At 47.1% G+C, this 142315-nt stretch overlaps 5 protein-coding genes and 1 long non-coding RNA gene across 11 annotated transcripts; 2 read left to right on the forward strand and 4 right to left on the reverse strand.

Moving 5' to 3' along the window:
* Positions 1 to 651: 651 nt before the first annotated feature.
* Positions 652 to 7006, reverse strand: NDUFA8 (NADH:ubiquinone oxidoreductase subunit A8). The gene is made up of 4 exons (XM_073314140.2): positions 6852 to 7006; positions 5816 to 5979; positions 3394 to 3559; positions 652 to 895 (listed from the first exon to the last, which is right to left on the reverse strand). Exons 1-4 carry the CDS (start codon positions 6900 to 6902, stop codon positions 758 to 760), a joined length of 519 nt encoding a protein of 172 aa, XP_073170241.1. The 5' UTR covers positions 6903 to 7006; the 3' UTR covers positions 652 to 757.
* A 138-nt stretch (positions 7007 to 7144) lies between these two features.
* Positions 7145 to 24823, forward strand: MORN5 (MORN repeat containing 5). 3 transcript variants are annotated; one of them, XM_073314418.2, is made up of 5 exons: positions 7145 to 7247; positions 8695 to 8842; positions 9407 to 9518; positions 10465 to 10596; positions 23330 to 24822. In XM_073314418.2, exons 1-5 carry the CDS (start codon positions 7201 to 7203, stop codon positions 23407 to 23409), a joined length of 519 nt encoding a protein of 172 aa, XP_073170519.1. In that variant the 5' UTR covers positions 7145 to 7200; the 3' UTR covers positions 23410 to 24822. The 3 variants fall into 3 exon arrangements, with proteins under 3 accessions (XP_073170519.1, XP_073170522.1, XP_073170525.1); XM_073314421.2 differs by lacking the exon at positions 23330 to 24822 and adding an exon at positions 11456 to 11521; XM_073314424.2 differs by lacking the exon at positions 7145 to 7247 and adding an exon at positions 7323 to 7983 and having other exon boundaries at positions 23330 to 24823.
* On the reverse strand, positions 24013 to 66672 carry LHX6 (LIM homeobox 6). The gene is made up of 9 exons (XM_073314417.1): positions 66573 to 66672; positions 65754 to 65942; positions 65476 to 65597; positions 43493 to 43713; positions 34921 to 35021; positions 34732 to 34827; positions 31944 to 32118; positions 30035 to 30138; positions 24013 to 28207 (listed from the first exon to the last, which is right to left on the reverse strand). Exons 1-9 carry the CDS (start codon positions 66639 to 66641, stop codon positions 28187 to 28189), a joined length of 1098 nt encoding a protein of 365 aa, XP_073170518.1. The 5' UTR covers positions 66642 to 66672; the 3' UTR covers positions 24013 to 28186.
* An 8817-nt stretch (positions 66673 to 75489) lies between these two features.
* On the reverse strand, positions 75490 to 94121 carry RBM18 (RNA binding motif protein 18). Its single transcript, XM_073314104.2, has 6 exons — positions 93996 to 94121; positions 93334 to 93452; positions 84071 to 84197; positions 82351 to 82437; positions 78653 to 78738; positions 75490 to 76811 (listed from the first exon to the last, which is right to left on the reverse strand). Exons 1-6 carry the CDS (start codon positions 93996 to 93998, stop codon positions 76652 to 76654), a joined length of 582 nt encoding a protein of 193 aa, XP_073170205.1. The 5' UTR covers positions 93999 to 94121; the 3' UTR covers positions 75490 to 76651.
* Positions 94098 to 113983, forward strand: MRRF (mitochondrial ribosome recycling factor). Of its 4 annotated transcripts, none has more exons than XM_073314102.2 (7): positions 94098 to 94117; positions 96158 to 96366; positions 96968 to 97123; positions 98385 to 98503; positions 102606 to 102697; positions 109365 to 109524; positions 112029 to 113983. In XM_073314102.2, exons 2-7 carry the CDS (start codon positions 96183 to 96185, stop codon positions 112104 to 112106), a joined length of 789 nt encoding a protein of 262 aa, XP_073170203.1. In that variant the 5' UTR covers positions 94098 to 94117; positions 96158 to 96182; the 3' UTR covers positions 112107 to 113983. The 4 variants fall into 4 exon arrangements, 3 of the variants coding, with proteins under 3 accessions (XP_073170203.1, XP_073170202.1, XP_073170204.1); XR_012155238.1 differs by lacking the exons at positions 94098 to 94117; positions 112029 to 113983 and adding exons at positions 94126 to 94235; positions 107513 to 107610 and having other exon boundaries at positions 109365 to 109444; XM_073314101.2 differs by lacking the exon at positions 94098 to 94117 and adding an exon at positions 94126 to 94235.
* Positions 103898 to 106855, reverse strand: LOC144929501 (uncharacterized). Its single transcript, XR_013634757.1, has 3 exons — positions 106750 to 106855; positions 106263 to 106388; positions 103898 to 104634 (listed from the first exon to the last, which is right to left on the reverse strand). It is a non-coding gene; the product is annotated as an uncharacterized LOC144929501 (long non-coding RNA).
* Positions 113984 to 142315: the final 28332 nt, after the last annotated feature.

The following is a 142315-nucleotide window of genomic DNA, read 5'->3' on the forward strand; positions in this document are numbered from 1 at the left end:
TTGATATCTCAAATAATAATGAATTTCTAACCAGCAATCTAGGAAGCATGGACTAACTACTTGAAAAAAATAATTTATGTATCAAATCCCAAATTTGAGGTTGAGTCACCAGTTTTTACCTCTGCAGATTAGTCACCTTCATAAGAGGTTTGTTGGAACCACCACATAGACACACACGCAGAGATCATCAGTAGCTTTGTGAATCTAAATTGGTGACCTGTTAGGCTCCTATCTGGCTTGTTTGAACTGGAATCTCATAAGAAAGGAGGTTTGTTGGAAAGAAGATGGATACTTGGAGGCACAAGTATATAAACCACTAATGCAAATTCTGGAAATCTGAACAGTGAAGAGCCGGCTCGATTCATTTTGCATTCTCCCATTTTTTTTTTTAATATTTAGTAAGAATATAATAAAAGAACTGGACCATACTTACATACACTGTTTGACAAATCTTGGCATAAATCTTATATTCTCGTTGCTGAATAACTGACTTTAGCGACAGAACTGACTGTGTTAAGTGGCTAAAAGGACATCATCTTTTAAGGCCATAAAATTCTAAAAAGCATTTTAAAAGGCAAAAAAAACACAACAGTAGAGGGGACACTGTTCCTGAGCTCATGTGATGTATATACAAAAGTCTACCACGCCAGGTGAATTATGGGTTTTTTAATCATTAACGATTGCACCCAATACACATTGGACAAGATAATTTACATTTGCAAAGAACAGAGCTTACTATAGAGTTGTCGGTCCCATTTTACCAGTTCCAGAAAAAAAGCCTGCTGCCATATTTAGCAGGCTTCAAATCTCCTTCAATGGGCGGACTTGGCTCTGGTCTTGGTCTGGAATGATAGACATTCTCAGGGATAGGTCGGTCTGTCTGCACTTTTGTGACCTGGAAGGAAAAGTAGTACACTGGAATTTTTCTTGTAGTATTTAATAGACAAAACTACACTAAGCTAATAGCTTCGAGGAGAAACAATACATGTGGCTTTAATGCGTCATGCAGCAGAAAAAGAAACCACCCATTAGTAGAATTAATCAAATGCTTAATAATTCAGCACATATTGCTTGAAGACTCTGCAAGTATTTAGTAGGACACCTTATAGTTAAGTGGGCCAAATGATTCACAGTGATAGACTGTCACAGATACATAGGGTACATTAAGGAAAGGACTCGGACACATTTCTATAATCTAGATTAGGATAAGAAAAGCAGGAAGGAGTGAAATCAAAGAGTGGTCAGGGAAGAGTAAGATAAAGCAAAAACAGTACAATAATATGGTCACTTAGGAGAACAACGCATGTGTCAAGGGTTACACAATTTTTTATTTTTTTTTAAACTCAATAGCTTAAGCACTTTCTTGAAGGTAAGCTTCTAATTTAAAGTCTAGCTCCCATTTACACCCAATACAACCCCCTTGACTTCAGTGGAGCTACATGCGTACGAGAGAAGAATTTTGTCTTGTCAACAGTAGGCCAAAACCTCAGCACCTTTGAAAGCTGCTACTTTGCAGATAAAGTCAAAGTATACACAAGTATGCACAAGAAGTTCCTGTTTTAGCTGTTTGAGGTTAAGCACCTGAACTGTCTCAAAAATCAAGCATAGAAAAAAAACCTAACAGATGCTCAATGCTGCCTAAACTTGTATTTTTACTTGTATAAGAAGGCAATTCTTAAAGGATTATCCACATAACAAAATTTGTATCAAATTTTTAGTGGAAGTGTCCATTTCAAACCCAGCACATCCTTTCCTGCAGTCCAAGGTCAAATATACAAAAGAACCAGCATAAGCAAATCAATGGAACAGTAGTGCATACATTAGAGAGAACCATCACTAGCCAGACATTTTTCCCCGCACTTAGCATCTATGGTAGCAGGCATTTATTTTGTGCCATCCTTTTTTCTTTTAACATATTAAAAATTTAATTAATTGAAAATTTACTGAGTTCCACTGTAAGCATTTTTGTTTTTAAAAAAAAACTTACAAGCACTCAAGTATTATTAGTAACAGATCAAGAAAAGAACCTCTCACCAAAGTAAGCACACACTGTAGGAAAAAGTTTCAGAGTAACAGCAGTGTTAGTCTGTATTCGCAAAAAGAAAAGGAGTACTTGTGGCACCTTAGAGACTAACCAATTTATTTGAGCATGAGCTTTCGTGAGCTACAGCTCACTTCATCGGATGCATACCGTGGAAACTGCAGCAGACTTTATATATACACAGAGAATATGAAACAATACCTCCTCCCACCCCACTGTCCTGCTGGTAATAGCTTATCTAAAGTGATCATCAGGTGGGCCATTTCCAGCACAAATCCAGGTTTTCTCACCCTCCACCCCCCAACACAAATTCACTCTCCCGCTGGTGATAGGAAAAAGAGTTCATAATAAAAGATTCCCCACCCCAGAGTGTGCTTAAAAGGCCTCTACAATTCTGCCACAGGCTTCAACAGAAGGTTGAGAGTTCATCAATAACTTGCCACTTCCATTGCAGTAGAAGTGGTAATTTAAAAGTAGTATAAGAGGGGAACGCTAATAAAACAGACAGAAGAATCTGGCCATCCAGTTAAGGAAGAGCTGAAAGAGTGTCATGCAGTACACTGGAACATTTTTTCCATTATATTGAACTGACAAATGGAACACTGGTACATGAGAAAGGAAAGCTGAATTCAAGACAATATGAAAGCTACATAGGGATCTAGAACCGGAATTGTCCTCCTGGGTCGTCTAGTCCAGTCCCTTGCTACACCTATTAAACCAGAAATAAATCCACTGTTACAGTGGAGAAGTTATTAACTCTGCGCTATATTTATTGCGACACAACTTTCACACAGAATATCCTAAAATGCTTTACAGAACTAAACGTAACAGCTGATTAAAAATAGTAGATAGAAAGAGATGAGGCATACACAACAGAAAGATGTTTTTCAGACTAGATCTGAAATGAGATGGAGAAATACAGGGGGGTTATCCCAGATCACAAGCATTGCAGAGGAGGTTCTTGTATCAAAAGTGCTGAGACTGTGTTCACCTGGAAATCTAGTCTGTTTAAAAACAGTTAAAAGTAGTTTAAAATATTATGCATGAAGAGTGGGAAGATGTGAAGCAAAGTGGAACAAGTACATAGAATACTTTCAAAATGTAGCAGCACAATTCTGAACTAGTTTCTCAAATAAATGAGAAGCAGTAGATACACTTCAAGATTACAGTAAAGGGGACCATATAGGACCTGGGTGGATAAGGTGATGAATCTGTGGGTCTCTGTGAACATCAGAACACCAGCAGCACTCTGCACACGCTGGGTAACAGGGACTTTAGGAGGTCAGAGAGAAGGGAGCTGAAATAACCAGTAAAAAAGGAGATGAAGACATGGAACAGGATTTCCTAATTACCTTAGACAGCTCTCCCAGATCAGGTCTCACCCAGCCCAAGTTCTCCAGCACACAATTATCAAATGCCAGCTGCTGTTTTCGGCAACGACGAAGCTCTTGAAGGTTGGTATAATCAATACAAGTCCAGTACTCAGTAAAAGGTTCTGCACAGTGTGCCTTAATCTTCCTAGAAAACAAAGGAAACGACAAGGTGTTATTTTGGAAAAGACAAGGTAGCTTATAAGAGCTACATTTGCAAAGCTGGCACTCTCCCATTCACTCCAGCCCAAAATGCATGAACCAATTTCCATTTGGTTGCCATTCAGTAGTTATTTGCAAAGTTTAATTTCCAGATGGTATTCATAAAATTGTTAAAGCCTGGTAATTTTGAAAGAAATAGATAAAAGAAAGATAAGCAATAAATAAAAAAATTATGACGCATATGTATGGCATTTCACAGACTACTACTACGCCCTGTCAAGAAGAGCTTACAGTCTAAGCATATGAATTTATAATTCCACACTGATCTCAATACAGGTCTGTATTACCCTTTAAATAACTACAATACAATGATTAATATCAGGTTTCAGAGTAACAGCCGTGTTAGTCTGTATTCGCAAAAAGAAAAGGAGTACTTGTGGCACCTTAGTCATTAATATGACTGTTAAGCTCAGTCAGCTTTCAGACAACATTCTTACATCTCACTTAGTGCATGCTTATTTTAATAATATAATGTGAATGCTCTGTTTATGATACTTAACTGCTTCCAACTAGTTAGATTTTTTTTTTTTTTTTTTGAGCTTAGTAAGACACATCCGCTTAAGGTCTATTATTAAGGCTGCGGGTCTGTCATGGAGGTCACAGATTCCGTGACCGTCCATGACCTCTGTAATTTTTGCCATGGCTGGTGCTGGCTCAGGGGCTGCCCGAGCTCGGCAACCCCTGGGCCAGCAGCAGCAGTTTGGGTGGGTGGGAAGGGGCTTGGAGCAGGGGGTTGGGGAATGCCTGGGGACACTTACCTAGGGATGGGGAGCTCCCCGGATTGCTCCCACTGGCATGGCCCCCCCTGCAGCTCATAGGCGGCAGATGGGGCTCCGCGTTGCACACTGCCCACGCCTGCAGGCCCCATCCACGCAGCTCCCATTGGCTTCAGTTACCAGCCAACGGAAGCTGTGGCAGCCGGCACTTGTGGCGGGAGCAGCAGAGCCCCTGCCTCTGCCACCTAGGAGCTGCAGGGACACGGAGCAGGATAGGAAGCCCCTGCCAGCCCACGTTCCCTCCAGTACCTGTGGGGGTCCCGGGCCACATCCCCCAGCACCCACGGACTACCCCCCTACCCCCCAGAATACCCGTGGCCCCCTGCCCAAATTTTAGTCAGGGCAGGTATTTTTAATAAAAGTCATGGACAGGTCACAATTCTGTGAATTTTTGTTTACAACCTGTGACCTATTCATGGTTTTTACTAAAAATACCCGTGACTAAAACATAGCCTTATCTATTATTAATATTTGTAGTGCAATAGCACCCGGGGGCCTCAATCAGGATCGAGCCTCACCTTGCTGGGTGCTATACAAACACATACAAAAAGGTGCTCTGCCTCTAAGACTATGATCCTCCAAACATTTCTACGCGTATGATTTCAGTCATGTGAGGAAAGTTTTGTATTTATTTAAATGTTTGCATCATTGTGCCCCAAGATGACAAAGGATGGGGAAAGCAACTCACAAAACAAGTCTGACATTTTTAAAAGTATAGTCACAAGTTACTGAAGCCCAGATACTCCTGATCACCATCTTCAGACTTTCAAACAAAGCCAACTTGCCTTGAGGCTGAGCGCAAGCAAGAGAAGTCAATATAACAGAAAGAGTGTGGGTCACTGTTTTATGAACAACTGAAAACTATTGAATACTTTGCCTTCCAACTAGCAGAGGAAGTAGTCTCCACCACTGACACGCTCCACTGAGGAAGCACTGCCTCCAACCCTCAGGAGTTCAAGTCTAGGGAACAGCAACAGCACCTCAACAAAAGTTTAAGAATACCATGATCATCTTAGCTATAACTAAAGAAAGTTGTTATTGTAGTGCTTGTGTAAATGGTAGCACACAGGTAGAAGCTATGCCAGCTGACACTTCAGGACAGATTCTCTCCTCCTACGTAAATACCTTAAGCAGACAGGTAGCAACATACAGCACATGCTCACTTCATTACCATACTCTTTTGAAGCACTAATTAAAAATAAAAAGTGTGTGTATTGTGTCAAAGTGCTGAAGCATGAAATATATATTTAATTTTAATACTTTCATCTTGGTTTCGATAGGGACCATGTATGCTACAGGCTACACTCAAGTAAAAATCTCATTGACTTCAATGTGAGTTTTGCCTAAATAAGATCTGCAGCATCCAGCCCTAAAACTGAATTTGAAAAGCCACCTGAGACTCTTACCTGAAAAACTCCAGTGCACACTGATTGACTTGCTTTCCTTCCTTTAAGCATTTCCGGGGGTCCTTCTCCTCCCAGCGGCACAGCATGAACTCCTTGTTGGGCTTGTCACACTGCGAGCCATAGTGATGGGCTGCAGCTTTCAGCACGGAGGAGCTGACGCTTACCTGAGGCATTGGGGGAGGAACGCAAGAACAGCCACACTGGGTCAGACCAAAGGTCCATCCAGCCCAGCATCCTGTCTACCGACAGTGGCCAATGCCAGGTGCCCCAGAGGGAGTGAACCTAACAGGTAACGATCTAGTGATCTCTCTCCTGCCATCCATCTCCACCCTCTGACAAGCAGAGGCGAGGGACACCATTCCTTACCCGTCCTGGCTAATAGCTATTAATGAAACTAACCTCCATGAATTTGTCCAGTTCCCTTCACAACCTCCTCAGGCCAGGAGTTCCACAGGTTGACTGTGCGCTGAGTGAAGAAGAACTTCCTTTTGTTTGTTTTAAGCCCTACTACCCATTAATTTCATTGGGTGGCCCCTCGTTCTTATGTTACGGGAGCAAGTAAATAACTTTTCCTTATTCCCTTTCTCCAAGCCACCACTCGTGATTTTACAGACCTCTGTCATATCCCCCCGCCCCCCTTAGTCTCCTCTTTTCCAAGCTGAAAAGTCCCGGCCTCTTTAACCTCTCCTCCTAGGGGACCCGTCCCAAACCCCTCATCATTTTCGTTGCCCTTCTCTGACCCTTTCCCAGTGCCCGTGTCTCTTTTCTGAGGCGAGGGGAGCCCGTCGGTACGCGGCACTCAAGAGGCGGGCGTGCCGTGGCTGTAGCGAGGGGCAGCGAGACGGAGAGGAAGGCGGAGGCTGCCCCTTCCCCCGTGTCAGGCCCAGGGTCGGGCCCCTCACGACGCACCCGGCCGCTGGGACTCGGGCCCAGATTTACGCGGCCGCGGAAGGGTTTCGGGTCCCCTGCGCGCTCGGCGTCCGCTCTAGGGCAAGTTCCGCCGCCGGGAACCCCCACAGCCTGGCACAGCTCTCACCTCCGGCACCTCGAGCTCCTCCAGCGAGGGCACCTCCAGCGAGCCCGGCATGGCGCCAGCCCTCGCCCGCGGCCCGGTCTCCTTGAGCTCCCCTTCCGCGCCCGCCCGCTACGGACGGCAGGCCCCACGCCACTGCGCGTGCGCCACCAGGTCTCGCGGAACTCGTGCGCATGCGCCACCGACGAGCGAGCGAGAAGCGGGTCAGCGGCGCGCCGACTACGCAGGGGGCGGGGCTTGTTCTCTGTCCCCGCCTGCTCCTGCTCCTCATGCCCCGCCTTCCGGCTTGTTACCATGGTGACAGTTTGCTGCCCAGCCCAGCCCAGGGCAGGACGCGTCCCGGGCGGGCCCCATGGAGGTCACGGGCAGCACCTACCTCGGAGACTATGTGCATGGCAGGTGGGGGCTGGGGCTGAGGGGGGAGGGGCAGCCTTGGGGAACGGGGGGACAGGGCTGGGCCATCACCCCACAGTGCTGGGCCATTGCACTTGTGTGAAACGCAGGGTATGAAAATTCCCCAGCGAGAACAATCTGAGGCCGTGGAAATCTCTGGGTGTGAAAACCCCCAAGTGGGAAAGCTCCGAGATGCACTATCCTTGCACGCCCACTTGCTTGTGCCCACAGAATTGCAGGAGTGGAAGGACAAGACTGCGTTAGGACCTCTTTGGAAATTGGGACCTTTTAATGCGAGAGAGGCACAGCCCAGGATGGGGAGTGAAGCGTAGCTGCGGTCTCATCCTGCTCCTGAAACAGCTTCCAGTGGCCTTGGGCAAGTCACTTAGGGCCAGATTTCTAACGGTGTTTTGGCACCTAGAGGTGCACATAGGCCTAGTGGGATCTTCAAAAGTGCCCCATCGTCTGTCTCCCAACTCCCCTTGAGATCAATGGCAGTTAGGCATCTAGGTGTTTTTGAAGATCCCACTGGGCACCCGTGTGCATCTGTGGGAGCCTAAATATCTTTGAAAACCTGGGCCTTAACTTCTCTGCATCACTGTCTGAAAAATGGGGCTAAAGTTACCATGCTGAGGGATGTGAGGATAAACCGACTTCATGTTATTCATCACTCAACCACACTGCCTCGCTGGAGACACTGGAGAGTGGGAGGAAGAGTCTAGGACATGTCCTATTACTAATTGTAAGTAGCGTACAAATGCTACAGGAAATGATGTTGGTGATTCAGTAGGTTGCACGCGTCCTTCCAAGGCCACAGCCTGCTGATAGAGGGTGCTTTGCTGCTGTTGTCATCATCACCACATTTTGGATCAGATGTAAACCCGACATCTTATGGTTATTAAAGATCCCATGGCAGATGTTTTGTTTTTTTCAAAATTAGGGGTGTTTGCCCTATTGTCCTGGCCAAATTCTTAAAGGCTGATTCAGTTTTGTCTCCCTAGCATTCCACTTGTAGTTCCTGTTGCAAAAAGTGTTTTCACATCCTATCCTAAACTTTTGGGTGATGTTGCTATGGACTGTTAAGCCCCAGAAATGGCTGTGGTTAAATGGTGGGTACATTGATCCCTGTTTGTAAATCCAGTTTGAAATATATTTGGGGGGGTTGTTGGATGAAAGCTGCCTTGTAAATAACAGCCATTATTATCCACCCTTTCTAAGGGTGCTTAAAGATGGTCATCAATTTTCTACCGTTCATAGCTTCTGATTTATATTAATTACTATCAATCTCCCCTTCCTTCAATTTGTTGATTTTTAAAATTATTTTTATAGCTCCCTTCACTTCCCCTCTAAACCAGGTCAATTTTTTAACCAGTAAGGCCTTCTTCGTCAGTTGTTTTGCCTTTTTGGACATCTGGTTAAGTGTTCTTAAACAATTCCTGATTATCATTCACAGGATTGAAGGGAAAGGCTGCTATACTCTCCCAACTGAAACCAAATATAATGGCAAAATGAAAGATGGAATGTTTCATGGCAAAGGAACCTTGTATTTTCCTAATAGAAGCAAATATGAAGGAATCTGGGACTGCGGAATATCGAAAGAGGTATTATATCACTAGTCCTTTAGATGTGATCCTGAAGGCTTAGAAACATAGGAATAGAACACGAGGAGGTTGGAAGTTCACCTATGCCAACCCCTGTGGCAGTCATAGGAAACTGATTGGGTGGGGGTATGCCCATCTTATCTAAAGTCTGATCTCTGCTCTGTACTCAAAAGCAAGTTAAAACGCCTTTGCTCCCAAAGGTTACTGCAAATATGCTTTAGGGGAAATTCTCTCTGTTTCAAAGACTGTACATTCAGAAATGTTTGTATCATGAAAGAAGTGGAAGCTATCAAACCAGCACCTTTCCCATTTTTCACTCTCAATTTTGGCTTCCCCTATTGCATGTACAATAGCTATTTCCCACTGAACAGGGAAATGATTTGGTTATGGAATGTGGTTCTCATGGATCTGCAGGCATCATTTTCATCTGCACTTAAATGTGGAACAAAACTACATATTATTTATTCTCAGATAACATGCATCCTTGGTAATGGATATAAAAAATTGTTATTCTTCACTCCATTCATCACACTTATTAGTTCGGTACTTGAATTTGTTTTGCAGGGGAAATACACTTTTGCAGATGGTCTTGAATTCAAAGATAAAAAATGGCATTATTGTGATGGCTACGACAGAAGATTTTATACAGAAATCTGTTCCGGTCTAAAACCAGCAGGTACTGAGTTGCATTTGTGTCCGGAAGGATTTAAACCAACAACTATGTTTATTAAGAGAGACTAATTCACCTACATGAGTAACTTGGAGCAGGAACATTCTGGTTTATTTCAGAACTCCATCCACTTGACACTGACAAATGTGGTGAATAGTCTCTTCTTGAGTGATCATGTCATGAGGGCAGGACATTGTAACCTAGCAATTTCTGACATCTGATTAAGCCTTTTATGGGTTTCACATTCACTGCATTCTAGACATATTTTTATTACAGAAAGCTGGAACATAAAACAAAAGAAAACATATTATCTTGCACTCATAATTTTGCATAATGTTCTAAAGCACCTGAAAGAATAACAGAAGTCCACAAACAGCATGGTACATGAGATGTGTGGCTTGAAAATGACAAATTTTCAGTGGATACGAAAACATATACTTACTTTATGTCCAGCCTATAAAATGTGTCTGTTAGACACATTTACTAGTTCATCTTTTCACTAAAAGGTGAAAAAATTATGTGATAATCACTGAATAATATATTGGCATAGTGAACAATGACATTTCTCTTTAAGCCATGGCTAGGCTTTCTTGGACTCATTTTGGAGTTTTCAGTGCATGTTCATAGTATCAGTCTTATGGGCTAAATCACAGGACTGTCAGTAAGGGTAACCAAGATCTCTTCCTTTCTGTGCCAAACATTTTCTCGGTGGGCCACTCGGTGCTTCAGTTTCTCCATCTGCAAAATGGTCATAATAATTACCTGCCATAGGAGTGATGGAAATCTTAATTTAGTAAAGTTTATTAAATGCTTTGAAATCTTGTGATGGAAAGTGTTACAGAGATGTAAAATAATATATATTTATTATCATTATTTATTTTGATAAAAGAGTACAGTTGTAAAAAAAATGGGATTTTTTGTTTTTCTAATAAATTATACTGTGTCTTTTCAGGTATCTCGCAGCTTACAAACTTAGATCCTCCCAGAACGATTCCAACAGGCTGTTATGACTGTGGTGATGGATTCTATAATCCTAATACCAGAGTTGTCATTGATTACAAACTCAGGTTTTTGAGGAATGCAGGTATGTGTTTTTTTCATCTTGAAGTTCAGTGTAAGTTGACTTTGTTTCACATACATTCAATCGTGTATGATTATAGCTGACATTTAAAAACCTGTATTCAAGTTCTGCAGCTACTAAGCTAAAATATTTCAAACAACATGGATTGTTTGTATTAATTAGTTAATTCCAAGGAAAGTTGCATAAACCATCCTGCACATGGTTTACAAAATTCTAAGTGATGTTTTCACAGGCACATATGAATAAATGCATTTGATTCATATTTAATAGCTTTTAAACCCAGGAAGACTCATTCTCCATTATGATACCCAGCAAGACAGTGTTTTCAAGATATATATCTATCTTTTCAATGGGCTCAGTCCAGCAAGGTGTCAAGCTCTTTGCCCTGATCAGTTAAGTATATGTTTAACTTCAAGCACAGGGATAGTCCCTTTGATTGCAGTGAGGCTGCTCACTTGCTTCAAATTAGGGACATATTTAAGTGCCTTGCTGGATTGTGTCAGTGCTCACACTTGCGAAATCATGTCCTGAGTGCATTTACAAATCTGGATATAGTGTTGGGGGAGGAGAGCAGGGAAGAGGAGAGACAAAAAGAACTGTAGGTATCATCTGCTACAAAATATGTCCTATAGTATTTAGCCTGTTTCATAAACCCTCAATAAATACTGATTTAGATTATTACAAATGGCACTGATCCAAAATACTAGAGTGGGCCTACTGATGAGTAAGATAAGTAAAATGCTTTCCAAAAACACAGGAACCTGCACAGATTAGTACATGCGGGAACGCCTAGGAATTCAATTTATTGTTTTTTAAATGTATGCTTTGAACTCATTGTCCTTAGCTACATTTATTTCTGTAGCCTACAGATTGTATCAATCGATATTCACTAACATCACATCATAGAATGCAGTCTAACAAGATAATTGTAAGTAGAATATGCAGTACATTATTCTGATCTCTTTTATATTAACATTCCTTTGAGAATCCAATACTAGCGTAAAGTTAAATTTGTCAACATGGGTGTGAAGGAGGAATGTATCATGTAGGCCATACCCTTCCTCTAAGAACACAAACACAATTGAAAGATCCAGCACTTGTTCGACATCAGAGGAATGTTGACTTCCCCCAGAGAAATAATTCAGGGCACAAGGCCACTGCAGTTAAAAAAAAAAACAGCTGTAGGAAGAAGAAACTGAGGAAAGAGGTTGGAATGACAGGGAACAGATCCAGAACTATTCCTTTATAGGTTGGTCAGGAAAAAGCAGGAAAACCTCCAGGCTTCTGTCCAAGTCTTGAAAGCATCAAAAGCAGATGGTAGGAAGCATTCAGGAAGCTCTTACAACAGCTTGACAGGTTTAGCCAAATGACACCATCTTCCTCAGGTCTGGGAGTGGGATTTGAGGATACTCCAGCCTTTCACCCTTGTTTGTTGCGAAGCTGCTTGCTTCACTGCTGGTGGAGCTAGCAGGGAAAGGAGGCACTCTGCCTTTGGCACTGACACTCCTGCCAAACAATCAATGAATCAAAACATCTTTCTAGCAAGGAACAGAGAAGGCTCCATTTGAATTTGTTGCAGGTTGCTTTTCTTTAATGCAATGTGTGTACACAGAGTATCATAGAGATTCCTGCCTCAGTTAGCAGGACTTCAGTTTCACAAATATCGAGGGCCTGACACTCATTTACATTAAGGCCCCTCACTGCCAAGTGGTGCAACGGAGTCCTAGTGTAATTGAGAGCAGGTCCAGTGTGCATAATGAAAGCAATAGTTTCATTTCTCCTAGTGTTACTAGTCACAAGGATTTCAATTTTTTAAAAAAGATTTGAAATTATTTCTCAGTTTATAAACCTTCCTTGGTGATATACTGAAATTTCTGTAGTCTGTTCATGTGCTTTTTGGATCTTTTCTTTTTACCCCCCAATATCATCTAATACACAAAATTGCAGACATGAAAACACATGCAGAAATACCTATTTGTGAGAAGAAATGGTGTTCACATTTTTCAATCAGTCATTTTGGAGTTAGACCCCTCCTACTGCCACTAAAGGAGTATAGCCTTTGAGAACTCTTACTCATGACCCCATTTTTATTGACTGGCCAATACAAAGACCTGAAGATGAATATCTAGAGTTTTGCATCTTTCAATGAAAAGCATAAAATATGAGATTTTAGATTTGCTGTCAAATGGCGAGCAAATTCCAAGGTTAAAGGAGAGCTATGGCATTCTGGGAGTGTAGACACTAGATGCCATAGTTTTCAAAGAGAAATTACAGTTAGAAGTAGAAGTCATTCCCTGCTGAGGAGGTGGAGTGAAAGGGGATAACTGAGTGTTACTAGCAGTTCTGCCCCACTGATAACAAAACAAAGATGTTTGTGATGTAATATGCTTTCCTTCTGCTTCCGTCCTCCTGATGCTAACTTAACTGGTGCAACCCCTGCTCCTGCTTCTCCTAGTCTGAGATGGATTCTGCTTTGCTGCCTGTTCTCCTTGCCCCTCCTCTGGGACTTAGATGGTGCATAAGCCTTGGGGTTGACCCTCTGCATGTGGAATTGTATCTGATGTACCTTTGTCTCTTTATAGAACATTAGAGAGGAGGGCAGAGAGGAGGCAGAGACAAATCCTTCTCTCACTTACACCAGTGTAAATCCAGGGTAGGTTCATTGAAACCAGTAGGTTAACTATGGATTCACACATGTGTAACTAAGAGCAGAATTTGGCCAAGAGACTCAAGACAGGTTATTATTTATTGAGAGGAAAGGTTTTTTTAATGCTGGAGTCACAAAGCAGCTAATAAGCAAGTTATGATTTTGACAAGCCTAGCATCTTGTGACTTAAAAGAAAAGTCCCAGAATGCTCAAATGCGGAGTTTCTGAGTAAATTATTACTATTAGAAGTCAGGAGTATTATTTTATTCTGTAGTTTAAACTGCTGTATTTTTAGAACATCAAGAGTTTATTTACATGTCACTAATATGACTATAGTGAAGGTTGAGATGACACTTTAATTCTAAACCTCAATAATTACATGCTTGCAGCTTCCTCCTAACATTACCCTTGGGACTGAAACTTCTCATGCTTGGTCTGAACGAACCTGGAAGTGAATCATCTTGAAAAATTTGAAGAAATTCCATTTATCCCTTCTGGATCATCCAAGGACAAAATCCATTCAATAATTGTGTAGATGTGTGTGGCTATCCTTCCCTGTCAGTATCTGAGGGAGGCCACGCCCCCACATAGTTGGGCCTCTGTTCAGGCAAGGGTTACTGGAGAATTAGCAATCTCTGAGATGCTGGCCCTCTAAACAGGGCCAGACAGCAAGCCATCTGGGGCTCAGGCTCTCAGGTAGGGCAGGACCACAAACAGTCTTGGGGCTCAGGCCCTCAGGCAGGGGAGCACCAGTCTTGGGGGCTCAGGCCCTTGGGCAGAGTGGAGCACCAAATAGTCTGACATCCTAGCTCTGGCAGACAGCAGACAAACGCAGGCCTCTTGGCCTAAGGTAGGGAGGCTGTCACTCCAGGGGTGGGGTTGGCAGCAGGAGGTAGGGGGACCTGGGCCCACCCTACTCCACCTGGTGCCAGCCTAGGGCCTAACAGTGGCAGATGGTTCCATCACTGAATCAGCGGGGATCCAGTCAAAACATGCTGACCTGGATTCAGACAACAACACAACTGGACTAAAGTCTGGTGTCTCTAGGCTATTTCCTACACTCCCGTCATTGTGTACCTGTTGCTCAGGGTTGTCCTCCATCTCCCCGGGGTATACAGCTAATGGCAGTCCCAAACAGCTCCTCGGTGTTCCTGTCAGCAGGTGGCTCTGGCAGAACCTCCAGGTCCTCGGCGCAGTGGAGGTCTCCATCAGGCTTATGTCACAGCGACGGGCGGGAGACATCTGTGTCCTCCAGCGGCTCTCGCCCAACTGAGCTGCCTTTTATACTTCCTGTCCTGCCCCTCTGCTTCTGGCAGGGCAGGCATGGGTCTCATGGCTCCACCCACCTAGGGGTAGGCGGGGGTTCTTCCCCATCAGTCTCTGAGGAATGTCGTGCACCCTTCCTGTCTTCAGGAGCTTTGTCTTACAATTTAGATGTGGTGTGTACAGAGTACTCAGTGAGGAATGTGGGCTTTGCTTTGTCTGAAGAAATGTAGTTGAGAAATAAAGCCATAACTATTTGAAAATCATGCGTTACTCATGCACAGTGTATTACTTTCCATACCGCTCTTAGCAAGTACCAAATGTGAGCAGGTTGTGTGCTCATTCTCGCAGCCAGGGACTCTAGATGACATCAGAATTGGTAGAGGGGCGAGGACTTGGCAATCTTGCAGACCTAGGGAACTTTCTAGATATGAGGCAGCAAGTTAAACTTAAAAACATTACTTGCTGAACATCATTCTCCTCTGCGCTCCTCTGATGTTGTCCATTCTATTGATGTAGGCAGTGGGTGAATGCTCTGATTCCAGACTAGCCCCTAGTCATTGCCTGAGAATCTGAGAACTTTTTTGGCAGATGCCCTTTGCAAAGGTACAGGAAAAGAAAAGCCCTTCACCACAAAATATCTACATAAAGAGAATAATATTTTCATTCTTCGACTGAACTTAGCTTCCTAGTGATTTGAATGTCTACTTATAAGACAAGATTATTTAGTAATTTATATATTTGTTTCTCTTTTATTAGATTTAAGATTCTGAATGTAAATGAGCTCTAGCTCCTGTTTGTTGAAAATCTTAAAAGCTCTTCAAATAATTGTTCTATGGATACTTGTTAAGCTAAAGAAATCAGTTTTGATCGGCAATAAAAGTTCATGCTATTTCAAGTGCAATGCTACAGCTATTTGCTGTTGTATATTTAATCATTTTGAATTATATGTCATGTAAAAGATTTTAGCTCTGGGGCAATTGCCAGATGGCTGATTCTGCGTTTCACTACAACAAAAGAAATAATGTTTTTGTAAAGCTCTGAAAAATTGTTGGTAATCAGTATGTTCTTCAAGGACTGGGATCCAGACCTGTTTAGGAAAAAAAAAAAAAAGCTTTTGCAGAAATTAATTTGAAGTGCTTAGTCTTTACCTCTGGGCTCTGAACAAAACAAATTGTGTCTATTTTTTGTGGATTTTTTTTTTATCAATTTGACAAATCCAGTGAATTTTAAATTTTACATATTTTTGTGACAAATGCAGTTTGTTTGCAATTCATTCATCTCTCTGCTTGGGGCTGGCAAGCTTACTTCTCCTTAAAAACAAGCAAAGACAGGTGAAGAAAAAGTTGTGCTCAGGTCTGTACATACATATAGATACAAGCCTGTAACCCTTGCTCACACAAGTAGTCCTTATGAGCCTGAGTAGCCTATTGCTTTTTTTCCCAAACAGCTAAAACAGTTGTCCTCGTCATCTCCTGCCTTGCCTGCTGCTCACTCCTCTTTCTGAACTATCTGATATTACAGTCTAATCCCACCAAAATGCCATAGCAAAAAGTATCTTACTTGTCGGCCATCTGACCAAGTCGCTCCCCTTGCTTCCCTTGACCTCAAGGTGTTGCTCGATTTTACTCCAAACTGTGCCTTGGATCTTGTCTCCTATTATGTTCCCTGATGTCCCCTTTCCCCACCCTTCTTCTATTCCCACCATTTATCTTCTTCTGTGCTGCCCCATATTCATGCTACTCCCCAATGTCCCACTCCCCCATCTTCCAAAACCCCAGATAGAAAATATGGAAAATATTAGATCAACAAGAGGGACAGAATATTTGTTATTATAAACCCCTTCCTCTGGGTCTCCTAGTTCATCTTATCTTCCTGTGACTGTCTTCTAAACTGTAAGCTTTTGGGGGCAGGGCTTGTCTTAAAGTCTGTCTTGTGCAGTGTCTAGCTGATAGACAGCATTTAACAAATAATACAGATCAATTGACTTTCAATGGGATTCCTTACAGGAGTAAGGATTGAGGAATACCACAATCCCATCTTCTACAATACTAGCAAGAAACTTACCAAGTAATATCTTTATTTAACTCACTTATTTACCTTAGGAACAAACTGCTCTTTGGGTGGTGAGAAGGAACCCAAACATAAGAGAGCAGGGAGAAGATTGCTGGGATTGATACTGGGGACTGCTGTGGGGCCAAGTCAGGGGGGCTGAATGGGAAGACTGAGGGTGGGGAGGAATTCAGTGTGTTTAATTTAAAGAGAAAATACCCTAATCTCATAGAATGAAGTGCTGTGTGACTGTCATCACCCTGATCACTTTGGTTGTACCCTTTTCCCCGCCCTTCACTGGCTGTTGTCTTTTTAGATTGTATTTTCTGTCGTACAGGGACTGTGTCTTCCCCGTGAAAGCATCTAGCACATTTTGGACATGACTGCAAAATACATACTTATGTCTTCCTCACAGCTAAAGGCTGTGCAAGCTACAGCTATAATTGAGAACTCTATGCTATGTAACCTAGAGAGCATTTTTAAAAATTGAATCTGGCTTCTAAGTTTTACTAGTCAATTTACCCCATTCAAAAAACCAGTTTATTAACCAGTATGATTAGCCCTCTCTGCTGCAGCTAGCATGGCTAACATGGTGTTAATATTAATACATGCATCACATTACTAAATCACTGCAATCATGTAAACAACTGTAGCCTTTGCTGATATATTGTTCATTGTGGTTTCCTGAGCCTAATATAATTATCGCTTTGAAACCTGTGAAGGTTTAAATTCCAAATAGCAGCATGCCAAGAACAACAACTTTGTTTGTGTGTTAGCCATCCCATTGCGAATCCACTTAGAAAGTTTTGACCCAAACAGTATAGGGGTTTGTGTTCAGCTATACAGTACGTGTGAAAACAAGTTTTGTAGGAGATGGAAAGTTCATTTTGAGGCCATTTTGGATTTACGCAATTAAATGGAAATGGAACGGTGAGAGTTTGCTTGTGGAAGTAAAGGTTAATTGGATACATATTTTCCATTTTCTTGCCAGCACTGATGTTGTTGAAGTTAGGTGTGGTAAGGAAGGGGGTGCTGGAGATTTTGGGGAGAGGCAGTAGATGTGATGCTATCACAGATGGCTATAATTGTGGAATGGAAGAACATGATAAACTGCACCATGGATGATGGGAGGAGTCAGGTATGTGAGACAATGAACAGCTGTCGTTATTTACGAAGCACTGAGAATATGCTTGGCACTGACATAGATTAGAAGAAGACATAGTTTCTGTTCCAAGGAGCAGACAATGCAAAGGCCCTCTTTTGCAACCTTTGCTCAAGGCAAAGTAGCTCTTACTTATGCTAGTAGTCACATTAGCTTCAGTGAGACAGCTCTTGTGGGTAAGGATTGCAGGATCAGGCCCTAACACAGATGCAGACAATCACATTCTAACATACGGGATGTTTAAGGGGACAGTGCATGGTTTTCTCCTTGTGAGAGTCACCGAGTATTAATGCCGTGGGAGATTATAGAAAGATGCAAATACGGTTTAGCAGAGTGGTGGAGGCCTGTTGTTGGCTTGTAGCAGATTGGAAGGTAGAGTATCACAGTTTGGATGGAAACAAAAAGGCACAGAAATCATTCAAAAGAATCAAATGATGTATTCTAATGGCTCACCTAGCAAGTCCTCAGTTTACCTCAAGACTTCAACTATATTTGTGCAAATTATTAGATTTCACTAACTTTAGAGTAACAGCCGTGTTAGTCTGATGAAGTGAGCTGTAGCTCACGAAAGCTTATGCTCAAATAAATTGGTTAGTCTCTAAGGTGCCACAAGTACTCCTTTTCTTTTTACTAACTTTAGAGTAAGTTATTAAGCAAACTTGGCCTCCTTGGATGTTATCAATGTTTTCATACAAAGCAATGTCCTTTATTTTCAAAATTTGAACATGAAAGTAGCCCATTTTAGCAGAATATATTTCATGAATGTATATTCTACTGATGCTGCTGAAGAAAACGGAGAAAGAATAAACTTTTAAAGATAAATGAGCTGAAATAAAATTCAACACACAATGTGAAGAACCACACACTACCTAATTCTGTCCAGGATGATAATGTACAGTTGATTAAAGAGTTTGTATTTTTTTTTTTAAGAAAAATTACTTCTGAAGGTGAAGATGTGCTCAGACAATCATATTAACATATTCAGACAATCGCAATTTGTAAAAACGTAATTACAACAAGCTATCTGGTAGCATTAATCAAATGTCAAGGTTTAATTCCATTTTAAATATTGATGAAATGTGATTCTCCAGTCTAACCCTGGTGTTGCAGGGTTATGGAAGCCGCCAGCGACAGAAAAAGGGGAACGTGTAGTTAACAAGCAGCTGCCACAAAGAAGGATCGGCATCTGTGATTTAAATTGTTAGCTGCACAGTCAGGTAGAGTGTAAAAAGGGTAGTCAAGAGGCTGTTAAGTCCATTGCTGCCAATTATTAACAATCAGGGAGGAGCTTTAAGACTTGTTCAGTACAATAAACCCAGTTTGTCTTGTTTCAGGGGTTACTACTGAAGAGGTTGCAGCTGCACTGATTCAAATAGCCCTAAAACTACAGTAATTATCAACCAGTCTTCTTTAGCGTGGCAAAAGTATGTTCAACCATAGCTTAACTCTTTATGTTCTAATATTTCTCTGCCTCTTTACACATAGCTAATCCCTGGACCCCTTTGGATCTATATTTTTGTGGTTCCTCTAGCTATCCTGAATAGGATCCTTCATTTCCCTTACCTCAGTCTAAGGAATATTTGTGAGGTGCCACTAGTTGGATAATAGTCCTGGAGGTTCCAGATATTTTGGTCAAGGTCCTTCATTGTGGATATGGCGTCCCTGTTTCTTTTTGGGGCTCCCAGTGCATTTTACCTACCTTCCAGGGCTGCAGCCCCATCGAAGACAATGATTAGAAGTCAGTGGGACTGTGAGCGTGAGTGGAGGTTTGCAGACAGCGCCCTGCCAGCTCACTTCCACTTTCTTTTCCACTTGAGTGAGTTCTCAGCTCCGTATGCCGTTTTCAGCCAGCTTTTCTTTTTAGTGCAGCTCAGCTGTGAATAAAATGTTAGGAGGCATAAGAAAGAGGATGGAAAATAATACTGAAAATATGCCAGCCTGTGACACACCCTCACCCTAAATAAAATGTTACGTTCTGGTCACCCGCTTTCGGAAAAGAAAGAGGAGGTGTCCGCGGATGAGTGCTGAATGGGGTTAGAAATATAGAAAGGATACCATGGTTTTGTTTGGAGAGGAGACAAAGAAGAGAGGGACATGATAGAGGTATACAAAATAATGACGTATAGGTAAAGTAGATCAGTTGCGCCTATATATCCCTTTCCCGTAATGCAAAGCATGGAGACATGCAATGAAAATGAAAGGCCGCCAACTTAAACTATCCAAAGAAATGCTTTTCTATACCGTGCCTACTTAACTGGGTGAACTTATTGCCACAAGATGTTATTGCAGTCAAAATCTTAGGAGGATTCTAGGTATAAGTCAATTGCTAAATGAGAGTGGGTAGGAAGATGCTTTCCCTGTGTACATATTATTGCAAATTCTTCACTATGAGGTTTCTTGCGTCTGCCTTGAAGCAGCTGATACAGGCCACTGTCAGAGACTAAAACCTGGATTTGTAGCTCTTTGGGGCATGGACCATCTTTTTGTTCTTTGTTTGTACAGCACCTTGAACAAAGGGGGTCCTGGGCCATGACTTGGGTTCCTAGACACCACAGCAATACAGATAATAATAAATGGATCACAGGTCAGATCCAGTGGGGTAATTGCTATATTCCTCTAAATGAAGCAGAGGGTGCCCTAAGGTAGGACAATGTGCTGTAGTCCCTTCACCAGACAAACTCTTCTTTCTATTCAAAGTGTAAATTGGTAATAACTGACTCCATTGGGACATCTCCTTACAATTCAGTCTTTGTGAAAATTGTACGTAGTCTTTATCAATGCTTATTTGCTGATACTTACTGTGCACAGAATCAGATGGCTGCATGAGCTGAGCTATGGTGGTGCTGGGCCTGGATGAGAGACTAAAATCCTTAGAAGAAAAGACTTATATGCATGTTGTCTATTGAAAAATAAGTTTCCTTCTGCATCAAGCTGGATGGACCAGGCTCCTGTTGAAAACTCATTAACTGAAGTCAAAAACGTCTTGTGCCTTTCATATTGGTCAGCTGAGCAGCAGAATTACATGACCAATGCAGATTCGTTACCAGGAAGGCAGTTTGCTCACTTCATGCAACTCTCCTAAACAATATGATCTTTATCAAAGGAAGCAATGGATACAGGTGGTGTTTAGCAAGTGGAGTTTTTGATTGATTTCCTCATTTTGACAGAAACAGACAATTTCATTTCTTGCAGTTATTACAAATCCAGAGTAACAACTCTTACATTGAGGAGGTTCATAATCATATAGACACTAACAGTCTGCACACTATCTAGCTCATCTAGGTACTTCATGGCCTCCTCTCCATAATATTGGAGCATCTGGAGTGCAGAAATAGAACCTGACATGCAAAATAATCACAGCTTGCACATGATTTATTGATTACTCCCTGTCTTGGGCTCTGGGAGCCTCCCCCCTTGCAGGGTCTCACAGTTTTGAGTCCAGCATGAGCCCAAACATCTACACTGCAGTTTTATAGCCCCATGGTCCGAGCCCTGCCAACCCGAGTCAGCTGACCTGAGCTAGCCGGAGGTGTTTTATTGCAGTGTAGACATACCCATAGGGGCCAACTTTGCAGTCCTACCACAGATTTCAGTGGGATGTGTCCGCCTAAGGACTTCAGTGTCAGACCTTAAACAAATTCAGTGTTTTTTCTCTTCTTTTTAGTCATCCTTTTTAAAAAGTTATTCCGGTGGTGCTTATTTTCTCCTGGCTTATTTCCTTCAAGACAGAAAGAAAGAACACTATAATTGGGTGTTTTATTAATGTTGTACTCATGCCAAGGAATAGAGCAAAAGATGCATCATATACTTGCTGAGGTGGACAGAGAAAGCAATGTATCCACTTGGGGTATGTTATGAAAATATCACTGTATCATGCGTTACAGTAGTTAAAGCACATCTACAGACTAAACTAATGAGAGAGATCATGAGCAATACAGCAGTCTTTTCCACAGCCCCCTTCATAGCAGAGTAAGCTTTTACAAAACGTCATCCCTGAGTGTGGAATTGTGAGAGAGGTGACAAGCTCAAATAACTGCTGTGTGTATAAATTAGTAACTGTGTGCAGAAGAGTAACACACAGTAGTGTGCTCTTGGGGAAAACCTCCTCTGATTCACAAGCATTGCTGACTGCTGTTTGTAGAGGGTTTTGTGACAAGTGCCACCGTTTAGACTTGGGACAAAAGCTTGGGCATATGCTTTGGTTAAGTCTACATTCACTGGTGCTGTAGCAGGGCTCAGCATGAGCAGCACCCCCAGGCCGTGAGTGCCTGCACTTGTTCCACTTGACCATGAATGAAAAAAGATGCAAAGATGGCAGGGAAAATAGGAAAGGGAAACAGAAAAAGGAAAAGACGAGCAGATAGGGTTTGATCTAAAGCCCACTGAAGGCAATGGGACTTAAGAACAAACTTAAGTTTTTAATAAAGGGGCACCTCTTTGCCATATACCCTTTGTTTGCTTCTCTCCTTGTTAGACCAGCACAGCTGCATTTATATGACTTTTTAAACTTAAAGGTTGCTATATAAACATAATAAAGGCCCAACGCATAAGCAGAAGTCTCCCTTCAGAAGTTGATTCCTCACTAGCACTGTGTTTCTTTTTTTAAAAATATCTGACAAGGTCAGTATGTTCTCTTTCAGGTAAGCATTGCTGATTACATTGCTACAAAATCCTTGACATTTGGAACTAGGTTGGTTAGAAGCACAAATTGCAAACATTGATCGGAATTTGTAAAGATGACAGTAAACAGAAGTAGCTCTGCTACAGTATGTTTCATTTGAATAAGAAAATAGATACTGGTACTCTTTAAAGTGATATAATTAATATTTTTATCTGATCACCAACACAAGTAAAAGCCTATCAAACAGGTTTTTCAGACAGGCTGTTTTTAGTCCCTTCAACTGACAGACCCTAACTACTTATGTTTATCAAGTTATACTTTTCTGTAATTATTCAAAATATTTCTATTCACACTTTGCTGGATAGGTGTTTTCTCCAAATTGCCTTTTGGGTTTTCACTTTTCACCTTGTCTCTCTCTGAGAGATAACATGACAGACATTGAATAATTTTGGGAGACGCAGAAGATTGTCTAAAGTACTTCCATCAGCTTGTTGCTATCTGTTGTAATGTGGCATTTTTGTATAATAATGTTGGAAGAAGAGCTGTAAAAAAAAAAAATTCAAACAAACCGGGGCTTTGACTCTGGACTTTTCACCAACTGCAATTTTCATAAACTGACACCAACATCGATAAAGTTTTAGATCCTCATTATTGGTACTGGTATCACACTGTAAATGAGCATGAGACCAGAAATTATACTATATACAAGGAAGTGTTACAATTTTTTGCATGAGTTCCAAACAGTTAATTTGATCAGATAGCCTAATGATCAGATCTATTACCATAAAACCGGTGTTGCTTCCTTCTGTTATATATGTTTGAATCTTGGCAAATGCCAACAAAACTGTACCCAGGATCTGTTGGCTAAGCAAGAAGTATTTTAAAAATATATTTATTCCTCAAAGAAAATTGCCTGTCTGATCTGGACTCCTCTATGCAAAGAGCAGGTCTGAATCTATAAGATTTGACCATTTCTTTTTCTCCCTTTCAGATGATGATGAACATGAATGGATCATTCGCACCTGCCGGAAAGGCTGGGATGAAATAACTGGATATAAACCTAAACACTGAACACAGCTTTAGCTTCTACCCTGATTTTGGAAAACATAATTTGATTCATCCTTAAGTCTGAATGTCTTTGTGGATTTAGATCAGTCCCTACCATTATGTGAATGTAGTTTTGTAGCCTTTGTTAGCATAATAAAATTGGAAGGATCATTTAATTAACTACGTTCACATGAAGCCATGGAAATAAGCTTACTATACTTATCCTAATATTCCTGAGAGGTGTGCAGTGTAGTAGGATCAATATATACACATTATTAAGCCTCAACATACAAAACAATGTACTAAAGAGACTGCCTGAAATTCAGTGCTGAAGGCATTCAGCTCTAGCTTAGCATTATTTCCCCAAGGCCCAGTTAGCTGTCCTGGTGTATTTCTTTACCCTTCTTTTGCTCACTACTTTGATATTGACTGATCATTGTAATAACATACACCAGTTATTCTTTAACAACTGGTTTTCTAACTAGGAAATAATATCCATTTACCAGGAACATTTGTTGAACTCTCCTTTAACAAAATAATAAAAGAGAAAAACTGGGTGGGTTGCTGTTTGATTAGTAAGCCAGAAAATAATTTTAAAAATCAAATGGAATTACATCATTTTCTTGATGTAAGTGCCAGCACTTCTACTTGCATGAACTTTATTTATTACACAAATCAGACATTTACAAAGCACAACATTAAAAGTATGTAACAAAACAGACATTGGTTTTACAAAAAAGTGCTTACAATTTAGTTTTTGTTTTTTCAATAAATACTAGTCTTGACTGTCCACTCATTCAAAAGGATTTTTTTAACCATTGTAGCCAAGACATGTAATCGCAACATGCTACAACAAAATGATCTGCTTTTGAAATAAAATTATGAGAAGTGTGTATAGTTGGCCTCATATTACAAGGTCTGAATAGATCAGTGACAGCAGTAGTGCAGGATTTAGCCCCCACCCGAGTATTACGTTGTGCAAGCATCATTAGCTAGGGCACTGGGGTTAACCAACATGAGCCAAAAATCAACAAAATGTTTTGGGAATTAAATTTTAACACACTCCATTTTCAGTCCTTCCTCCCATCAGATTTATTTATCGTATTAAATTCTAGTGGAAAGTTCATCTTTCACTGGCTAACCCCATTGGGTGGGTCTATAACGTTTTTTGTAAATAGCCATTGGAATATTGTAATACACAGAGTCTGCAGCACTGCACCGTAACCCATTTGGCAATTACTGAATAACCTAAGTAAATGAGAAGGATTTAAAAAAAAATAAATCTATAGACAGGAGATGAATGCGAATGACCTGAGTTAAGGTTTTGTTCAATGGCAACAGTCAATGTGAAATGCATTGTGAAACAAAGTATTGAATAAATTAGAGTATTTCTTACATTCTTGGTACAGTTGAGTATTTTCCATACACAATAGTTAGCTCTAAAACTGCACAAGCTGAATTGCTTCCAGTTCTTCCAAACAATTTGGGCTTAAAACGTCAGAGTCTGATTTCTGCAAAGCTGAATGCTGCTGTGGCTACTTACTGAAGAGATCTTCCTTGAGCATGAGTTGTACAGTGCAATACTCTCTACACAGCTAGTGGTGACTCCACTTACACAATATATATTTGGTCAGAAATGTCTACACATTAGCCCTGTGCTTTGCATTCTGATCCTGTCAGTGGTAACAGTTAAAAGAACTTTGATGTACAGTACATATTACAAGTCAAATTTGATCAGTAACTAAGTAGTTGTTTAGCAGACATATTCCGCAGTCTCCTGCTCATAATGCTGCTGAGACAGAAGAGAAATGCACCAAATCTTTGTCTCCCTCAATAAAACCGTGTTGTGGAAATCTCAATTACCATGGCATGTGGGGTCAAGTTACAGTCTGGAGTCTCACCTTCACCATCGTAAACTGAACATCTACCCATTACTGTATTACACTAGTTCCATAACAAAACATTCATTAGCATGAGCAAGCAGAGATGGGGGAGAAAGTGGCCCTTCCAAGCAGCATGTCACCATCCATGCCATTTCATGTGGACACAGACCAATTCACTGCAGCCTCGCTGTGACACATACCAACAATCTGAACGCTCAGCTGTTGCCGTTCTCTCGCTCGTTGTTAATACAAAAACAAAAATCTGGCTGATCGTTGACTGGTAGAAATTTGCATCTGTTTTCATTCACCTCCTCAAAGGGGCAATAATACTGGAGTTCTGGAACACATTAACCAATCAGATCACAGATGCAGCTGGGTAGACACCAGTCTCATGATGGTTGAATTCAATGGAAACTATTATTAATCTTTCAGGAGGTGAATAATAGTATTTTATGGACTTCTAACTTCATCTGCCCTTTCAAATGTTAAAGTGTGGATACAACGTCTAGCTGTTGGGTACAGTTGGCCTAGCTGAATTATCATAACAATAAATATCTGCAACGAGACATATTGACTTGTAATTTCAGCAAATCTCAAGATTTGTTTTTGCTCAGTTACTTCTCCGATCAATAGATCTTGATATTCACCTCAACAGAAGTCCATATCTGCTCATTATGTAATTTACTTTACAAAGTTACTTTGGTGAACACCACCTCGCAATGAGCTAGACCCACATGCCAGAAAGCTTTGTTACAGTGAGATAACAGGGTACAACTAGGAAAGGTGCTGCAGTGCTGGAAATACTCATTGCCTAATGGTAGTGTGATGGCTGCCATCTTGACTGAAACTGGAAATTGAACCAGGGACCTCCATAGCTAAAAGCAGGAGTCTCTGCAGCTTGAGCTATAAAGCCAGGTTGCATAGCTGGTGGACTCAGCCTCTGTGGATCAGGCACAGAGAGGGACAGGTCTCACACACTGATGGGTCACATTAGGACCTCACATTCTTGGAAAAGCTGCCTTCAGATCTCACCAGCAAGGTTGGCTGGAGCACTCACAGGAGAGAGATTTTGTTAGGGACCAACTACTAATTTCAAATATTGTTTATCTTTTATTATTACTATCTAGGAAGGATCTTTGCAGTGTTTCTTTCCTGGCTCGGGACCGGGTTGTTGAGCCCTTACTCAGTGGTTGCAATGCGACTGCTCGTGAGAGTAAGCACTCACCAGAATGGGGTGAGTGCTCTACAGCCTGGCCCTTTCTGAGCTGTCATTTTGAATTGTGGCCTAGTCAGAGCATTGTGCTCTCACCTCAATGAGCACTAGCCAGGAGTAGCCGTGAAACACCGGAAATGGGGTACAACAAAGACCGAGGTATTCATGAAAAAGAAGCTGCCAGATCTAGCAGCATGGCCCGTTTAAAAAAAAAACAAAAAAAACCACGCTGTTCTTGCCTGCTGCATGAGCTCAGCCATCACTTGTTCCTACTGGCCCCCTGTGTGCAGTTTAAATTAGTTAGTGTCACTCTCACTATATTGAAAATGTAAAGCAAAAGATGTAAAGTGATCTCTTAGAAGTTACAGGCTTAATTCACGCACCACTGAGACAAGGGAGCAGGAACTGAACCTCTGGGGCCAGCAGAGGCTGATGAGCGCTGGGGGCTGATTCACGGGAATCCCGCCATCAGGAATTCCACCAAGTAGGGACAGCTTTAACTAGCTGCTGGGCCACCAGAGGAGTCCAGCTAGCAGAGGCTGCGTAAGGGATATGCTGAGTCCTACCCACTCTCCTGCAGGACAGTGCCCGTTTTTGTTTGGATGTAGGCTAGCTACAACATCTATGGAGTACTGGTGTACAGAGCCCTTGTGACCATTCTCACTGGCTAAACTTTTGCTGCTAGGGTTCTTCTGCTGGGGTCTGTGTCAGAGTGAATTAAGCCCTGTGTATTTAAGACACAACTTTCATCTGGAATTTTAGTAGTGAAATGTATTGTTTCCTAACCCCAGTGGGCACAGTGGCCAGCAGTCTGGTGCAGATACACTCCTGGGATCACTCATTCAGCAGTGAGAAATGGCTCCAAGGAAAAGGCTGCCAGGAAACAAAAGATGTGGCTGATGGTCCTTGGGATGGATGTGTCTCTAACGCACTGAGAGCGGGAATGACAGTCAGGAACCTCTGAGCACTAATCATGGCCATGATACCCACTCCCTTTGTGAGCCTGGGGAAGTCATCAACCTCTGTCCCAGTTTTCCCACCTGTAAATTGGGGAGAAAGAGATTTACTTACCTACCTCGCAGGGAGAGTTAATGGATTAGTGGTTCTAAATCTCTTTGAAGATGAAGGGCCATATTTCTGGCTGGCATAATTCTATTAGCTTCAGTAGAGTTGCAACCAGTGGTGAATTTGGCTCAAATGAGTGCTAAGTGGCTGAGCTAATGGGCCTGATCCAGATCTCATTTACAGTAATGTACATCAGGCGTAACCTAATGGAACCAACAGTGTTACACTGGGGCGAGTCAGAATCAGGCCCAAGTACTTTGCTCCCTCCTTTCTTTATATTGTTAGGTAATAATCAATACCACCTCGGGCTCAGCATGTAATGATCTTTTCCTGTTCCAGGACGCTGGAAGCAACAGTGAAAGTGCAGTAGGGTCACTAACTTGGGCTGTGCATGGCAGTGCCTTTGGGGCTCATTGTCATTCTGCAGGTCCACAAGAAACAAGCAAAAACCATGACTGTTGGCAGTGCTGCTGGGAGGCAAGAACATTGGCTGTCAGATGCTGTCGGTGCGAACAGAATGCTGAATTGAGTTTCTCCTGCATGACTGATCAGAACTGCCTTCGATTGAACACCGTGTTTCAGCGGCTGAGGGTCAGCGGTGGTGGGAACGCTATGGACAGATGAGGAAGAGTTCGCGCCGTCAATATTGAAATAGGATGACCTAGCGGGAAAAACGTTAATGGAGAGTTAGCTACTTTCAAAGACAAGCCAACGCCTCAAGAGAAACATGTCTTCAGGGAGCAGTTGCAGGCATGTTTCCCAGCTGGAAACCAGAGGCTCATGCAATCAAGGATTTTCCCCCATCAACCAACCTTTTTTAAAAACTAAAAACATGGTTTGAACTTAAGCTTTAGTGACCCTTTCTACAGAATAAAGCCACTTCCTGAAAGAAGAGTTGTCTTGTGTAGATCAGTAGTTAGGAACAGGAGATTATGGGAATATGTTAATAGCAGCCTTCATTTAAAATGAGCTTTATACCAAGGGCAGATCTTTAGCTTTTCAATCATAGTACACCTTATGCAAACTTCATGTCAGCAGTTATTTTGTTTGCTCTATGGTAGCCTCTCATACAGCCAGTCACTGAGGTGTTTTGTTTTGTTTTTGAAGAATAAGATCAGGACTTTAACCAATTTGTTTTTAGTCTATCTACTCACAATAACAGAGCAGCCTGGCCCAACAGTACAATCTGAGTGAGCGCACACATGCTTCTCTTCACTGCAAATGGAAACAGGGCCCTAGGTTTATTTGTGTAGGGTCCTCCCTCATTTCTAATTATCAGTTGAATCCTATTACAAATCACATGTTTGGAAAAAGACACCACTTTAAAGTGACACGGTGGGGGAAGTAATAGCTTTTATTGAACCAACTAAAAAAATATTACCTCACCCACCTGGTCTTTCTAATATCCTGGGACCAACGGGGCTACATCACTTCAGAGTGACTGTTTTAAAACGGTGAGTAGCATTTGGGACAGCCCTGTACCCTCAGCATCTGATCCTGAGACATTTCTTAAGCAAGTAGTTTAAGTGGCAAGTAGTTTAATTGAAACCAGTTGCATGACCTGTACGAGTAGGGTTTGTGTGTGTAAGGCCATCAGAACTGTTTATCAAAGAGTTTGATAATCCAGGGCTGCCAAACAAAATACTGAATGCTTAGAAAGGACAGAGCTCAATGTCTTCAGAAATGGGTGCTGAAAGCTGAAACCAACGGGAGCTGAACACCCCAGGCTTTTGAAAATCAACCCACCATTGAATTGCCTAAATAAAGCTTAGGAGCCTAATTTTAGATGCATTTTTGAAAGTCTTGGCACTAGGTAAAATGTTTATTTGAACAGTAAGCCACACACCGAACATGGTCAGTGTTCAGTTGAACCACACTGGTTCATATCCAGTAGTTTTCTGTTATTGTTTCGAGACACAGTAGCCTAGTATTTAGGGTTGGAGGGTTTTTTTTTTTAGTGATGCCAGAGAGTCTCCAGGAGCATTTCTCTTTCATGTTAACTCATGGAAAACTGAAAGGTCGTGGATGGCAAAGGCCTTCTCTACTCAGAGTTAATGTGAATGCCCATTCACCACAAACCACATGGAAAGCTGGGTAATGAAGCATGAGAAAATGCTCATTACTACACGGAAAGGGAAGAGACCAAACAAATGGGTGATGGTGGATCAGGCAGGACGAATCAAAATACTTCAATAAGTCTAAGTGCAACAGCCCAACACATCACAAGAACACCAGGGGCTGAAAGACATACAGACAAAGGACATTTTGTCAGTGGTTGGTGAGTAAATCAAGGGTCACCAGCCATGGGGACAGTAGGGATGAGCTGATAGCAGCTGGGGAGATATTTGGATGAAGGAGGGATGTTGGTGGCACCAGGAAATAGCTTTCATCTGACAACAGGCAGCACGAGGCTGTGGCAATTATATTATACACAACTTTACTACAATTAATGCTTGGACTCCACGCCTGGAACAGGGACTACATTTACCTTCTCACCCCTATTAGATAGTGGTCCTTCCATGTCTGCTTTGAGGTGCACTGGTGGAGCAGTGTAGGGAAGTCTACAGTGCACTTGCCCACACTGTACCTGACCTGTGAATGAGAAGAGGGCTTCAGCCTCTGTGACCTTCAATCAATTATTCTTTGTGCCAGAACTAAATTAGTTGCCATTATGCTATAAACAACACACACACCCCCTCTAGGCTAGGCAGCCAGGATACTGAGCAAGACATTGATCCGGACTGAGTAGTAGGAGGAAAGTCCAGGAAGAGTAACTTGGACATCCTTGCTTTGTTTCCAGCATACTGATGCTTAACAAAAATTAGCTTCTATCAAGGTGCATATGGATCAAAAGAGAGGGGAGAAAACCTTCAGATTTTCTTAAAAGCAAAATGATCCAGTGAAGTCATTGTACCCACGTTAGCAGCCCATTAATGAAGTGGGTGTTCTGGGACCGACCATTCACAAATGATTAATCAGCACTTAGAAGGATAGGAAGAAAACTTCTGATCCCATTCATGGGAACAAGACCACTCCATCTCCAAATTAAGTAATAACTACAGGGTCATTAGCCATCGTCTGCAATTTACAAGGAAAATGGAAGGAGGAATAATGACCAACAACGTGAAGCCAATACAATGACCTCAGCTGAGGATGACTGATCCTATTGAAAGACCATAACTAGGACTTCTCCTTTATCCATTCCCTTCTCCACCTCTCTGATTCTCTCCACCACAGCTGGCATTAAGCTCTTTGGTCTGCTCGGCTGAATAGACCCTTCAGAAAGCTCCAAAGGCCAGAGAGTTTTTCCAGGGGCCTTTTCTCTATAGGGAATCAGGCGCTCCCCTGACCATGGTCCACAATTAATAAGACGTCAGACCTGCAAAGAAGAGTATCTGCACCATTTGTGCACTGTACGTTCACAAGGAAGTTCTTGATGGCGGATATCTATGCAATGGCACCATTAACTTCTTTGAACAGACCTTCTCTTGCTACAAAGCCCTTACTTTCCCCAGTAGCAGGGTTGCCAACTTTCTACTTGACCAAAACCGAACCCTTGCCCCACCCCTCCTCCGAGGCCCCACCCCCACTCACTCCATTCCCCCTCACTCACTCACTTTTCACTGGGCTGGCCCAGGGGGTTGGGGAGGTGGTGAGGTCTCTAACTGGGGGCCAGAAATGGGGAGTTCAGGGTGCAAGAGGGGGCTCCGGGCTGAGGCAGGGGGTTGGGATGCAGGACAGGGTGAGGGCTCCGGCTGGGGGTGCGGGCTCTGGTGTGGAGCCAGAGATGAGGGGCTTGGGGTGCAGGAGGGTGCTCCACGCTGTGGCTGAGGGGTTTGGAGTGCGGGAGGAAGCTCCAGGCTGGGGTGTGTGGGGGAGTGCAGGCTCAAGCTGGGGATGCAGGCTCTGGGGTGTGAGGCCGGGGATGAGGGGTTTGGGGTGCAGGAGGGAGCCCCGGGTTGGGGGCAGGACTCAGGGTTGGGACACAGGCTTACCTTGGGCGGCTCCCAGTCAGTGGCACAGCAGGGCTAAGCCAGGTCTGGCTCCTAGGGGGATGTGGAGGTGTGGGGGGGTGGCAGGAGGCTCCGCGTGCTGCTCTCACCTGCAGGCACCGCCCCCAGCTCCCATTGGCCCCCCGCCTAGGAGCCAGACCTGCTGGCCACTTCCAGGGCGCAGCCCGGGGCCGGACATGTAGGGACTAGCCTGTCTTAGATCCGCAGGACCGCCAACCAGACTTGCAACAGCCTGATCAGAGGTGCTGACTGGCGCCACTAGGGTCCCTTTTCAACTGGGTGTTCTGGTCAAAAACTGGACACCTGGCAAGCCTACCCAGCGGGCCCATCTCCCTTTCTGCCCCCGCCACGTACACGACACCACGTGGTGTGGTTGACACTTACTCTCTATGTATCCGTGCAGGGTTACCATCCTGGCCCTCTCGGGGCTGCTAAAGGGAGAGTAGTGGATGTCATCAGAAAGCGACGAAGGGATCCGGGACTGGGGGGCTCCAGAAGGCGGCACCGTGTGCTGAGGTGTGTGCTTTTTATGGCGCGCTCTGCAGTTTTGAAACCAAACCTGCAACGCCAACAGAAACCAAACCATTTGGGTCAAGCGAGATCTGCACTGAGATTTGATCGATCACAGAGACCACAACAGACCTGGGGCTTCCTTAGAATTCTGTGCATGGGGAAATCTTCCCTCCACCACGCTGTGCTGACCTCGCTGCCTTTATTTTATATGTTAGAGCAGAAGTTTCAACGCCGTGAAGCATGAGCGTCAGGGCTCCTTGGCTGCATTTTTACTATTAATTTGCCTTGGCTCATGAAATGACACAATCCAGCTTTAATGCAATGATGAACCTGTTGGGCTTGATGCTGGAATCACTGCGTGAAATTTCATGGCCTGTGTTATACAGGAGGTCAGACTAGATGATCATAAAAGGTCTCCTCCGGCCTTAAAATCTACCCATTTTTAATGGACAGCTACCAACTGTTATCTTGGTCTTTCGGTGCTCAGAACCAAGCTCAGTGGAAGCACTTGGTAGCAATATTGTAACATCTTAGGAAGTTCCCCTAGCATGTTCCTGACCAGGACTTTGGAACAATCAAATAAAAAGACGTTCCCCTTTGCCAAGGGTCCACCCCGGGTTTCACACGGAGTCCAGTGCATGCCGAGACAGGACGTTGTGTGTGTCTCTTCACTGCAGAGTGAACATGGGCGATTGGCACGAACATCTGAGCTCCCAGGTTAGCCTAGCCCTGCCTGAGTTTAGCGGCCTCCCTGGCGCTGCACTCACCTGTGTGTGTTCCTAGAACTTCTGGGGGCGCATCCCAGAGTCCTTTGTGCTGCAGCAAGCTGAGCCACTCTATGAATCCTCCCCAGTGAGTCGGGGGGAAACCTGTCTTCTTGTCTTTCTGGGCACACAGGGAGAATTGTGGGAAGGCTTTGGAGGACTATCATACTTAAGTGCTTCACTGCAAAGCGAGTGAGTTACCATTGTGACTGAAAGCCTCACTCAGACTCAAGGTTTGTGTGTGCATGCGGGGGGGGGGGGGAAGAGGCATTGGGGCAATGCCTGGGTTAACTCTGCAGTGGAGACAGACTCATACTGTACAGCCAGGCAGTACAGACCGGTCCAATGAAACCAATAGGTGTGTATCTCATTGCTTGGATTAAAACAACACCCAGTAACCTCTGGCTGTAGTTAGGATGCTGAATCCTGCTTTTTCTGCTACAGTAAGATACACGTGAATGGCCATTTTTTAAAAAGTGCTAAAGTATTAATTTTATTTCTTCCTTTTTAATTTTTTTCAGAGGTAGGTCAGAGTACAAATGTTCCATGACTCTGAGAAACCCTCTCTCTTTGGTGGAGAATGTGGATATTGGATCACAGAGAAGGAAACATAAGTGTTTCACACAGGATTATGCTTGACAAATTGTTTCCTGATGAAAGGTCCTTTTTTAGAAAAAAAAAATCTGCACATGCAATTGCCCAATGTATAGTCCACTTGGTCGATAGAAACTTATTATTGGTCTTGGGGTTATTAAAGAGCCCTGTAACTGAGGTTTGAGCTAGATTTCATCCTACTAGACATTTAAATTTGCCTTTGGCCAGGCAAACATGGATGAAAGTCACAGGTTTGTTTTAGACTTTCAGGTTTTTCTTACATGCAAAAATAAGTCAGTAAAACATTAAAGCTGAGAATATAAATGCACAAGAGGGACAGGATGTTCAAGGTGAGATTCCTACAGGAACTGTACTTACTGCTTGCATAGGCAATGCTACTACTTAGCTGTTATATAGAGCTTTTCATCCGTAGATCTCAAAGTGCTTTATAAAAGACGTCAATGCCATCATCCCCATTTTACAGATGGGGAAACTGAGGCACATAGCAGTGAAGTGACTTGCTCAAGGTCACCCACCAGGCCAGTATCACAGCCAGGAACAGAATCCAGCTCCTGTGCTCTACCCACTGGGCAGCATTTCTATCTTACTCTCTATCATTATTACCTTCACTGCCTTGCTGCACAATATATACAGTGCACCCTCACTGTGATGGCTTTTGCAATTTCCTTACATATTTTCCTCATGGCTGTTGAAGTCCCTCCCACGTTCATTTGAAAACCTCACCCTTAATGTTTTCCAATGTTTCACCTGGGCTGCTCCTTGCTATCATTCTATTCAATGAAATGCACTGAACAGCTAAAGTTTCTTCGTATTGAGGAGTGTTTGTTCTTGGTTGTCTGGACAGATTTTCAATGACAAGGTAAAGTGGTTGGTGCCAGTATTAAAAGCAACTCCCCCCCCTTTAATATATTTGCACTGGCTTGGAGCTAGACTTCTTTGATTATACAAATTTGAAAAGAAAGAAGAGAAGGGAAAGGGGAGGAAAGAGTGGGAAAAGGGAGAGGGCGGGTGGGGGGGAGAAGAACAGTGCTGGTACAATTAACGGACTCTGCAATCAAACACATGCACCTTGGAGCCACCACTTGCTAGATCCAGCTAATCCAGCGTGGCAGTTCCTAGCAGTGACTCAGCGATGGTCACTCCTACCATGCGTAAGACGACTGTGGAGATTTAGGCTAGTGATTCCCATGAATCTCAATGTGGCAAAATCCCCAGTACAGCATGGCACTAAGTAACACTGCAAAGCATCAGAAGAGCAGAGCTTCTCCCCCGACCCTTACCTGAATGACTCTCCTACTAAGTCCTGTCATATCTGCCAATTTCTGAAGGGTCTGTGCATCTGGGTTGTTATCCTGAGCAAACTGGGCCTGCATGACCTAGGGCAGATGGACACAGGGAGAACAGTCACCTGGACTCATCCAGCAACGTAACCCTACTCCAGGCAGAACCCCACGCCAAGGCCACTTTACCTGCAGCTGCTCCGCGGTGAAGGATGTCCGCGCTCTCTTTGCTGGTTTGGGTTGGCTGTCTTGCTCAGACGGGACCGCTCCTTCTAGTGTGATCCCATTGCCTGCAGGGAGAGAGGACAGTTCTGAGCACACATCTCTATGGTTTGTGGCTCAGTCTGTTTGCACATGCGGTTGCTGTATATGGTGGAATGCCAGTTAGAGCCCACTTACAGGAACCCAGAACCAGTCGTCTAAGAGAAGGGGATTTTCTCATACAGCCGGAGCAGAATTAACCCCCTCCCCATATGACTGTCTGGGGAGGTCACTGAAAACAGGAGCTTGCCCAGTAAGGGAGAGTTTTGGGTTGACGGGATTTGGGCTACTAGTTATTTTAGGTCATGCAAAGTGATTCAACTCCCCGGGACCTGACGCAGTGCCCCATTATTCAAGTCAGCTCCCATTGCAGAGCATAGGAGCTTGGCCCGACTGCAGGATCAGGCCCTGACCTCGATGCACAGCCCAAGCTGGGGAATTCAGGAGGAGCGTGGGAAAGAGAAAGAATCAGGGCTGGAGCAGTCACTGCACCTCTAGATCTGCTCCAAGCAACACAGACCCTGTTGCCCAGCCTCGCGCCGGAAGCCCCCACAGAGCTGGGTTCCCTGGCATACCAGGGCTGTGCACTTCCTGCCTGCTCCCACGTCCCCAACCCTGGGTTTTGGCTCCCCTGCAAGGCCTCACAAGGGGACAGGATTCCCCCACCCCCGGGTGTTTAACATGTGCAGAAATCATGCGCTTGCAAAGCTGAGTCCTGCGTTAGCTACTGATCGTGGCTGGCAATTAGCACAAGCACCAGCTGCAATCTACAGCCAGGGGGAGACATTTCCCTTCCAGCAGGTGCCGAGTGTTTCCTTTTGAGGAATATGAAGTTCTGTGGTTCAAACAGGTCTCGAAGCAGCATCCTGCCAGGGACGTTAGCAAGGCAGGTCCTCTCCTCCTTGATTAACATCTCTCTGAAACGTGGCCCCTATTGCCAAGCACCTCACAAGATTTATCCTCCCAACAACCTGCCAGGGCTGTTATCCCCACCGTACAGAGGGGGATGGAGGGCACAGAGACACGAAGTTACTTGCCCAAGGTCACACGCAATCTGTGGAGGAGCAGGGAACTGAACCTCAGTCCCCTAACGTAAGAGCGGACATTCTGAGTCAGACCAATGGTCCATCTAGACCAGGATCCTGTCTTCCCACAGTGGCCAATGCCAGGTGCCCCAGAGGAAATGAACAGAACAGGGCAATAATCCCCTGTTATCCGGTCCCAGCATCTGGCAGTCAGAGTCTTAAGGACACCCAGAGCATGGGGTTGTGTCCCTGTCCATCTAGGCTAATAGCCATTGATAGATCTATCCTCCATGAACTTACCTAGTTCCTTTTTGAACCCGGTTATATTTTTGGCCTTCAAAATAACCCCTGGCAAGGAGTTCCACAGGTTGTGCATCATGTGAAGAAATACTTCCTTATGTTTGTTTGAAACCTGCTGCCTATTAATTTTATCAGGTGACCACCTGGTTCTTGTGTTAAGTGCAGAGGTAAATAACACTTCCTTGTTCACTTTCTCCATACTACCCATGATTTTATAAACCTCTGTCATGTCCCGTCACGTAGTCAGCCTGCAACATTAATGTTGGCACTAAATAGTTTGAATAACTCCTGCACCAGCTTTGTATGGGCTGGCAAGTTCCCAACAGAGCGACACCACTTAGCACTGATGATCTCAACTTGGCACCAGCAGGCGTCTTTGCACCGTCTCCTCCAGCCCCAGGAACAGTTCTGATTTATCTAAGGCTAGTGCCTAAGAACCCCAATCAGGATCCGTTGTGCTAGGCGCTGTACAAACAATATAAAAAGCAGTCCCTGCCCTAAAGAGATCCCAGTCTGATTAAGACGCAGCACAAGTAGGTGTATCAGGTAACTGGGAGGAAGGGGGCACAGTAACAAGGACAAGCATTTAGATACCATACCAGCCGGTATCGGTAGGCACAGCAGAAGCAGGTCTCTACATTCCGAAGCTCTTGACTCTGAGCACCGAATCCAGGCCACATGGAAGTCATTCGGGATCAGCCTGGCCCTGGATGTTTTGCTTCCTTGCAGTACCTATAGCTCCTGTGCCAGCCTGGCCCAGGTGCTGGCACTAACTATGGGCGGCCCAAAGTCAGAACCAAGCCCCAGACGCTTGCCCAGTGGCGACCCTGCAGTGCCGTACTGGAGAAGTGCTGCCCGGCTACAGCTGCTGTCCTTCAGCTGAGACACTCCAGCAAGGGCCATGCCGCTCCTCCCTGCTGACTGTCCAGCGGGAGGATAAAGGTCTCCTGGCACTTTCAGAAGGATAAACCCTGAATCCTGGGCAACATCCCCTCCGTCAGTGAGCAGGTTCTAGTGCTCCTGGCTGTTGCTTCAGGTATAATCATTACCCCACTGCAATCCACGGGCAGCATCTACTGTAACTTTTCAGTTTGCAAAGTCCTTTGGAATCACTTTGGTAGTTCTGCTCTGCTGATTAAGGTGGGACCCACCACAACAAGAAGGCTCAGTGGGGAGAAAAAAAATTGGGGTCGGAAAAGTCCTCTTTGTTAGCTCTCCTGGAAACCTGAACATTGTAATGAGTTAAGCGAGTGCCGAGAAACACTTGGGGCGTGTCTCGTGAAGGAGATGTGGCTTTACTGACAGATAGCCAAGTCCCCAGCTACACAGCAGAGGAGTCCCTGTTTGGGGGTCTCAGGGTGAAATTCCCCAGCATACTTACACACCACTCGAGTCCCACTGAAGTGTAAAGTGGGGTGGGAGTGGAGGACATTCACGCTGCCAGCACGCAGGAATCGCACCATCCATTGCCCCTGCCCTGCACTAGCTCTCTGGCTAAAACTAGTCATTTCCATGGCTAAAAGACTATTTTTGCCATGTAAGTAGTTTGTGGGGGGGTCTTTCCAGCTACTTCTGTCCCCCAAATCCTCCTTCCATGCGAAGAATGTAAACCCCTCAGTTCTAAAGTCTGGATCTAGGACTCCTACAGTGAGCAGTGAATAAGACCTGTGGTGTTGGTCATCTGGGTTCCCTGCCCTCCCCGGCCATTGTGGGGTGCTTTTCTGTGGGGTATTTCCCAGGAGATATGCAGCTAAACCACTGCAATGAGGAAAACAGGAGAGGAAAAGGATATTGTGCGTTTGATTCATGCACGTTCAGCCAGAATCAGTTTGCGTCTGAAATACAGAACCAGGCCGTGCCTTGCCAGGGCCCACCCGGACACAAAGAGCTTTAGGGAGTGGGCCTAGGGCATGAGGTCACGTCAGGCCCCTGGGGAATATTAGAACCTTCATCTTTCACAAAGTCCTGGAAACGGCACCCACTATAAGACCTGCTTCTACGAAGTGATTCCTGAGTGCAGTGCTCCCTCCAGGGTCCTCAGGCACACTAGGGCTGGCCGTGCTCAGACTGGGTGGGTGCCTGAAGCGGGGTTCAGCAGCTCCCCCTTCCCTGCACCAGGAGCGGTTTGCTTTGTAGGCTGCACCAGGCTGTGATTGTCTTGGCCCACACTGAAGGGCTTTCTCAGCCAGTTTGACTTGTTCCTATAGGATGATGAATGGGATTCAGGCTTCAGCAACATCTGTTTATTTTTCTTATACATAAAACCTCATGTGCAGAAGAAATTGCTTTGCAATTACTGGGGTGGGGGAAATGTGTGGCCCTCTGCAATTCTCCAGACGTTGCTCCTCTCCACACCTTTCCCATCCTCTCCTCAGGGTTTCCTTGTTTGGTTCCAGTGCAGGAAACGCTGGCTTTAAGCTGCAGAATCATGCGGCATAGCCGCTCCGCCCAGCTGCCACTGGGCTGCCTCCTGCTGCTTGCCCTGCATGGCTGGTGTGATCTCCCTTTGGGAACAACCACCCTGTGCCTAAGCGGCAGGAGAGAGACAGCATCTCAATTGGTGTAAACTGGGGAAGCTCCAACCACTCCATTTACACTAGCCAGAGAGCCAACCCATTCATACCGGCTGGGGATCACAACGTTCAATACCCCCATGTCAGGGGAAGTGGCATCTTCCCCCTGCAGCCCCCTTCCCACCAAGAGCTAACCCTAGCAAACACAGCAGCACACCCGCATTGTTAAGAGCGGCGCTGTACCCCAGGCGTCGGTCTGCCATGTGGACTGACGTCCCGCAAACAAGCATCCCAGAGTCAGGACCCTCCCAGGCGGATTTGACATTTTGTTTTCATCTCGTTGCTTAAACCTTGTAAACACTCTCTGATTGTTTTCATGTCATTCTGGGTAATCGTTTCCACATGCAGCCAAGGATGGTGCACCACATTCACGTCTCTCAACAGCGCATCCGCCCGAGTTAAACACACACCGGCCTCCCCAGCAAACAAAAATAAGAATAGTACTTAGCACTTCGGCAGTGCTTTCATCTGCAGAGAGCTCTGATGTTAATTAGAGGGTAATAAATGGCAGGGGAAGGCACTGGGGACAAGACTAGCTCCCCCATGTGAAATTCTCTTATTTAAACTTCTCTTCCCTCCTCCCCCTTTCTCCTCAGCCTCTTCTGTGCTCCAAGAGTTTGGTGGAAAGATATGAGAGTCCATGATCTAGGCAAGAAACAAGCACCCTGTGAGCTCTCCTGATCACTCCTAGTCCAGTCTAGTAACGATCCTTGCACGCAGCTCTCCCACACAGTCTCTTTGTTAGCATTAGCCCTTTGGTCTCCTGCCTAACTGCAGCCCACAGAATAGCCTTAGTTTGTGCAGCACTAGGGAGGCCCCAAGGTTCTGCCCAGGCCAGGAGAAATTGTCACCCTAGGAGAAAATTAAGCTTCATTAAAAACCACTGTAGCACAATGCAGTTTGAATCACGTAATTGAGCTAAATGAATCTGCTTTGATAAGCAGGCAAGAACTCCAACACCATCCCTCAGAAAAACAGGCCAGCTGCATGAGGCCACGTGTGGAAACAGGAGCAAGGGTAGGCCATGATTCCCGACTCACCCACCTGCACTGTACCATGGAAAGCATTCCTCCCAAAAGGGTCTATTAAACCTTTACCTTTGCAGAAAAACCCAAGTGCGTCTCTCCGTCTCAGTACAGAGATAGCAGCCAGGGCTGGAGGAGACCTACCAGACTGAGCCACACAGAACTCGACAGATAAGATACATGGGGCCAGATCCTCTGCGGAGTCAGTCCCACTGAAGTCAAGGGGCTGCGCCATTTACACAGCTGGGGTCTGGCCATTGCTCGCCAGAAGGTGAAACAGAAGTGCTCTCAAGGCGTCTCAGTTCAGAGTCAGACACTCTGCAAGCACCGGCCACAGGCCTGCTGCTGTGCCCTGTGAGACTGACCAACCTGCTTTCACAGCCTGCTTTTATCACAACCTGTCTGTGTCCAGTGGCACCCTGGAAGGGCTCAAGCAGGGTTTCGAAAACCTTCATGTGACTCCCTGCACCCGACAGCACCTCCTCTGAGCCATTCGTATGGGAATAATGTTCTGTCAGCCTCATGACAGGGGTTTAGCTTCAAATGAGCATTTAGATCACAAAGCAATTCCTGCACCCTGCTGATTCCTGGGACCGTTCCTTCTCCCCTTTCAGAAGGCCACCTTCACAGGTGGTAGGTCTTCTCCAGTAACAATTTCTCTGGCAGCACAATGACTCTGCAGGCATCTACACCTCACTCCACACAAGCAGTCAAATAACAAAAGCAAACATTCAGCAGGCACCAGGCCACGCCGCAGTTTGCAGGGACAGACACTCAGCTCCCATGCTGGGGCAAGAGGAGAGGACAGTCCCAGATTCAGCATCAGGAGAGGCAGTTGCTGGGATTGGCCAGGGCTCCCTGGGGGCACTAGGGCCCTGGTAGAGATGCTGCCACTGACCCCTGCCGTCTTCGTCTTGACTAATGATAAATCCCTTGTAATGGCATAAGCACTCGTTCACCTCCACCCATTCTATTGGCCAGGGACACTGTGATGCTCACGTTATGGGCCTCACATCTAGCTAGCTTTCCCAGGGCATTTCCACCGGCCTTTCTGCATCCAGACCAATGCGTTACAAATGGCTTCTGGCTGTGAGAATACTACTGGCTTATTTGTGATAACTGCAACGTGCAGCACCACCTGAAGACAATGCTGTGGGCAATTCTCCCCAGCCACCCGAGAGGGACGGTGTTCTTTGTCTCACTGTATAAATGCTAACTATTATATGCCCGTATTTTCTCACATAGCTGCGTTATCGCCTAACCCTCAATATGCCACATAGATACAGAATGTCTGAGACTGGTTTTTTGCACACGTAATTGTACATGTCTGTCAGCTGGGCACTAACAAAGCACAGCTCGGCCCCTCCCACTCCGAAATGCCCGGCCAAGGAACAGTGCATCAGCTCTTACTGAGTTGAGAAGCTGAGGAAAAAAGCAGGACAGTGCTAGGCTCTCTCTGGCATTGTGAGCTTGCGTCCTCTCCAAAGCGTTCTAGACCCTTCACCAAAAACTTTGGCGCGAAAGCAGTTTAGATGGCTCAATCAACACCAGGTTTAATGGCAATAACCTGTAAAATTGCCACAGGTTCAGGGACGCAGACGGTGTCCCTGACCTGACACTCGGCTCACGCCCATGGCACAGTCACAATGAAGCTTAAAACCCAGGATATGCCACCTCAGCAGCTCGCCCCATGGCACAGTTACAATGCAGCGTCTCACAAGACTTGCTGACTTCAAGGTGAACTCACCAGGGACCCAAATCCTAAAGCTGAATGTCATCAGACTCCAAACATCCCAAGTCACCCACCGACCAGCTGTGCGTAATGCACGAGAGCTAGGGACGGTGCTCAAACAATCCAACTTTTCAACCCTTGGGCCTTTCATTTGACTCCCCACATGGCCAGCTCCTCCACATCATCCATGCCGAACTTCGCCATTCCCACGAGAGCCTCTTCCACCCCAGCCCCCGGCATCTCACAGTCCAGCTGCCTTGTTCATTTCCAGCAGCCAGTTCTTACTGTATTTTATTGGTATAAAATATAAACACCAGCACTCTCCAGCCCTGAGTGCAGTCCAGCCCCGCACTGCCCTGTGTTCGATTAGCTCAGCCAGTTGGGTTCTTTCTGTGTCCATTTGAATGTTGCCACTCAGGAAGAGGGAGCTGGAATTAGTTCAAGGGGAAGGGAGCTGCTCAGTTTTGCATTTGACCTCTGCTGCTCCCTGAGAGGTGTGGGACTTGATTGAGAAACCAGATCCTTGCTGTCTCGCTCTCCAATTGTGCTTACAGTAAGGGGAAGGTCAGCGCACAGTCCAGCACAACTGGGAAGTGGCAGGATCCGTGGGAGGGCAGGGCCAGTGGAAAATGAGGGGAATGTTTGGTCTGACTGCCAGGTTTCCCATCTTCTAGATTTATGACTCACCGACTCAAAATCCCTACTGCTTCCTGCCCCGCGTGCTACAACGGGAGACCAGCAAACCCAAGCAACAACGCATCCAATCAAAGCCAAGAGTGGGGCCTCCATTTCCTTGAGAGAGAACTCTCGGCGCCCAGGCCCTCCCGTGCGTTTGGGGGCAGCAGAGCTGAGAGAATGACAGCACCACCCCTCCCCCCTGCCTAGTGCTACCACGAAATCTTTGCCAGATTAGGCCCCTCAAGGCTCTTCCAGGACCTCAGTCACCACTTTGGATCCTGCTGGGCTCCTGGTAGCCTAGGGAAACGTCTGCCTCGGGCCTCCTATTGGAAGGCCAGGGAGGAGGAGAACAAAGGGCTTGTTTTGCTCCCGGGTGGCACCTAGACACGTCACCTACACACAGATAGAGCCCCAGGGCAGTTGGGAAAAGCGGCAGCAGTGGGAGGCTCCAAGGCAGGAGAAGAGGCAGCAGACAGCATGGGGCGGCTGTTCGCAAGGGGCAGCCACTTCTCACCCAGAGCAGCAGCAGCTGCATGGAGCTCAGCGCTGCCGGGGGTACAGAAACTAGCAAGGCGAGTGGGAAACAAATAGGTTAAATTGGCCATGCCACCCCAGTGGGAGGTTTAACCCTGTGGAGACTGTGGGCACGTCTCTGCAGAAACTGGAAAACACCAGGGCTCTAAAGCAAAGGCTCAAACTCTGCCCTGGGGCACACACAGGCCCCCGTCCATTCCGGACGCATCTGAGGGTGGAATTTTGCCCACAGAGAACTTGCCCACCAGGGATGATGAGGTTGGTGTTTGCTGCCATCTGGACTGCCCAGCTTTCTAGGTAAGCCTCATCCAGCCAGGGTTGCTGGAACAATTTGTATAGTGGGGGTGCTGAGAGCCAATGAACCAAACTGCAAAGCCTGTATATGAGGGAAACCACTTCAAGCCAGGGGGTCCAGCAGCACCCCCCGCTCCCAGGGGGTCCAGCAGTGGGCTGTTTGAACTGGCCCTAGCATCAATGCACACAGAGATGGGCTAGCACCATGGCTTAGTTACCTAGTAAAGGAACAGGAGGGGAAGGCGGGGAAAATCCGCTTATTCGGCCATTCTACTAACATGGAGGGTGACATTCTCAGGAGAGAGCAGTGCCAGCGAGTATCCCGGAGGGTCTGCATACCATTTTCAGCTGCTCGCTTGAGGTTCTCTATCATTGTGTCATAGTGAATCCGGCACAGCACTTTCTCTTCCACCAGGCCAAACTCCTCGCCAGTAGACAGCTGCCTTTTACAGGAGAAGCAGGCAAAGCAGGCAAGATGGTAGGCATTGCCGCGGGCTCTCCTTACCCAGTCGCTGGCATAGATCTGCCTGCCGCAGCGGGCACACTTTGTACCAAATCGACTGGAAAAAAAAAACAAACACAGAGAGAAAGGGTGAGAACTAAGACAGGCTGCCGCACCGTGATTGTCATTCATCTGTATGACGCCCCACCAGCATCAGTGGGGCAGGCCACACAGACACAGGCTCAGAGACAGTCCTTCCCTCAGAGAACTCGTGCTCTAAACAAACCAGAGGAAGGGTGGGAGCGGAAAGCGATGCCCAGAGAAGCCAGCTGACTTGCACACAGGAGGTTAGCGGCATGGCTCTTGACTCCTGGTCAGTGTCTTACTGCCTCCCTGGATTGTTGCGAAGGGATGGCTCTAAATACAGGCCAGCTGCACACGGACTGGAGTGAACACCACTTACCTAGCTGTGTGCAGCGTTATTGTCACCGTGACAGTCCCAGGACAAGGTGGGGGGAGGTGCAATACCTTTTATTGGGCCAACTTCTGTGGGGGAGAGAGACAAGCCTGAGAGCTTACCCAGGCCAGACCTGAAGAAGAACTCTGTGTAGCTCGAAGGCTTGTCTCTCTCCCCTACAGAAGTTGGTCCAATGAAAGATATTCCCTCCCCCACATTGTCTCACCGCTGACATAGGCCTTATCACTCAGCACTGTGCCACGGGCGCGCCCAGACGCCACGGGCAACAGGGTCAGAGAAATCCTTGAGCTAATAACCGTTCATGCTGCATTAAGCCAACCAACCAAAGCAAAGGTCCAGCAGATAGATTTGTTTTGGGGTCCCACAGCCATTAGTAGAGAGGAGAGAACCCCACGTGTATTCATCTGTTAAGAATTCACGAGAAATCTCAGCCCCCTCCCCAGGAGAAGAGGTCCACCACGGACACTGGCCATCTCAGCTGAGAGGCCAGGGATGAGCCACGGAGAATGAATTCTCCCCCCCGGTCAGGGTTAGGTGCACTGCCCGTGAGGGGCAGCATTTATGGTACTACCTGGGCCACCCCTGTTCTGGGAGCGAGTCCTTTATCCCCCAGGTGCCAAGCCAGCACCTTTCAGCACATTCACTGCAAAGAAAGGAGCTCAGAAGCTAGAGGAGGTGGAATGTTGGAGGCTTTGAGAGCCCTGTCCCGGGGGATCGAGTAGGGCAAATGCATCTGGCATTCAGAATAGTCTGTACCACCTGCTGGGAGCAGGGGATTCCCAAAGCATTCGGTGTTGGCCCAACTCTGCTCTCATTTAAATAAATGGGAATGAAGCAGAGTGTTTTGGAAAATACCTTCCCCCCCCCACCACCACCATGGTGAAATGCTGACCCCATGGAAGTCACAGGGGGTTGCCCACGGCTCCAGTCGGGCCCGGATGTCACCCATCCTGCACACTATCACACAGGCTCCGGTGAGAGTCAGTCTCAGGAAACACTTCAAATTATTAGATCCAAACAGTTTAGTGAGATTTAGAAAGTTCCAGCCCTGAGAAAGCCAAGCAAAAGGGCCAGGCAAGGTAGTGACCTCAATAGGTTTCTTGGGGTCAGAGACTCAGAGGCAGAATCATAGGACTGGAAAGGACCTCAAGAGGTCATCTAGTCCAGTCCCCTGCATTCATGGCAGGAATAAGTATTATCTAGACCATCCCTGACAAGCATTTGTCTAACCTGCTCTTTAAAATCTCCAACAATGGAGATTCCACAACCTCCCTAGGCAATTTATTCCAGTGCTTAACCACCCTGACAGTTAGGAAGTTTTTCCTAATGTCCAACCTAAACCCCCCTTGCTGCAATTTAAGCCCATTGCTTCTTGTCCTATCCTCAGAGGTTAAGAAGAACAATTTTTCTCAGAAGAGAAATAGCATTAAAGGTCTGATCGAAAGCCCACTGAAATCAACTGAAAGATCCACCTCTGGTTTTGGATCAGGCATTTGGATAAGAGTTGAAAGTCCGTCTGTGGCAATTGCCTAACAGATGATAAATTCATAAACAAGCAGTTGCGGTAACGTGGTTAAATGAATCATCTTTCAAGTCTGTGGGCTTTTTATTTTGGTCTTTGTCAATGTGACATTAGGATGGGAAATGTGTAAAGCTGGTCAAAAAAATAGTTGACAACTTTTTTCCTTCTAAATAAGCCGGTTTTATTGAAACTGAAATGTTTCAAAAAAATTTATCCGTTTGGGCTAAAGTTTCCTTGGGAAGGTTTCCCAGGCTCAAGATGGAATTCCTGTGGTGGGGAGGGGGAGAAAGAGAGCCCAGAATAGTCATATTGCCTAGTGGTCGTGACACTCATCTGGGGTGTGGGAGACTTAACCCTGGGTCTCCCACATCCCAGTTGAGTGCTCCAACTACTGGCTTTTCTGGAGTCTGTCTCTCTTGAAAAATTTCAGAAGGTCTGCACTGAAACAACAACATTTTGAAATCTCAAAAATTGTAGCTACATGGAATTATTATATTCCAGCCAGCCCTAGATATTTATTAGAGCCGTTTTCCCCATTCCAGTGAACGGAACCATTTTTTTTCAAATATTATATACATCATTTGCTTTTTTTTAATTTATAAATAAAAGTCTTTTCACTGATAGAGGAAGAAAGTCGGTTGATTAACGTATGCCAAAAATGTCATTTCATGTGATGTCCTTGAAAAGGCAACAAAAGTTCCCCAAGTGCCCTGTGTTCTGGGCTGTACGTCTAGGACTATTCTTCGGTTTATGCAGAACCCAGAACGTCCATTGACATCCATAATGCCTGAGGGGTGCAAGTCTCTGTTGCTTGCAAAGGGTTCTATAGTTTACAAGAGAGAATCAATGTGAAATCCTTAATATACAAATGTCCCATTCAACTCCCCAGAGAACAGGAGACTGTTGGGGGACCATTAAATCCAGCTCGGTGAAGTCCAGTTTGCATTTTCCTTCTGATTTTTTTTCTTTTAAATGCATGTTTATAGTTCTTTAACAAAGTGCAAAAACCAAAAAAAAAAACAAAAAAAAAACCCAGCAGCAATGAAATGATGGAACAGACTATTCTTTGTGACAACAGAGTTAATGTCAGTCCTGAAATTATTCTCATATCAGATAATGTTTCCTTCATATACAGTCTAGAAATATTATTGGGGTGAGTTTTGTTGCCTTTGCCTAAAGCATCAGCAGGAGACAAAGGATACAAGACTAGATGGGCCATCTAAATCCCTGCATTATAACCCCAGTGGAGATCCGGCATCAAATGAACTGCTTGTGTGTTCTGCTATTGCGGTTCCCATTTTTCAATATTTAAATGTGGCAGGTTAGCCATGCCCGAGCTGAGCCAAGCGCTTTTGCTACCAGTCTACCAGCTACAAAGGGCCAAGAAGGTGCAGAATACATTGCTTTGTGTGTATGTCAATTCTCAGTCTCATACATCTGCATAGCTCAAACTTCCTTTCAGTTTTGTTCAACAATCTGAAAACATCTGCTCAGTGTGTAGCGGCAGTCAAAAAAGCAAACAATGTTAGGAACAATTAGGAAAGGGACAGATAATAAACCAGAAAATATCCACATGAGGAGAGATTAAAACAACTGGGACCGTTCAGCTTAGAAAAGAGACGACTCGGGGGGAATACGATAGCAGCCTCTAAAATCATGACTGGGATGGGGAAAGTGAACAGGGAAGTGTTATTTACCCCTTCACATAACACAAGAACCAGGGGTCACCCGATGAAATTCACAGGCAGCAGGTTTCAAACAAACATAAGGAAGTATTTCTTCACACACATTTCTTCACAGATAAATTCCTGGAGGACAGGTCCATCAATGGCTAATAGCAAGGTGGTCAGGGATCCAACCTCATGTTTTGGGTGTCCCTAAACTTTTGACTGCCAGAGGCTGGGTCTGGACAACAGGGGATGGATCATTCAAAATTGCCCTGTTCTGTTCATGCTCTCTGAAGCATCTGGCACTGCCCAAAGTTGGAAGACGGGCTACTGGGCTAGATGGACCATTGGTCTGAACCAGTCTGACCACTCTTCTGGTCTTAATCTGGGATCTGTTTTATTATTGGATCAATTTTTATTCCCAAAGATTTTTGGGAAACAAAAAACCATAAGACACTTGCAAACCCTTCATGTTTCCAGACTCATCTCATGGCTCAGAGCAATTTCAACCATTTCAGCCGTATGATATAAACCGATTGTTAATTTAACTACAACCCTCACAGAGCTACCCCAGACTCACCACCCATCACCTGCACATTGCAAATCCAACCCTGCCCAAACAACCTTTCACACTCTGTGCTGGCTAACGCATTATTTCCAAGTATTCTAATGGCCCACAAGCTCATCGCACTCTCTGGAGCGACTCCACCCACTGTGGTGGAGTTCGTTCCAATTTACACCGGCGTTAGTAAAAGCAGATGCAGGTTCTCAGTGCATGAATACCTGCAGAGCTAGGGTAGAGACACTGGGCTAGTTAGATGGGACAAGACTAGCATCTATTCAAATTACTAATTACGAAACTATATGGGAGGAATAGAAATGTCTAAATTTCCGAGTCTGACCATAGCTGACCAGAAAAAAAACAAGTAGGCTGCCAAGAGAGGACACTTTACGCTGAAGTTGCACAGAGATCTAGCTCACGTACTTCAGCTGGGAACATTGGCTGGCAAGAAGTCAGTTTACAGTTTATATAAAAGCACAAACAAAAGAACTGTGTTAATTTTTTTCTATTCAGAACTACAGATCATTCCTGCAACTTGGATTACTTGGAACAATGTGCTACGTAAACAAGCTTACACACTAAACTGTCGAGAAATAAGGGGAAGGGTCAAGCTTAAGCCAATTAATAACACTCTGTAATGCCAAAAGTCTTAGCCCATCTAATCACACTTCTCCTCCAGAGCGCACAAAGCACTTCATAAAGCCAGGAGAGTTTCATTATCCCATTTCACACATGGGAAACTGAGACAAGGGGTGCTAAAGGAACTTGCTCCAGGCCAGTGACAGAGCCTGAATTCCCTATGCACTGGGAGGCGTTACCATTTGAAATTCAGGCAACTATCCAATCAGTTACCTCCCCTGCTCTGCCCAGCTGCTGAAGCTTAAAGACCACCTGGTGTAATGGTGCAACTCCGGGAAACTGCAGCTCAGAGAAGAAAACCAAAGGCTCAACCCTGCACCCACTAAACTCAAGGAGAGTTTGCCACCGATTTCAGTAGCAACAGGATCGGGCCCCTTGGACTTTTCCACAGATCTGCTGGCTTTTTCTGACCCCCAGCCGAAATTTAGGAGAGGTTTGATTGTGACATTCCTTGCTCACCACAGCCCTGCTTCTCCCCATCCCACCTTAATACTAACTTGACAAAAGCAGACTGGATACTGGGTACAAATATGGGGTACAGAAATGTCTGGCTGTTATTTACCGACGAGGCTCATGCAATCTTTCAGTGATTTAATGCAGTCTGTAGGCCCAATCCTGTTGCCACCAAGACTGACGGTGTAGCATATCAGAATAGGGTAGTATCCCTTTGTATAGTTTGAGAGCCCTCAGTGGTGCTCACTGTGTTCTAGGTTTGTTTAGAAGCCTGCCAGAGCTCCCATGTGTATTCGCAGCCAGACTTCACATGCTGTGTGCAGCTAGTAGCCATGATTATTTGGAGCCCACAGAGCCCATGCATTCATTCCCTCATGTTGTTTGTCATGTAAAGTGACAACAGATGGCAAAACTCTCAGGCACTTCCGTGGTGAGGGAACAGGGTTTAGAAGTTTAAATGAACTTTCCATACCGGACTCCAGCGCTCTGCCAGGCACTCAGCTATTGGGGAGTGACGGGGACTGCTCAACAGATTGACAGACCCTCACACCTTCAAAGGGCTGGCTAGTTACAGTCCCTTCTTCCCATGCACTTACGTCAAGGAGGGCCAAATCCATACACCAGCATACCCCTCTGCAAAGGCCATGCAGCTACATTTCTAAACCAAATCAGAGCCTTTAAAAAAAAAGTCCCCCCCTCCCCCCCCCAAATACTGAGAGAGGGAAGTTTACAGTGCATCAAAGCCCCTGTAAAAATCCCTAGCCTTGGAGAAGCTGCATTCCGGAACAATAGGAAAAACTGTTTGGGCTTTTTTTGTCTGCTATTAGAAATCCAGCACCCTTGGGATCTGAATGGTTCTGGAAATTAGTAATGGAATAGGAGGCCTTTCCCCTCCAGGTCACCCGTCATGGCTGTGGTCAGAAGTAACCAGAAATGATTGGCGTTCAGTCGCCTACGTGGAATGAGTTGGCGGTTTCAGTCTAGCTCCCAACAAACGAGCCCACAACACCCAGCACATTCCCGTGGGGCAGCCCCAGCAGGAAGGGGCAGAATGGAGTGGGCCATGGAGGCTGTACTCCCCTCCTCCGCCTTGAGCGGGGTCGCCTGAGAACAGGGCTGTCGCATGATGGCAGGAGAGGAAACTCGCTCTGTCACTCTCTGTGCTGAACCTGGTCTCTGGATACCGGGCTGTGAGTCTGACACCAGCACTAAGTCGTGTGTGTAAAAAACCCCTTGCTGGGGCTGAGGCCAAATCACCAACTCTCACGCGGCGTGGACGTTGCCAGCCAGCCAAACAGGCTGCTACGGGAAATGCCAGCAGGCCTGTACCTCTGGCGCTGCGGCAGCCCCAAGGACAAGGTGCTTTCTGATCTTCTTTACTAGATCCTTGCTGTAAACAGTGGAATGAAAATAAAATAGAACAAAATCCTCTGGGCATTGTCCTGTTACCGCCTGGGCTCTGGGAGAGCCAGAAAAGGGGACTTGGCTGTAATCGCTGCTCCAGGAACGTCCCGTACAGCATGTGCCGTAAGGCGGAGAATGCCAAGCATTATATAACCACTGCTGCATGGGATTCGTGCCAGCCCCTTGGAGAGGAGATGGGCAGCCATGGACATGCTAGAAGAGGAGGTGAAAGATACAAAGCTGGAGGCTTTCCCAGGCAAAAGCTCATATCCTTCTGATTACAGTCTCAGTCCTGTGTCTCCTCACCCCCTGCCATGTAGCAGCACTGGCTCCGATGGTCTCTTACTGTGTGTAAGAGCTGCTGGGTTGGGTCCAGCAGCACGTGGTTTGTGGCTGGCTGACCACCACAGCTAACAGGAGCTAGACAGCAGTGATGTTCCCAAAGCTCATCTTGGGCTTTGCAAAGGTGGATGCAAGATCTGGCAATAGGAAAGTGCAAACTCCATGTAGAGCCTCCTTTTCCCAGCCGGCTCTCCGCACTCTATTACACAACCCTGCCACGGCGCTTTAAGATGTCTGGGCCAGTTTCTCCCAACACCGTCTTGTTTACTAATTCTCACAGCCCCCTGGGAGGCCGGCAAGATTGTTACCCCATTGTGCAGACAGGGAAAGGAGATTAAAGAGAGCTGCCCAGGCCTCAGTGTGCAGAGCCATCAGTAGAACACGGCATTCCTGGCTGCCGTGATCCATTCTGGGACCTTTCCCTCACCCTGCTGCTATCTGCTGAAGGTGCCTCAGTCCTGGCCTCCAGAAGCTCTGGTGCAACCCAGCCATTTGCCTCAGACAGGGCATTTCTAGACCAACCTACAGTTTAAGACCAGTCCTCCCTGACTGGCAAAGCACCTGAATCCTGCATCTCGTTCGGGGACCCTCACATGTCCTAGAGACTCTGAACTGTGCCAAACATTGTGATGGCAACAGCGACTGTAGGGATTAGGCTGAGACCACCTCATGCATTTTACACGTGACCGAAGTCCGAAGATTGCTAGCCACGGCTCCGCTGCGGGGTGTGGGGCCAACCTCCCAGGGCTTGCTCCGCAGCACAAACAATATGCAGCAGGCTCCATCTGAACCACCTTCTTAGTCCAACTTCTACCCCAAATCACAGAAGAAAACCTCATTTTTCTTGGCTGCAGGGGCCTGCTTCTATTCTCTGAGCGATTCCACCTCAAGGCCCGAGTCACAGGGATGGGAGCCCTTAACTCCTGGCCGGGAAGAACAAATGGTTACCAGTTATACCCGCACATTGCCCTTCCCCGGAGGGGCTCCCAGCCCTTCGCAGCCATTCATTCAACACTCCGGAGAGGCAGGAAGGAGAGTTAGCCCCCCTTGCTAGAGGAGATGCCCCCAGGTCTGCCTAGGAGCTGGAACCAGCGCTCCTGACTCCATGTTCCCCCTCTCCTGACAGCCATTTTGCTTTCTCAGCTTGGAATGGCCCTCAGAGACCCGCATCAGATGCTCATGGACGAGCTCCTGACCCCTCTGTTCCTGCTGGCTGTCGCATGGCACCATGCTCCTTGGGAAGGCAGGCTGCCAGCTGCAGCGGGGACCGTCCAGCACAGCTGGGTGTGTATAAAATCATGGCCAATGGACTCAGGCCCATGCAGAGGCATCATGCCCTCAGAACAGAGCATTCTGCTCAATGCTGTATCGTCCAGTTTTGATCCTGAAGAATTAGCCCCCGGGTCACTACATGCAATCAATTGACAAGACACAGGAAAAGGGAACAATTTTGCAGGGAAATGCCGATGAGGCAGCCGGTGCATTGCTCACAGGGAGGAAATGGGCTGTCTTGCCACGTGTCCTCACCTAAGTGAGGCAAGGGGAGGCTGGGGGTGACCAGAACACGTCATCTTAACGTGATCTCTGTTTACTGTAACAGGGACGTCCCAAGCAGAAGAGAAGCTCTTGTCCCCTCTCTCGCTAGGTATTTACAGGCCACACTCAACAACGTAGCAGCATCTCTCCAAGTGTTTACACTGCACCTATCACCGTTAGCTGAGGGCCTGCTTAGCTCCCTGCTTTTGGGCAAAGGGATGCAATTCTCTGCAGGGCTGAGAATTATCAGCTGGCATTTCTGCAGGTGCCTGTTTGCCATTATTCCAACAGCTGGGCTGGCCACACAAAGGGCAGGCCAGGTTCAAATCAATGTGTGCCGTTGAAATGATACATTCAGCCTGTGGGGAGGGGGAGGCACATCCTTCCACCCTAGCAGAAGGGAGCTGCATCCAGCCGGGAGCCAGAGACTGAACATGGCTAAACCAACAAACAAGGCTGGTTTCTGTCTCCCTCCACTTCGCTCCTATGGGAATTTCTTCTAGTCTGATAAAGACAAACGTGTGCTACATTCGGAAATGCATTCCCCAGTCCCTTGCTCATCTATCATGGCTTTAAAAAAAAAATGCTTCCCCTGGAGCAAATGAGGAAAATATGAAATGCAAAGACCTGTGTTTAAAGGAGACAGCTGTAGATACAGCAACGTGCAATGTGGCGATCCCCCTGTCCTGAGCTCACACCCCCAGGTACAGAGGTGGCTGCAGACCAACGTGCAATCTGACATGTCATCTCTGCGGGGAGCCGCCCCGGAGCAGGGCTGCCCCCAGCCAGCTAAGCCATTTTAAAGGGTGGCAACCACCGGGGTGCAAAATGGGGTTTAAACATGGGATTTTAAATGTGCTGGCTGAGCCGTTTTAACACCACCACATATTTTCCTAGTCTAGAAAAACCCAGAATAGATCATTTGCCCTCCTTTGCCGGGTACCATACAGTCAGGAAAAATCAAAACTATTGAAATTAAATGTTTTTAAAGGGCTAATAATAAAGTTATTTTGCTTAGTGAAAGACTCAGACTCCCCAGAGTTACTGGTAAAAACGTAACAAAGAGATTTGTCTGTTAATGAGGCGTTGGGCTGCTATGTTCCCAGCAAGTCACCCAAAACCTGGTTCTTTGCTAAGTATAATTAATAAGAAGAATGTATTTATTATCTAATTCAATTCAATTATATATTTGCGGATGTTTCAGCGTTTGGGGACACTAGTGCTCTTTGCTTTGAAGAAGTGGCTGCCAGTGGACGCACACACCATTTGCCAAAACACACGAATAGTGAAGAAACACAGAATTCAACTGCTAACCCCCTGGGAATCACTATTTGTGTGTGAAAACCTCACCAACAGAAAACTCCTGTTTAATAAGGTAATTCTCGCCTCTGGTAAAAGATCGCAGATTATTATTTATCTGGACGTTTAAAATAACCGCGGAGCCGCCTATCCAAAGCCCTAGGCAACCTCACACACATTCACAAGACAATTTACATCTCAGCAGCGTTAAAACGATTAATTCAGCAGGTGCTCAGCCGCCTACAGAAACCCTTTTCCGCCCCTTCCTGGCGTACGAAGCCCGGCCCCAGCCCTCTCCAGCTCCCTGACGAACAGACCGGGAGAGCTCCCCACTCGGATCCTTCCCTTTCGTTTGCACCGCCGGTTCCGGGCCGTCTGTGCAATGAAACCGGATCGGATTTGCTCACTTTCGTTTTCGGGGCCTTTTCATTTTCTGGTTCCCGGGCCTGTGGCTGGTGGGGGTCGTAACGGTACCGTGAACTGGCTCCGTAAAAAGGAGAGAACTTTGCCTTCCTTACAAACCCAACCCAACCCCTTCCGCTAGCCTTGCGCCTTGTAGAGCCAGCAAACCCGGTCGCTGGAGCCCGCTGAAATCGTGCGACTAGCGATCCGCGGAGTGTTTTCAATCGGGAACCATTGTATTGTGAAAAAATTATTTTCTGCCAAAATATTCTGCTTCTTGTAAAAAACAAAACCAAAAACAATTGGGTTCGTTTGTTTTTGTTTTGTTTTCTGTTTTGTTTTCAACAGCTGGAAACCGAACTTGTTCATTAAAAAAAATATTCAAAGCTTTTGGTTTTAAAAATTAAAAAACGTTTCCGTTTTCGGTCGCCAACCAACAGAGGTTTCAAAAAAAATCCAACCTTGGGCCAAAGCTTTTTTAAAAATGAAACGGACACGTTTAAATCAAACCCCACCTTCGGAAAGCACCTTCAATGCCCTCCGCCCGCTGAGCGCCTCGGTTGTTAACCAGAAAGCTGGACGACACGCCTGGCCTGAACCAGGGTCCTCTTGATTTTCTTCTTCTTCTAACTCAAGGAAGAGGAGGTGGGAGCTGTAAGGAACCCTAATGACCCCTGAAGTGACGCCTGCTCGGCTACTGGGCACCTGCTTGTGAACAAGCGTGTGGTCACCAAAGTGCACCAGCTCGCACGCCCGTGCCAAAGCCCTGCTGAATGCCCTGCGCGGAACACCGCAGAGCCCCCCAGAAACTCGGATCCTCAAGTCTCGGAGCCACCTTCTCGCACCTGAAACAAGCCGCGGGACGCCAGGAATCGGATCTCCACCGTTGTCCAGTTCCACTTCGCTTTACTGTCACTTTAATCCCGCAGAGCCCGTATTGCCATTGACTTCCCATTGGGATTGAGAGCCATGTCCATGAGTCACAGGGCTGAGAGAAATCACCGAGCGGAGTTAACCACCTCCGGGGTGGGGGAGGCCGGCTCTCCCAGCGCGGTGTGAACGGGCGCAGCAATCTGGCGCTGGAGACAACGATGCTGCTCCGAACTAAACTCCTCATTCCCCTCAAATCCCTGGGAGAGCGCGGGGGGGGGGGGGTAACACACCAGCTACAGCTGCACTTGCAGGAGGCATGTCCGACCAGGCGCAAACTAAAAACGCGTCTCTTGTCAAGTCATTGGCACTGGGTTTTGCAATAGGAATCTCTGGCACAATCGAAGTCCGGTGCGTGGCCGGCCAGACACACTCCGTTGCTCCTGGGAGGGACCGGGAAACGGGCTGTCTGTTAAAGGTGTTTCCCAGCACCCGATGTGACCTGCCTTAGCCCGGCTAGCCCCTGACCAGGGCCGCTGCCCGCTCTCGGGTTGTGTCTAGCCCAGCAGCACCGACACCAAGTCCCGCAGGCTCTAACGCTGAATTCCAGGGGGGGGGACCCGCTTCTCCCCCAGGGAAGGGACCCAGAGGTGCGGCTGGCTCGATGGGGTGCCCCATCTCGGCCCAGCCCGGACACGACCCCACTGATCTCACGGACACGAGAAACCAGCCAGGCTGGCAGCTGCCCCGGGCACCCTGGCTGGAGCCCTGGCCCGCGGGATGTTTGTCTTCCAATGGAGCCAAGATTGCCCTGTCTGCTGGGCCAGGCTGGCACAGGGTCGGAGCCGGGATCAGAGCAGCCGGGCGGGCCGAGAAGGGCAGGTCCCAGCGGCAAGGCTGGGCAGTGTCCGGGTCGCTGTTGGCGGAGCTCAGGTGCGTTGGGATGGACGCTGCGTCCGGCGCTGCACGGCCAGGGCTGGGTGCGGAGCGGCCGGGAGAGATTCGCAGCTTGGTGCCCTGCGGGGGGTGGGGGAGGAATTGCTTTGGGGGGGGGGTGATTCGACCTGACTCTAATTGCTGCCACGTTTGCAGCTGGCCCGGGGATGTGCGGGGAGCAGCCGGGAAGCGCAGGCACCTGCTGAACAGTATTTTAAAACGCAGTGGCTGCGCGAAACTCCGGCCCGGCCGGCTTCGCGCTCCAGCTCGGCTCCCTGTCCACACGGCAAAGAATCCGGCGCAGGGAACCCAGCGCGGAGCAGCGGCCCTACAGACACCCCCGGCTCTATGCACACCTTCCGCCCTCCCTGTGTATGGACACACACGGACCGGGGGGGGGGCTCTGATTGCTGCCACACTATCAACCCACACACCGGTCATGGCACATAACACGCCGGTGTGAGGTGTGCGTGTGTCTCGCACAAATATACACAGCACGTGTGCAGAACGAATGTGGGTGAGGGACACACACCCCCCCCATTAAAACGCAAACGTGTTAGGAGATCTGAGTAATCACACGCCCCCAATTTATATTTAATGTTAATTATACAATTAATTTCTACGTAGATCGGTTGGGTGTGTGAAATAACATGGGCGCGTTTACATTAAATCCAGGTAAATGGCACATACCTCACGCACATATGAAACTCGTTACACACACGAGTTTCTTCCTTACTGGCAGGAATATTTATTCCATTAATAGCGCCAGGGTCCCCCCAAGACCATACCCGCCCCCCGCTCTTCGCTGTTAATCGCCTCCTGCTGGGGCCAACGCAGCTTGAGGGAAACCAACTTCCTGCAAAGCCCCAGCCCGGCTGCAGGAGCGAAAAACGAGATTGAGCCCCCCCGCCCAGCCCAGCGGCTATGGGGCCTGGGGGGGTCGACGTGACTGGGCGCAGTAACGAACTCAGCTGGGCAACCGCGCCACGACCCCCCCCCCGGGCACGGGCTGGCACCAACCTGCTCCCCCAGCTCGCCTGGGTTTTCGGTCTGTCCAGCGAGCCCCCCCGGGACCCTCTAAAGCGCCTTGGCCGGAGGCAAGAGCCGGCCCCACACGCCACAGCCCCTCTCCCATGGCGCTGCGGCCGCGCAGCTCCGGGGCTTCGCAGTTTGCGCAAAACCCATCCCTCCGCTCCCGGAGTCCTGCTCCCGCAGCAACCCGCCCTCCCAAACCGGCGGGGCCCCCATCGCTAGCGAGCCAAGGCGAGCCCCAGGTGAGGAACTCCATTATTCCCCCGCTGGCTAACCAGCGAGCCAGAGCAACGGAGCCTGGCCCCGGGGCCGATTGCCGCTAGGCTGCGGAGCTGCGAGACTGTGGACAGCAGGTTTGCGCGTTTTATTCAAAGCAATGACAGCGGGTGCGGCTCTGCTGTTCGCAGGCGACTGTGCAAACGGCCCCGACTCGCTCCCCCGGCTCGGGGCTTAGTCACGGTCCCTTCTGCTCACTGGAGAAGGGACTTTAGTCCTGCGGGCATTGAATTGTCCCTAGAACCGGGAGCTAGAGCCTCAGGCTGGAAAACACGGCCATGCTCAGACCAGAAAGGACCCAGATTTCGCAGGCCCGGCAGGCCCAAAAACCAACCGCGCCCTATCATTGAAATGGTAAAGTGAGCGAAGCATTCACACCGCACAGTGACCGGGGCAGGCGGAAAGGGAGTGACTGCGGCGTCACCTGAGCAGTGGCTTGTTTAGTCCACCCCCTTTTCACCATGGCACCCAAACTGCCAAACAATCAAACAACAAAAAGTCATGGCACCAGCAGGCGGTTTGCCCGCAATTTGCAGCAGGACTGTTCCGTCCGCTTCCCTGCGACTTCCTCGCCCCTTTGTCTGTCTGGTCTAGTCACACTGTAAACTCTTCGGGACAGAAATTAGATCTCTGAGTGTCCGTACAGCGCCTGGCACACTGGGGCCCTGATCTGGGTGGGGGTGGCTAGGCTGCACCCTGACTCTGTGTGTGTGAGAGAGTCACACACACACACTAAAGCTGCAAGACCTGTCACTACAAATTCGGTCGCCGAAGCAGCAAAGCGACAGCCCACGCGGGAATCTCGGGTCCCTCCGACAGCCCCAGCCAGGGTCCCTGGTTGCGGACTAGCGCTGCCTCTGAACGCCCAATACTCGCTCCCCGCGCTGGTACCACAAGGCCGTAACATCCCCAGAGGAACTAACAAGGTCTGACTGCAAGAATCAGCCGATCTCCTGGAGTTAAGCGCTTCCTCCCCATCCGCTCACCCCGCACACGCCGGCTTAGGCCCCGTCTAGTTTGGATGGCAAGTTCTGGTTAACTGATTGGCCTGCGCAGCGCCGTGCACACGACTCGTGCCCGCCTCCGGCTCCTGCACAGTCCCGCAACCCCCCCCCCTTCTGCTCTCAGCCCCTCACGGAAGGTCATGAAGCCAGGCACCCCAAGTGTCGTCAAACCCTGCCACCGGCTGCGATCAAGCCCATGGTCTGGGTATCGGAGCCGCCCTCCCCTGGCCCCCTGGGACAGCCCATTTCAAAGAGCTGTCCCTGCTGCTGCCCGCTCAATACCCAACTGGCCCTGCCAGCCAATGCCCGTTGTAACCTGGCCCTGCCCGTGCGCCAGAAGCTACATCCAGTGCGCGTCCCCTGCGCCGCTCCGGCCACCAAGGGGACCTTCCCCTCCTCACATCTCAGACAACCTCTCCGCAGCGGGATACCCTGCATTCCGCCTGGGGGACGGGTAATATCCGGCAGCTCTCTAGCGCTCACCCCCCGCCAGCCAAGGATCCCAAAGCGCGCCACAGCCCGCCAGCCACCCGCGCCACGCAAAGGGCAGGGATGCGGAGGGGGCAGGCTCGGGCGTGCGACAGCACGTAGCGACACGCCCGGCAGTCGGGGGCAGAGGGATGAACTCCGCATCCAGCGGCGGGGGGAATCGAGGCACAAGGGCTGCAGCTCTGCGAGCGGGAATGTGGCCAGGACGCACCAAACAGAATTCCTGCCCCCGGGCCGACTCCGAGCGCCCAGGGCCTGGGCTTGGCAGCTCCCACACGCTCGCCGCAGGCCGGGGCATGGACCCTCTGCTGACGCGGGGGGAGAAGCCAGCACCTCCCGCTCACCCAAGCAAGGGTCTGGTGTGAACCCGCAGGAGCCCCCGAGCTGGCTGCCAAAGGCGGCGGACAGGCGCGGGAGAGAGGCCGAGCAGCGTTACGCTCAGGCTAGTGGGGCAGTCTCTGAAAACAGGGGGTGACTCCACGTGTCAAGCCTGGGCGGAGAGCCCTTCTGGGGGAGCCGTGCAAAGCAGCACATGGCCCACCTCCCTCTGAGGTGCCTCGCTCGGTCCTGCCTCGGAGCCGGAGGGATCCCCCAGCACTTTACAATCTTGAACGGATATAAATTAGCCATAGGCGGGAGTCACTTTCTTCCCCACTGAAATGCAGCTACCTCCGAGCGGGACGCAGCAGCTGCTTCCCAGCTGCACGGAATTACACACCCGTCCCGACAGGAAAGGGAGAAGAATGCCTGATCCACTTGACACTTGCGGGGCGGGGGGTTGGGGCGGTGAAATGTAATTCTCAGAGCCGGGGCTTGGCCGGGACACCACGGTTAATACTCCCTGTTACACAGCCACTCCTGGAGAGACCCCAGCTCAGCTGCATCCATGAGCCCGGGGAACAGATTTCAGGGGACAGCACGAGAATAGGCCTTCTTAGAAACCCCTCCTGGACAGGTAACCCCCGGCAGAGATTCGCCTCGGGCAGTAGGGGTTTCTTGGGAAACAGGCCCCGGGGAGGCTCTGCAGTTTGATTGCACCTTCCGCGTGGGATGTCCCCAAGTACTCCTTGGGGACCTCAATCAGCCCCCACTGAAGGCAAGGGGAGCTTTGCCATTGCCTTTCAGCGGAGCGCAGTCAGGCCAATGCTGAGCCCCCTTCGAAAATCCCTCTCTCCATCCCGCCGCTCCTGCAGCGTGTGGCCCAGGGCACAAACGATACACAGGGTTTACAAGGGACACGCTTCGAGCCAGGGAGCACGGGGCCTTGCGACTCACCGCACTGTCTCCCCCGCCCCGCATGGCTCTGTACAAGTTCCGAGTCCCCTCCCCACGGTTAGAATAGCGCTAGTTCTCCGCAAACCTCTCAGTCCCGGAGCTGCAACCCCCCGTGCAACAGAGGCCCAGATGGATTCTTTGTACATGAACCCTCTGGAATGGTCTGCGTTAAACAAAGCGCATCGGAACATTAGTTCATCAGAAACAGCGGAGCGGATCCTCCCCACGGGGCCCGAAGTATTCCCCTGGGGCTGGGAGGCATTTCAGCCCAGTTCCCTGCCTCGGGAGGGCCGGGAATGAAGGGGCCCTCAGGATCAGCCCAGGGTAAAGCCACAAACACGTGAAGCCGGAGTGTCCAGACTAGCCTGCACAAGCGTGTTAACTGCCTCCACTAAACTGTCAAACCAAGGAGCTGAAGGGGAAAACCCTCTAGCTGCAGTCAAACCCTCAGCCATAACTTGCTGCCGCAGCGCTCGGAGGCTGAACGAAACCAGACTCACGATAGACATGCACAAAATTTAAGTTCTTGAATATTCATGGTTAAAGCTCTCACACATCTCTGGAGTCCCCTGCCTTCTACCCAGAGAGCGTCCCACTCCTGCAGCTCTGGCTCACACGAGTCAGGCCGCCCTGAGGGAGGGGTTCCGAATCAGAGCCCCAATATTTCCAAGGGGAACACACACCACACACTGCACCGTGCCAGACACGGTCGCTGCTGACTTCTCTGTCCCGTGTAAGTCACACAAAGGCCGAGCCGCAGCTCTACCAGAATCCGAGAAACAATCAGCCGCAGGCGAGGCCAGGCACCCCGGGCCGCCAACACTCCCCAGTGGTCCACAGAATCATGGTAGGGAAGTAAATGAAAAACACAGATGCCAAATTTCAGAGGAGCAGCCGTGTTAGTCTGTATCCTCAAAAAGAAAAGGAGGACTTGTGGCACCTTAGAGACTAACCAATTTATTTGAGCATAAGCTTTCCTGAGCTACAGCTCACTTCATCGGATGCAGATGCCAAAATAACTTGTTTTCTACACACCATCTACCCCCGGACACCTTTCAGAGGAGACCTGACAAATTATGTCTGTCTGGATTTGGACATTAAATAGCCCAGGCACTCATCACAAGAGAAGGATCTCGCTCAGGTCTCTGACCAAAACTTCTCCTCCCACCGTTGTCATTCAACACGTTGGTTATCACCTGGCTGCCAAGCTAGCCGGCTCCCCAGAGGTGGCTGCGTTTGAGAGGAGCCGTGGGCATGTAGGTCAGTAACCCCACCGATTTCAAAGGGACGAGTAAAGTTCATCCCACACTCGAGAGTTGGCGGGACCGGGGCCACAGTTTACGACTTTCTTGGAGACCACTGGAATAAAAAGCACTTTCGGCATGTACAATACCACCACGTTTCATTGTTTCCCCCAGAGCCAGCCCAGTTACAAGGCTCTTCCCCGCTGCAAGATCGCTTTGTAAAAGACAAACAGCCCCAGTTATACGCCATCCCAGCTCCTAGCTGCCACCGCTAAGCACACATCGCCGGCCCCTCTCCCAACACGCCAGGACGCTATGATTTTGTGTGCGGCTCTTGTACAAGGTCATTCTCATTTCCTGCCTTGGATTTCCCCGTCCCCCTGGGGCAAACAACTTTGGGCTGGCCAAGCTGAAAGGGGGGGAAATGCAGAGCGAGGCGCTTGCATCAACTCCAAAACCCAGCTGAGGGTCTGGACATGCTCACTGATCGGAGGACCCCCGTCCTCACTCCCCCACTTGCTGGGCTGCCTTCAGTCGCTGGTGCACTTCGATTCGATTTTAGTGTAAAAACGCCGCTCTCCCAGTTGGGGATCTCACTCCTTGTAAGCGGAGTCTGCGAGCAGAGAGTGTTTTCCTAAAACGGGTCTGGCTTTAAACCCCGATCCGCCGGCTGTGGGCTTGTTTGGGTGTTTAACAATGTTCTAGGATGTTTGAGGACTGTAACACAGAAGTTAGGATTGCCCTAAAATGGAGTCTATTTAAATATTGCAATTAATCTTCTTTTGCAAAGGCGGGGACAATAAATACTATCCTAACCCCTTTCAACCCCCCCCCCCCAACAGAGACAAGAGGCGGCATGAATCGAGCTAACCCCTTTAATGGTTGTTGTTTTTTTTAATTCTCGCCCTATGCAACTCCAGTTCATACAATGAGAGAAATAGAAGCCAGTAACAATCAACCCGCGCAAATATCGGGGGGCGGGTGGGGTGTGTTCTCTCTCTGATTCCTTGTGACTGGTACAGCTAAGGAACCTGGCCAGTGGGCCTCTGAGAGCCAGGATTATGCACGAGAATTTCTTCATAATTTAGAAGTTTGGGTTTCTGATGATTTGCTGCTAGCAAGGCCCTGAACGATAAACAAGGGGGAGAGAGAGATCCGGAGTGTGTCCCAGGATAAGGGCAGCTCCTTCAAGGCTGCCAGGAAAGGCTGCAAAGACACACCCCCAGACAGAAGAAGTGGGATGGGAGTGAGAGAGGTGCACAGGTTGCAAAGGCTGGGGAAGGCCCTTAGAGAGACAGAAAGAGGTCCGCTTAGCAGGGACAGGAGATCCATGCACCCCAACCCCCAGTCATAGAATCATAGACTACCAGGGTTGGAAGGGACCTCAGGAGGTCATCTAGTCCAACCCCCTGCTCAAAGCAGGACCAATCCCCCACTAAATCATCCCAGCCAGGGCTTTGGCAAGTCTGGCCTTAGAAACCTCTAAGGAAGGAGATTCCATCACCTCCCTAGGTAACGCATTCCAGTGCTTCACCACCCTCCTAGTGAAATAGTGTTTCCTAATATCCAACTTAGACCTCCCCCACTGCAACTTGAGACCATTGCTTGAGTCAGTTGATCGCATTGCAGTCTTAAGTTCAGGAGCTCCAGCTAAAGTCCTCCCCAGCCAGACCCCCCCTCCCCCCTGCAGCCAGCCTGGAGTAGTTTTAAACAAATCTGAATCAGCTCCCGACGCGGGAGGGTTGCAGAACAAAAGAGGGGCTGGGTGCCTGGCGTTCGCCTCTGGCGCCGGAGCCCGCGGGGGGACATTGCCGAACTTCCCGCCACAACCGCAAGGCTGGAAACTTCCTTTTAAAACGGAGACACGCCTCTAATCCCCAGCCTCCCGGAGCCGGGGCTTTAAGGACAGCACGGCGTGCGTATCCAACACAGGCGTCAGGCAGCGGCAGCTCAGCCCAGCGCTGTGGGGCTCCGCCCAGGTCCTCCCCACCCGGGCCTTTGGGCACCTCTTCTCCCCTGTCATCTCCTGTAGCGACTGCACGGAGCCGCTGAAGCAGAGCCAGGGCCGGGGGCTGCCCCGGAGAGCACCCTGCCCAGGGAGCGGCCAGACCCCTATGCGCTGCAGGGCAGAAAGGCCGCGCCGCCCGCCTGGCCCGGGATGAGCAGAGCAGCCCGGGTCTCTGGCTGGGTCTGGCCCCCGGTGAGCCGGCACCGCTGTACAGCGAGCTCCTCGGGGCTCGGGCCTGGTCTCTCTGCCTGCCTGCAGCGCGCCTAGTTCTGGGGCTACACTCCGGTCGGTAAATACACCCGGTACCTGCCCAGGGACGCGCCGCTGACCTTGCGGGTGGCTGCAGCTTGACCCGGAGCCGAGCGCGAGCGAGGCGGGCTGGCTCCTGCTCTTATTAAGACCAGCCCGTCGCTGCGCTCCGCGCCCCAAGGTCCCGGGGCGCTGAGCTACCGGGGCCAGCACAGGGGAGCTCTCCCGGCGCCCCTGCACCGGGAGCCCCGCGCGCTTTCTCGGGGCCGGCTCCCGCCCCGGCTCTCCCCCCAGGGAGCATTGTCCGGGCCGGATACATCCTGCTCCGAATTTACCCCTTGTCTGCCCTGCAGCCGGGGGCGCAGGGAGCTAGAGCCGGTGCAGATCCTCGCCGCATTCCTGCGATCTCGTAGGTCTGCCGGGGAGAGAAGGCGGCGGCGGCGGCATGAAACCATCGACAAACCCAGCCCGCCGGGGAGCGACCCCGGGGCAATCCCACGAATTAAGAGTCGGGAGACTCCAGCCCTGAGCTAGCGCGAGCAGGGCAGCCAGCATGGCCGGGCCTCTACCCCCGCCCGGCAGATGCGATCCCCTACCTGGCTTCCTAAGGAGCCCGGTCCGGCCGGCCCCGCGAAGGGGACCCGGCCCCAACGCCGGGATAATCCCTGCCGCCAGGGCCAGCCCAGGGGCTCTCCCGCTGGCTGCAGGGCCAAGGGGCGCCGGGCAACGTCCCCCAGACGGAGGAAGGCACCAGCTTTGGAGAGGCTGGTTCTAACCAAGCGACGGTGCCTCTCCCCGCAGCGGGGATGGGTTCCCTGCAGGGGGCAGATCCCCTCGACTGCTCGGCTACCCGCTGCCCTGTCTCCTCCCCCGGGTTTAGTCTGGCCTCTGGGCTAGGAGAGCGGGATGCTCTTGGCGGACCGCTCCGGTTCTGTACCGGATTCACCTGCCCGGGGCCGGGAGGCCTAGCTCTGCCTCGGCCCGGGACACCCGGCTTTTTGCGGCGGCTGGTCTGTAACTCGCCTGACCTTGGGATCTCCTCGCGCTTCGATCGCACAGCGAGGCAGCGTTTACACTGGTCGGGTGGTGGCGGTCGTGGCGGGGGAGGAGGGGTCGGCCTGTCCTTATACACCCTCCTCGTCCATCCCTTCCTGGGACACTCAGAAAGAGGCCTCTGCCAGGCGGCTGGGCGCTTCGCCCTGCTGCGAACCCGCCGAACCGCCCCGCGGGGACTAGAGGGGCCAGCCTGGACCCAGGACAGCGGGCCGGGACACACCCGCCAGCATTTAGTCCAAGGAAGCCGACGACCTGGTCTCTTCCTTAGCGGAGACTTGTGCCGCTCCCTTGGGGTTTTGCAGTAATTAGCGCAGGCCCCTCCTTGCGGCAGGAGAAAAATCCCCTTCCGGACAAGGTCCGGAGTCTGGAGGGAGTTCGGGAGAAGTTTCTAATTTCCACGGCCTGGCAGGAGAGGGGGCCACGGGGACACTCCCCACCCGGCCCAGTGTCTCTGGGAGCTGCAGGTGCCTCGGGTCCACTGGCTGCCCCTGCAGTCATAGGTTTGGGTTGCAGGTGAAACTGTCCCAACAGGACCACGCCCCTGGAGCCAGTCCTGCGGCTAAAGCATTGAGAGCAGAATCCCGGGCTCGTTCACACGAGGGGGAATCCGGAGTCACCGGAGCGACTTTAGCAGAGTCACTCCGGATTTACTCAGGTGGCACTAGCAGAATCTGCCGCTTCTCCCTCTAGCTCCTGCGCTAGTGACAGTGGGCCGCACACCCTACAACTCCAGACTCAAGCGGGCTTGTCCCAGGCAAGTCCTCATCCTCCCCCTAGGCCTGGTCCTGGGAGCCTCGCCTAGACCCTGGGCTGCAGCGCCCTTTAAATCGAGCCCTCATGACAGATCAGGAAAAGGTCCTCGCTTACCTAGGGATCAGACCTGGGCCCGAGGGAGGGAGCCCAGCGCTGACCAGCCTGCTTTCCAGGGAAACGATCACCAATCCCGGACTGGGCCCTTTGCTACTCCGGCTAAGGACGAACCGGCCCTACGCACCAGGCCCCGTTTACACAGCGAGTCCGCAAACCGAATCTGCCCTGTAAAGGCACAAACTGCCGAAGGGCGCCAGATGCCCGGATTCAGAGCTGGACCCGGAGTGCCACGGCCAGCCGGGCTCGGCGGCGGAGCAGGTCTCCTACCTGAAATAGTCCATCTTACAGAAGATCTCCTTGTTCTTGATGTAGCAGCTGCTCTGCAGGCGCAGGGGGGCCCGGCACACCGAGCACTCCAGGCAGCGTACGTGCCAGATCAGGTTGTTCACCTGGGACAGACAAAGGGCCTGTGTGAGCTGGGCTTGGGGCCAGGCATGGACCCCCGGCAAGTCCCTTCGGCCGCCCAACTGGTCCCCGCTCCCAAGGCAGGGCCCCCAAACCGGCCCGTCCTAGCTGGGCCCCATTCCGCCCTGCCCGGCGCTCACCTTGAGGAGGTACCGGTCCAGGATCTCCAGGCCGCAGCTGGAGCAGACGTTCTTGCCGGCGGAGGGGATGGAGGAAGAGGAGGAGGAGGAAGGCGGGGAGCAGACGGACGGGGTGGATGGGGTGCTGGGAGCCGAGCGGACATCTTCCTTATCCAGGGTGCTGGGCAGCGTCTCTCCGTCAGACTGGGACTGCGGAGAAAGCACCCCAAAGCAGTCAGCCAGGGAGTCCCCAGCGCCCCTCGGGGGTCCCATTCCTCCGCTGCGTGGGGCTTCTGCTGGGATCTAACGGGACCGAGCAGCAGAACCCCGGAGCCACACCCTGCCCTGTGATTAATACCCCCAAAGCCTGGCTCTGGAAGAGGGATCCTCCCCTGTGCGCCTTGCCATTGCGCTGCCCCATCTTCCTGCTCTCCGCCGGGCCAGTCCCATGGGGCCAGGGTTAAACCGCAGGGCACGGGCCAAAGGAGTGGGGACAGCGCGCACCAGAGCCCGCTCCTCTGGAAGCCAGCGGCAAAGCTTCCGTGGGAGCAGGCTGAAGCCCTACGTGTCACTGGGGAGCTGGGACAGCGGATTGGCCGGTGCGCCACGGCCGCGCTCAGACCTTCGCCAGGTCCCGGGGCGCCCAGGCGGTTCTGCGGAGCCCGGCGCTGACCCCTCGCTCCCCTTGAGAGAGTTGCCGTCTGCTGCATGCGGAGCCCCAGCTCCCATGGGGACAAACTCCCCAGCTGCCCCATGACTGGGGCAGGTGCCTGCGCGCCCCCAGCTCTCCTGGGTCCCAGCAGCTCGCTACCTCCCACCCAGCTGCCCCTGCAGCCTTACCATGATCTGGGGGTGCTTGCTGTCCAGGCAGCGGGAGCTTCCCTTGGAGAGGGGGCCGTCCTGGGCCATCACCTTGAAGAAGAGAGCGGGAGAGGTTGGCTGGGGTTCTACCCGGCTGGGCTCTACCGCCTTGGCTTCATGGCACCCTATATAAACCAGCTCAAAACAATAAATAAGAACTTTCTAGTGGCCATTTAAATCCTTTGCAACAAAAGCTGCGTCTCTTTAATGAAGCAATTTGAATGTGGATTGAATTCTCTCCCTGCCTGCACTTAACCCGGGCCTCTTGAAGTAATCGCTCGGTTCCCATGCGAGCCAAGGCGCTGAAAAAACACAAACTACCTGCAATTAGAAATTGCCGTAAATGCCCAAGATAAGAGGTATCCAGAGTGTCAATTCCAGCTGTCAATCAAGGAATCCATCAGGCCACCCAAAGAATTGCAAATTTGATTTTTTTAATGGTAGTAATTAAAAATCGAAAGTCTTCCCCCCGCGCTCTGAAACGCAGAATGCAGCAGAAAGCGCCTGGATTGAAAATCCTCCCCATTCAAGTGAAGGGGAAAAAAACAAACACACTTTCTGCTTCCAGGTCTGGGCTTTAAAAACCAGCCCGTCTGCAGCTGATATTTAAAGCGTACAGAGGGCAGCAATTTTTGGATTCCTCGCCTCTCATCTCCCCCCCAAGCCCGGCCCATTTGCGGTTATTAAGCCCCTATTCAGGCAGACAATGCCCAGCGCTTCCTCCTGATTTGCCTCTGTCTTTGCTAAATCGCTTTTTTTGAAATTCCTGAGCCATTTGCATAAACGTGCGGGGCTCGGCGGGTCTGGGCAGGCTCCGTCTCCTCGCCCGGCGCGCACCTTCCAGCCCCCGGGCACGGAGCCGTTCGCAGCTCCACCGAGCCGGGCAGGGAGAGCAAACGAACAGAAGCCAGGATCAGCACCCCGGGCGCCCGGCTCCCCTGCCCCGCTCACCTTCCTCGCTGGGGCGCCGGCGGCCAGGGGCTGGCTGCCCTGGCGGAGCGGGGCCACGGGCTCATTCTTCCAGTACATGAACGGGGCGGCGCGCCCAGAGAGACGCGTCCCGCTCCGAGCAGGGACTCGGCGGGTCCAGCACGCGGCTCTTCCTCCTCCCGCTGCGCTGGCCCCGGGGGCTCAGGGGGTCCAGGGCCCTGCCCGGCCAGGGAAGGCCGGAGGCGGGCGCAGGGCTGGAGGCGGCGGCGCTGGCTGGGCTGGAGCTGCCGGGAGAAGTTTCTCCAAATTCTTCCTTCCACTGGCCCCGGCGGGCAGGACGCGCGGCCGAGCGAGGGCAGGGTCCGCCCCGCGCCTTCTCCAGGGCAGCCCGGCGGGGGGCGAGCGGGACCCCAGCGCTGGGGCAGGAGGCCGCGGACAGCGCTAGGCAGCCGGGGAGTCTTGACCCCCAAGGCCCGTTAGGCTCTCCCCGGCCAGGCAGCGCTGCGAGCCGGCTGGAGCTCCCGGCAGGCCGCCGAGGGGCCGCCGAGCCGGGCGCTCGCCCCACCGTCGCTCGCCCTGGGCCGGGCAGCCACCTGCAGGGGCAGCGGGCCGGGCACAGACACGTGGCGCCGGCTCAGGCGCGGGGACTGGCCTTGGCGGGAGCAGGGGGCTGCTCGCTGAGCCTTGGTCCCATAGGAGCTGCCGCCCGGACGGGCTCCAGCCCGGGGCCCGCTCAGCCAGCAGCCAGCCGGCGGGCACTGCCGCCCTTGGGAGACCGGAGAGGACTGCGCGCTCCCGCGCGTCTCCCCAGCATTATAGGAGGCGAGGGCTGGAGGTGACGGGGAGGGGCCCGGCGGGTTCTGCTCCTCTCTCCTCCTAGCTCGTAGGGAGCCAGCGCAGAGGCGGGGGAGTGACCTTACCTCTGTTCCCAGGGCCTGGGGTCTGCCGCCGCCCCCTTCTGGGGCCTTGCGCTAGGCCCTGCGCTCCTAGCAGCCAGCCCGGCCCTGCGGGGAGCCCTTTCATTTCCAGGGAGCTACACCCGGGAGGAATTTGGCTCTTCGGGACCGACCCCGCTCCTCTCCCGATAAAAGCGGTGAGCGGCCCGCTAGAGAGAGGGGTGCAGCGCTGATACCTGGCCAAGGGGCGGAAATAGCCGTGAAGGGAGTTGGACAAAGAGAAATTAATTCCACCCCCCATGTCAGTGGTTCTGTTTCACTAGGCTCCCAAAGCGCCCTGGGGCGCGGGCTTTAAAACGGCAGCGGCAGGAGAGCCTGTGCGGGAAACAGCTCCCTGCACCGCCAGCCTGCAGCGAGGTTCCCGTGGGCCTGGCCGAGGATCCTGGGGTACTACGGATTATCCCTTCTTTAAAGCCAACTGGCTCGCTCATGGGGCCTGCTGGTGCGGAAGCAGTTAGTCTGTTCATTAGAGGGGGCTAAATAAGCGAGCAACAGCCTCTCGCCCTCTTCATTACACCGAGGCGTTAGTTTCCAACAAGCAGCCTTCCCTGTAGGCAACAGTGTCACCAGCTTGACTACAACATTGATCTACAATTTGATTCAGTTTAACCCCCGCTGTGAAATCCCCGCTGTGAACTCGCTTAAAATCAATTGACCAGATACAACTAAATGAGTTTGCGGCACCCTCAGACCAAAGGAAGCGCATCCAGGTGAAGGTGGCTGCATCAATGTAAGGGTGAATCCCCACACCTTTTAATGACATTGGTAGAATTCTCCTGTGTAGACAAGGCCCCACCAGTTCCTCATTTAACCCAGCCTTTCCAAACGTGGGGGCTGGAGGGCCACGGTCAGACACCTGCAGCTTGATTAGGGACTGAGCTCCACAAGAAAGGCACACCACTGACCTGAAAGGGTTTGGAAACCAATTTGGTGAAACAGGTGCTAGCCCGGGTGTGCACGCACTCATTTTGGTTTAAGTGGTTTACTGCAGCTTAATTTAAACCAATTCCTTTGTACAGTGATGGGAAAGGGCAATAAGCCTGGTTTAAATCAAAAGAAGAGGGGGCAGGCAGGGGCTTGCAGCAGTGTAATGACATTGGTTTAAAATCACACCTTAGCTAACCTACTGAAACTTTCTTGTGTAGACAATGCCCACAACTCCCAAAGAAGGGGCCTGCTTTTCAAAGGCACTGAACTTTTCACTGAACTTTAAGAGACTTTTCTAATAATAGGCTAATAGCATGTCTCCATATCTGTTTCAATGGCTGCTCCCCTCTGAACAAATATGGGGACATAGGCCCCACTCCTTCAAAACACTTAATCTTGCATTTTTATAACGTTGAGCATTAAAGCAGCACCATTGACCTACTTTACTGCTTTGTGGAGAGGGCTTATTTTGCTACTTTACTCTCTGCTTAGTTACCTAACTTCAGGCACCCCTGTTTGAAGATTGTGGATGTTGTTGATTTCTGCTAGGAGAACACTCAGGTTGGAAATGAGACAGCCCGCGCTTGGCTGCACACCAGTTAGCTTTTCCATTGCAGTTGTATCTAGCAATCTTGGTTTAAAAGGGTTTCATTAGTAACATGATAATTCTAGAGCAGAGAACCAGCAGCAGTTCCACCATGAAGTAATTCTAGGAAAGTAACATGAGATGATGAAAGCTAGAGATGGATACTCGTGGATATTAATTTTGACAGCTAAATTGGTAAGCAAGAGGGAAATCAGATGAAAGTCATTTTAGAGTAAATACAAGACATTACGTTTAAACATTCGGGTTGTGACAAAAACTGAGGGGAACCAAGAAAATTCAAACAGGAGATTAATAGTCCACCCTTCCCTCAGCCCTTTGGGCCTCTCCACAGTGACCTGACAGAAGGATAAAGTGGCAGCAGGAGCAGAGGCAAGTGCAAAGGAACCGATGCTGGAAAGAACAACTTAAGTCACTTCTCCATGCTTATGGGTTCTGAACTAGCTGGGAATTCTTCAGAAAAGGAATGAGAACATGTGGAGAAAATAAAAGAGCAGTCTGCTCAGTACACAGCAATGCTGAGTTGTATTAAGGAGATAAAGAATGATGCTGTATTAGAATGGCCATAGCATAAAAACTATGTCTAACTAGTGTTTTTCTGCATTCTCTGTTGCTGTCTATGGAAATCAGGAGTGGACTCAGCACAGAGATAGGAGCTCTCCAATTTAAGCCTAGTTTATACTACAAAGTCAGGTCAATGTAAATCACCATGCATCAACCTATTTAGGCACATGTCTACACTCAGCTGTGTCTCCCACTGTTGTAAGTGTCCCATTTTGGCAACACAGTAACACTACATCCCTGAATGGCATTGAAACATAGTCAATGTGCTGTGGTCAATGCAGTGCAAGTGTAGATACCACGTGACCTACGTCAAACCCAACGGGCCTCCTGCAGCTGTCCCACAATGCCTGATAGCAGTTGCTCTGTGACAGTGACAATTGTGAACTCCACTGCCCAGGGGTCATGGAAACCAGGCACCATCTTCCTCCCCAGAAACTTCCCCATGTATTTTTTGAAATACCTTTTCCTGATTGTCCACCGTGGTGAGCACACCTAGCAGCTCTCCCTTATTGTGTACAACTGACCAACCAACCAGGCCAGCTGCATGCTCTGAACGGGCTCCTGCCTGGAATAGACATGAGATATTGGATCTCCTGGGCCTGTGGACAGAAGAGTCTTTGCAGGCACAGCTACAGACCAGCTGTACAAATGTGGGATATTCACAGATTTTATGCAGGACGCAACAGACAGCTGTAACTAGTGGGATATTTTTCTCACTAAGATCTAATCTAGTTAGTAAACTCCCCCAGCATCCCTTTAATCTACCAAAAATGCATTCAACTGTCACGCTGCACCTGCTGAGCTGGGAGTTGAATCTTTCCCTGGAGCCATCAAGGTATATGTATACCAGCATACAGCTTCATGCTCCAGGAAAGCAAGGGGTAGACTGCCCACCCACCCATCACTATTGGTTTTGCAACATCGCCAACAGTAATCCACCCATCAGGGAAAAAAGGCCTCGCTTGCAAGTTTCCTAACAGTCCTGGGTTCTTAAAGATGCAAGCATCATGCACCTTCCCTGACCAGCCCACACTGATATCAGTGCAACATCCCCAGTGATCCACCAAAGGTTGCATCCTATAGAAAATTAGCCCTTTCTATTGGTGTATGCTGTGGCAAGTTGGGTCAGGGCTAAAATAGGGATGTGTATGCTGCCTATCAGGAACCCCATAGCTGCAAATCCATCCATAATGCCCTGCACAGTGCCAAGAGTCACAATCCCAGGTTTCAGAGTAGCAGCTGTGTTAGTCTGTATTTGCAAAAAGAAAAGGAGGACTTGTGGCACCTTAGAGACTAACCAATTTATTTGAGCATAAATCCCACAATCCTATGACAACAGCCCCCACTGGATTTTCCAACTCCGAAATGATTTCCCACTGATCACTAGTTTGCTACTGTTGCAAGCTTCCACGAAGCAATCACCACTCACTTCTCTGCTGTCAGTGCAGCTCTCATTTTGGTGATAATGCGCTGAAGAGCCGGCACGAACTCATCGCACCAATCCAGGAATGTGGCCTTTCAAATTTGAATGTTCTGCAGCCACCGCTCATTGTCCCAAACCTGATCCCAGCAGTCAGGGCTCATTTCTTAGGCCCAGAAGAGGCACACCATCATCTGCAGCTGGTCTGTGCCAACCACCACCTTGAATTATTTTTCACATCCCTTAGCAATCTATCCTCAAATAAATCATATCCCCCATTGTCACGGTACTTCCTGCGGCTCTGCAAACACTAGAGGATCGTTTGACCTGTGTTTGTAACATTCATGACAACAGTGCAGAGCTGTGCATGCTCCAAGCTTGTCAGAGATGGCAGACAGTGACAAGTGCTGCGCATCTTTGTGAGATTTTTAAAAACATGAACATTATGGAATAGGGGAAAATTGCATGATGGGAACTTGACCCCTCAGTCCCAGCCCCCACAAAACATTGTAAAAATTCCCCAAAGGTATCGTGCCAGAGGGTGGCATGTTGCACAGTAGGATACCTACCCATAGTGCACCACACTGTGTCAATAAAAGCACTCCTGAACATGAAGCACTGACACAAGCAGCCAAACACATAGGCAGACAAGCAATATACTAGCCCTGGTGACTTTACACTGACTAACTTGTATCGACCAATGGCCTAAGTCTCTATCACTACCTTCATCTGTGGCCTTGAGACCAAACCTTCATTCCTTTGACACCCAAACTCCAGCTGTTGCTTAATCAAATGCAACCTGGGATCAGGGAGTGGATCTCCTCTGAAGTCTGAGTTACACACATGTACCAAAAAGTGGCACTATTTACCTATGGCTGGTGAAGAATAATAAGTGTTTGCCCAGTGCTTTGGGAATGCAAAATATTAATTGTCAAGTATTAGTAACTTTACTTCCTTTCTTCCATGCACCAAAAAAATCAAAGTTGGATCATCTGTGATGGCAGTAAGAGCTGATTGTGTCAATCAGCATAGTAGCCAATATTGCGTGAGATTTCTCAGTAACAAGGTATGTGAGATAATATCCTTTATTGGACCAACACCTGTTGGTGAGAGAGACAAGCTTTTGAGCCACAGAGAGCTTTTCTTCAGGTCTGGCAAAGGAACTCCCAGCATCACAGCAAAATGCAAGGTGGAGATGTAGTAACTGAAGTAAGGTGTTTTGTGCAATCTCGATTCTCTTCCACAAAAGGATAGTGGCGCATGAGTGATGTTTATATATATAACCTTTCATATACTCTTACTTGTTCAAAATATAGCAACAAATAAAAATTCTGAGAGTTGAAAGACAACAAAAGTTAAATCCCAGCCCCTTTGCATATGGCATTCATTCTTGGTCACCCCACCTCTAAAAGGGCAACCCAGAAGCAGTGCATTGATGCAGGATGAGATTCCTGAAGAGGCAAGATGAAAAAATAATGACACTAGCTTCACTGATTTCAGAACAAAGTGTAAAACTCAGTCCTTTTCTTAGCGATAACATCAGTGCCATAGATTCAACCCTCCAAGTCTCTAGGTTATGTCTGCAGTGTACAAAATGGATTTTTTTTTTAAAATCATGATAGCTAACTACATAAAATCCTAATGGAGACAACAGGTTGACCTCACCACCAAAGGAGAACTATTATCTTCAGTATAAAGCGTGCTTATGACACTATATGATCCATAAAGTTCTGTAGTGCTCACTTCGATAGAGAAGATTTACTTAACACTTTCTATCTCCTTACCATCCAGTGCCACTAGGATAGTAGCAATCCCTTGTCTGAAAAAAAAACAAAACCCAAATATTAACTTGAAATAGTTTAAGTATGAGGTAAAAACATTCAAACTTACATTATTTTTGCTTTTGTAGAGTTTATAAACTCCTTGATATTCTATTCCAAATGGCAGGCGAGGGCCAGTACCTCAGAATTAGAAATCCACTAAAATAACTGTAATGGAAGCACACACACACTCTTACCAGTATATTCTTCTATAAGCCTTTAATTGTGGCAGAGAATAAAAATATCCATGGACATTGTGAAAGGTGTCACATTTATCATTTAAAAATAAATGTTAGTTGGAGATTTGTTAGTCTGAAAGCGACTGTATTAGTCTGATTAACTGTTGAAGCGTAAATCTATAAATGCTGAGAGCCAACTTCCCTTCAGCTTCTAGGGGAAGGGATTTGTTGCAAACAAAGCACTCAATCCTAACAAGATGCACTACCAGGAGTCCTACTGAAGTCTATTGAGGCTACTCCTGGTCGTAAGCCCTATTCCAAGTAGGATTTGTCCCTAAAAAGCTAGTTAGAAGTCAGACACCTGCCATTCTTCCCCTTATGCTATCATCTAGAGTTGGGTCGTCATACTAGCAGCCACCATCTTCATCTGCGAGTCAAAACTAAGGTAAGGTAAGAGTCCTGGCATACTGAAGGATGGCAATCAATAACTGAATTATCATACAAAGTTTTTTTCTAACAATAGTGCAAACAGTTTCATTTACAACATAGGCAGAGCCCACCAACTGAAAGGTCCATTTACTCCAGTCATTCACCCTCCTAGGTTCTAGTAAAGAACAGATACACAGTTTAGACTTCTATTTATTCACACAGAGCTGTAAGAGCCTCAGCAAACGATCATATTTTAAATACAAATAAATATCACAGTAGCTTTCGAAAGGGAACACAACAGCATGCCTGATTCAAATGTAGCTATTTCTAAATTCATATTAAAAATAGAATTGACCATTTTGTTTTAAATAATTAAGCTAAATCCTCTGAGGATTGCAAGTGTGAGACCATATCACATAAGTGTAAAAACCTAAAACAAAACGAAGACCCTGTCTGCAAAAAATTTTAGCAGACAGCAGTGTGATTCATAGGGGTGCTAAACCTAAAAGGAGGCTCACTTTCTTCAGATACCTGGGTAACAAGAAAAGTTAGAAATCAAACAATCACTAAAGACCTACTTTTAAACAATGATCCATTCCAGGCTTTGAAAACAGTCCATCTCTCATACAAGTGAGAAACTATGCTCTAGACAGACAGTAGAGAAGCTTTAAGGACATTTTATCAGAACTGTCATTATAATTTCACTGTAAAATAGGTGAACAGTTTTAAGCATACAAACCTTAGTTTGCCATAAAAATGAGAAACATTTGGTCTAGAGAGAAACCCTGGGCAGTTTAGAGGTATAATTATCTCTTGTTTGGAAATGTAATGGTTATCAGTCTGGGTAAAACATTCAGGCCTGACTGGCAAGGCAGAAAACTATATTATGGTTATAAGAACCTGCAGGGAGAGATTGGACACCGTGACAAAATAGAAGTACATCTCCTGTAACAGTACATGAAGCTGTCTCCATCATAACTTCCACTTGTCACGCATATCCAACACTATATTGTACACATAAAGGAACTAAACATTTGCAGTTTTATGGATCTTTTCTCAGATCTTCGGTGTTGCAGAGAATGTTTAGGGAACAGGATGTGCTGTGTGCTATTTTAAGTGAAATGCCAGTCCATTAGAGATAAATTGAACACTTTCTAAAGCAAAGATAATCCCTACCATACAGTTGCACCACTATGCCACAGATCCCAGTCACCCATATTTTCCTAACAGTCATAACCAAGCATCTTTGCTAACCAATCAAAAAAAGGAATTAACCTAGTTTGGGTGGATTTTTGAGGTAGTCTTTCTGACAGATGTCTCTGGGGCAGCAACATTACAGTGTCACACTGTCACATCTGGTTTATGGAGAATAACTTCTAAGGGGGATTACATTTATGCATGCTAGATATGCTACTGTAAAAACTTTAAACAGCATTTTCACACCATAAAATTCTAGTGTTTTGCACATGATATTTCAAGATCCATATTTTAAGTATTGTCATTTTAGAAGCACAGAGTAAATTCAATTATGTATAATAATTTAATAATTCCAATGCATTGAAAGAGACACTTGCATTTCTACAACTGTTCTGAAATATTAACATTTAAAATCCTTTTGCTGTCCCATGCTTAGATCTGGCTTTAATTTATTAAATTGAGGTGTAAAACAGATTTGCTGTCTTGTGTATAAATATTGCATTTTTATTTGCTAAAAGACATTGCAAAACCCATTTTAAGTTTGTTGTATGGAAGATGAAAAGGATTTTTTATGGTAACTAGTGAATGTTTATCAAAACTTAGTGTTTTCCCTCTGCTTAAAAAATATTTAAACCAAGTGGAACACTTTCTACGTTTTGGAAAAAAAAAAAAGAGAGATACTTTCTTAAATTTAACATTCAGAATTAAAATGGAACATTCCTTGTGTTTTCTTTTCTAACTGCATACTGGCTAATGTTTCTGGTCTTACTAATGAAACCAGACTAGCAACATGGATTGTCTAAATGTTAGTCACAAGTTTTGGATGGAACCTTATTTTTTCTGGACAGCACTGAATTCTGTACATACACAGACAGTACGGCACAGTTATCAGAAAATTTAAAATGTTATGTTACAAAACACTGTAGCATATGCAGTGAGATTGGGAAGGAAGGTGCCAGCTGAGCACAAAGGACAAGAGCACTGGAGGTGTATAAAACAGTCTTTCTTGCTACCATTATCCATTCATAATCATCATCTTCTAGATTTCCAGGCAGTTCTGGAGTAAGGAGTAGTCCTTTTTTTATCGGGTGGTTTGAAGTAGGAATAAGCTGGTGGTGTTGGATATTCCGCATCTGGATTCTCTGCCATCATTTTCAGCTTGGCTTCAATGGCTTTTATTTTTGCACTGACACTGGAAAGGGGAAAAAAGTGGAAGAGAGAAGTCTAGTTTGTCTTTTACTAAAGACTGAACAATGTTCTCAAATAAACCAATGTCTCTTGCATCAGAATATTCAGATATGTCAGGAGTAGTTAGAAGGTGGCTAATGTTACCTTCATAAAGTAAAGGTGGTAACCAAGAATCTACCAGCATAAAGATTGATGTACACTTGCATTTTGAATGCTTTGTACATTTTGGCTAGTGGGAGATCTGACCTGCATTACTGCACAACAAAATAAGGATCCCCTCCCACCACACACACAAATAGATGTTCTCTTGTTCGCTTTGAACCAGGAAAGCATGCCTAAAGTCTTCTCACTACATGCAAGTAATGCTACTTTACAACTAGTCTGAGCAAGTTATGATACCATGCAGGAGTCAGCCTCATACAAAGCCACTAGAAGTTGCAGGGAAAAATGCAAGCCAGGCACTTCCTTCAAGCTCAGAGTCAATGGAATTTTCCAGTCCTGGGGTCGAGTACAACTATGCTGCCATTAATATAGAGAGACCGTTTTTCCAGCTTTGTCAGAGCTCCTTGCAAAGGAAGAAACTCCTCCTCTGCCCCATCTCAAACTCCCAGAGCCCTCTGTCACCAACACTCTCCTACTAGGTAGGGACAGGACGGCACTCCCTTCTTCAGCTCACATCAATGTACTCCTCAGTCAGAGCACTGGGTGTTTACTACTACAACTCCTATGTTCATCCAGTGAAAACAGTCCCAAATGACAGTGACCAGTGGAAATTGGCTAGTACTAGTGCAAATTTCTATAAATTTCAGCCTAGTTTTCTTTATTTACTGGCAATTCAGTTATACTCAGTCCTATCCCCATATAATGCTTCATTTATATGCTACAGAATAATTAGACATTTATATAAAACATTTAATTCAAGGATCACAAAGTGCTTTAAAAATATTAAACGTCACAGCTTCCCTGTGTGATAGGTAAATAGTTTCAATTATATGGTTTCTCTTAGTGGACTACAGAGTGATCTCTTCTCACTTTTTTATATGGAGTCTTTCCTCTTGCATCTGCTCTTTTAGATCCAACCTTTTGCAACCATGATTCAGAACTGTTATCTGATGAACAGAGCATAAAGTTATCTGCTAGTTTATTCCTTTGGAGATATTTAACTTGTAAATCATCAAGGAAACTCATCTTAAGAGATCAGGCTAAAACAAAATTAAGTAAGGAAGCATCTAGGCTTGTAGTTTTCCCACTGGTGTAACAAAGGGACGTTTATCTTTTAATAAGATTAATTATCTTTCCTGACTTCCAATCAAGTAAAACATGTTTTTCTCAACTAGAATGTTCTTCTAGAGTTGTAAGTGTGAGAGGTTGAAACAGTTTCTTGGGCAGCTAAAATTGCAGTATTCAGAATATTGCATGGTGCACACACTAATAAAACAGTGATCCCAGTGTGGCTACCAGAAACTGATAGAGACAAATGGCTATTACTGAAATACATCTGAAAAATGTGGGCATCTTTGGCCAGGTGTGGTCATGGGACCTGGTCATGGTGATGCATTACACTTAAAAAAACCAAAAAACCAAAAACTATCAGGGGTTTCATGTATCAATAAAGATAAAAGTTAAGTGTCAAAATTGTTCTGCATTAGATCAGTTATTTTGCAGCCTGACCCACATTCAATAAGATACAGTAGTTAAAGTGACTGTTTTAGTTAGGATCCAGAAAACAAAACACAAAACCAAAAAACCCTAATTGTGGGCCCATTTCTGCTTCCACTGAAGTCAAAGGGAGTTTTGCCCCTGGGCTGACTGATCTGGCCACATTTTAATTATGTGGGTTCCTACCTTAGGTTAGACTGGGTTGGCTCAGTGCTGGAAGACGGTTCAAGACTGATTGGAAGAATTTTTTCGTTTTTATTATGATCATATCTCTGCAGGTGAGAAAAGAGACTTTTAGTAATGATATTGCTTAAGTGAACTTGAATTGAAGACAAAGGCTTAGAAACACCAGGTTCGCCAACAGACACACTTCCAGCCTGGATTAATCTCACTTTATATTCTGCTGGCAAGCAAGAGTCTGTACAACTTTTGCCAAAAAGCCTTGAGTTTAAGCTACACCGTAAAATGTAATGGCCCTTACAAACGTATTTGTTTTATTTGAAAATGCCTCAATTTGGAGTTCACATATGGCTAGAATGCTATATGATTACCATGTGCACTTTATTTTGGATCATTAAGGTTTATTGTACCACCATTTAACATGTTTAGAGATGCTTCTTAGGAGTATGATGTGTGGTGGTGGGGAAATATTCCAAATAGAACATATAACATATGTTCCCAGAGCTCCCATTGGCCGGGAACGGCGAACCGCAGCCACTGGGAGCTGAGAGCGGCCGTACCTGCAGACGCTGAGGTAAACAAAACGTCTCGTGGCACGCCAGGGGCTTACCCTGAACAAGCCACGAACCAAGTTTGGGAACCCCTGGCCCAAGGTAAGCCTACCATAGGGTACTAATAGATATGACCTTTGTAGAAGCACACCGCAGAACCAGAAGGGAACACAGAACACTTGTTTCCTGTTCGAATGCAGTCATATGGAATTCCGCTGTGGAAAAGTAACGCATTCGACAACAGTTCAGAACCAGCTCCAGTCATCAGAAGGCAGTTTGTGAGCCTCTCTTTTCTGACTGCAATGGGCCTCCTGAAATATTTTCAGTGTGTTCTACTTCCATGTTTCACTTGGCACAAATTCAGGTTTGTTTTTCTGTAGAACTGCTCAAAATGACAGCATCTAGTAAGGTTTTTTTCTTTTTAAATCCTTGGCTGTTCATCTTAAAACTATGTAGCGTGGTGCTGGTATTGCCTAAAATAAACACTTGTCACAATAGGCAAAAGCCTCCTGCAGTTAAATCTTTCCATTCAGAGAATTGCAAATGCTGTTGCAAACTGAATTAAGGTATTTTGCACATTATTTGCGATACTCCCACACTGCCTGTGCATTAGGTTTTTCTGCAGAATTCCTCTCTAAGCAAACATTTGCTGTACTGACTGAAATTCCATTTATGATCTGACCATTTTCCATGCATAGAGAAGCGGGTAACATTCTACGAGAGTGCTACAGAATTTAGAGTTAATCAAAAATGGAGACTGGGTTTCCAAGAATTTGTATGTACGCTAAAAAGTACTGAGCCCTTAGAGCTTGATAATTAAAAAAACACGGTGGCCCTTAACAAGGCTACCTGTTTCCTTAGCTTTCAACACAAATACATGTGTGTATTTCACAGCACAAAGGCTGGGGGAATTCCATATGTAACATTCCACATTGGGTAATTTGCTTTTAAAAGCAGCAAGTCACTCCCAAAAATCTAATTTTCCCCAAAGAAAATAATGAAAGATAGTTGTTAAGTACAACTTGGTAACCCAATGGCAGGGAAAAGACCACATATAGAAGAAATTAAAAGATAGGAATAGGAGAACGACCATACTGGGTCAGACCAATGGTCCATCGAGCCCAGTATCCTGTCTTCTGACAGTGGCCAATGCCAGGTGCTTCAGAGGGAATGAACAGAACATGGCAATTATTGAGAGATCCATCCCTTGTCATCCACTTCCAGCTTCTGGCAGTCAGAGGCTAGGCCGTGGTTCTCATCTGCGGGCTGCGTGCGGCCCAATCAGTACAGAGCTGTGGCCCATGTGACATCCTCGGGACCATACAGGTAGTACTGGATGTGGCCCACAGTGGTAAATAGGTTGAGACCCATTGGACTAGGGATACCCAAAGCATGGGGTTACACCCCTGGCCATCTTGGTTAATAACCATTGATGGACGTATCCTTCATGAACTTATCTAATTCATTTTTTAACCCAGTTATACTTTTGGCCTTCACAACATCCCCTAACAAAGAGTTCCACAGATTCATTGTGCATTATGTGAAGTGCTTCCTTTGGCTTGTTTTAAGCCTGCTATTAATTTAATTGGGTAACCCCTGGTTCTTGTGTTATGTGAAGGGGTAAATAACACTCCCTGATTCACTTTCCTGAGACCACTCATGATTTCAATAGACCTCTATCATATCCCCCCTTAGTCATCTCTTTTCCAAGCTGAAAAGTCCCTGTCTTTTTAATCTCTCCTCATGTGGAAGTTGTTCCATACCCTTCATCATCTTTGTTGCCCTTTTCTGTACCTTTTCCAATTCTAATATATATTTTTTTTGAGATGGGGGGACCAGAACTGAATCCAGTATTCAAGGTGTGGGCGTACCATGGATTTATACAGTGGCATTTACCGTCTTCTTATACAGAGGCACCGACTTCCACAGTTCCCGGGGGATGCTTGACCCCCGCTCTGCCCCAGACCCTACCCCCACTCCACTCCTTCCCCCAAACTCCCACTCCCTCCCCGCACCTCTTCCTGTCACCACTCCTCCCCCTCCACCCAGCGCATCCTGAATGCTGCTGAACAGCTGATCTCTGGCGGGGCAGGAGGTGCTGGGAGGGAGGGGGTTGAGCTGATCAGCGGGACTGCCAGCGGGTGCTGAGCACCCACTATTTTTTCCCAGGGGTGCTCCAGCCCCGGAGCACCCACGGAATGGTTCCTAATATTCTGTTCGCTTTTTTGACTGCTGCTGTACATTGAACAGATGTTTTCAGAGATCAACTATGACTCCAAGATCTCTTTCTTGAGTGGTAACTGCTAATTTAGATCCCATCATTTTGTATGTATAGTTGGGATTACATTTTCCAGTGTGCATTACTTCGCATTTATCAGTACTGATCAATCAAAATTTGTTAGTCCTTACTACAGTGCCTCTCAGAGCAAAATCAACATGTGTTAAAATGAAAGGTAAAGGTGATTTGTTTTTAATAAGAAATGTGTTGTTTTATAAATCAGAAGTAAAAGAATCTACCACCTGCAGCGCTTTAGGAAGCAGAACAGAAAAACTAGGAAATGCAGAATCAGTGACACACCCTGTCCAAAAAACAGTACTGGGGAGAAAAAGTGATCTATAACCTCAGCTTCAGGACATAAGCCCATCACTAGCTGATCTCTTGTGGGCAAATTATTATGGAAATTCTAAGATCTTCTAAAGTTCCTGGCCAGTGTTGTAGACAGGATGCTGGCTTTGATGGATCACTGGTGTATTCTTGTGGGACAGTTCCCATGTTCCTAAATTTTACTGGGATTATATCAATACAATTGATAAAAATCTGATTCTTAATATTTATCACGTACAACTGATTATGATAAAAGACAAGCAGTCAGTCTGCAGAAAACATTCAGTACACAATTTCTAAAGGGTGAAAATATGTAAGGAATAAGATGGGCAGCAACATTCGTATACCAGGATGTGAACAAAATAAAAGCTGAAAATAAGATCACACAAGAAGCTTACACAAGTTCTGAATGCTGAAGTGAAAAGTTAAGAGTATAGAGAAGGACAATTATGCAACTCTCCCTGCTTTTGATCTAGCACAGAGAGAAGATTTTTGTTTCAAATTATGCATCCTCATAAGGCAGTCGAGCTTTGCAGTCAAAAGCTTACCTTTACTTGTGCATGTGCCCATCGCACCACCAGTTTCTTGGAGAGGGCCAGCTTACCATTGAGACACTGGATTGCTTGTTCTGCTTCCTGCACCAGAAGACAGTTCAATAAATAAACCAACTTAATTTTCTACCAAAATCTGTCCAAGGACCTTTTCTTCCATGTACAAGACTGATTTACAGGGACAACTGACTAGCATCATAGAATCAATCTATGATGCTGTTCAGTTAGTGTTTCTGGGAACCCTAAGCACACATGCAAGCTACAATGCCCTTATAAACCATTTCAGAGATTACTCAAAAGGAAAACTTTTACTCAAGGCAGAATAAAAGCATCACAGAAACTTCCAATGAACCTGATGTAAGGAACATTGGAACAGTGTTTCAAGGAGGTTTAAAATTGCTCGGTTTCCTATGGTAAACACCTGCAATTCACTATTTGTATTTCTCTCAGTATTGCTTGCCTAAACTATTGACTTTACACCTGGACTCTGTTAAATAATCAGTGTTAGAAAGATCTGAGAATGAGACAAAGAGACAGAATATGAAGGTCAGCCACAGACCACACAATACATCATGGATTTCCTGAATCCTTAATATTAACTGGCTGATCCAGACCAGGCCCTACTGGATCCTGCTATTTCTTCCTATCCAGCTTATTTGTCTGTAGCTGCATCTGAAAAATGAGCTTCAAAAGGTTCCATTAAAGTCATCCTGGCTTGCTAAAAAATTGCAGAAGATGGGGGTAAGGGGGAAGACTATAGTCATTAGTATGTTGTTTGCTTTAACTTTGAGTTAATTTCTTGCTCATTACTTTAAAAAGCATTAAAGTTAGAATTACAACAGCATCTTTCACTTACTCTGCTGCCCCACAGTGCTTCTATGCAGTGATCCCACTACTGTTAGCAACCTTCATTGCGGTATTATTTTCCCCAGTTCCTCCCTTCCATGCATCAGTGCTCCAATGTTACTTCCTGAGCCACAAGGGAGTGATACTAAGCGGTATGTTGTGGCTTTACCCCACCTCCTTATTGGTGATACAGCAACAAAGGAGGAAGGCTGCACAAAACAAACTCACTTTACCTGTGTAGCTCCTCACAGCTACACCCAATCCTAGTTGAACTGTGACAACATTTGTGACTATGATACTACAGGTAACTGAAATTTCAACCCATGCTTTATAATATAAGATAAACCCCACAGGGATCAGAAGGAAATATTTCTTCCCCACACTCCCAACAGATGCACAGCATTACACAGGTGGAGAATTGTATGAGGGTGGGAGTTTGTGTCTTCCTGAAGCATCAGGGTCTGGAAGAGTAAAATATAGGGAGAAAACAGCAGCAGTAGTCCTAGGTTTAGTATGCTACACAATATGAAACTAAGAATGTATATGGGTCGTCAACAAGCACTTTAGTACCCTACTAGACTACCATCCAGTAAATCTAATGGCTTGCCTACTAGAGTTAGCGTCAAAAAGCTTTAACAAAACAGCCCCCGGGAGGTGGTGGGGGAAGCACCACTGTTACTTCTAGGGACTGCACCATATGGGTGGGATGGGTATGCAGAGGGGTTTATGTACTGCAAGGCACCTGGGCACCTCCTTTTCCCCTTCATTACTGTCTTCCATCTCATCTTTCAGTTGATGAAGTTAATTTAGACAGTAAAGGTAATCAGCCAGTCACAAGGATCAAATGTTAAGAGAAAAAAAGCCAACATACCTGCTTGGTTTCAAAATTCACAAAACAGTATCCTCTGGGCTGCCCCTCCAATGCGCCTGACTTATGGAAGAGAAAGTCAAATTGCTTTACTTTGCCAAATTTCTGAAGGAGTTTGAGGAGGTGGTATCTGAAAAGAACGAACACAACACAGACATTTATAGGCAACCTTGCACATGAAGTTACAACAATGAAATTTTAAAAGGGTGAAGAAGTCACCACATAATTCAGTGACTTCAATCCGGTCTCAAATGTGTTCTCTTAAGAGTATGCACTCACTTCCATATATTTGCCAACCAGTCTAGTACACAACATCCCTCTGTGAATATCATCAGTGGCTGTTTTGTCAACTCACAGCACAAAAGCCTTAGAACATAATCCATCCCCAGCAGTGCCATCTAAAGGGTTTGCAGTCTGGGCTAAATTGCGAGTTAGTGACATTTGCCTGACATCAAAATCAGAGAATCAGCCAGATACTGGAGGACAAAACTCCATAAAGTGACTGAGAAGTGACAGAAGACGAGAAAGAAGCTGGTCAAATTTTGCTTTTATGTCAGCCCAGTGAGACCTAGTGATATGTTTCTGGTTGAGGCACATAACCATTGACATGCGCTAACCGTTTAATTTCAGCTATGGACATGAAGATTACAGGCACATCAATTTAACATTATCTTGCACTATTAAATGTGTTTTGTTAAACAAAGTATAAAAACCAGCCACACAACTGCACATACTACTAAGATTTTGCACTTGATTTGTCTGCTTTGCAGGCTAGTGCACTAGACACACAATAAGCTTTGCAGGCTAGTGCACTAGACACAATAACAAAATAACTAATTTTGTTGGTTGAGTTAAAGAGATTTCTGCAAGTTCTCTGAACTTTTGTTAAAACAACGAGGAGTCCTTGTGGCACCTTAGAGACTCACAAATTTATTTGGGCATACGCTTTTGTGGGCTAGAACCCACTTCATCAGATGCATGGAGTGGAAAATACAGGAGCAGGCATAAATACATGAAAAGATGGGAGTTGCCTTACCAAGTGTGAGGTCGGTCTAACGAGACAATTCAATTAACAGTAGAATACCAAGGGAGGAAAAATAACTTTTGTAGTGGTAAAGAGAGTGGGCCATTTCACAGTTGACAAGAAGGTGAGTAATAGTAGGGGGAAATTAGTATTGGGGAAATTAGGTTTTGTAATGACCCAATCACTCCCAGTATTTATTCAGACCTAATGTGATGGTGTCCAGCTTGAAAATTAATTCCAGTTCTGCAGTTTCACGTTGGAGTCTGTTTTTGAAGTTTTTTTGTTGAAGAATTGCCACTTTTAGGTCTGCTATTGAGTGACCACGGAGACTGAAGTATTCTCCTACTGGTTTTTGAATGTTATAATTCCCGATATCAGATCTGTGTCCATTTATTCTACCACAGTCTCTGGATGATGGCAGCTGATTTGAGAAGAAAATAACTGGACCACACTTCACCTGGCTAGACTTCTTCCTCCATAACAGGAAATATTACCTAGGAGTTACAGCAGGGAACTGAATCAGGTCTCTTAGGAGCCAATGCCCAGGTCTAACAGTGACTTGCTGTACAGGTTTAGCAATTCACCTGACCTCTCTGTGCCTATTTTCCACTATATTAAATGGGTAGAATACTTGCCTCTCTACCTCACACTTAATGTTTGCAAAACTCTGAGATTCTTGAATGAAAGAAAGAAAAAAAAAAACCCCAGCATATGCACAAACTCAAATTCAGTGGTTGACCCACAACTGCCAGCGTGTCAAGGACCTTCAGCAAGACACATGAATAGCAAGGGTGCACAAATATTTTCCCTAATTAAAACCTGTTTCAAACATCTTTTCAGGCTACCGGCAAGAAAGTTCCAGGAATCTGAGTAAGCTTCCGGGACTGGCCAAAGTGGACATGCAGGATGTGTGGTGTTAGAGGGTAAAGGTGCAACAAACCTTCAGGCCAGTGGTGGATGTGGAATTAAGCAGATTTTAACTGATTACCAGAAAAGCCTTCCACCTCTTACAAGCACAGATGAAATACTGATGTGGTATTTCCTACACTATGTTCTTCCAAAAGACCTGTAAACACTCAATCGCTGCTCAGGGGAATATGAACAAACTAGACATCAGAAAATATATTGAAAACTTCTAAGCAAAATGGAGGAATTAACTAGATGCTGGCAAACTTCACCACTCCCTCCCTTCCTGTTGCATCCAATGCTACCCAATCAACAAATTCAGACACAACTGAACATCCATTTCTAGAATGTGCACTCCTGAGATGCTAAATTCCTCAAGATATGGAGACCATTCCTTGTTGCATCCTCCAGAGCCAGGAAACATGTTGAAATTCCAGGGCCTTTTGAAAGCCATTTTCACATAATTAAGTAATGTTTTATTTTAGCTATTTTTAGGAGTATGAAAATAGAGCCCTGACCAAACTGTTCTTTCCCCAAATATTGTTTCAAAGTAGAAGGAAACAATGTTTCTGACCATATTTTGTTCAGAAACAAAAATACCCCTAACTTATATAGCTACCTTGCCAAAGGGAACAGAGTTTGTTTTTCTTGTGAGAGCCCACACATCCAAATAGTGACTATTTATTTTTACTTTCTTGGCAGCGGAGTGGTAGTTTGTAAATGTCCTAAAAATACAATAATCTGGAAGATATCTCCAGCAGATTATATTTAGGTCACATTTGACACAAACACCCTTTATCATCAAGCCACAATTAGCTAAATTTATACAAATGCTGGCTAATTCTATTCTGGATGAACCAACCAGAATTGCAGTCTTGTATGAGTAAAAAATGGCAGGCTCTGTATATGCCTTTTAGCTATTGATACTTTTAGATCATTAATAATAATCAGAAGTTTAACCAATGGGGTTTACAAGCAAAATGAAATTTAGAAGTGAAGGAAGACCTGCCAAGGAAGTATGTAGTCTGAAAAAAGTGGTCTGTTGTAAAAACTCCATGCATGAAAACTTTATTAGACCAACCACTTGGGCTACTTGGAGCTTTGAGCTATTCACACAGATGTGGCCCCCTCAGATTGCTGTAGCCAACCTCAATTTCCACTTCCTGTCATCTGATGTAAATGTGAGACAAACCAGCAGCTCTCCCATTTCCTTTTCCTTTGGCCTTCCTCCTGGCACCCTGAGCGCTATTCAAACACACTCAAGGCTTCCTCTGAACAATGCTATCCCAAGGATACCGAAAAGGTACCGGGCCACATGCTAAATCTATCATTACTAGGAATTTTCCCCCATAGGGAGCCAGTAAATGTCTGTAACAACAACTTATGTACACATTATTTTCTAGGTAGAACTCATTAGGTTAGAATCTTAGACAAGTAGCTGCACAGTGGAGGAAGGAGAAAAACATACTGTAGAAGCTTACACACATTCGATGGCTAAGAAAATGGAAGTCAAAACGTGTGTAAGTGGGTAACAAAGTGTAACATTGTCAATACAATATTTGCCTTTCCAAAATACTCTTCAAGTAATGACCTCAGAATGTTTTGCAGACAATAAGCCTCAACGGCTGTGAGGAAGGCAATTGTTACACTCATTGTACAGGTGAGTAAACTAAGGCACAGCAAGATTAAGTATCACATCGTAACAGGTTAGTGGTAGAGAGCAGAATCCAGATGTCTTAACATCCAGAACTTCACTCTAACTCCTAGAATAAAAGTTCACAAACTGTGGACTGTGAACAATCGGTGGTCTCCGGAAGAATTGCTGATAGTCATAGACAGATGTCTGGTCACATGACAGGGTGGAGAAAAAAAGGATTTTTTAAAAATCAGATTTGTTTTAAATTAAATACATTTTTCTTTTAAAAATAAACTAATTTAAAATTAATGTTGAAGTTATGACAGCCTGTATTAAAGGCCTAAATTTACTATAATCTATTACAATCATTTAAATAAAAATAACGTTCAAGCAGTCTGTTTGTTGCCAAAGTTTAAAGAAAGTCAAACCACTAACTGGTGCAAGTCACTGGCTAAGCACCTACAACCAGAGTTTGTTGAAGTGCTAAACCTGCTTTTGACAGCAGTATACTGCTCTACAGGTGCAGAATATTTGTTTAATTTCAGTTTATTTTACTATTTCACTGCAATGACTAGGCAATTTAAAGTTGAGAAACTGATTGTGAGCTGAAAAAGCAGGAAAGCTGGTTTTCCTCTTCCACTCTACGAATAAAAATGAGGTGAGAGGATGAGAGCTACTAGTTCTAACATCTTAAAGGACATGGTGACTAGAAACAATCAGCTCAGTTCATTAACTACAGATACTTCCTTTGTTTAATAAATCACTTAGTTTTAAAACAAAATGTGTTTTGATTAATTTTTTCTTATGTATTGATCAAAATTGAGATAGTTTTAACTAAAAAAATCATTTTAAAATGCTCTTTCTGGGTATTTTAACTGAATTCCAATTTCCATCCAAATTTAGCTTGATACAAATCATAAGTAAAAAAATCATACTCTAGTAAACAAAAACTATGTCATTCTCCATTTTCTAAAAAACGTTGTTGAGAATTCAGAATCTGAATAAATGTATGTGAAAATATATAATTGCTTAAATAAATGTGCATCATTATCATGTATCCTCCTGGTTAGCAAACAGAATCACCAAATTTGGCACAAAGACTACATTTAACTGCAAGTCAACATGATTTTATGGTTACCAACCAGTGAGAATCAACCTCTCTTTAGGAACAATCAACCCACTCTACCCCATGATATCAGGGTGGATTTGATTTAAATCAATTGATTTAAATCACTAATCAGGAAGACTCAATTTAATCATGGATTTCTACATTAAAAAGTGCATTCTTGTTGGCAGTTATAACCTTAATACATATTCTTCACAACTGGGTCTCTTTTATGGCCTGCTGCCATCATAGGTTTTCCCTTCTAGTGAGAGAATGGTATAGTAGATCTCAAATCAATGAAGGCTACACTCAGGAAGACCTCAAGACTTCTGGAATATGCTGCTCAAACAGTTTCACTTTTGTTTTTACTGCCTGTCCCTCCCTTCTTACATTTATCTCCAGACTTCTTTTTCTTGTCGAGATCTATTCTGCCCCCAACAATCTTCTTTTCACTGAACTTTTTGAAACTTGCACTTTTAGAGAGAGGTAAGAGATTGACTCTGTGTACACAAATTTGCAGAGGGACAATAGGGTTGGCGAGCTGTTATTTCTCACCCCTATATATTATTTATTTAAAACATTTTTGCTGTTAACAAGCATGTTATCCTTGGAGACAAAAATCCACAGTTTGAGAACTGCAAAACTAAGCATCTCTGATGGTATCTTCTAGACTGAGAATTGAGTCCCATTGAGTAGATAGAAAGATTAACCTAAATAATCTATACAGAAGTCCCTGGAACCCCATAAGATTGGGTCCCTAATCCATGAACTACTGGAACTCATTTACAAAACTTTTCTTAAACATTACATGAATATATTGTCTCATACTATATAATTCGAATTTATAATCCCTATTCCATGATGAGATATCTTTGAGCTATAATGTATCTTAATTAAAAGTACCTTTAGATAGGTTTGTTTCCTCAAAAAGCATTTTATCAAAAAAAATCTGAATAAAAAAAGCGGATTTAAAAAAAAAATCATTGATTTTTATCCACACTGGTTGCCACTGAGATATTATGTAATTACAAAGGAAAGGAGACGAGGTCTGTGCAAGTATGACTGGGAGAGGAGATGTCCATGGGAATCTCACTATTAAGACACAGTACATACCATGAAAAGAAGAAATCCTGTGCTAGTCCCATAATAGAATCATGGCCATTGTATCTGCCACACGATTCATTTTTGCATAGCCAATAGTCTCCTTAACTTCACATACTGGTGGTTAGTAATCTGTGGGAAGCAACACTCCCTATGCTTAATTTATAACTTTTTAATATTCATAATTGTACTGTGAGATTTGAGCTCAAACATGTATATTTTCTACTGTCTTTACAGCACCCAATTTGTGGCTATGGGTTGGTCTTTAAAGGGCTTCATGACTGTAAATACTCAGAGTTGGGACCTCCATTTAAATAAATAAATTTAAACCCAGTTCTTGAAGGAAGAACACCAGCTATTGGCATCAAGATGGTTTTACTCAATTATAAAAAGATGCTACATACAAATTCCAGTGGGCAATTCCCTGAAAAAACAGGGATCTGCTGCAAACAAGGACTGACATTTAGTTTTCACATGTACTTGTCCTCCTGATTGGTAAGCACAACTAGGATCCCTATGAAGGGCAGGTAAAAAGCACATGTCAAACTCAGAAGTGATCATGAAAAGGCAGGAGCCAAGAGATCTCTTCTTGTATGTAAACTTTTACTGACGTGACATGAAAGATTCAATTTCTTTACTCAGCACTGATAGTTCAAAGTGAAAAAGGGAGCTGCACGGAAGTAAACTCAAAGGCTGTTTAATCCCTGTAAATGGTGTCCTCTGCTGAAATGATTTTTAACTGTATAGTACTACTCAGCAAAAGAAGAACAGAATACTCTCACAAAACTGTGACTCAGACCTTTGTTATGCTAACACTAGAATACCCATAGGTCTTAACCCAGAATTACAAAACTTTAAAATGAATACAATTCATTTAAAAACAGATATTGCCAATAATGTGCAATTTATTTTAGTGACTGTTTTAGTGCTGGGAAAAAACTCCTCAGCACAGGTACAGAATGAGTAGCAGCTGGGCAAGAGTCACCCACATCTACTCACCAATATGTTTCAATCCTGTTATAGAGGGACCACCTCCGAGGGTGAAAGTGGAATTCAGCCCTCTGCCTTAGCGGAGACTACCAACAAGTGGACCAATTAATGCAAAATAACAGTGGTTTTTGTTTGGTAATGAACATCTGATCACCAGAAGGAAGTGGTCTGAGACACACCAAACTAATTTCACACAGATCACCTAAGAGCTGCCAGATGGTAACAACGTTCAGCCATTATTGATCTGGGCTGGATTTGAAGTGATGATCTACAGTAAGAGGCTCTAACAAAAGGTCTTAAAACAAGATGTAAGAACATCGCAGGAAGGAATGTCAGAGGAAGTTATACAGCCAATCTATTTAACAAGCATATTATACTCCTTCCCTCACACTGACCCTGCATCCTGAATCCCCAAGGACTTCACAAACAAATATTTCCAAGAGGCCATATATCTAATCATGTCATCTTGTGCAATTATTGAATGCAGGCAAACCAAAGAAATACAAATGTGGGGCAAAAAATGGTAATTAATGCAAAAGAGGTGGCCGTAGCCCAGAGCTGAACGATTGAAGAGGACATTACATTAATGATGGACTCCACTTAGAGACACGATTAGAACACTGCTCCCTGAAAAGGAACTGCACTTAGAACAAAAATGTAGCACTTGCAAAAACATAAGGAGCAGAACAAAAATTGGTTCCATGACTGAGACACATAAAATAGTCTAGGGAAAAAAAACCTATTTACTTGAAGCGTGTAAACCCTTGATTGTTCTATAAAAACTCCTAAGATTTTTAGTGTACCACACAACTAGCGTCTAATATTTTTACAGCAATCCACCTACTTCCCTGAGATTTTAAATGTACACTTGTGTTACCACAACATTTAATTTGCATTTAATCATTCCAAGGCCAGGGAAGTGTGATGCTTACACATTTATTGTAGACAGAAAATCTTAAGAGATTAGGGTCATGTTATATTCTGTATAGCAGCTGTTCAGTTACTAAATTAGTTAATTCCCTGTTTAGTCCACACCCAACTGCTGACAAGGACAAGATAGCAAAATAACCACCTGGATCTTCCCGCAAAGTGTCGCAACAAGTCTAAAGTTCCTGAACACATTTTTAGAAAAATAAAAGGATTCTTTTCATCTCCAGATTTCCAGTCGGAGAATTGGCTCTGGGAAACGTCACATCAAATGCACTTGCAGTGTGGCTACATGAACTCTCTCACAGGACAACTGTGCAGCAGGAGCTGTACTCTATATCTGCTGTCCATCTCTGGAGCCCTTTCCTACTATTTCATGCCTCTCTTTAGGAGGTACTGAATCATGGTGGTACCCAAGTACTACCCTGGCACCCAGTGAGATCCAAATGAAAACAAGTCAGCAATTCAGGCTAAGCACTCTGTTGCTCTAACTCAATGGTTTTCAAACTGGGGTCTGCAGACCATGTCTAAGATTTCCAAAGAGGGTCACGCTTTTACTTGAAACTTTTTAGGGATCCGCAAATGAAAAAGGTTGAAAACCACTACTCTAACTTATTAACATTAACTTCTAGATCGGTATGTTATTGAATCAGAAAATAGAGAAGGGCACTATTACACTATTTAAGATACCGTCTTGATGGGATGTCATAAATGTCAACACTTTAGTATCCTTCTCTCCCCCAAAAGGGCCAGCATGTCTCACCCACTGTACACTTGTAAATCTTCAATATTGTTTTCAGATATTGCAGTTACTTCTTTTAATGTCACTTGGGACTAAGTTTAACACTTCAGTATACAGTGGGTAGTGCTGGGTAAAAACAACTGGTAGTCAAATCAATACTAGCCAGCCCTTTCACTGGATGGTCTGTCTCTGATTTGCATTAGTCACTAGATACTACCCAAAAAGAAAAGGAGTATTTGTGGCACCTTAGAGACTAAGGAATTTATTTGAGCATAAGCTTTTGTGAGCTACAGCTTTCTTCATCAGATACAGCATCCCAAGGGAAGCAGAATGAGCACTTGTTTGGGAGCAATTAAATTAGGACTGGGCAAAGCATACAAAACTGCTAAACTCTGATGGCAAGAAAAGTCTCACTTCATACGTTAGCCGCTTTAGAGCTGGTTTCTAAAGTATCTTAAGCAAGTCTTCAGCAGCAGCTGGAAACTTCTAATCTAACTTGTAGCAATACAGTGGGAATGGAGGAAAGAATCAAGGGTCAGGAAACAGGCAATGTTTTAAGCAAGTATATTAACCTCTTTATCCACTAACTCTTTGCCAAGGTACCACACAAGGCTCTGAAGGCTTAACAGCTCCTAAATATTCCAGACATCTCCAGAAATACTTAATCTGCCATACATTATTGAATGCTGCTGATTTTAATGGATAGCAGAGACACAGGTGCGGTGGAGGAGCAGCAGTCAGAGCTGAGAACTTCAAAAGTCAACAAATTAAGACCTAACGTGCCTCCAGGTTACCAGCACTGCGATTTGCGGAAGTTAAAGCAGTTCAGACTTACTCGGTTATCTTCGGATCCAAGTTCCCAATCCACAGCCGATGGCCCTCCTGCAGAGAGCCCTCGGAGAGGATGGACGCGTTCTCCAAAGGCAGGGTTTTGATTTCCGCCGCCATCAATCTCTGCGTATGAGAAATGAAATCCTGACGCACTGAGTGACAGCTGCGAGACAGCCCGGGGGGAGCAGAGCCGCCGCTTCCCTCCCACCTTCGCCCGGGCCGGGGCGGGTTAGCGACCCCAGGACGGGGGCTGTTTATTTAAGCGGGGACACAGAAAGCCAAGGGGGGTTCTGGGGAGAAAGGAGCCCGGGCAGGGGACACGGTGACCCCACCGCAGGAAACCAGAGGCGGGCCCGGACTCGCACAGGGGCACGGGTGGGCGAGGGACGGGGTGGGGGAGGGCACAGAGAAAGGCCAGGCCGGGGGGGGGGGTCAGGAGGCCGGGGGGGGCTCAGGAGGCCGGGGGGGGGCTAGACACTGTGCTGGGGGGGGACATGAGCCTGGGGGTGGCAGCAGGGGGAGGCGGGGCGAGGCCGGGGGCTGTTGCCATGGTGAGGCCGGGGGCGACGCTGGCAGGAGTAGGCCGGGCTCACAGGGCCCGGGCGGGGGCGACGGGCCGGGCCGGGCCGGGCCGGGCCGGGCCCCAGGGCCGGCGGCCGCACTCACCATGGATCCGGCACTCCAGACTGGCGCTGCCAGCGGCGGCGGCCTTCACTCCCCTAGGCCCCGCCCCCTCCCTGAGAGGAGGGGCACGCCACGCCAACGTCTGACGTAAGGACGTGTCGCAGGTGGGTGACGTTGGCGCGGCGTGCGGCGCGGGGCTGAGCGGCGAGTGGGAGCGCGGGGCCGCGCTGCGGGGACCGGGAGACCGAGCAACGGCAACCAGAGCAGTGGGCGGGGCTTAAGGTCCGGGGCGGGGCTGAGCGAGCATGGGGGCGGCCTGAGAGTGGGGGCGGGACTGTGCAGGCAGCGTGAGCGCAGGGCACCTGGGGGCGGGGCGGTGGAGCTGTGTTCCATGGGGGCGGGGCTGGAGAACAGGGGCGGGGCTACACGCTATGGGGCGGGGCTGTGTACCACCGGGGCGGGGCTGGGGAACAGTGGGTGGGGCTATTCACCATGGGGGAGAGCTCCGGAGCAGGGGGTGGTTCTAGGATAAGGGGCGGGGCTTGCATTATGGGGCAGGGCTGGTAGTGGTTGGGGCTATGCACCATGGGGCAGAACGCCAGGAGCAGGGGGTGGGCGAAGGGGCGGGGCTTGTACCGGGGGCGGGGCTTGGAGTGCAGGGGGTGGGGCAGGGTTAAGTGGTGGGCAGGGGAGGTGCTCCTGAGGCCAGGGGCCCTCTTGGCCTAGGTTTCTGACACAGGGCTTCATAAGGGGTGTGTAAGGGTCAGGGAGGTGGGGGAGTCTGTTAAGCATGAGGTGCCTGGGGTGATCTGTAAAACCCAGCCCCTGGCATCTTGTGGCTGGTAAAGATCCCCAGGCATTGATATCACTGTGTGAACTCCTCCCCAGAGCCCAAAACAGGAAAGTATCTTCTGCCTGCCTAATTTCCTATTGCTGTTTTTAGCTGGGTGTGGTATTCCTCACTTCCTGTCCTAAACTGCAGGGCAGCATTGCTGTGTGGCTACTAACCTGCCACCACATTCTTCTCTGTCTTTCCGTCTTCAGTTGTTGCCAATTCTCCCAATTGTTCGGTCTCGCACTAGGCGTTATTTTTACGTAAGTCTCAGCTCCTGGATTCATGTGAATTCAGGAGAATCCCAACTGTCATTTAATTTTTTTACAAAGGTTCGTGGCTGACCTGGTCACAGAAAAATGCTTGAAAATGTGACCTATCTGTACCCTAGAGGTTCAAAAGCAAGAAGGCAAAATAAAAGAACCCCACATTTATTATTTATTAATAAATCGTATTTTTAAGTCAATCTCATAATATTCAAACGGTTGGGGTTGGCAGTAGTGTATTATTATTGTTATTTACTTGTTTTGTGGGAGCATTTTGGAAGCTCGGACAAACGGTCCCTGTTGTATTGTGTGTGGTAAAGAAAAGACAAGTAACAGAGAAAACAGTCCTGCTCCCAGAGAACTTAGAATCCAAGTGTCACAGAGGAAGCAGAAGTTGGACAAAACAGACAAAAGAAACATAAAAACAGCCATAGTGGGTCAGACCAATGGTAGCCCAGTATCCTGTCTCTGACAGTGGCCAGTGCCAGAGCTTCAGGGGGAAGTGTACAGAACAGGGCAATTATAGAATGATCCACTCCCAGCTTCTGTCAGTCAGAGGTTTAGTGTTGCCCTGAGTGTGGGTTTGCATCCCTGACCAACATGGCTAATAGCCACTGATGGATGTACCTTCCCCAGGGTCTTGTTCTGTTTGTACAGTGCCTAGCACAATAGGGTCCTGGCCTAAGTACTACTGCCATACAAATAATATATAGTCATCATTATTTTAAAAACAGGAAGGGGATTGAGGGATTCTAGAGTCTCAAATTTTTTGCCACCGAATTTTGTGTTTAAATCTGTATGCGACTGACATATTTAAAAGCATCTTGTCAAAAATGTGGTCATACCTGTGTTTCGAGTTTCCATCTTAATGCAGCCTCCACATCTCCTTGGCAGATGTCAATATTAATGCTATATGAGTATATTGGATCCAGTCATCCTGCCATTGAAATCAGCAGCAAAACTGCATTGATTCATTAGGACCAGAAGCAGGCCTGTTGTCCTCTGATCATTATCATGGACTGACAGTTTGATATTAAACTTGAAACCATTTTTACACGACGATTGTAGAAGACTGTTCTCGTATCTCCCATTTTTCGCTTTTCCAGGTGAACGAAAGAGTAGTTGTATGCCATGGCCATGGCATTAAGGTGTCTCCGTCAGCTGCCTCCCCTGTTTCATAATTCTCTCTCAGGACTAGTAAGGCCACCCCTGCAAGTACCTTTGAGGCATACAACCCTGATGCTGAATGGCTGCAGGCAGTGTGTGGTCCACCAGACAATACTGACCAGACATCTAGCTACCAAGAAAGCCAAAGGTAAAGAAAGAAGCCTCTTTACTAGAATTTGCCATTTCTAATTATGTATCCATACTTTGCTGAAAGTAGGATTTCCGTCCTGATGTCACTTACACCTTAATGAACATTCCCCTTCCACCTTTTTTTCTCTGGGAAGTACCTTTATTTTGGTGACCAGAACATTTTATTTTCTTCAAAACGCTCTAATATTTTTAGTCCTTGCGCAGCTGAAATTTAATTTTAAAATGCTCACTTAGCACTCTTGTTGCCATCAAGGTGACTATTTGCATGAGTAAGGCCATTAATCCCTGATCTGGAAAGGAATCTCGCAAGAGTCCACACCTGTAGAGATCTTTGCAGGATCAGGTCATTAATTAGCAATCTTCACATTCCATATTGAAATTAGTGTTGCAAAACACACAGCGCATGATGTGCAAATACATTTTGGATCACAGGCTTATCATTTACCATCTTAAAAATATATACTTCAATTTATGCTAACCTCCAGTTACTAATCTGAAAGTAATTGCAATGGCTCCTTTTTGTTTTCTAATGTGATAGTTCAGTAAGAGACCATGGTGTTGTCAGTGGTACAGAAATTAATTGTGTGTGCAATTTTCAGCTAAAGGTAAAGGGCAGACCCAAGCTAGAGTGAATATTAATGCTGCCTTAGTTGAAGATATTATCAGTCTCGGGGAAGTAAATGGCGAAATGAAGGCAGTGATGGAAGCCCTTAAGGAAGAATTCGGGAAAAATCTCAATATAAGAACCTCACCAGGTCAGTAACTTGCTTATATAATTCTCTACTGTCTATAAATAAATCCGCTGAGCCTTTCCAGCCCAGATCTGTGTCTTTCATTTTCTGTAAATTGATTTTCTTTTTATTGAGTTACTCACTGGGTACCCAATTACTGCAACCTTGAGATCCCCAACTAAAGACTTTCTTCACCCTGAGCTTGACCAGGAAGAATCCATTTTTGTTAATAACTTCCTGAAAATGGCTTTTGTAAGTGGGAGATGTCAAAAATGTCTAACTGAACTGTTTGCAGATGTGATGAAGAAGCAAGTTGTCAGCTAATGGTGCAGTAGGGCAGGAAAAATCCAATTGCCATTAAATTAGCCTTTTGGAAATTGCCATCAGCCTGGTGTCTGGCATATGCAGACTTCTTCTACAATGCATATTTGTGGTTAGTGACCTTTACAAACCCTGTTCAGTGAATTTTGTGTTCATAAAGAAACGTGAATATATTTGACCAAGCTACAGTTACTCTAGCACACTGAATACACACATTTGTAATGCGTATCCAGTTTCAGGGAGAAAACTTAAACAATGGCCAAATATGGATCATTCACCACCCCAACTCAGTCTCTAATGGAGTAAGAATGGGCAGCTCAATTGCTTAACGATTTATTTTAACCTCAGTTATTTTTTTTTTTAAATCATACTGATAAAGTGCCCCGTCTCCCCTGTGCTTTCTGGCCTGTTAACATTTTGCAGCAGAAACTACAAAGCAGATTAAGGGGATCTTAGAGTGAAATAAAATACTTTAAATTAGACAGTGAACTGCACCTCCTGTGGGGATTTAGGAAAGAATCTGGGGGCACAGAGGAACACCGTCAGCTTAAAAATCATATAAATCTCCTGTACCTGTGTTATAAGAGGTTAGATCATTTATACTGCAAGAATTTTAAATACTTAATTTCCACCTTACTAGTTATGTTCTTCCTTTACCATTTTCATTCTGTCAGTTTATTAGTCAGTTTCACTTTCTGGTTTTCATGCACTAGCATAATCCTGTGAAGTTTGGATTGCAAAAACCATAGGGGGATATATAAATACAAACTAGGACTGCTTGTTCTGCAAGGGAAGAACAGACCTATTTTAAAAATATATTGTTTTTTCTTCTAATGTCTGAATGCATAATATGAAGAAGTAGGAGTATGAATGCATATTATAATTTCAATGCTGTTCAGTTTTTTTAAACATAAAAGTGCTGTGTAATATTGACATGCCATTGTTATTTCGGTTTATTTTTCAGGCACTCTTGATCATATAACTGTGACAACAAACGATGGAAAGTTTCCATTAAACCAGCTTGGACAAATCTCGCTGAAATCTCCTCAGCTCATTCTAGTAAATATGGCTAGTTTTCCAGAGGTACGTGGACATGATTGAAGGGATATGAAAATCCAAATGGAAGGAAAAGGGGACTGAGCAGCTCAGAGGCACAAGCGTTTTATCTCCTTTCAAAACCAAAAGGAGTATAATTACTGTAGGAATAATGGGATGAAACTGAGCAAAGGAAAATTTAGACTGAATGGGGCACATTCCACCCCAGTAGAATTAGCACAATTCTTATTGACTTCATTCTGGATCAGTATCACTTCCTGATCTTACAGTCACAGAATGAAATGTTTCACTACTGAATGTACGTGTTCACTTTCCTGTGTTTTGGGTACCTCACCTTCGAAGCAGCGCTGGAATGTCGCCATTGCTACATGATGCACCCACTATATCAAGATTGAATTTGGCACAATATCGTGGGGAAAGTCCTGAGAGAGCTCTTTTAGCCTTGTGGAATAATTTCCTATCACTTGAGTCATTTAAAACTGGCCTGAATAAAGCTAGAGATAATATAGAGGAAAATTCTGCTTTGGCAGAATTTTGCTTTGCCGTGGCCTAAAAGGTGTTTCCCTCTCCAGTATCTGTGTCACATACAGCGCTCTTTGCACACACACGACCTCCCATTGACTCATCAGGAATTATGCATACAGTAAGAATGCTAGATCTGTCCTGCTATTTATGCCAGCCCACCTCCTGATGAAGACTAGTCTATATCATGAAACCATTACGTGGTGGTAGAGGACTGAAGCTCCTATGAAAGTTATTTGTCTTTCACTTGTGTCGATGGCAGCCTCTGAAAGTTTGTGGCAAAAATAGCATATCCACTTCTGAATAGATTGTGCCACTCCCATAGTGGAGCAAAGTTGGGCATTTAATTTCCACCATTATCAGTCCCACAGAGAGGGCTTTTGCTCAGAAAAGTGACTGTAAAGTGTCCCATTGGGCTCTATAGATCCTAGTTAGTATTAGTGGGCACAGGGTCAGCCATTGCCCCAGCTCTAGAACTGGATGTTAGCCAACATTTATTTATCTTTATTTTTCAAAGGCTTCTCCCAATTAATTAAGCCAGCAAAATCTCCAAGGAGGTCGTTACAGGGCACTTCATGCCACAAGGCTTCTTAAAACATATCCAGTGCATGATAACTTTTAAGAATTATGGGCCCAATCCTGTGAGCTGTTCAGATCTAGGTTCCACTAGAGCTGAACCTCCAAAATTTACAGGTGAGAAGGTTGGAATAAGTCATTGTGGGACTCAGCCCATCCACAGTGAGGAAGTGAGAATGGCTTTGAACCAAATGCTTAGAAATGGAATATGGTTCTCTGTATCATCACCCCAAATCTAGTTATTCCCCAAACCAGGTACCACTTCCGATAAAGTGAGCTGTAGCTTACGAAAGCTTATGTTCAGATAAATTTGGTAGTCTCTAAGGTGCCACAAGTCCTCCTTTTCTTTTTGCGAATACAGACTAACACAGCTGCTACTCTGAAACCTGTCACTTAACCCTTGACCACCAGCTCTATACTTCTCTAGCTGAGGTAGTTATGTAATCTCTTTGACGGAAATAACCTGGGGCTACTGCTTGGATGTATGAGGATAGGTTAATGCCTAGATAACTTCATGCACGTATTGACCTGGATGTGTTGTTTACAGCATCTGTCTCACCCTTGCATTGTATCAAACAAAGAATAAACATTCATAGAATATCAGGGTTGGAAGGGACCTCAGGAGGTCATCTAGTCCAACCCCCTGCTCAAAGCAGGACCAATTCCCAATTTTTGGCCTGGATCCCTAAATGGCCCCCTTGAGGATTGAACTCACAACCCTGTGTTTAGCAGGCCAATGCTAAAACCACTGAGCTATCACTTCCCCCAATAACATTATGTCAAAAGAGCATGTGAGAGAAAAGCACAGTGGAAATGGACCCCCGGGCCAAACCCCGTTTGCCTTAGTCATGTGCAAGGTTTAGAAAAAACAATTAGATGTTTTGTGAGTTTTTTGTTTTTCTAACAGGAACAGTTCATTTGCTGGAACAGGGTGGGGGTAATGTTGTAGTATTTTTCCCCTTCCTCTGTCTCAGCCAATGTATATGTTAAACAATATTGCTTTAACTGAGCGTTTCCTTCCCATAGCCCAGACACTGGTTTATAACATCACATGTTTATGGCTTTAAAATGCTGAGCTAATCCACTAGAGGTTTTCTCTGTTCTCAATGTCTTTAGCATTTCTTAACTTTTAAGTCCACGTAAATGCTCGCAATTGTGTTTTACACCACATTGACACAATGCTCGTTTGCATGCACGTGCAACGCAGTGCCCGGGAGTGCCTGGGCAGAGGAATGGTGCATGCCGTAGCTGTCCAGCTATTGTAGCAGTCTGCAGCTAAAGTTAATGGTACGAAAAGAAGAGCAGAAACAGCAGCGCTACTTTAAGGAAACTTAATACTGTTGGGAAAAAACCCTAGGCTAGTTTTCTTCTGTTATTGCCCATGTTAAAGAATGAAATAAATGGACAGGGCATGATGGAAATTTGCTACCAGAGTGTCTGATAAAATGACATTTTAACTATAACGTGACCACAGTGTTTGACTATTTGATCAGAAATCACTCAACAGTGGAACCCAACAAAAGTTCAGTTTGGGATTGATCGAGGTTGCTTTCAAATGGGCCGGTTAATGCTTGCTGTTTCTGAATATGATGCACACTCTTTGCATCCTTCCCGAAACATCAGATCTCCAAATGCTGTACTAAACAAGAACTGATTACGTGCTTTCCAAGATGCCACACCACATCTCATGGGATAGAGAGGATTGTAACCAAACCTTGCATTTGGAAGGGATAATTTTTGTTAAAGAGGCAGGTTTGTCTTTCATGGATCATACAGAGATAAAATGAAGCAAAAGATGTATGCATTTGAGACTAACTTGTGTAGAAAGGGATCTGTGCTCTGATGAAGCAGGGCAGCTCCCTCTAACATTATAGTGGGTCCCTCAAGAAGTTCTCTTACAGGTGAATTTTAATATGGGAGATGGCTATTAAATATCGTGTCTAAAGCCCTGATTCAGCAGAGCATTTAAGCACATGCTTAGCTTCAAGCACCTGAATGCTTGGGTCCATTCTCAGTGTTTTTCTCTCGTGCTCTTTTGACTTGACTTTATTTTGCATTTGAGACAATACAAGTACCAAATAGATGCTGTAAAACAACGCAAACAGGTCAGTGAATCCACAGCACTTAAATGCTTAAGTACTCTGCTGAATCAGGGTCTAAATAGATTGTCAAGCCCTGTGTACCAAATTCATCTCTGGCGTTGAACCGTTGAAGACGACTGGATTCATCCCCATCAGCCCGGTTCCTTTAGGTAACATTGTAACCCTGTTTGTCTTTACTCCAATAATATGTGACATGGAAGCTGTTGGATAGGTTTGGATCACTTCACTGTTTACCAAGCATACCTGTTGTGTTGGGCCAAGTGACTTTCCAGCGCTGTCCTGTGTACAGGTACCTTGCCTTCAACGAAGTACTGGATTGCTGGCATTGCCACATTATGCTGGCATGCAGCAGCCACCGGGGAAAGAGTTATAATAAGTAAATAATAAATTATGAGACACTTAAATAAATACAACTGAGCCTGGTTGTAAAAGCACTGGTTGCATTCCTCAGCCACAAACTAATGTCTGGATTTAACCCAACTTGATTGTAGTGCCGCATGAGTTAAATTAGTAACTTTTCTAAATTGGCACTGTGCAATTTCTAGTGTAAAACATTCAACTAGAATTTTTAAAGGCAGAGAATCTTTCATCTCCCTTTTCCCCAGTCCAGGCTCTCCTATGGGGATTTATTGTGGTTTTGATCTGCATTGCCTCAAAGCATTCAAATAGTTTCAAAGAAGCAAAACTGTTTTCTTTTGTTGTTGCTTTCTCCCCCTCCCCACTCCCTAATACTCTGGTACCAAGAATGGACGTAGTTTGCAATTCCATTTGATCAAAGCACTCTGCACCAATGTAACTTCCTGATCGTACTGGTAACAGAACTAAATGTTTCCATGTTCTGGTGAGATGGATTGCCAGCTATCAACAGAGTTCTGGCATCTGGTAATAATTATTTACTAATTCCTTTTACCTTTTGATCTGGTTTACAGAGTACAGCTGCAGCTATCAAGGCTATAAGGGAGAGTGGAATGAACCTGAACCCGGAAGTAGATGGGATAATAATTCGGGTGCCAGTTCCTAAGTAAGTAATTATAATGACTGTCTGTCTAAATTCATGGTTATGTGAGATGATGTAATGGGCTGCAGTGGATTTCATTTGTGATCCTGGTGCATATTCTCCGGAGGATAAGAATGCATGGTTACTGTAAGGTCTTGACACAGTCGCTTTGCGTATTGCTACATCTGGGATTTAAAAAAACCCAAGCCTTTAAGAAATATCTGATGGAACCTCTTCCAAGTGTCAAGCCAGTGGTTCCTGCGAATTCTCCAGCATTGCAGTATCCATTCTTTTGATACATGGGGCTCTGCCTCACTGTTTTCCAGTTTCCCCCCTGCGCAGAAGGGAGTTGGGCAGTGGATGGCTGCTGCATTTAACAAGGCATCAGAGGCAATGGCCAGGCACCTTAAAGTCAAACTCTCCTAAGAGAGCTGAATTGAGTACCCCGTTCAAGGCCTGATTCACCACTGCCTTTCTGTAAATAGCTGGAGTTACGCCAGCATATAACCACACTGATGCAATGATGAATCAGTAACATGGAGATGAACCGTCATCCAGCCACCAAAGGAGTGGCAGGAGGGAGTGATGGCCAAGCAGGGAACTTGTAATTTTCTGCTTCTTTCACTATTTCCATTTAACTGCTATGCAGGATTGCTGTACAGCTGTTAAACAGCTGTCAAGTTCTACCCCAGAGGCAGCTGCATTACAGTGGTGCCTGAAACAGTTCCTGTATTTATAGCAGTACGAATCCAGAGTAAGTCCATTCACTTCTGGATACAAACCAATGTACTGGAGTGCAGAACATAAGAACAGCCATACTGGGTCAGATCAAAGGTCCACCTAGCTCAGCATCCTGTCTGCGGACAGTGGCCAATGCCAGGTGCCCCAGAGGGAATGAACAGAACAGGTAATCATCAAGTGATCCATCCCCTGTCGCCCATTCCCAGCTTCTGGCAAAATGTCTGTCATAGTTATGGGCAGATATCTGTTGTGTACTTGAGATGAATTAGGGTCTGATCCATCTCCCACTGAAGTCCACAGTCACAGAAGAGCTGATGCTGGGAGGGGCAGACATCAGTGTATGTTACAGCCTCAGCCCATCAGGATGCTCTGAAGATTTGTGATGTATCTCCGTTTTATTAGGAATTTAATTATGCAGATTACACCACAAAAAAAACCCCAACAGGCCAATCAGAGCATGGCTTTATTTTTATTCATTCTGACTTCCATAAATGCTTATCCACAGATCTAGACACGTGGTTAGGGCACTAACCTAGTACTTGGGAGACCTGGGTTCAAATTTCTGCTCTGCCACAAACTTCCTGGGACCTTGGGCAAGTCCTTTAGCCTCTCTGTGTCCTCATCTGTACAATGGGGATAACAGCCGTGTCCTGCCTTACAAGAGTGCAGTGAGGATTATAAATTAAAGATTGTGAGGCACTACTGTCCTATGGAATGAGGGCCAGATAGGTACCTAAGATAGACATAAACGTTGCAAAAATACAGACAATTGGCATTCCAAGCCCAGTGAATTAGGGCCCGCATCTCTGAGAATGGTCTGGAACAACTTGCATAAGGGCCCCTGATAGAGTCTTACCATATATTATGTATATTTCCAAGTAGGTGACTTTGGATAAGAATAGACAAATTAAAGTTTGCTTGTATTACAGATCTGCTTAAAGAAATTACATTACGTTTCAAGTATTTCAATCAGAGAAGTCTCTAATTGCTGTTGTCTGTTGCTTTGAGGGAAGCTGAGTGGAATTTTCATTCCATTTGCTGGTTTTCTTTCTTTCATATGCTCTCTCCCCTTCCCTGTTTCCTAAGGAGTGGCAGGACGGAAGAGGAGGGCACTATTATCTTCATAATTGCCTAGGATCTTGGGTTGCCACACAGTATTGTTAATGGGCACTCAGTGAATATGAATTACAGGGGAGAAGAAATCCAGAAATCAGTAAATCCTTTAAAAACAAAAAAGTGTTGTCAAACAAGTGTGTATGTTCTGTCACTTTCTTTTGTGGTGCTGCAGATGAGGCGGAGTTCCAGTCATGTTGCCTGTCTACCCATACGGTCAGCACTAGGAAATCTGTCCGGCTTATTTCATCGTCCCCTCTGGGGTATCACTGCTGTCATTCCTAGTTTCATTTTTCCTGGGTGTTTGGCAGGTCAGGGAGTCCCAGTTTAACAGAACATAGTCTCTCTCTCTCTCAGTCTCAGTTCTGACTGAGGACAGATGACCAGCAGGTTGCCACATAAGTTCAGATTCACGCTTCCCACGTGTTCTCTTGTGACAAGACTAAATATTAACAGGTTCGACTAGCCTTTAAAAAGGGACAGTGTTAACTTGATTAGTTTCAAAACAATTACTTATAAAAAAATCCAGTTTTTGATAAAGGTACCTTTTTAAATAGTATGCCCTGGATTTTTTTAAATTCTTTAAGTTTTTATAATTTTTTTTCTGCTTCCTGATATTTACAAAGGAAAAACTCACTGACAAGTCAAGAGAATCAGTGAAATTGACTATGCAAAGGTGATGTCAAATGTGCATAGTAAAAAACCCGAGATGTTTTCCTTTTATCTTTCTTCAGAAAGTGTTATTTTAGGTGTTTTTTGTACTTCCAGTAAATCCAATACTTTCCACACAGAAATGTGATTGATCATGTTTGACAGTGTCCCTTTAAAGTGACGTTATTGGACTACAAATCATTTTTTAAAAAAATCCAACTATTGTACTGTCAAATGTCAGGTGGTGTTGATAACACAGGTAATTTCTGTCCTGATCCAGCAACCAGATACATGTGGTCAAATTTGCATCCACATCGATCCAGTTGCATGATCACAGCCTGCGATTATTATAATGGAAAAATTTCACAATCTAATTTACTTTTCTCTGTCTATTCTATTTGTTTTGTTTTTGCATTTCCCTCAGCTTAGACAACAAATAGAGACTAGTCACCTTTATTTTTGTCTACTTTCACTTTCATGTCAATTTCCCTTTTAGGGCCTCGGGCACAAACCTGCTTCAGTGTTTGTGTCGCAAACACTGCATGGGCAATGTTTATTTGTATTAAAAAAAGTTTCTGTTCCAGTTTAAAAAATAAAACTTGAGAAAATTTCTATCAGTTTGATTTCTCAGCCAAATCTGACCTGACGTTGTGCCCTTTGTGGTATTGCCTCCTGGCTACAGCCATCTCTTTTTAGATCTATTGTGAGAGACTGGATGTTGTTTATAAATTAGTAATATTTTTACACACATTTGACTGAAAGTCCAGTGAGTCATTTGAAAGTTCAGTGACTCTGCTTTAATTCTTTTATTTAAGAAGTACCCACAGTCCCCAGTATGGGGCAAACAGGCTCATGAAATGTCATTTGAAAAAACAAAGTGTTTTGGAACCTTGTACTCCAATTCTTTCATCATAACAAAAATATGTCATTCTCACCTAGTACTGGGTAATTCATCTTGCACATTAACTTTCAACATGTATCTCAAATCATACAAGCAGAGTATCCAGTTGCGCCTGTGTACCTCTATCTGATCCCTCTCACTCACAGGAAATTCCTATAATTTATGATACAAAACCATTCTTACCAATGTAAACGTCTTTCAGCAGAGACCAGAAGTGGCCCGCATTGTTTTCCCTCTGTGTTTGTGCATGTGCCCCAGGCTCATAAGAGAGCATCGAGATGTGGCCGTGTTTGGATAACTGGCGACTGACTGAAAGAAACAAAGAGGAGACATCACTAGCAATCTGAGCCCTGCACACTTTTAAAAATATTGGGTTTAAATAGCGAGGGTTCGGCCCTGGTTATCTGCTCGCAGCTCTATGTTGGGGGTGATGTGAAGCGGCACCACCCCAGTAGGAGCCTCCTGGAGTTCCAAGGGTGGGGAGTGTCCACGCCCCAGCACAGAGCCAGTTCTATGGGCTGGTGTGAAAGGGAGGCGGAGAAGGGGCAAGCACCTTGCCCCTTTTCGTCACTTCTGATTAGACATCTCAGGCTTCTCTTACAGCAGTTCCCTTTAAAGAGGAGATAGGGACAACAGTTCCTACATCCAAAACGAAATGTGCCCAGATCACCTGTGAGGTTAGCAGATCTGGTGCCAGAATCGCCACGTTCAAGGGAATGGATGGCCTTTGAAACCAGCAGCCTCGCATTGATGAATTCCTTAGCAGGAGCAGCGGCTGCCTGAAAGAAATAGACGTTTTTGTAGCATTATTGGTGGTAGGAGCTCAGAACCTATATATAATCTCAGTGGAATGTAAAACCCACAAAGAAAGCTCTATGTCACTACACATTGTTAAACAGAAATGGGCATTAATAAAGACAGACAAGGAGATGTGTGACCCTGTGCCAAGCAGCATAGGAAATCTGGCAGCACTGCATAAACAAACATTTCCTTAAAGGTTCAGCAGCCCTGAGCAGCTGAGTGATACCCTCAGCACAATCCACAAAACATTTACACATGTGGGGAGGTGAGCAGCAAATCACAAACTGGATCTACCGCACGTGGGGAGCTCTAGCCACAGACCAACACACCCTCTGCCTAGCAGGGAAGTAAGTGAAAAGAGTCATGTAGAAATTTCCAATGTCCAGAGTAGCAGACAGAGATGCTCCCCTGAAACACTGTCTGGGAATCTGACCTCTTTTACCCCTATTTCTGAACAGTATAACTAGATAAATTAATGGAGAAGAGGTCCATTAATGGCTATTAGCTAAGATGGTCAGGGATGCAACCGCAGACTCTAGGTGTCCCTAAACCTCCAACTGCAAGAAGCTGGGACTGAACAACCGAGGATGGATCACTTGATAATTGCCCTGTTCTGTTCATTCCCTCTGAAGCACCTGGCATTGGCCACTGTTGGAGGACAGGATCTTGGACTAGATGGACATTGATCAGACCCATATGGCCGTTCTTATGAACAGACTGTGCTGTTTTGGTATGTGGCTGTTTTCTGGTTCATAACTTTCAGAAGAGAAGCCCTGAAAGGATTGGTGTTCTGATTCATAGTTTCTCCCTCCTAGGTCAATGGCTCAAATGCAGGCTCAGGTCTAAGATGACAGATGTTTGCCCTGTGTGAAATAAACTGGTCACCTTCATCCAGGCATCTCCATCACCAGACTTATGGGCACAGTCACTCTTCCCGTGGCCACAGCTCAGCAGAGGAAACAAAGGGCTAGGGAGGCAAACTGCCTGCCTCCAGACCTCAGCTGCAGCACATTAACAGAGCAGTGCAGTCGTGAAGCGGATCTGTCCTGGACTACGGTCTGTGGGTCTGTTAAATGCTGCACTTTTTACAGACACTAAATTCATTCCTAATAATAATTTAATAATCAGCTCTGGAAATAAATGAATGAGCCTGTGATTGGTCAGGGCCTCTGCAAACATCTGCCTTGAGCAACTTGGCTGTGGAGCGAAGAAACCAAAGGGAATGTGGCTTATCAGGCTGTGAGTGAGCTAGGAAAGGGTTCAGAAACTGCTCGGGTAATGAAAGACTCTTTGTAATTAATACCCGCAAAGAGGCAGAGCTAACATTGCTATGGGAACCCTAACTCCCCATTTCCTGATTTCCGCGCAGGAAGAGCCTTGTCTTTAATGTTGCAGTGACCTAGTCTGTTGCAGTCAATTTCTAAATACTCCTGTGAAATGTTTATTCTGCAATATCTCCCACTAGCAGACAGGCATTCTCTTGCTAATGATATGTAGCACTTGCAACAGGCTTTTCATCTTCAAGTCACTTTGAAAACATTTACTAAATAATTAATCCTCACAATAGGTGCTGTCAGAGCCCCATTTTCCACACTGGGAGAGTGAGGTATCAAGAGATTAAATGACTTGACCAGGGCCTCTGAGGGTGACAGGGTCTCTGCAGCTCCAGTGCCCCGTTCTTATGCTCAGGATCCTAGATGCCTCTCCTTTCTGATCTAGAAACTGAAGCAACTGGGGAATCATGGGAGTTTTCCCTGTGTTTGTCTGCAGCTCCTGACCCACTGTGAGGAGCTGAGTGTCTGAATTACAAGTCTGGTTTGAAACCTCAGTCTGCTAGAGTTGGATACAAATAAATTGAAATCATTATTTTAGAAAATTTTGCAATATTGGTCTCTTCTCAAACAGCGTGTTAAATACGATCACAGTGGAAATACCAGTCTGGTTCCCGCATGCTCGTGAAGAACTGGAAAATGGCTGAATAAAGAGATTCACCCTGTAAGCTGTATAACTCCCAGATATAGTTTTCAGACTATTCCAGTTGCAAGGAGAGGTTAAGGGGTTTCCTCCTGCCCCTTCACAGCTTTACAGCAGGATTAAACTTTTCAGCTCAGCATCTCAAGTTTTGAGGTTGATATTCCCTCTTCACTCTTGCAGATGCCTTGGCAGCACAAAAAAGAAAAGCCTAAACATTTCAGCATGGTTTTCAGGCACTGCACAGAAAACCATAAACGTAATAAGATCTGATCCAAATCCCTAAGCTACTGCCATGCTTGTTGCCTTCCACTCCAGTCCTGAGACTTACATGACTTAGTTTGAAAGGTGTCGGTCCCAGACCCAGGAGGAACTGTTTGAAAGAGGCCAGTGTGGACAGGATCAGTGGATTGTACTTCCTCAGCTTGCCAGTTTATCCTGCACACACATAATATCACAATGAACAGATCAGTTACATGCTACGCCTAACGCCCTTTACTTCTCCCTGATTAGGGTAACAAGAGAACACCGTGAAAGCCTGGCTAAACTCGCCAAACAGCTTACGAACAAGGGTAAGGACTCTTTGCGAAAGGTCCGGAGTAACGCTGTGAACCAAGTGAAGAAGGCCAAGAGCACAGTGTCTGAAGACACCATTAAGCTGGTAGAAAAGCAGGTATTTTTTCTCCCCAGCAGTGCGTTGCATATGTTTCCTGACTCCCTTGGGACAGGGCCATGAGGGAGAAGATCCAGCTGTGCTAGACTTTGGTAACAAAAACGCAGATTTCAGGAAACACTTGTTAGGAGCTGGGTTTGAGGGGGGGCTGAGGTGGGCCTGGCCCTTTTTTGTGTTTTTTTTTTAAATAAGTCATAACTGCTGCTCTCTCTGCCTTCCGCAGAGCGATTTTGGCTTTGTTCAAACCTGAAACTTAGAGTCAACTTTGGGGCATGAACCTGTGCAAATTGAAGGGGGGAGGGTAGTAAAGGTTCCCACAAACCTTCAGTAGCCTGACAAGCCTACTGTAGCAGCATGTGCCAAATACGCAGGCCAGCAGGGTGGCCAGAGTCCAGCCCTGCTGCTTGAATCTTCACTGGCAGTTTTATCACCATCATTTATGCAATGCCGTAAGTGCACATAGACTTTGCAAGCACATAGGGCCAGATCATCAGCTGGTGGGAGTCGACAATGCTCCATTGACTGCAATGAAATTAACACTAATCAAACATTAGTAACCTTGCACTATGCTATGGCTTTGTGGCTAGATTCAGCAAGATACTAAAGCACATACCTAACTTTAAGCAGATGGGCAGTCTCACTGAAGTCAGTTACTCATGCTTAAGATTAGGCACATGCCTAAGTACCCTGCTGAATAAAGGCCTCTAACTGCAAGATATTATTTGTTAGCAGTAAACCCTAGGAATATAGCAGAGAGCACTCCTTTGCATGCTCGCTGCTGGTAGAAGTTAACTTTAGCTTCGTCTACACTATGAGCTAGGGGTGGGATTTTCCTGCTTGGGCTAGCGCGAGAATAAACAGCAGTGCAGTCGTGGTAACACGGGCAGTGGTACTGGAAGCACGGCTGAGCTATTACATTTACTCTGCTATCTCTACTCGCACTGGTTCCGTGAGAGCACGTGGAATCCCAGCCCTAGCTCATGGGATAGACAAAGCCATAGTAGCATTAGCTGTTGCCGTGATGGGGATGTTTTGGTGTTAAACAGGAATTATCTTCTGAATGTGTCAGTGTGCCCAAAAGCTGGTGCTGTGGACACCTTTGATAAACACTTCCTGGCATAAAAGTTTGTGCAAGCAAAAAGAGGAGCTCTTCCAGAGCAGTCAGATGGCTTCTTGTATTTGTGGGGTCAGTGTCTCAGCTCAGATTTTGCTTGTGCCAGGGATTTTCAACATGAGGCAAGCTCACCTCCCACGTACCTGGAATCCTAGGAAACTGGGGACCAAATTGATATTAGACCCTTCTACATAGGCCCTGTAAGATTGGAGCAGGCAGAACCTAAATTTGCACACAAATAGCGATGGTATGTGCCCAATAGTCACCTCTGCCTGTATTGCACATGCAAATTCCCATCGCACACTTACACATGGCTTTTGCACCCAAATAGGTGCATGCACAACTCTGGCCACCACAATTTAGGAGGTTCCTTTGAAATTTTGGCCTGTCTCCACTCTTATTACCATGATTCTGGAGCACCAGGTTGGGCTTTTGGAATAGTGCTGCGTTCCCCATGACAGAGGGGAGTAAATCAGTCTGGTACTCGATTTGCAAATAAAAGCAAAAGCTTCTACTAGCAGACTGCGGCTGCTGCTGTGCAATTCATTACAACAGCAGGAAGGCTACGACGAGTAAGGAGATGAGTCCTTTACGTTCTGGCTCTGACATCTGGTGGCCTCCAGTTTCACCGACAGACTGTCCCACCACGTTAGGTCTATTAAATAAGGACTTGGCAGAGCAACTGATCAGTCTCAGCCAAGAGCTTTTCACTAGGAGCCTTTCAGAGACCGGCAGGGATTGTACGGAGAGTAGGTTAAATGTTGGGTGTGTGTGGGTGTGGGAGAGTCAGCCACTGACGGGATCTGGCTAAAGGAGAACTGGATGCTGATGGAGGAGTCAGACAGGTCACTCGACATACCGCGTGGCAATGCTCAAACCCAATCAGCCATAACTATACCACTGAGAACGCCCGTGCTGAGTTCCATTTCTGTGCCCTTTACCAAACATTAATTACAACACGCCTGTGCTGTGAAGAGGTGCTATCATTTTACAGCTGGGGAAATGGAGGCACAGAGAAGTGACTTGCCCAAGGCTGCAGCAGGAAATAGTGTCAGAGCTAGGATTAGAAATCAGGAGATCCCGTTTCCAAGACATGTGTGCTCAGACCATTCCTCGTGCACCTGTTATTGTGTTGGTGGGAAGATGCATCTGTCGGGGTTTTGACAGCTTGTGAAATGTATTTGTGATCTTCCACATACAGTCAGTTGGCTTCTAGTCTCAGTTACTCCAAGAACAAGAACATTCCACTGACCTCAGAGGAGTGACTGGATATACACCGAGAACGGAATTTAGCCTGCTGGCTTGCTTTGGAGCTTGGGCTTTGTGTTAGGAATTGCCTGTGTCCCATCTTTACAAGGATCTAACTCAAGGCCATGTTATGTTGCTACAGATCCAGCAAATGACAGATGACACTGCAGCAGAGATGGACAAGCTCCTGGCAGGGAAGACCAAGGAGCTCCTCGGCTGAGTGCAGCTTGGACAGACACAGTCAGCAGTGACTATGGCCTGCAGAGAACCACAGACCAAATGCTCCATGCTTGGTCGTAGCAGCTTAGTGTGACTGGCAGGACGGACTGGGTCGTACCTCATGAACAGAGTTATGCTGTGATTACTCAGGGGATTGGCCCATAATCATTGTTGGGGGTGGGTGAATCTAGTCTGTATTTCATTGATTCAAACAATGACAACTGAATTTGGATAAAATAAGGTTAAGAGGAACTGAGGAATACTGGGCGCAATGGCTCTTAGTTGTCAGCCTTCACCATGGCAGCAGCTTCTCTCTGCCACTGGCATTAAAGCACTGAGGGGTGGGGTTGTCAGATTAATGCATGTTTGTCCCCTTTGCAGATCTCTTTCTTACACTTCCTACCATGAAATTCCCACTTAGAGCCTGTCTACACTAGGGTCAATTGCTCTGTGTTGTATCAGTGTTGCTACTGGATACAGACAGGGCCTTAAAGTCAATAGCAGCAAGCAGGGCCACCCGGCCCTAAAGCCTGCCATTCTGCAGGTGTTTCCCCCAGGGGCTTGGCTGAAACTCATGCATTGGACAAGGGCACTGCATAGATTTGTCCCAGCGGAACAGGAGTGCTCAAAAACCACGGCTTTCACTAGCTAGAGTCCAGCCACACTGAGCAGAAGGTTGGTCTCGCAGGATCCTCCTTTCAGAGAAGGCCCCATGTACCTCACAATTCTGAAGGCTCTACCTGGAGCCTTCCCAGGCTCCTTTGGGTTCCAGCTGCCCCTAACCATAATGCTGGGGGAAGAAAGGGAAGCGATTAAGGGAAACCCACATGTTCATTGCCCTGCTGTGAACCAGGTCGTTTGTTTTCAGCTAAAATAAAATCAAAAGGAGACGTTAAAATCCAGACCAGGCAGTTCCCTGTCACTCCATCCCCTTCCCTTTGCAGGAGAGTTTACGTTTCGTTCACCTGTGGCCTGGCCCCTGTTTACGCAAAGGCTCCCAGCTCGATGTGTTGGACGGGTTGCACACACCTGGCAGAGCAGCCCAAATCTCTTAGTGGCTGAATGAGGCTGCAGTTACGTCTAGCAAAACCACAAAGCTCGATGGCTTGTGTGACGCACGTTGATGGGCTCAGGCCAGTCCGCAATGGACCAGTGTGCACGTCAGGGGTAGGTTGCGGGGGAACAGTGCAGTGAGCCTCACGTCTGTTGGCACCCTTAGCAGAGAAGCCAAGGAGACTGGATGACTCTGTACCCGTTGAGGTGTAGAGAGAGGCACGCTGGGAGGGGTGGGGCAGGGAGGATGGTATTTCGGTTCCCCAGGCTGTAGCAGTTTCATGGATACAGAGAAGATTTGAAACTCCCAAGCTGTCAATCCAGCAGCTTTGGCCAGCACTAAGCTCACCTAACGAGAACTCGAAAGCACCGTGCTAGACGCCTCCTGAAAGCCACATTCCGGCCCCCACTCTGACTGCAGGGTCTCAGTTTCCAATGGGAATCATGTGCACGGTTTGAGGCATGGGGGGAGCAGAACTTGCTCTAAATGCTGGATGCTTTGTAGCAGCTTCCTGCCCCTCATTATCGGCAGGTACGTCCCAAGAACACAGTTTATCTTCATAAACAGAGGAAATGATGAATTATGGAGTAACCCTGGTCCAAAGGCCGTTTGGTTCTGAGCAGCGCCGAGTTCTCTGTAGTCTTTAAATAAACAACCAAAAAAAAAAAAAAAAGAAAGTTATTTTGTCCACAGAGCAGGGGGCGGGGGCTGGAATGAAAGATTTTCTATACTTGGGCCCCACATGTCAACAATTTCTCTGCTTTGTGTATTTTGGCCGAAAGCGTCTATCATGATAAATGAATAAAGGAAAATGGTAAGCCCAAGGCGGTTACACGGCTCAGCAAATTGCTTTCAGCTGATTACTTTATTTCTTTTGACATTTATCAAATAGTTTTTTGGTTTGGGGTTTTTTTTTAACCCGTCACCAAGGCTGCTGGGCTGCACCAACAGAAGAGCTCCCCTCGTACCTACATAAAGGTGACTGTGGGGAACAATGCCCGTGCTCCTAGATCCACCTTTATGTGGAGCAGACATGAGAGTTCAGAAGCACTTCCACTAATTGCAGCACGACCGAACCCGGCCTGACATTCCAACGACTCTCACCTATTCCAGGGCTGGCTGTGCACACCTCATCTACTGTCATGCTTAGAGGAAACCTGTGGGGAGAGAAAGGCATTGTGGGGGTTGGTCATGGGCTCCTGCTGCTGCCCGCCACATACCTCCCAAAGCCGTTGATGGAGCTCCAGACAGTGCCTGTTGTTTCTGGGAGCCATTAGGTGGAGAGGTTTCAGAGTAACAGCCGTGTTAGTCTGTATTCGCAAAAAGAAAAGGAGCACTTGTGGCACCTTAGAGATTAACCAATTTATTTGAGCATAAGTTTTCGTGAGCTACAGCTCACTTCATCGTGAGCTGTAGCTCACGAAAGCTTATGCTCAAATAAATTGGTTAGTCTCTAAGGTGCCACAAGTGCTCCTTTTCTTATTAGGTGGAGAAATTCCCTGGAACATTTACAGATGTACCAGCCCCGTTACCATAGCATCTGGCTCCACCTCATTAACTAAACCCATAACACCAAACAATGCCAGACAGGCTAGGCATGGTTCGTGCAATGGCCAATGCATTTTGAACCACTTGAAGAGTGAATCCCTGAGCCCATGCACCTTGTGGTGGGTCCTGCAGGCTGCCAGCCTCTGGCCAAGAATAGAGGAAATTGGTTCCATCAGCAAGGGTGTAGTCATGCCCAACCTCCACTGGATGGAGTCTCTTCCATCAAACGGGACATTTAGGCAGAGTCAGTCAGCTAATGAATTTACTAAGCTACAGGCAGTTATTTTCAGAAGATCAAGGCAAAGCAGGGTGCCAGAGAGGGTGCGAAGGGAGTGGAAAGCAGATGTGGGGGCTGATCTTTAAAAACTGGAAAAAAAGAGCAATGGCTATGCAAGTTAGGATAACCCGTCCTTCGTAAAACAATGGCACCAGTAGTAAGAGAAGAAACCGATAAGCACTGAGAGCTAAAATCTGCTTGAATTCTCCTCACATAACTGCCTGGCAGTCACTGCAATTTGTGCCCATCAGAATGGTAACAGCAGGACAAGTGTAAACAACATGTACCTATAAGGAACACATCATGCCAGGCTATGTGGATCACCTTCCGTTCACACAGAGTTAGCCAACAAGAGGAACACCAATTGGCGTTACCCCTTCGGACTGCAGGAAAGCCTCTGACTCAGCACTTCGCAGGCAGCCCTGGAAACGTGGATTCTCACAGGCAGTGGTGTGGAGAACTGGCTGAAGGGGGTAAATGAGTGGAAAAGATCAGTGGCAAGCTGTCGACTTGTGAAGAGAAAACCTTGGAGGTGCCACAGAAATCACTGTTCTGGCTGGTTTTCCGAACCATATTAATCATGTGGCAGAGGCAATAAAGAGCAAGTTAATTACACGCGCTGCAATACGGAATTTGGGCAGAACTGTGAGGGCCTCAGTTGGGCTGGATCTGCTTTTCCCTTTCCCGGGTGTAAATCCAGAGTAACTCCAGGGGAGAATGGAGATCACAGTCAGATCCTCAGGGCCTGATCCTCCATGGCCCTACATGTTATGTGGTCGTTTGCATTAGTGCAAAGTGAACGTGAGATGCTACCCTTGTGATATGGCAGCATTCTATGCCCATTTCTGTGGGAATGACTGCACAAGGCACAGGGCAATACCCGGTCTGGCCCCCAGCTTTTAATTCAGTTCCTCCTCAGGATTAGGCTCTTAGTGACGTGCTGCAAGTAGCAGCAAAGACAGAAATAATAGAGGGTGCTGGAAATTCAGGGGGAAATCCTGGCTCCATTAAAGTTAATGGGAAGTCTCCCATTGACTTCCCTGGAGCCAGGATTTCACCCCCAGTCAGGCAATAAACAAAAGGCAACTGAGAACATGCAAATGCCAGCAGATAAATTTTGGGAAAAGATCATCCCAGCCACGGTAGGAGAACTGGGAAATCAGCAATGCCATGAGAGTCGTAGGGCCAAACTGAGACTGAGTGTAAGAGAACATGACAATGTTGACTGCATTGGGCTGCCATGACTGTCTCCAGGGTCTGATTTGTCATTTAGTCACAAATGACAGTGGGCAGCCAGCTAGCTACGAGATTGCAATAGAAAATAGCATGTAAAAGAAGAAAGGAGCTGCCTGTTTATCTTAGAAAGCCCAAAATCTCCAACAGCCCAACGTTGCACTATTCAAACCCTATTTTGTTGTGTTCCCATCCTGGCCACTGACCTGTCTGATCCCTTTCCCTTATCTGCCTGTCTGACTTTTAGGGCATAAACTCAGAGGCAAGGTTGTGCCTTCCTTTCTGCTTGGAAAGCACCAATATTGGGCTCCTCCAGAAACAGCTCCGAGATCACTTGAATGCCATTGTGCAGAGACTGCCCAGCACTGTGAGATGGGACCTGCTCCGGCTTGGCTTGGCTGCGGAAAGGAAAGCTGGGGCATTGATCTTAAATAACCTGGGAGGGAGCTTTCTGATTCAAGTTAATAAAGAAAAGACTAAAGGTAAAATTCACCCCCCTACAGAGGGCCAGCACGGGGCCTGGGGGTTCACAGAGCTCAGCAATGGGTGCAATATAAGATCCTCACTAGAAGGACAGGAGTGCCCTCCATTCAGAACCTCACAAGAGAACGAGGACTGAGGGGGGACATATGAGTGAAGCAGAGGCCTCATGTTGTGTCCACGCGTGAGGGGATTTCACCCCACAGAGGGACATCGGCGGTCTTGCTTATCGAGGATCCCTTGGTTAGGTCTGTGCTATTGAATACGTAATTGTGGCAGGACAGCCATGGGTTTTGGAGCGAGGACCAGGGGAAATTCCAACCCCCTTTTAAAAGAAAAACCCACAGCGGAGACAAACTGCAACTGGAAACAAAAGGAAGGAAAAACTCTGAGGAATCTGCAAGCTCTCAACATAGTTAAAAACCAACACTGCTCTTCAAAATAGATGTGATTGCACTCCTTATGAGTCATCGAGCAGAGCCACCGAGATTGCTTCGCACCGAGGACGAGCCTGGGCTCTGATTGTGTGCTTCCTGGATTTGTATAAAACAGAACATGGATGGCATGTCAGAGTTTACAACTTGCATACATTTTCGACAGTGAGCTTTGCAAAATGTATCTGTGTAATCTCTGCCACCTATATTCAGTGTTGATTAGACACGATTTCTGGGTGGATTTTCAGAAAGCTCAAGTGCTTTTTTAATCACTACAGAAGCTCATTACTGCTTTCCAGTGACTCTTATGTCCTTCAGTTCTCCTTTCAGATTAGAGTCTATAGTCAGATGAATATTGGATGATTTCATTACATACAAATGCAATCAACAGTTTTGCATAAATTTCTCCTCTTTTCTTGAGTTTCAATTGACCTCAGCACCCGGGGAGGCCGGCACAATACACATGTAAATGAGCAGGAGTTGCTGCAAAGCCTGGGATGCAGAGAAACAAAATCAATTCTGGGATAATATTTGAGCTTTTAAGAGAGACCAGAATACTTCCTACTTGTCCAACCCAGAAAAATGTCATCTTTAGCTGACTAGGAGTTAGGGTCTGCTGGGTTTAGTTTCTGGCTATGGACAAAGGTCCAGGAGAGGGAAATACCCAACTCCTGGAGCTAAAGGATGAAGTAGGAAGAGTCCAACTAAAAGACAGTTTGGGTGAATTGGCATAACATGGGTGGGGGGTTAGTTTCATAAGAAAACCACCTTTCATAACTACAATGGCATGTAAGCAGGGGGTCAGCAGGCGTAGGTCTGAGCAATGGAAACAAAATAACGTGAGTGTTTTTCTCGGGAGCAGACTGATCTCTGATTGCTTTATGGAATTCTTACAGAACCCTAGGTTAGGATCTTACTCTTCTGGAAGGTGATTCGGTCCTGCTACCTGTCCAGTGTCCTATAGGCATGGCCATCTTGGAGATGCCAGTTTCACCAGGCGTTGGGAACAAGAAAGGGAAGGACTGTCAAAAACCTGGACTTCTATAAAGAGGGACAGCAATAAAAACGCAGGTGACTGAACTAGCAAGGTACTCTTGTTCCCTTGCACCTTTCCCAGGATTCACAGCTGCTCTCCAGCCTCCAGTGTGCAGCTGTGCTGGCTAGCGTGTGGCTGAGCACGCTGATCTCTGCTGGAGGGAACGAGGCCAGCTCGAGGGCTGGCGTGGATCTGTCCCAACGTCACCCCTCTAATGGCTGAGGCCTGGAAAGAAAATGTAACATCTCTTCCTCCTGATCACTAAAGCACCGCAGCCCTCTGGGCAGGAGGCCGGTGTTTGGAGCAATGTTTCTCATGCTGCAGGTACCCCATGGGGGCTGCTGGCAACTACTGCCGGGGTGGATTATAGTCGCCCGAAGGCAGGGACTGTCTTTTTGTTACAAGCTTGTACAGTGCCTAGCACAGTGGGGCTGGCTGGGGCCTCCAGATGCTACGAGGATACAAGTCATCAATAAGCCTAATGTGTGCACGGTGGAATTACCACCTGGCTAGGATTTGACCGCCCTGGCCCATTTTTTATGGATTTGCCAGTTGCTGAAAAAATAATGTAATCTGCAGGTTTTTTACCTGAGTCTAAAGATTTGCATTATTCTCACACTACACTGGAATATCGAATGTTAAAAGTTTCTTTGCCCAGCTAAAGATGCTGCAGTGTTCCCACTTCTGCAGCTTAAGCAACAACAGATCAAAACCGTTGAAAATACAGCAGCGGTCTGCCCACCAACACGCAAGCGCACCGCACGGGTGCGAAAGAGGGCTTGAGTCACACGAGAGGGAGGAGACGTGAGGCAAATTAAATAATGGAAGATCGGGGCAATGGTGCAAGTGATCCTACTACACCTACAGAAAAAAAAGCTCGTGCCAGAAACTTCACATTCAATGACAACTGGTGAAAGGAAACAGACTACTAAGACTGGCTGGCAAAATGTGCTAATGAAACAAACACCGGTTTGTAATCAGCGATGGGTTTTGGGTTTTTTATGCTTAAGTCTGCCATTCTTTATTCATAATCTAATCATTTATACTGCCCATGCTCATTATTACAGAAACCCAAGTGGTCTCAGGAGGTGAAAGGTATAGCAGTCAAGGGTTGCTGGACCTACTGTATATACATCCCTTCCCAACTGCCACATAGACATGAAGAAAACATTCATTGGTACAGAGGGAGGTCCAACTGCGCCTCCTTTCCTCTTTAAAATGAGGGAGGGGCATGAGGAGACAGTGATGTCAGAAGCAGTTCTTTGTCTATGGCTTTCTCCTTTCTGTTCTTCCATTACAACCCTTTACTCATCCTCCTCCTCCTCCTCCTCTGGGACAAAGATATCATGTTCCTCAAGCAAGACTGCACAATTCTTACTGATCTGAATCTTATTTATAGGTGTTCTCTCTCTAGATACTATAAGTGGCTGATGGGGGGCGGGGGGGGGGGAATGTCGCCAGCTTGCCTTGAGTGCTGGGTGGTTTTTTTGCATTTCAAAGGTGGTAATCTAGTGCACAGATGCTTACAGAATCCTCCCTGCCAGGAAAGGCAGGCTGTCAGCTCCCTTAATGTGACAACTGGTGCCTAGAGAAAACATGGCTTCTCTTTGGATAGTGTTGTTCATTCTTCCATGTTAGCTGGGTCCCAGAACGCGCCATGGAGCACAAATCACAGAGATTAGTCATGAGAAAGAGAGGCCAGTGAGACTGGGAAAACAGGGAATGATGGCGCAATCTGGCGAGAGCCGAGGAGGAAATTATCACTTGTAATTTAGGAGGCAGGAACAGATTGTGGGGGGCAGGGGATTGAAACATGAAGCCCTTGCAAGTTTGACAGTGGGACTGGCAGGGGTAGGGGAATGGGCAGGAAACATTTGCAGTTCTTGCTCCTCTAGTGGATTTTTTATGCAGTTCCCAGTGCATGCCCAGCCAGCAGGATCCAGCTACGATCATGGTCAAACTCGGACGCTGGCTCCGTGGCCAAAGATATATATTCCTCCTGGAGAAGGAAACTATCAACATTCCACTTCTGTAAGCTTGTGACTTTGCACTGGGGAGAGAGGTTGGATTGCTTGGGAAGTGTCACCCTTTGGTGCGGGGGTGGGGAGGGTGCCTGATTTCAAGCAGAACTCCCAGGCTGTCTCCAGACATTAGTGATCTCAGTTCCATTTAGGAAGAGCCCCCCGGCCATACTACTCCCAGAAATGCAAGTCTGTTATTCCCATAGGTCAGCAGAAGGATCAGATTCACACAAACCATCACTCTTCCTTGGCACAGATCCTCATTATTGCTCGGGACAATGGGCCTACAATAAATCTGAGCCACCAGGGGAAAGTGGAGATGCCTCTTCCAGGGAGAGCCACAAATGAACTTCCTTCACTGGAGCGTCCTAGAGTCCTGTAGAGGTTGGTCTGGCTGCCCTGCTCTGACTGGGGACCCCAGTTAATTTCCCAGAAGCCCCCACTTCCTCCTGGACAGCAAAGCAGTTTTGAAGGCTGAGTTCTTTACTGATGTGGATCACATTAACCCAAGCCAGCCCTTCTATTGTGTTACACAACTCAGATCCCATTGACCCTGCTCAAATTCAGGACAAAAATCCTTCCCCGTGCGTTGAGTCCTTACTACACTTCAGCAGCACCCAACTTCGGAAAGTGAGCTGTTTACAGAAGATCAGGGTGAAAAATTCCTCCTCTAACCTGAACTTCCCATGGGAACTTTACCCTTTGACTCAACTGAACAGTTTTGCAGTTGGCCCCGATAGAGCTTGTCTGTTGGCTGTGGTGGCAACCAGAAGACCAGAATTTTGACCTCTCCCCACCTACCCCCCCGCTTTTAATCAAAATTCTGTGCCAATTTTTTTTTAAATGAAAAACTTTGACAGAGTCCCTCACCAAAGGCTCTTACAAAAAGTAAGCTGCCAGGGGATAAGAAGGAAGGTGCTGTCATAGATTGGTGACTGGTTAAAAGACAGGAAACAAAGGGTAGGTATAAATGGTCATTTTTAAGAATGGAGAGAGGTAAATAGTGGTGTCAGCCCGGGGTCTGTTTTGGGACCAGTCCTATTCAACATATTCATAGATGATCTGGAAAAGGGGGTAAATGAGGTGGCAAAATTTGCAGATGATACAAAATTACTAAAGATAGTTAAGGCTAGGGTGACCAGACAGCAAGTGTGAAAAATTGGGACAATGAGTGGGGAGTAATCGGCACCTATTTAAGACAAAGCCCTGAATATCGGGACTGTCCCTATAAAATCGGGACAGCTGGTCACCCTAGTTAAGACCAAGGCAGACTGCGAAGAGTTACAAAAGGATCTCTCAAAACTGGGTGACTGGGCAACAAAATGGCAGATGAAATTTAATGTTGATAAATGCAAAGAAATGCACATTGGAAAGCATAATCCCAACTATACATATAAAATGATGGGGTCTAAATTAGCTGTTACCACTCAAGAAAGAGACCTTGGAGTCATTGTGGAGAGTTCTCTGAAAACATCCACTCAATGTGCAGTGGCAGTCAAAAAAGCAAACAGAATGTTGGGAATCATTAGGAAAGGGATAGAGAATAGGACAGAAAATATCATGTTGCCTCTATATAAATCCATGATACACCCACATCTTGAATACTGCGTGCAGATGTGGTCACCCCATCTAAAAAAAGATATATTGGAATTGGAAAAGGTTCAGAAAAGGGCAACAAAAAAGATGAGGGGTCTGGAACAGCTTCCATATGAGGAGAGATTAATAGGACTTGGACTTTTCAGCTTGGAAAAGAGACAGCTAAGGGGAGATATGATTGAGGTCTATAAAATCATGACGGGTGTGGAGAAAGTAAATAAGGAAGTGTTTACTCCTTTTCATAACACAAGATCTAGGGGTCACCAAATGAAATTAATAGGCAGCAGGTTTAAAACAAACAAAAGGAAGTATTACTTCACACAACGCACAGTCAACCTGTGGAACTCCTTGCCAGACCATAACAGGGTTCAAAAAAGAACTAGGTAAATTCATGGAGGATAAGTCCATCCTTGGCTATTAGCCAGGATGGACAGGGATAGTGTCCCTAGTCTGTGTTTGCCAGAAGCTGGGAAGGAGCGACGGGGGATGGATCACTTGATGATTCCCTATTCTGTTCATTCCCTCTGGGGCACCTGGCACTGGCCACTGTAGGCAGACAGGATACTGGGCTAGATGGACCTTTGGTCTGACCCAGTAGGGCCATTCTTATGTTCTTATGTAGTTATAGTGCACTAAAGGAGTGTGTGCCATAAGTCCCCATCCACACGGGATATCAGGTTGGTACAGCCATAGCTAAACAGCCTGGTTCTTTAGCTCACGCTTTTAGATCTGGAGGGCCCTGGTTCAGTCCCCAGTGTGTCAGCCACCATGCAGTGATTTGCAACATGAAAGACATCTTCCAGAAAGTCAGAGTAACCATTGCTTTGTCCAGGGAGGGAATCGCTGTGGGGCTGCAGCCAATTCACAATCATTGTTGCACTAACTTAGAGCTGAGAGAAAGACACCCGGGCAGCAGGCTTGTCCCGGCCTCTCCACTGGGGGTACAGCACTGGCTTTCCCCACACTGTCCTGCCTCCGCCGGGGCTCAGAGAACCGTTCAGGCTCTGACCTGTTCATGCCTCGTCTCCTTGGCTGTTACTCCCAGCTGCGGTGGGTTTTCAGCCAGACTGAATCCACCCAAAGTTCACCGCGCAGGCAGCGGGTATTGTGTGTAATCTCACAGGGCCCAGGAGCCTGTTGTGCTAGGCGCTGTACAGACACAGCAACAAGATGGTGCCTGCCCAAGAGCTTGCAATCTAGGTACAAGACGAGGGAGTCCAAGCAAACAAGAAGCAGCATGATGGACAGTGGGCTCGGCCCATGGGCATCTTGCCTGACCATTGTCCAGGAGGCCTCATGGCATCGGCGGCAGTAACAGCTTTCGGGAGCTCCTGATGGCGGCTGGTTTTGAACCGGTGACTGAGTGGGGAAAGGCCCCACGTGGCCCACCAAGGCTCTCAAGCCATCCAGCCCCAAACACAGAATGAATCAACCGCAGGAAGAAGCACCTTTACGAAGGCCACAAAGCCTGTTTGGGATGGTAACATTCCTCCCTTTCAGCTCAGGGGAGGCACATGGGAACAAGACAGCTAAAATATATTTTAAACTGACACTCCACACGAACAATCAGGGCTAATTTAAACAAACTATAATTAAACTCAAAGGACCTATTGGTATGGGTGTGAGGGACTTGTCAGCACGTTCGCAGTGGGTAGTTACTTTGGCTATAAAGCCCTTACCTTTAGTGGAATAATTTCAGTAATAATGCGTATGATCTGGCATGCCTACGCTCATGCTTGGGGGTGGGGGCAGAAGGGGAAAGAAACTCTTGGGTTTCTTTTGATGCTTTTACACGCTAATCGTCTTAACAGATTTTTAATTAATGGGAACAGAGCACTTTGCCACAGTGAACTATATTGGTATAATTGACTGGTGGATTAGTTCCATTATACACACAAATCACTTGTCTCCAGGCTTCCCGGCCCCCCCGGGAGCTCCCCTCACTGGACATGCTGAGCAGCCCCATTCTGAAGCAATTTTTATAAAATAAACTCTCTAATCAGGTAAATAATTCCATAAGGTAAATTGCTCCCTTCCCACAGCTCCCCTCCCCCGCTGGGAACCTGTCTAGTTTCAGGGGAATGAAACGTGCTTCAAATTACAGGCAAATCTCAGACTTGAAAACCAGTTTGGGAGAAGCCTGCAGCACAGAGGACCCCTTGAAACGCAGCATCGCAAGAATTAAAGCATTTAAGCTGTCAGTCGGAATATGAGAGAACTCCTGATTACCTAGGGTGGAAATATAGTGTATTTAGGTTTGTGTCTGTTGCAATTTCCTGGCCCCCTGCATTGATCCTGAATGACTTGTGCTTATGTCAGGTTTCTGCACAGGGTCCCTCAGACACGTGGGCTCTGGTCTCACTGATACTAACCTTTGGGCCATTAAGGATGTCCAGAGTGTAATGAACCTGGAGAAGTGGAAACGTGCAGTTACCTGGGGTAGATGACTCTCGACTGCTAACCACGTATGTTCTGGTCCAGCGCAGCATTCGCTGATGTTTTAAGAAGAGGGGATCGTTGTCTTGTGGTTGAAGCAGACGGCTGTGTGCCTGGACTCCTGGGTTCCATTCCTGACTCTGTCACTGACTCACTTTGGGAACTTGAGCACGTCACATGGTAAGCTCTGCTGGGCCTCAGTTTTCCCATCTATGGACCCTTATTCAGGTAATGGCCTTCTGACTCCGGCCCATGTCCTGTGACTGGGGCCATGAGGTAAAGGCTGGTTTCTTACCAGCACTCCTGTGCGTTACGGGCTTGTTACGGGCTCCATCACTGGGCTAGGCTACTGCCTGCAGTGACAGCAGATCCCTCAGAGCTGGGGGCATGCATCAGATCAGTGCAGGCTATCTGCAAGCCTTACTCTGCCAGACGGTGCATGGGGCTGATCCCTCTGGACCACCAGAGAACCCCCAGCGGCAGGAATTACCTAAATTTGGGCTGGGTGTGTGTGAATGCCATCTCCAGCACAAGTGCCCCCATGGGTGCATGGTACTCCCCTTGCACCTCCTGCCATGCTCACAGGATGGCTCAAGCCCAGCACATGCAAAGCTGGGAGAAATGTCACTGGTTTTGCTTGCAGTGGGTGTGGAGATAGTCCATGCATGGACTGCAGATTTCTAGGGGCTGGACAGGGCCCTGCCCTTACACAGCTGTGCTGGGGCATAAGAGGGAGTACAAGTGGCTGGCTCTTTGCATGGCACACATGAGGGCCAGCCACAGTTGCAGCCCTGGTGCCTGGGGGGAGCACTGGGGATGTATCCAAGGGGCTTTTCCATGGGGCAACTGCACAGACAGGGGTGGGGTGGGGGCAAAGGACAGGGAAAGCTCTGGCTTTGCTGCCCCCACTTGCTGGCCACCAGAGTTGGCCATGCTGGGAGGAGGAAGGGCGGGGGGGAGAAGAGATTGCACTGCTCCTAAAGGGTACAGTGTAATGAATTATGCCAGGGGCTCCAGCTCTCCTGGTGCTCCATGTTCAAAGCACGATCTAGCCGAGCCGTGGTGTAAGTTACAGTACGTCAGCGTCCGTATCGGAGCAGCAATGTGCTATCGCAACAAACACTCTGCTCTGCCATAGCACATGCTGCCAAACTGCTCACAGGCCAGGAAAACCAGCAGGGAGATGAACCACGTATCGCCTGTGGGAGCCAGATACTCCAGCACAAATCACAGCACCGCTCGGGGTCTGTCCTGGGAGAATGAGGATCACAGAAAGGTTTACAGACAGCCTCCCACACGCTCTGCTGGACTATAAATGGCTCAGCATTCATCTCTGCAAGAGGTTCCAGATCCGCTCAAACAGGCCGAGTTTAGTCTGTCACATGCAAGAAGCTTGCTCATACTTTCTAATCATCCTCTCAAACAAACCCCACTCTGTATATTGGAGCCATTTGTAATGTTCCTGCTCCAAGAGATCTTCGGAGCAGAGCCAGAGCTGTAATTAGCCTCATGGGCCATTCTTGTCTAGCAGACAAGATTTCCCATCACGTCTTTGCACTATGCCTCAAACCCACTCCCAGGGGCCAGTGCAGCCTGTTCCACTCTCCTGCCCTCTTCTCCTTCCCCTGCAAACGGAGGTGGGACACTCCACACAAGTGACAAGTGTCCCAGAGACCTCCAGAAGCGTGCCCACCGCCTGGGACTGCTCCCAGCTGCAGCCACCAACGGACTTGTGCACTGCGCTTGTGCCACACACACAGCTGGGTGCGTTACAAATACTGCAAACACGTTTCCGGAGGCCCTTGAAGAATGTGACTTGTGTTTGGAATGGTGCTTGCCAAGGCCTAGGTCAATTACTACCATCCCAAAGGGGTGAGTGGTATAAATGTATTAAATATAAACACCAATCCGACCCTGCAGGCAATTCCGCCTGCTCTCGCTGAGTGTCAGCGTGCACAGGGTAAAAACCCATGTGGCAGGGAGCCTTTGTCAATTCAGGCCCTACAACAATTAGAAACATGCTCACGCAGAGCAATTCCTGTGGCTGAAAGCCCAGTACACGTAACACGATGCCACTTTTTGCCTGGTTATTATAAAAACTGAACAGAAATGGTTTTTTAGAAAGGCAGGAGAAATTACTGTAAGGTGGGTGCACAACTGATTGAAATATAAAACTCAAGGAGTAATTGTCAGTGGTTCACTGTCAAACTGGGGGGACACAGCTAGCAGGGTCTCACAGGGGTCAGCCCTGGGTCCAGTACTATTCCATGTTTTCATTGATGACTTGGCTAATGGAGTGGAGAGTATGTTTACAAAATGTGCAGATGACACCAAGCTGGGAGGGGTTGCCAGCACTTTGGAGGACAGCATTAGAATGGAAAACGACCTTGACAAATTGGAGAATTGGTCTGAAATCAACAAGATGAAATTCAATAAAGCCAAGTACAAAGTACTTCACTTAGGAAGGAAAAAATCAAATGCACAATTACAAAATGGGGAACAACTGGTTAGGCGGTCATGTGGCTGAAAAGGAGCTGGGGTTATAGTGGATGACAGACTGAATATGGGCAATAATCTGACGCAGTTGCAAAAAAAGGCTAATATTCTTGGGTGTATTAACAGAAGTGTCCTAGGTAAGACACAGGAAGTAATTGTCCTGTTTTACTCAGCACTGGTGAGGCCTCAGCTGAAGGGCTGTGTCCAGTTCCAGGCACCATATGCACTATAGGGAAGATGTGGACAAATTGGAGAGAGTCCAGAGAAGAGCAACAAAAATTATCAAAGGTTTAGAAACCTGACCAATGAGGAAAGGGTAAAAAAATTGGTCATGTTTCGCCTTGAACAAAGAAGAGTGAGGTGGGACCTGGTAACTCTTCAGATATGTTGAGGGCTGTTATAGACAGGAGTTCTCCATGTCCCTTGGGGGTAGGACAAGAAGCAGCGGGTTTAATCTGCAGCAAGGGAGATTAGGTTTGGTATTAGGAAAAAACTTTCTAACTCTAAGGGTAGTTAAGATGTGGAACAGGCTTCCAAGTGGAACTGTGGAATCCCCATCGCTGGAGGTTTTTAAGAACAGGCTGGACAAACCCCTGGCAAGGATGGTCTAGGCTTATTTGATCCTGCCTCAGCACAGGGGTCTGGACTAGCTGACTTCTTCAGGTTCCCGTCCAACCCCACAGTTGTAGGAGTCTGTGCTGTTCCCTAGGAGACAAGGCTGCACTTCGCTGGGGATTTCCTTATTTCACCTGGGACACACACAGAGACCAAGAATCACCCAGAGATCAGAGACGGACCCACAGGGACAGACTGCAAAGGGCCAGCCCCTCAGTGGTGCTCATAGATATGGACTTCAGTGGAGCTGTGGGGATTGACACTGGAGTGCAGTTTTTATTTTCATCCAGCAGGAGCCTCTTAGCTATAACCCCTCTCCTGGATTTGATGAAAACCCTGTTCTACAATGCTCCCATGTCCCTGTGCACAGTGCAAGGGCAGGAAGGGAGCAGCCCTGCCTCTTCCATGCAGCAACAACTTACCCACCTACGACGGTATTAGTGCGGGAATGGATACCATCCCACCGCACTGTGGTTCTAGCCCTCTGGCTTTAGACTCAAAGCCCCAAGGCCCAGATCACCTGTAATTACTGGTCCAAGAGGGGCCGGATAGAACCTCGGACGCTTACACACGCCAGGGTTCACGCTGTACGGGTTTGCGTGTTATAGTGGTGCTGTGGCAATGGGCATCATGATAATTAGGTCCTTGGGTAAGGTGCTGTGCATCCTGCACTGCCATTGACTTCAGTGGGAATTCAGGGCACTCAGTGCCAGACAGGATCAGACCAGGATGGAGGTGCTCTCTCCCTCTCTCTTTCTGCAGCATCATAACTTCCTCCAAAAATAACAGTCACCCTCTGCTTCAAGCTCAACCCTTCAGGGTATTTGTACAGGTGGAGACAGGAAAGGAATCCCCTGCTCCCCTTGGGCTTGCACGGAGCATGGAGAGTTTTTACCAAGGTTGGAGAGGTCCAGAGAGCTCTGGAACATGGGAATCTGGGTTTCCAAATCCCAGCTCCCTGGCACTGGGGTGTTCACTGCCTCGGCGAACGACACTGCTAACACTTCCAGCTAGTAGCATCATTCCCCACCCTGATCCCTCTTCCCACCCCGGCTGCTCTCCCTCTCCAACAGACAGGGAAGGGAGCCCAAACATTGGTTAGGACCATGGGGTATTTATAGGTAGCCACACAGAAAAAACAGCCATGGTGTCGGAGGTCAGGTTCAGTTCAGATAAGCACCCAGAACTTCAGTGGCTTCTCCAGAGCATATCTGAATCTCTTAGGCTGCTGCTCTGCCCAGACATTTTCTGGGACATTCCCAGGGCTGACTTCCTGGCTTGCAGGACTTAGAGATGGAAGAAGTTCGGTAGGTCTGCCATGGTGTAACAGATCTCACCAGCAGCAGGATAGTCACCTCAAAACATTCCCCTTTCTTGCATTTCACCACAGGAGTCTGTATGGTACTCCTGGCACTGAAGCTTCCCATCCCAGCCACAGACCCCAGGGGAACCACCTCTCCATATGTGCTGTGCTGTTTCCAGAGAGGACTAGAGAATAAATATGGAAGCCAGGTCAGATCAGCTGCGCCGAGGCAGCTGCAACAAAGATCAGTGTGGAGCAAGGCGGTTGAGAACTGGCCCCTGAGCTCTGCCATGGCAGAGACCTTGCCATATCCTGTTTGTTACCACGCTGTCCTTGGCAACAACAAGCCTGGGGAATCCTACACCACGGGAATAATTGACATCAGATGCTTCTTTGACCTACAATATCTACCAGAGAACCTGGAAGCATTTATTTGTCTGAAAATATAAATATATCTCCCTCTGTAGGAAGGCTTGGAGCTGGACTCCGTGAGGCTAATGAGTCTGAGCTGCAAGCCCATGATGAATATGATTGCTGAAAGCATTTTCCTGAGTTCTTCTTTCCTGGGTATCGAGTTACAAGTTACCAGACTTCCTGTCCAGCCCATGCTTTTCATTTCTTATTTGTAGCCTTCTAAACACTGTCTGTCAACTCCCAGAGTCGGCGGAAAGGGCTCTATCACTTCCCTACCCACCACAATAGGAGGGCCCAAGAACCCCAGCCCAGCAGCTGTTACCAACTCCAGGCTGGGGTGGGGTCGGAGATTAAAACTCGGCCACCTACCAAGGCTACAGACTGAAATTGGGCCAAGAAGCCCCAGAGGGATTTGGTTTTATCTTTAGCACATTTCTGTCATTTCCACCATGTAGAAGTTGGGCAAGTTCTGCTTTACTGGTGCTTCCAAACTGGCGCGTTGCTTTCCCAGCAAGCGCAGAAATATTTAAATACGGAGCCACAAAGTAACCTGCAGGTTCCGGTGGAAGGGCAGTGGGCCAGGGACACAGGAGACCTGGAATCTGGTCCTGCTTCTGCCACTGGCCTGCTGGATAACTTTGGGAAATTCATTTCCCCTCCCCACATCTCTGTCTTCCCCATCTTCCCCATGAGCCACTTTGTGAAGTGCTTTCAGATCCATGGATGAAAAGCACCCACGGTACAAGAGCAAGGTATTAATGTTCCAAACACCAGCTGAGCCAGACTAGGGTCTTGTTTCAAGCTGCCTTGCCTAGGGCACTTGCTCCTACTATCTGTAGGTTTGCCAGAGGTCAGCGTAAAGCATTTCTAGTCCGGCCTAGCCAGGGCTGCCCATTGCAGCCTCCCTCCTTTACCTGCTCTTCCCTTACCGACTCTTTTCTTTGGCCTGATTTCCCCCTTGGTGGCTTTTATCCACCCCTACTCACTGGGGTACCTCTGCACAGCATTCTCCTTTCGTAAACCTCTCCCACCGTTCCTAGCTCTGGGGTCACACCTCCCCACCAAGACAGACACTGACTCAGCAGCAGTAAGTCCCCATCCTCCCAGCTCCTCCAAATGGATCCCGGGACTACAGCCCTGCCAGAATCCAGCAGCAGATAACCACCATCCGAGTCAGAGCTGTTACACCTCTCGATCAGGCGTCTAAAGCATCGTGCAAAAGCAGATGCACCAAATGGACTAAGGGGGCCCAAGGAGAATTAAGCCTCCCCCCCACCCCCCGGAGAGCTTTCCATCCCTTGTGGGTGCTGCACAGCGGGAGCAGGGAGGGAGGTTAGATGTTATCCTCCCTCATCCATTTCCCACGGGGAAACTGAGCCACAGGGTGGGTAAGCAACCTAACAGCGGAGCTGGGAATAGACTCCAGCTCCCTGTTTCCCAGCGCTGTGCGTTAGACACTTGGGGGTGATTGCTGCTTCCCCAGGCCACCCCAGGGCTTTTGTGTGTGGAGCCATTGAGGAGGGGGCCCCCATTTCGCCCCTGAAAACCTGAGGCGGATCTGCTCAGCTGTCTTTAAGGCTCAAGAATTCAGATGCACACAGGGCTGAGTGAGATTCGATAGACCACAAAATACATCCTCTGGGCCGGACCCCACCAGCCTCCACCCACCACTGCGGCCTCCATGGGTGATTCCCACTGCAGACAAAGGGACCTCAGGATTAGCTGCTGCATTAGCACAGGGGTGGGAGCAAAGTCAGCCCTGGCACAGGCCACCAGTTGCTGGCATCTGGGTCCATGGAGCTGACTTCCAGGCCGCACCAAGTTGCCTTGGGGTCAGGTCCACCTCTGGGTTACTTGATAACCACGTAGGAAAAACAGCCCATCGTAGTGAGCAATTAGCCGCGCCTGGAGCTGTGTGCACACACGTGGGAAGGGGTGCCGGGGGAACCCACCCAGTTCTCCGCAGTTAGAATCCGAGCGGGGAGGTCACTTGGAGGCAGTTTGGTGCTATTAATAGAGGGATGCTCGAGGGGATTTCAGCCTCTGCCTCCCTCAGCCAGGACTCATCAGCCCCAGGATTCTGAGGCCCGGAATCCAGCCCCAGACCTACAGCCAGGCAGGGCTCATGCAGGTTCACCCTGCAGGAATCCCCTGGCTTGTCCTGGGTTTGAGGGAATCCCACCCCAGAGCCTCGTCCTGCCTGAAACTCCCGCCGTGTGTGTTCCTGGGAGGGCAGGGCGCGCTAGACTGCCAGGTGCTGGGGCAGGGAGTCACATCTGCAAGGCAGGAAATGAGAGCTGCTCCTGGGGCCAGGACCCAGGGCATTTGGCATAAGCAGGTGGCTGCTGGAGCGAGAGCTGGGTCAGAGAGAGGGAGGAGGAGCGCAGGGCAGGACAGGGGAGATGCAGCAGAGGAAGGTGAGAGCCTGGTAGGAGAGGAGGAGGGAAGGATGGGGGCAGTGCAGGGGTGGGGAGGGCAGGCTGCAAGCGCTGGAGAAAGCCTGGGAGGGTGGGGTCTGAACAGCACATCTGAGAGCTGTGCCAGATACAGCGGGGGGGGGTGGGGAAGAGGTGTGTGAAGAGGAGGGATGATGGGGCAAGGGGGAGCAGAGGGTTATTCAGCCAGAGAGGGCCCCCCCACCAAGTCATCCTGCCTACAGACTCCCAGACACAGTGAGCGTGAGACCCCCCCTCCGGCCACAGGCAGCTGCTGGCATCGAACCAGCCCAGCTGCTGGTGCCACCCAGCTAAAGGCTTTGCTAAAGCCAATGGGAGATTTGCCTGAATACGGACCAGCACAAAAAGGCCAAGACCAGGTCAAGGCAACAGGGAGAGCTCAGGGAGCAAATCCCCTTCCTCCTCCCCTACCCTCTGGCAGGGAGGCCCCACCCTGGCAGCCGCTTGCCCCAGCTCGGTGCACTGGGCGGGCCAACGATAATGGCTGGGTTGAGCCTGTGTCTAGAGAGGATTTCCAGGGAGAAGGCTTCTGTGCAGCTGAAAGAAGGGGCCCAAATGACCAGCCATCAGGGCCCCATTTACTCAGAGAGGTAAAGTGACTTGGCCAAGGCCACAGAGGGAGTCAGTGTAGGAGCCAGGATTAGAACCTACAACTTCCTGGCTCCCAGTCCTGTGCTCAGGCCCTTCCTGGCACTAGAGTTGACATGATCAATCAGGTCTTCTCCATCTCTGATTCCTGGGAAAAATTCCTAATGAACATCATTGATTTTTCGTTACAATCCCAGGGCGTAAGCAGCTGGCCCCACGCCATAGCATCCCCGCTCTGGGCAGGGAGGCTGCCCCCAGGCTCTGGCTGGCCACATGGCCATAGGGGTCGAAAGTGCCATCGCTGCTAATCGAGATTGGCATGAACCAAGCTTTGGGGAAGTTTGGTTGTGAGGCTGGATCCAAACTCTCGCTCCGAGGAGCTGAACTGACCCCCACGTGGTCAGGAGAAACAGACGCCCCTTCTCAGGACTCACAGGAGCTCACCTTCCACCAGTAAAACACGAGCAGGGATGCACACAGTACAGGGACATAGGAGCAGAAGCCGAACCATGTGGCCCGCGGGGTTTCAGATGCTGGGACGGGTGAACCTGTTTGGGTGTGTATGTGCAAGAGACACGTAGAGGGGAAAGACACATGCTGACACGGGGACAGAAGCAGGCCACGTGGAAGCTTGGTGTGTGGCCCTGGGAGAAGCCTAAAGAAAGGCTAGGGTTAGGGGTGCTGGCTGATAAAGGCTTGGCCCTGCAAGCGAGGACACGGTCGGTCTCCTGTTGTTTGGTTCCTTCTACATCCAGGGAAACAGGACCTTGCACATTCTTTGTAAACACTGCCCCAAAGGAGTACCTGCCTGTCTCCAGTTTCTCCTCCAAACTGGAACAATGACCCTGAGTTCTTGGCTAGCTGCCTGGGTCAAGAGAGGAAACTGAACAACACCTTCAAAAAAACCGGGGAGAGAGAAACTCATTTGCAAACACACAGTGGGACTCTCCCCACTGGGCAGAGAGCCTTCTCCCCTGCAGCCCTCCCTGGAAACAGCTTCCCTGAACTCTGCCTCCGGGACTTTTCATCTCCGTGGCCTCCACTGGCCCCCATCGCACAAGAGCATCTGGTGCAAATCGCCTCGTCAGCACAGTTCACGTTGGGGAGCGCAGCTACGAAAGGGGCCACTGACCTGTCCGGAAGCCAGCATCTTCCCATGCTGGTGACATCGGCAGAGAGCGAAGGTTCTGGACAACAGCTCCATCAGCCAATATTCTGATGAATTAACATCTGAAAAGAGCAAAAACATAAGTCATCTGTCCAGACTGAAAACAGCTGAGGGAGCCCAGGATGCACTGGGCTAGCCCTGGCCCACATTGGAGCTGGCTGGCTTGTCCCCCTTCTGCCCCGCCCTGCGCCTTCTTCTTTTAAGGTCTTGCTTTACAGAAAGGTGGTGCGTTGCTGCCACCCTGTGCGAGAATGGGGATCAGCAGGATTTTCATCTCTGCTTCATTTCCCACCAATTCCTCCTCCCGGTGAGGATGATGATGTGAGCGATGAAAAAAAGTGGATTTTGCAGCCAGAGCTTATTTCCTTTATTGAAAGAAATGCATGTGTGGAAGCCCCCTGGAAAAGGTCCCCCTGGGAAAGGTTTTACAATGGGGTTACTCCCCGGATTTAACTGGCGTTACGCCTGGTTTACTGTGATGTAAATGAGATCAGAAGCGAGACACAAAATGTCCACTCCAGCTAGGTAGCAATGTATTCAGAGGGCAAGTCTGGGAAATGCCAGTGTCTGGGGAGATCTGAAATATGGTCCCAGAAGAAAGACTGACCACATACCCTCGGACCACTAACATATAATGCACAGCCGCCGCCACCAGGTGGCCTCCCTAGTACACCTTTGCTAGCTGTGCCTAGGCAGGGAAAAGTAGAGAAAAACTCTGAGTTAAACAATCACTGGGGAGGCAGCAAAGCCCCCTCCTACCGCTGCCCCCTCCCCCACAAGCACTCATGTCCACTCTGGAAAGAGCCGAGAGAAAGAGATCCGGGCGTCACTTGCTCACTCTGTGCAAAGGGGGAACAACAAGGAAGTGAAAACCAGGAGATTGTGTGAAAAATCCAGGTCGAATGAGGAAAGGGTGCCAAGTCATCCCCCCTCTCCACCCCTGCAAAGCCTGCCGGCCACTGGCCGATGAAAGGAGGAAGAACAGGGGGAATCCAGATACAAGGTGACCAGAGGGCAGCTCAGGAGATGGGCAGGGAGAGGGCTGTGAGATTCTAAGTGCCCCCTGGAAACCAGCTCCCTGCAGAGCCAGGAGAGCAGCTCCCAGTGATGGCAAGGTGCAGACCAGGGGCTGGGTCTGTGATCCCGCAGACAAGGATCACAGTCAGGGTGGGACCTTGAATACGCAGGGATCTAACAGGGTACAAAGGTGCACCATGAACTGCTTGTGAATTGGGGTGTGGAACAGCATGGTGCCAAGGCCCTCAGCAAGTGCGGATAGTAACAGGACTGTCCACACTGGTGTGTCTATAAATGATGCTGCCCAAGTACATCCTCCCATCCTGGCATCTACAGCAACCGTGCAGCTCTCCTTGGACCAGCCACATAGAAATAAGGCTGTCCCCAAGTTTCCCCCAGCCCTAAATGCTGCCGTCTACTCACTCCTGCATTTGACGGGTGTCTATCCACACTCACTTGTCAGGGTCATGTTTTTACAAGAATGAGTAACTGGCAAGACAGTTGCTGCTTTTCAAGAATTATGTGATTTTCAAGTAGAAGAGCAGCCATCTGAATGATTTTCATAGCTCCGTAGAGTTTAAAGCCAGATGGGACCATCAGATCATCTGATCTGACCTCCTGCATATCACAGCCCCTTAAATTTCACCCTGCTACCACTTTGAGCTCAATAGCATTTGACTAAAGCACGTCTTCCAGAAAGCCTGAAGACATCAAGAGACAGCAAATCCACTGCTGCCCTTGGGAGCTTGTTCCAGTTGTTAATCTCTACCACGGTTGAAACATGCAGAGTAGAAACTAGGCACAATTTGTCTAGCTTCAGCTTTCAGCCACTGGTTCTTGTTCTGCCTTTGTCCACTGGACTAAATAGCCCGTTCGTACCCTGTATTTTCTCCAGGTCCAGATGCACTGTACTCAAGTCACCCCTCGATCTTTTTCACAGACTAAACAGACTGAGCTCTTTAAATCTCTCCTTGTGAGGCATTTTCCTCCCACCTTCAAATCATTTTTGTGGGTCTTTTCTGACCCTTCTCCAATTTGTCAACATGCTTTTTAAAATACGGACACCAGGAGCGGATGCACTATTCCAGTGTCGGTCTCACCAATGCCATAGACGGACAATAAGTCACTTCCCTTGTCCCCCATTCATACATCCAAGGATGGCATTAGCCCTTTTTGCCCCAGTAAGCACATGTTGAGTTGCTTGTCCACCGTGACCCCTAAATCCTTTTCAGAGTCACTGGTTCCATTCTGTAGGTGTGGCTTACACGCCTTGTTCCCAGACATAGAATTTGATATTTGGCTGCATTAAGATATTGTGTGTGAATGGGCCCAGATTACCAAGCGCTCCAGACTGCTCTGTATGACTGTCCTGTCCTCATCATTCTTCACCATTCCGCCAATCTTTGTGTCACCCACAAATCGGACTTGCGGTGGGTTTATATTTACTTCCAGATCACCGATGAAAAGGGTCCATAGCTCAGGCTTAGTATGATCCCTGCAGAACCACACGAAACCCATTTGGTGATGATTCCCCATTGACAACCTCTTGTTCAGATCGCTTGGTTAGTCAGCTCTTAAGCCAATTAATGTGTGCTCTATTTATAGTCTATATTGCTAACTTTGTAATCAGCATGTCATGTGGTACTAAGGACATGTCTATATGGGGAATTAGTGAGTGCAAGCTGGGGTGTAAATCTACCGTGCTCGAGCGTGTCACATGCTAACTCGCCAAGTGGACCCTGCTTCTGCCTGTTTAGGTCAAAGCACACTACGGAGCTTTAAGTGCATGGTAGCAGGGCCCACATGGCCAGTTAGCATGTGACACGCTAGAGAGCTGCAGATTTAGTGCCTGACAAGCTGGGCTGTGAATCTCCATGTGGACAAACCCTAAATCAAGTCTAAGTGTATTACATCTACTCAGTTACCTTTATCAACCAAATGTATCATCTCAAAAAATGAAATCAGCTTTGTTTGACAAGGTCTAATTTTCCATAAAACCTATATTGACTGGCATTTATTATATGCCTATCTTTTCAGTCTTTATCAATTGAATCCCATATCAATTTTCCATTATTTTGTCTAGGATGAATGTCAGGCTATCAGGCCTAAAGTTACTCAGATCATCCCACTTGCCCTTTTTGAAGAGTGGCACAATATTAGCACTCTTCCAGTCTTCTGCAATTTTGTCAATATTCTGAGACTTAGTCAAAATTATCAGCAGGCCAGAGATCTCCTCAGCCAGCTCTTTTAGGACCCTTGGGCACAAGTTATCCAGGCCTTGCTGGTTTAAATGCTTTTATCCCTGGCAGATATTACTAATGGACTGGGAAGTAGTTAATCATCCTCATGTGATAGGAGTGATTTCATGGCATGAATTAAGGCAGCAGCTGTACTTGTCTCCTAGGGATTCTCTAGTGCAGTGGTTCTCAAAACCAGTCCGCCGCTTGTTCAGGGAAAGCCCCTGGCGCGCCAGACCGGTTTGTTTACCTGCCACATCCGCAGGTTCGGCTGATCGCGGCTCCCAGTGGTCGCGGTTCACCGCTCCAGGCCAATGGGGGCTACAGGAAGCGGCATGGGCCAAGGGACGTGTTGGCCGCCCTTCCCGCAGCCCCCATTGGCCTGGAGCAGCGAACCACGGCCAGTGGGAGCCGCGATCGACCAAACCTGCGGACGCGGCAGGTAAACAAACCGGTCCGGCGCGCCAGGGGCTTTCCCTGAACAAGCGGCGGACCGACTTTGAGAACCACTGCTCTAGTTAATGTTCCTAAAGCATTTTATAAGTATGATGCATTTCTCTCTTTGGCTTTCCTAGCCAAGACATCTACTCCTCATCATTGTCCAGCCTCCAATCCCCAACATCAGCAAATCGCTGCATTGTTGCTTTTGCTTTTTCTAAACTGCTTGAATTGGTGGTTGAATAATCTCCTAGTGTGACACTCTGTATCTCAGGGGACACCCTGCACCCCCATGTTCATCCTTATAATATGATTGTTTGTATCCAATGCAAAGTTTGTCATGTCAGGTGTCTTCGAAAGGCTCGTGATACACTGAGCATTGTTGTTATAGTAATGTTACAGGTTGTAATTTAATGTATATAGTTCTGAGGCTGAAAAAGTGTCCTCATGGCTTAAAACAAGCTGAGGCAAAACACTCCAGGAGCACAGGGGCAGTTCACACCTCATGAGGGCATGTTTGGGACAAACCCAGCCCAGCCTCACAGAAACAAAGGACACTGGCCTAGGCAGCAACAAAAGGATCTGTTGGACTCTCTAGTGAGTCACCCCCCTTCCCTTGGTTAGTTTGGGACTACAATGAGGTAATGCTCACCTGACTCTGGGGGGGGGGCACAAAGCCAAGAGGGAAGAAAGGACATGATAAAAGGGAGAGACATTTGCCATGCTCGCTCTCTTCCACCTCCATCTACAGACACCACCACCAAACAACTGAAGCACTGATCAAAGGGGAGAGCCTGGCTAAAGGACAACCAGCCAGCCTGTGGTGAGAAGTGTCTAAGTCTATAAGGGCACTGAAAGGGTTAAGATCAGCCCAGAATGCGTTTTCATTTGACCAAATCTGACTTGTTGTGCTTTGACTTCTAATCACTTAAAATCTTAAACTATCTTTTGTAGTTAATAAATTTGTTTATTCTACCTGAAGCAGCGCGTTTGGTTGGAAGGATGTCAGAGACTCCCCTTGGGATAACAAGCCCGGTACATATCAATTTCTTTGTTAAATTGATGAACTCATAGAAGCTTGCAGCGTCCAGTGGGCATAACTGGATACTGCAAGATGGAGGTTCCTAGGATTGTGTCTGGGACTGGAGACATTGGCTAGTGTCATTCGGTTGCACAATCCAAGCTGTGGCTAGCCAAAAGTGCTCACTCACGTAGCTGGAAGCAGCTGACATGCTAGAGGCTGTGTGTGAACAGCCCAGGAAGGGGGTTCTCAGAGCAGGGTCAGGCTGGCTCCCAGAGTTGAGGATTGGAGGAACCTAGCAGACCTCTGGTCCAGATACCACCAGGGGAACGTCACAACTAGCCTTGGCTCAGACTCTGCCTCCCTTTCATCCGTGCAGCCTTCACCACACGAAAAAGAGGGAACAGACACAGGCATAACTGAGCGGGGAGCTTGGCCTCTGCCGTTTTACTTTAATAATCAACTGCACAGCATAGTGATGTGAGTGTCTTTCCTGTGCTGTGTGTGCAGTGCTGGGCACTGCTGGATCAGCTGTGTTTGCAGTCAGCAGCTTGACTCAGTGGAAGCAACCACTTCACCACCTAGAACAAAATGGGGGGAGGGATATTGCCCATAATTCTTGCCCCCCACTGAGTTAAGGTCCTAAACTCCAAACCTCAGCCACCCTCAGCACCATTAGAATCCCTAGCAGCTTGGACAGGCCATGGAAGCGTATAAACAATTCAAGCCGTCAGCACTCACAGAGGCTCTGCTGGGCTAGGAGTCAGTGAGTCAGCAGCTCATCTCGACTGGTTTTTGAATGTTCTTTTTGGGGACAGCACGTAAGCAATACCGGCAGTGCCTCAGCATGTATCTCTGGAGGAAAGTCAGGAGCTGGGATCTGCCCTGAAGGAGAGCAGCTTACCCTTCTACGCCACCCAGCTCAGGAGCCTTGTGCTTTGCAGCTCAGAGCTCCCACACCATGGGACCTGGCTACCACCTAACCCTGTTTGCAACATAGTGCAGGGCTTGAAGTGTGCTCCAGCCCTGCAAACACAGCTAAATATGCCACCCGGTCCCAGCTGCTCGTCAAGACCAGACAGCGCTGTGTGGCACAACTGGGTCCCGCTTTAGCAGCTTCTCGCAGAGTAGCTGGGACCTTACGTGCGTTTGCCAGGAACATCTGCTCAGCTTAGACTCAAACACCCCAGCTGTACAGGGCCGTGTCCTCCACACTAAACCCCTCCCCTAGCGCTGCAAAGCGTGGGTGGGCTTGGCCTACAGGAGGGTCTGTTAGCCCAGCATTTCCTTTGCTCTCCCTTCATCCGAGGGCCTAGGACAGCCAGCATCAGCTAGTGTGAAAAAAGCTCTGTCCTTGCCTCCGTGGGTCCCGCGTTTCCTGGCGGATTTCACTAGCCTCAGAGGCTCACTGTGACCCTCCACGTAACCGTCTCTCTCTAGAGACAAGGGTCACAGTCTACTGAGCCATTTCCATCATAAGCCAGCAAGGGAGGGGAGGAGAAGTTATCCTTCCTTGCACGGTCTCTGTTGTCTCCCAATCTCAGTGATTAATCAGGGGGCAAAGGTGTGGGGGGGGGAGCCCAGGCCCATCCTCTACTCCGGGCTCCAGCCCAGGGACCCGAATAATATCAGCTATGGTAGCTGACCTTTTAGAAACATGACATGTACAATTCCCTGGGCTACTTCCCCCACAGCAGCCCTCACTTCCTCAAGCTCCACTTCACCCTTACCTCAGGTTCTCCTTCCCTGTGCCTGATATGGTGTGTACTACTCAGCCTCTCCAACAGCGCAACTTCCTCCCACAGCTCCTGACATGCACCCTTGCCTGACTGGCTGGGAGGCTTTTCACTAGTTTCAGCCAGCCCCTGATTGGCTTCAAGTGTCCTAATCAACCTAGCCTTCTCCCTGCCTTCTGGAAAGTTCTTAATTGGCCCCAGGTGTCTTAGTTGACCTGGAGCAGCTTCCATTTCACTTAACCTGGTACCAGGGATTTGTTTAGCCTGGACCTAATAGATCTATCTCCCACTACTTTTCTATAGTCATCTGGCCTTGCCCCGTCACACTAGTTACTGAGGTGCAGTGCCCAGTGCTGCTTGAAGATGCGAGAACTCGAGCAATACAGCGCGCAGGACCGGAGAGGTGCCAGGGAATTGATGATGGTTAAAAACTTCCCCACCATGGGGCTCCATGACTCCTTTCAGCCCTCATCATCATCACTGCCTGGCAGCTCCCCTGCCCTGCTCGTGCGATGCGATGCTTCCAGGGAGAGGGCTGGATGTTTTTTCCAGTGCAAACCAGGAGCCTCTCAGAGTGTTTACACATTCTGGGGCCTGTACATTGCAGGCTGCTGAGTTAGTGACAGACAAATAATCAGGGCCACTACGAAACACATGCTCTTGTGTTGACACATTTAGAGACAGGCTCACCAATGCCATTCACCTCTCACATTCTCCCCCCGCCCCCCAACATGCCCCACAAAGTCCCCGCTGCTCCCCCCCCCCAGCCCCCGCCCGGCTCTCCTAGCCTTGCAGGGAGAGAGTCCTGTTTCTCCTCCTTGTAAGGAGGGATCAGGCAGAGAAGCCTCTGGTGGACCACCCAGCTGGAGCGGGAGCTCAGCTTGTTGATACAATTAGTCACTTAGTGCCTAATTCGCTTCTCCCTTGCTATCAGCTGGGCCCTCTCCTGATGCAGGTGGAGCTGGCCCATTAATCAGCCCTGTGTTGGCACAAGCCTTGCAACTACTAGAAAAATACCAACTTTTTTTTCCCTTCCAGCTTCTTTTTAGGCAGGTACAGCTGTGCTGCCTCAGTTTCCCTCCAAGTGGTTGGGTAGTTAAGTTGTCCAGCCAAATTAAGTACTCCACCTCCCTGGACTAACCCAAGGTCTGAGCAAGACAAAAAGCAGCCCATTCCCCTCCCCAGGGTCTGCGTGACGCCCTCCCCTCTTGCTGTATAGGGTATAATCACACCACCTCGAGCTGACTCTTCTGAGACACAAGGGAATTCATTTCCACCTCCTATCAGGGGCTGCACTCTGGAGCCTAGACATCTTCTCCAGCCTCACATTGTTTCTTTGACCTTCCCCAGAGCTACCTTCCTCATCTCCCTCTGTAAGAACTGTCAAGGAAAAGCCCCTCGGTGACCAGCCCCCAGCTCTATCCACAGCGGGGCTCTGTACCAGCATCATCCTGGGAATCCTTAGCCTTCCTCTTCAGCCTCCTCCCAGACGCTGCTGCACCACACACACCCTCAAACCTGGGCGCTCTAGCTCTGTTTGTCCATGCCCACACTCCCTCAGCTGGCACCTCTGAAGACCCAAACACTAATCTCTCTCTATGAGGAGGACTGGGAGCTTATTGATAGTCCTGCCCTCTTTCCCAGCGTTCCTTACTGGCACAGGCCTCTCTAAGAACTCCAATCCCCAGAACACCTTGCCGTTTGAACAAGGTTGTACCCGGCCTTACGCCTGCCAGGCGCGTCTTCTTACAGTCCCCAGAATACTGGTTTCCAAACAATTTCCTCCTTTAAAAAAAAAAACATATCATGGCAAAAGAGTTCAAGTTGACACAATGTCACTCAAATTCCCTCCTCCCAGAAGAACTGGGCCCTGAGGCTGCTGGAAGGACAGGGCTGGGAACCTGGGCTCTGATTTACATGCACATACGTCCCATTACTGAGGGCATAAAATCTGATAGTGTGTTTCCTTCCACTCTGCAAGGAGTGTGGGGTTTGGGCCACTCAGGCCTGGCGAGCCTGTGCAGGACCAAGGAGGGGCCTGTACCCCCTGACTGCCCAACCAACTCAGATGAAAAGCTTCCGTGCACCAGCATGCTCAGGTAAAGGGATTTGTCTGTGTGGACAGGCCTCAAGCTAGGGGCAACACTCAGATTATAACTCAGGTTACCATGGCTGTGAACACAAGCCCTCTATGTCAGTGGAGCTGCTAGCACGATAGGCCCCGATCACACTGGCCTCAGGAACGACCCTCGTACCAATCATTTCCCAGCATGTACAAGGGGAGTAGGAGCAGGCCCCTCTATCCCGGGCATGTATTTATAGATGTTTTGTTTCGTTAGGTGCTTATCGACATGCGAAATAATGCTTCCCACCCTACTCAGCACTGATAAGGCTTCAGCTGGAGTATTGTGTCCAGTTCTGGGCACCGCACTTCAGGAAAGATGTGGATGAATTGAAGAAAGTCCAGAGGACAGCAACAGAAGTGATTAAGAGTATGTCTACACAACAAAGAAAAACCCACAGCTGGCCCATGCCAGTCAACTCAGGCTCACAGGGCTTGGTCTGTGGTGCTGTTTCGTTGCTCTGTAGACTTTCAGGCTCGGATG

Source organism: Lepidochelys kempii, chromosome 16 (assembly GCF_965140285.1).
Source record: "Lepidochelys kempii isolate rLepKem1 chromosome 16, rLepKem1.hap1, whole genome shotgun sequence".
In the NCBI taxonomy this organism is placed as follows: Eukaryota; Metazoa; Chordata; order Testudines; family Cheloniidae; genus Lepidochelys; species Lepidochelys kempii.

Bases quoted from the DNA above. Each gene is read 5' to 3' on its own strand.
- RBM18 (XM_073314104.2), bottom strand. The intron at 78,739-82,350 runs GTAAGCTTTTGA...TCTCACCTGCAG, and splicing joins GGGCACATGCACAAGTAAAG to AGATATGATCATAATAAAAA. The intron at 76,812-78,652 runs GTAGGAACCCAC...TCCCCTTTCCAG, and splicing joins CCAACCCAGTCTAACCTAAG to TGTCAGTGCAAAAATAAAAG.
- NDUFA8 (XM_073314140.2), bottom strand. From the start codon at position 6,902: ATGCCGGGCTCGCTGGAGGTGCCCTCGCTGGAGGAGCTCGAGGTGCCG. The intron at 3,560-5,815 runs GTAAGAGTCTCA...TTTGTTTTCTAG, and splicing joins TGTGCACTGGAGTTTTTCAG to GAAGATTAAGGCACACTGTG. The intron at 896-3,393 runs GTAATTAGGAAA...TTTTCCTTCCAG, and splicing joins ATCTGGGAGAGCTGTCTAAG to GTCACAAAAGTGCAGACAGA.
- LHX6 (XM_073314417.1), bottom strand. From the start codon at position 66,641: ATGGCCCAGGACGGCCCCCTCTCCAAGGGAAGCTCCCGCTGCCTGGAC. The intron at 65,598-65,753 runs GTGAGCGCCGGG...TGTCTGTCCCAG, and splicing joins TGGACCGGTACCTCCTCAAG to GTGAACAACCTGATCTGGCA. The intron at 43,714-65,475 runs GTAGGAGACCTG...TTTTTTTTCCAG, and splicing joins TGTAAGATGGACTATTTCAG to TCGATTTGGTACAAAGTGTG.
- MORN5 (XM_073314418.2), top strand. From the start codon at position 7,201: ATGGAGGTCACGGGCAGCACCTACCTCGGAGACTATGTGCATGGCAG. The intron at 7,248-8,694 runs GTGGGGGCTGGG...TATCATTCACAG, and splicing joins GGAGACTATGTGCATGGCAG to GATTGAAGGGAAAGGCTGCT. The intron at 8,843-9,406 runs GTATTATATCAC...TTTGTTTTGCAG, and splicing joins ACTGCGGAATATCGAAAGAG to GGGAAATACACTTTTGCAGA.
- MRRF (XM_073314102.2), top strand. From the start codon at position 96,183: ATGGCCATGGCATTAAGGTGTCTCCGTCAGCTGCCTCCCCTGTTTCAT. The intron at 96,367-96,967 runs GTAAAGAAAGAA...TGCAATTTTCAG, and splicing joins AGCTACCAAGAAAGCCAAAG to CTAAAGGTAAAGGGCAGACC. The intron at 102,698-109,364 runs GTAAGTAATTAT...CTCCCTGATTAG, and splicing joins ATTCGGGTGCCAGTTCCTAA to GGTAACAAGAGAACACCGTG.